Genomic DNA, 143061 nt, shown 5'->3' with positions numbered 1-143061 from the left:
TAGTGTATGTATTTCTATATATTTATGTAGAAAGGGTGCGGACGATTGTTAGTGTGTATGTATTTCTATATATTCATGTAAGGGGGGGGCGGACGATTGTTAGTGTGTGTGTATTTCTATATCTTTATGTAAGGGGGGGGGCGGACGATTGTTAGTGTGTATGTATTTCTATATCTTTATGTAAGGGGGGGGCGGACAATTGTTAGTGTGTATGTATTTCTATATATTCATGTAAGGGGGGGCGGACGATTGCTAGTCTGTATGTATTTCCATATCTTTATGTAAGGGGGGGGGGGGCGGACAATTGTTAGTGTGTATGTATTTCTATATATTCATGTAAGGGGGGGCAGACGATTGTTAGTGTATGTATATCTATATATTAATGTAAGGGAGGGGGGCGGACGATTGTTAGTGTATGTATTTCTATATATTTATGTAGGGAGGGGCGGACGATTGTTAGTGTGTATGTATTTCTATATATTCATGTAAGGGGGGGCGGACGATTGTTAGTGTGCATGTATTTCTATATCTTTATGTAAGGGGGGGGCGGACGATTGTTAGTCTGTATGTATTTCTATATAATCATGTAAGGGAGGGGGCGGACGATTGTTAATGTGTATGTATATCTATATCTTTATCTAAGGGGGGGGGCGGACGATTGTTAGTCTGTATGTATTTCTATATATTCATGTAAGGGAGGGGGGGCGGACAATTTTAAGTGTATGTATATCTATATCTTTATGTAACGGGGGGGGCGGACGATTGTTAGTGTGTATGTATTTCTATATATTCATGTAAGGGGGGGGCGGACGATTGTTATTCTGTATGTATTTCTATATATTCATGTAAGGGGGGGGCGGACGATTGTTAGTGTGTATGTATTTCTATAGATTTATGTAGGAAGGGGGCGGACGATTGTTAGTGTGTATGTATTTCTATATCTTTATGCAAGGGAGGGCGGACGATTGTTAGTGTGCATGTATTTCTATATCTTTATGTAAAGGGGGGGCGGACGATTGTTAGTCTGTATGTATTTCTATATCTTTATGTAAGGGGGGGGGGGCGGACAATTGTTAGTGTGTATGTATTTCTATATATTCATGTAAGGGGGGGCAGACGATTGTTAGTGTATGTATATCTATATATTAATGTAAGGGAGGGGGGCGGACGATTGTTAGTGTGTATGTATTTCTATATCTTCATGTAAGGGGGGGGCGGACGATTGTTTGTGTGTATTTATTTCTATGTCTTTATGTAAGGGGGGGGCGGACGATTGTTTGTGTATGTATTTCTATATACTTATGTAGGGAGGGGGCGGACGATTGTTAGTTTGTATGTATTTCTATAGATTTATGTAGGGAGGGGGCGGACGATTGTTAGTGTGTATGTATTTCTATATCTTTATGTAAGGGAGGGCGGACGATTGTTAGTGTTCATGTATTTCTATATCTTTATGTAAAGGGGGGGCGGACGATTGTTAGTCTGTATGTATTTCTATATCTTTATGTAAGGGGGGGGGGTGGACAATTGTTAGTGTGTATGTATTTCTATATATTCATGTAAGGGGGGGCAGACGATTGTTAGTGTATGTATATCTATATATTAATTTAAGGGAGGGGGGCGGACGATTGTTAGTGTGTATGTATTTCTATATCTTCATGTAAGGGGGGGGCGGACGATTGTTTGTGTGTATTTATTTCTATGTCTTTATGTAAGGGGGGGGCGGACGATTGTTTGTGTATGTATTTCTATATCTTTATGTAAGGGGGGGGGCGGACGATTGTTAGTGTGTATGTATTTCTATATATTCATGTAAGGGGGGGCGGACGATTGTTTGTGTGTATGTATTTCTATGTCTTTATGTAAGGGGGGGGCAGACGATTGTTTGCGTATGTATTTCTATATCTTTATGTAAGGGGGAGGCGGACGATTGTTAGTGTGTATTTATTTCTATATCTTTATGTAAGGGGGGGGCGGACGATTGTTAATGTGTATGTATTTCTATATCTTTATGTAAGGGGGGGGGGCGGACAATTGTTAGTGTGTATGTATTTCTATATATTCATGTAAGGGGGGGGCGGATTATTGTTAGTGTATGTATTTCTATATATTTATGTAGAAAGGGTGCGGACGATTGTTAGTCTGTATGTATTTCTATATATTCATGTAAGGGGGGGATGGACGATTGTTAGTCTGTATGTATTTCTATATATTCATGTAAGGGGGGGGTGGACGATTGTTAGTCTGTATGTATTTCTATATATTCATGTAAGGGGGGCGGACGATTGTTAGTGTGTATGTATTTCTATATACTTATGTAGGGAGGGGGCGGACGATTGTTAGTGTGTATGTATTTCTATATATTCATGTAAGGGGGGGGCGGATTATTGTTAGTGTATGTATTTCTATATATTTATGTAGAATGGGTGCGGACGATTGTTAGTGTGTATGTATTTCTATATATTCATGTAAGGGGGGGGCGGATTATTGTTAGTGTATGTATTTCTATATATTTATGTAGAAAGGGTGCGGACGATTGTTAGTGTGTATGTATTTCTATATATTCATGTAAGGGGGGGGCGGACGATTGTTAGTGTGTGTGTATTTCTATATCTTTATGTAAGGGGGGGGCGGACGATTGTTAGTCTGTATGTATTTCTATATATTCATGTAAGGGGGGCGGACGATTGTTAGTGTGTATGTATTTCTATATACTTATGTAGGGAGGGGGCGGACGATTGTTAGTGTGTATGTATTTCTATATATTCATGTAAGGGGGGGGCGGATTATTGTTAGTGTATGTATTTCTATATATTTATGTAGAAAGGGTGCAGACGATTGTTAGTGTGTATGTATTTCTATATATTCATGTAAGGGGGGGGCGGACGATTGTTAGTGTGTGTGTATTTCTATATCTTTATGTAAGGGGGGGGGCGGACGATTGTTAGTGTGTATGTATTTCTATATCTTTATGTAAGGGGGGGGCGGACAATTGTTAGTGTGTATGTATTTCTATATATTCATGTAAGGGGGGGCGGACGATTGCTAGTCTGTATGTATTTCCATATCTTTATGTAAGGGGGGGGGGGGGCGGACAATTGTTAGTGTGTATGTATTTCTATATATTCATGTAAGGGGGGGCAGACGATTGTTAGTGTATGTATATCTATATATTAATGTAAGGGAGGGGGGCGGACGATTGTTAGTGTATGTATTTCTATATATTTATGTAGGGAGGGGGCGGACGATTGTTAGTGTGTATGTATTTCTATATATTCATGTAAGGGGGGGCGGACGATTGTTAGTGTGCATGTATTTCTATATCTTTATGTAAGGGGGGGGCGGACGATTGTTGGTCTGTATGTATTTCTATATAATCATGTAAGGGAGGGGGCGGACGATTGTTAATGTGTATGTATATCTATATCTTTATGTAAGGGGGGGGGCGGACGATTGTTAGTCTGTATGTATTTCTATATATTCATGTAAGGGAGGGGGGGCGGACAATTTTAAGTGTATGTATATCTATATCTTTATTTAACGGAGGGGGCGGACGATTGTTAGTGTGTATGTATTTCTATATATTCATGTAAGGGGGGGGCGGACGATTGTTATTCTGTATGTATTTCTATATATTCATGTAAGGGGGGGGCGGACGATTGTTAGTGTGTATGTATTTCTATAGATTTATGTAGGGAGGGGGCGGACGATTGTTAGTGTGTATGTATTTCTATATCTTTATGCAAGGGATGGCGGACGATTGTTAGTGTGCATGTATTTCTATATCTTTATGTAAAGGGGGGGCGGACGATTGTTAGTCTGTATGTATTTCTATATCTTTATGTAAGGGGGGGGGGCGGACAATTGTTAGTGTGTATGTATTTCTATATATTCATGTAAGGGGGGGCAGACGATTGTTAGTGTATGTATATCTATATATTAATGTAAGGGAGGGGGGCGGACGATTGTTAGTGTGTATGTATTTCTATATCTTCATGTAAGGGGGGGCGGACGATTGTTTGTGTATGTATTTCTATATCTTTATGTAAGGGGGGGGGCGGACGATTGTTAGTGTGTATGTATTTCTATATATTCATGTAAGGGGGGGCGGACGATTGTTTGTGTGTATGTATTTCTATGTCTTTATGTAAGGGGGGGGCAGACGATTGTTTGCGTATGTATTTCTATATCTTTATGTAAGGGGGGGCGGACGATTGTTAGTGTGTATTTATTTCTATATCTTTATGTAAGGGGGGGGGGGCGGACGATTGTTAATGTGTATGTATTTCTATATCTTTATGTAAGGGGGGGGGCGGACAATTGTTAGTGTGTATGTATTTCTATATATTCATGTAAGGGGGGGGCGGATTATTGTTAGTGTATGTATTTCTATATATTTACGTAGAAAGGGTGCGGACGATTGTTAGTCTGTATGTATTTCTATATATTCATGTAAGGGGGGGATGGACGATTGTTAGTCTGTATGTATTTCTATATATTCATGTAAGGGGGGGGCGGACGATTGTTAGTCTGTATGTATTTCTATATATTCATGTAAGGGGGGGGTGGACGATTGTTAGTCTGTATGTATTTCTATATATTCATGTAAGGGGGGGGCGGACGATTGTTAGTCTGTATGTATTTCTATATATTCATGTAAGGGGGGCGGACGATTGTTAGTGTGTATGTATTTCTATATACTTATGTAGGGAGGGAGCGGACGATTGTTAGTGTGTATGTATTTCTATATATTCATGTAAGGGGGGGGCGGATTATTGTTAGTGTATGTATTTCTATATATTTATGTAGAAAGGGTGCGGACGATTGTTAGTGTGTATGTATTTCTATATATTCATGTAAGGGGGGGGCGGACGATTGTTAGTGTGTGTGTATTTCTATATCTTTATGTAAGGGGGGGGCGGACGATTGTTAATGTGTATGTATTTCTATATCTTTATGTAAGGGGGGGGGCGGACGATTGTTAGTGTGTATGTATTTCTATCTACTTATGTATTGAGGGGGCGGACGATTGTTAGTCTGTATGTATTTCTATATACTTATGTAGGGAGGGGGCGGACGATTGTTAGTCTGTATGTATTTTTATATATTCATGTAAGGGGGGCGGACAATTGTTAGTGTGCATGTATTTCTATATACTTATGTAGGGAGGGGGCGGACGATTACTAGTCTGTATGTATTTTTATATATTCATGTAAGGGGGGCGGACAATTGTTAGTGTGTATGTATTTCTATATACTTATGTAGGGAGGGGGCGGACGATTGTTAGTCTGTATGTATTTTTATATATTCATGTAAGGGGGGCGGACAAATGTTAGTGTGCATGTATTTATATATACTTATGTAGGGAGGGGGCGGACGATTGTTAGTGTATGTATTTCTATATATTCATGTAAGGGAGGAGGCGGACGATTGTTAGTTTGTATGTATTTCTATAGATTTATGTAGGGAGGGGGCGGACGATTGTTAGTGTGTATGTATTTCTATATATTCATGTAAGGGGGGGGGGCGGACGATTGTTAGTGTGCATGTATTTCTATATCTTTATGTAAGGGGGGGGCGGACGATTGTTAGTCTGTATGTATTTCTATATCTTTATGTAAGGGGGGGCGGACAATTGTTAGTGTGTATGTATTTCTATATATTCATGTAAGGTGGGGGCGGACGATTGTTAGTGTGTATGTATTTCTATATATTCATGTAAGGGGGGGGCGGATTATTGTTAGTGTATGTATTTCTATATATTTATGTAGAAAGGGTGCGGACGATTGTTAGTCTGTATGTATTTCTATATATTCATGTAAGGGGGGGGGGAGGACGATTGTTAGTCTGTATGTATTTCTATATATTCATGTAAGGGAGGGGGGGCGGACAATTTTAAGTGTATGTATATCTATATCTTTATGTAACGGGGGGGGCGGACGATTGTTAGTGTGTATGTATTTCTATATATTCATGTAAGGGGGGGGCGGACGATTGTTATTCTGTATGTATTTCTATATATTCATGTAGGGGGGGGCGGACAATTGTTAGTGTGTATGTATTTCTATATACTTATGTAGGGAGGGGGCGGACGATTGTTAGTTTGTATGTATTTCTATAGATTTATGTAGGGAGGGGGCGGACGATTGTTAGTGTGTATGTATTTCTATATCTTTATGTAAGGGAGGGCGGATGATTGTTAGTGTGCATGTATTTCTATATCTTTATGTAAAGGGGGGGCGGACGATTGTTAGTCTGTATGTATTTCTATATCTTTATGTAAGGGGGGGGGGCGGACAATTGTTAGTGTGTATGTATTTCTATATATTCATGTAAGGGGGGGGCAGACGATTGTTAGTATATGTATATCTATATATTAATGTAAGGGAGGGGGGCGGACGATTGTTAGTGTGTATGTATTTCTATATATTCATGTAAGGGGGGGCGGACGATTGTTTGTGTGTATGTATTTCTATGTCTTTATGTAAGGGGGGGGCAGACGATTGTTAGTGTGTATTTATTTCTATATCTTTATGTAAGGGGGGGGGCGGACGATTGTTAATGTGTATGTATTTCTATATCTTTATGTAAGGGGGGGGGCGGACAATTGTTAGTGTGTATGTATTTCTATATATTCATGTAAGGGGGGGGCGGATTATTGTTAGTGTATGTATTTCTATATATTTATGTAGAAAGGGTGCGGACGATTGTTAGTCTGTATGTATTTCTATATATTCATGTAAGGGGGGGATGGACGATTGTTAGTCTGTATGTATTTCTATATATTCATGTAAGGGGGGGGCGGACGATTGTTAGTCTGTATGTATTTCTATATATTCATGTAAGGGGGGGGTGGACGATTGTTAGTCTGTATGTATTTCTATATATTCATGTAAGGGGGGGGCGGACGATTGTTAGTCTGTATGTATTTCTATATATTCATGTAAGGGGGACGGACGATTGTTAGTGTGTATGTATTTCTATATACTTATGTAGGGAGGGGGCGGACGATTGTTAGTGTGTATGTATTTCTATATATTCATGTAAGGGGGGGGCGGACGATTGTTAGTGTGTATGTATTTCTATATACTTATGTAGGGAGGGGGCGGACGATTGTTAGTTTGTATGTATTTCTATAGATTTATGTAGGGAGGGGGCGGACGATTGTTAGTGTGTATGTATTTCTATATCTTTATGTAAGGGAGGGCGGACGATTGTTAGTGTGCATGTATTTCTATATATTCATGTAAGGGGGGGGCGGATTATTGTTAGTGTATGTATTTCTATATATTTATGTAGAAAGGGTGCGGACGATTGTTAGTGTGTATGTATTTCTATATATTCATGTAAGGGGGGGGCGGACGATTGTTAGTGTGTGTGTATTTCTATATCTTTATGTAAGGGGGGGCGGACGATTGTTAGTCTGTATGTATTTCTATATATTCATGTAAGGGGGGCGGACGATTGTTAGTGTGTATGTATTTCTATATACTTATGTAGGGAGGGGGCGGACGATTGTTAGTGTGTATGTATTTCTATATATTCATGTAAGGGGGGGGCGGATTATTGTTAGTGTATGTATTTCTATATATTTATGTAGAAAGGGTGCGGACGATTGTTAGTGTGAATGTATTTCTATATATTCATGTAAGGGGGGGGCGGACGATTGTTAGTGTGTGTGTATTTCTATATCTTTATGTAAGGGGGGGGGCGGACGATTGTTAGTGTGTATGTATTTCTATATCTTTATGTAAGGGGGGGGCGGACAATTGTTAGTGTGTATGTATTTCTATATATTCATGTAAGGGGGGGCGGACGATTGCTAGTCTGTATGTATTTCCATATCTTTATGTAAGGGGGGGGGGCGGACAATTGTTAGTGTGTATGTATTTCTATATATTCATGTAAGGGGGGGCAGACGATTGTTAGTGTATGTATATCTATATATTAATGTAAGGGAGGGGGGCGGACGATTGTTAGTGTATGTATTTCTATATATTTATGTAGGGAGGGGGCGGACGATTGTTAGTGTGTATGTATTTCTATATATTCGTGTAAGGGGGGGGCGGACGATTGTTAGTGTGCATGTATTTCTATATCTTTATGTAAGGGGGGGGCGGACGATTGTTAGTCTGTATGTATTTCTATATATTCATGTAAGGGGGGCGGACAATTGTTAGTGTGCATGTATTTCTATATACTTATGTAGGGAGGGGGCGGACGATTACTAGTCTGTATGTATTTTTATATATTCATGTAAGGGGGGCGGACAATTGTTAGTGTGTATGTATTTCTATATACTTATGTAGGGAGGGGGCGGACGATTGTTAGTCTGTATGTATTTTTATATATTCATGTAAGGGGGGCGGACAAATGTTAGTGTGCATGTATTTCTATATACTTATGTAGGGAGGGGGCGGACGATTGTTAGTGTATGTATTTCTATATATTCATGTAAGGGAGGAGGCGGACGATTGTTAGTTTGTATGTATTTCTATAGATTTATGTAGGGAGGGGGCGGACGATTGTTAGTGTGTATGTATTTCTATATATTCATGTAAGGGGGGGGGGCGGACGATTGTTAGTGTGCATGTATTTCTATATCTTTATGTAAGGGGGGGGCGGACGATTGTTAGTCTGTATGTATTTCTATATCTTTATGTAAGGGGGGGCGGACAATTGTTAGTGTGTATGTATTTCTATATATTCATGTAAGGTGGGGGCGGACGATTGTTAGTGTGTATGTATTTCTATATATTCATGTAAGGGGGGGGCGGATTATTGTTAGTGTATGTATTTCTATATATTTATGTAGAAAGGGTGCGGACGATTGTTAGTCTGTATGTATTTCTATATATTCATGTAAGGGGGGGGGGAGGACGATTGTTAGTCTGTATGTATTTCTATATATTCATGTAAGGGAGGGGGGGCGGACAATTTTAAGTGTATGTATATCTATATCTTTATGTAACGGGGGGGGCGGACGATTGTTAGTGTGTATGTATTTCTATATATTCATGTAAGGGGGGGGCGGACGATTGTTATTCTGTATGTATTTCTATATATTCATGTAAGGGGGGGGCGGACAATTGTTAGTGTGTATGTATTTCTATATACTTATGTAGGGAGGGGGCGGACGATTGTTAGTTTGTATGTATTTCTATAGATTTATGTAGGGAGGGGGCGGACGATTGTTAGTGTGTATGTATTTCTATATCTTTATGTAAGGGAGGGCGGATGATTGTTAGTGTGCATGTATTTCTATATCTTTATGTAAAGGGGGGGCGGACGATTGTTAGTCTGTATGTATTTCTATATCTTTATGTAAGGGGGGGGGGCGGACAATTGTTAGTGTGTATGTATTTCTATATATTCATGTAAGGGGGGGGCAGACGATTGTTAGTGTATGTATATCTATATATTAATGTAAGGGAGGGGGGCGGACGATTGTTAGTGTGTATGTATTTCTATATATTCATGTAAGGGGGGGCGGACGATTGTTTGTGTGTATGTATTTCTATGTCTTTATGTAAGGGGGGGGCAGACGATTGTTTGCGTATGTATTTCTATATCTTTATGTAAGGGGGGGGCGGACGATTGTTAGTGTGTATTTATTTCTATATCTTTATGTAAGGGGGGGGGCGGACGATTGTTAATGTGTATGTATTTCTATATCTTTATGTAAGGGGGGGGGCGGACAATTGTTAGTGTGTATGTATTTCTATATATTCATGTAAGGGGGGGGCGGATTATTGTTAGTGTATGTATTTCTATATATTTATGTAGAAAGGGTGCGGACGATTGTTAGTCTGTATGTATTTCTATATATTCATGTAAGGGGGGGATGGACGATTGTTAGTCTGTATGTATTTCTATATATTCATGTAAGGGGGGGGCGGACGATTGTTAGTCTGTATGTATTTCTATATATTCATGTAAGGGGGGGGTGGACGATTGTTAGTCTGTATGTATTTCTATATATTCATGTAAGGGGGGGGCGGACGATTGTTAGTCTGTATGTATTTCTATATATTCATGTAAGGGGGACGGACGATTGTTAGTGTGTATGTATTTCTATATACTTATGTAGGGAGGGGGCGGACGATTGTTAGTGTGTATGTATTTCTATATATTCATGTAAGGGGGGGGCGGACGATTGTTAGTGTGTATGTATTTCTATATACTTATGTAGGGAGGGGGCGGACGATTGTTAGTTTGTATGTATTTCTATAGATTTATGTAGGGAGGGGGCGGACGATTGTTAGTGTGTATGTATTTCTATATCTTTATGTAAGGGAGGGCGGACGATTGTTAGTGTGCATGTATTTCTATATATTCATGTAAGGGGGGGGCGGATTATTGTTAGTGTATGTATTTCTATATATTTATGTAGAAAGGGTGCGGACGATTGTTAGTGTGTATGTATTTCTATATATTCATGTAAGGGGGGGGCGGACGATTGTTAGTGTGTGTGTATTTCTATATCTTTATGTAAGGGGGGGGCGGACGATTGTTAGTCTGTATGTATTTCTATATATTCATGTAAGGGGGGCGGACGATTGTTAGTGTGTATGTATTTCTATATACTTATGTAGGGAGGGGGCGGACGATTGTTAGTGTGTATGTATTTCTATATATTCATGTAAGGGGGGGGCGGATTATTGTTAGTGTATGTATTTCTATATATTTATGTAGAAAGGGTGCGGACGATTGTTAGTGTGTATGTATTTCTATATATTCATGTAAGGGGGGGGCGGACGATTGTTAGTGTGTGTGTATTTCTATATCTTTATGTAAGGGGGGGGGCGGACGATTGTTAGTGTGTATGTATTTCTATATCTTTATGTAAGGGGGGGGCGGACAATTGTTAGTGTGTATGTATTTCTATATATTCATGTAAGGGGGGCGGACGATTGCTAGTCTGTATGTATTTCCATATCTTTATGTAAGGGGGGGGGGCGGACAATTGTTAGTGTGTATGTATTTCTATATATTCATGTAAGGGGGGGCAGACGATTGTTAGTGTATGTATATCTATATATTAATGTAAGGGAGGGGGGCGGACGATTGTTAGTGTATGTATTTCTATATATTTATGTAGGGAGGGGGCGGACGATTGTTAGTGTGTATGTATTTCTATATATTCATGTAAGGGGGGGGCGGACGATTGTTAGTGTGCATGTATTTCTATATCTTTATGTAAGGGGGGGGCGGACGATTGTTAGTCTGTATGTATTTCTATATAATCATGTAAGGGAGGGGGCGGACGATTGTTAATGTGTATGTATATCTATATCTTTATGTAAGGGGGGGGGGCGGACGATTGTTAGTCTGTATGTATTTCTATATATTCATGTAAGGGAGGGGGGGCGGACAATTTTAAGTGTATGTATATCTATATCTTTATGTAACGGGGGGGGCGGACGATTGTTAGTGTGTATGTATTTCTATATATTCATGTAAGGGGGGGGCGGACGATTGTTATTCTGTATGTATTTCTATATATTCATGTAAGGGGGGGGCGGACGATTGTTAGTGTGTATGTATTTCTATAGATTTATGTAGGGAGGGGGCGGACAATTGTTAGTGTGTATGTATTTCTATATCTTTATGCAAGGGAGGGCGGACGATTGTTAGTGTGCATGTATTTCTATATCTTTATGTAAAGGGGGGGCGGACGATTGTTAGTCTGTATGTATTTCTATATCTTTATGTAAGGGGGGGGGGCGGACAATTGTTAGTGTGTATGTATTTCTATATATTCATGTAAGGGGGGGCAGACGATTGTTAGTGTATGTATATCTATATATTAATGTAAGGGAGGGGGGCGGACGATTGTTAGTGTGTATGTATTTCTATATCTTCATGTGAGGGGGGGGCGGACGATTGTTTGTGTGTATTTATTTCTATGTCTTTATGTAAGGGGGGGGCGGACGATTGTTTGTGTATGTATTTCTATATCTTTATGTAAGGGGGGGGGGCGGACGATTGTTAGTGTGTATGTATTTCTATATATTCATGTAAGGGGGGGCGGACGATTGTTTGTGTGTATGTATTTCTATGTCTTTATGTAAGGGGGGGGCAGACGATTGTTTGCGTATGTATTTCTATATCTTTATGTAAGGGGGGGGCGGACGATTGTTAGTGTGTATTTATTTCTATATCTTTATGTAAGGGGGGGGGCGGACGATTGTTAATGTGTATGTATTTCTATATCTTTATGTAAGGGGGGGGGCGGACAATTGTTAGTGTGTATGTATTTCTATATATTCATGTAAGGGGGGGGCGGATTATTGTTAGTGTATGTATTTCTATATATTTATGTAGAAAGGGTGCGGACGATTGTTAGTCTGTATGTATTTCTATATATTCATGTAAGGGGGGGATGGACGATTGTTAGTCTGTATGTATTTCTATATATTCATGTAAGGGGGGGGCGGACGATTGTTAGTCTGTATGTATTTCTATATATTCATGTAAGGGGGGGGTGGACGATTGTTAGTCTGTATGTATTTCTATATATTCATGTAAGGGGGGGGCGGACGATTGTTAGTCTGTATGTATTTCTATATATTCATGTAAGGGGGGCGGACGATTGTTAGTGTGTATGTATTTCTATATACTTATGTAGGGAGGGAGCGGACGATTGTTAGTGTGTATGTATTTCTATATATTCATGTAAGGGGGGGGCGGATTATTGTTAGTGTATGTATTTCTATATATTTATGTAGAAAGGGTGCGGACGATTGTTAGTGTGTATGTATTTCTATATATTCATGTAAGGGGGGGGCGGACGATTGTTAGTGTGTGTGTATTTCTATATCTTTATGTAAGGGGGGGGCGGACGATTGTTAATGTGTATGTATTTCTATATCTTTATGTAAGGGGGGGGGCGGACGATTGTTAGTGTGTATGTATTTCTATATACTTATGTATTGAGGGGGCGGACGATTGTTAGTCTGTATGTATTTCTATATACTTATGTAGGGAGGGGGCGGACGATTGTTAGTCTGTATGTATTTTTATATCTTTATGTAAGGGGGGGGGCGGACAATTGTTAGTGTGTATGTATTTCTATATATTCATGTAAGGGGGGGGCGGATTATTGTTAGTGTATGTATTTCTATATATTTATGTAGAAAGGGTGCGGACGATTGTTAGTCTGTATGTATTTCTATATATTCATGTAAGGGGGGGATGGACGATTGTTAGTCTGTATGTATTTCTATATATTCATGTAAGGGGGGGCGGACGATTGTTAGTCTGTATGTATTTCTATATATTCATGTAAGGGGGGGGTGGACGATTGTTAGTCTGTATGTATTTCTATATATTCATGTAAGGGGGGGGCGGACGATTGTTAGTCTGTATGTATTTCTATATATTCATGTAAGGGGGGCGGACGATTGTTAGTGTGTATGTATTTCTATATACTTATGTAGGGAGGGAGCGGACGATTGTTAGTGTGTATGTATTTCTATATATTCATGTAAGGGGGGGGCGGATTATTGTTAGTGTATGTATTTCTATATATTTATGTAGGGAGGGGGCGGACGATTGTTAGTCTGTATGTATTTTTAAAAATTCATGTAAGGGGGGCGGACAATTGTTAGTGTGCATGTATTTCTATATACTTATGTAGGGAGGGGGCGGACGATTGTTTGTTTGTATGTATTTCTATAGATTTATGTAGGGAGGGGGCGGACGATTGTTAGTGTGTATGTATTTCTATATATTCATGTAAGGGGGGGGCGGACGATTGTTAGTGTGCATGTATTTCTATATATTCATGTAAGGGAGGGGGCGGACGATTGTTAGTTTGTATGTATTTCTATAGATTTATGTAGGGAGGGGGCGGACGATTGTTAGTGTGTATGTATTTCTATATATTCATGTAAGGGGGGGGGCGGACGATTGTTAGTGTGCATGTATTTCTATATCTTTATGTAAGGGGGGGGGGGGCGGACAATTGTTAGTGTGTATGTAATTCTATATATTCATGTAAGGGGGGGCGGACGATTGTTAGTCTGTATGTATTTCCATATCTTTATGTAAGGGGGGGGGGGCGGACAATTGTTAGTGTGTATGTATTTCTATATATTCATGTAAGGGGGGGCAGACGATTGTTAGTGTATGTATATCTATATATTAATGTAAGGGGGGGGGGGGCGGACAATTGTTAGTGTGCATGTATTTCTATATACTTATGTAGGGAGGGGGCGGACGATTGTTAGTCTGTATGTATTTTTATATATTCATGTAAGGGGGGCGGACAATTGTTAGTGTGCATGTATTTCTATATACTTATGTAGGGAGGGGGCGGACGATTGTTAGTCTGTATGTATTTTTATATATTCATGTAAGGGGGGCGGACAATTGTTAGTGTGTATGTATTTCTATATACTTATGTAGGGAGGGGGCGGACGATTGTTAGTCTGTATGTATTTTTATATATTCATGTAAGGGGGGCGGACAATTGTTAGTGTGCATGTATTTCTATATACTTATGTAGGGAGGGGGCGGACGATTGTTTGTTTGTATGTATTTCTATAGATTTATGTAAGGGAGGGGGCGGACGATTGTTAGTTTGTATGTATTTCTATAGATTTATGTAGGGAGGGGGCGGACGATTGTTAGTGTGTATGTATTTCTATATATTCATGTAAGGGGGGGGGGCGGACGATTGTTAGTGTGCATGTATTTCTATATCTTTATGTAAGGGGGGTGCGGACGATTGTTAGTCTGTATGTATTTCTATATCTTTATGTAAGTCGGGGCGGACAATTGTTAGTGTGTATGTATTTCTATATATTCATGTAAGGTGGGGGCGGACGATTGTTAGTGTGTATGTATTTCTATATATTCATGTAAGGGGGGGGCGGATTATTGTTAGTGTATGTATTTCTATATATTTATGTAGAAAGGGTGCGGACGATTGTTAGTCTGTATGTATTTCTATATATTCATGTAAGGGGGGGGGGGGGCGGACGATTGTTAGTCTGTATGTATTTCTATATATTCATGTAAGGGAGGGGGGGCGGACAATTTTAAGTGTATGTATATCTATATCTTTATGTAACGGGGGGGGCGGACGATTGTTAGTGTGTATGTATTTCTATATATTCATGTAAGGGGGGGGCGGACGATTGTTATTCTGTATGTATTTCTATATATTCATGTAAGGGGGGGGCGGACGATTGTTAGTGTGTATGTATTTCTATATACTTATGTAGGGAGGGGGCGGACGATTGTTAGTTTGTATGTATTTCTATAGATTTATGTAGGGAGGGGGCGGACGATTGTTAGTGTGTATGTATTTCTATATCTTTATGTAAGGGAGGGCGGATGATTGTTAGTCTGCATGTATTTCTATATCTTTATGTAAAGGGGGGGCGGACGATTGTTAGTCTGTATGTATTTCTATATCTTTATGTAAGGGGGGGGGGCGGACAATTGTTAGTGTGTATGTATTTCTATATATTCATGTAAGGGGGGGCAGACGATTGTTAGTGTATGTATATCTATATATTAATGTAAGGGAGGGGGGCGGACGATTGTTAGTGTGTATGTATTTCTATATCTTCATGTAAGGGGGGGGCGGACGATTGTTTGTGTGTATTTATTTCTATGTCTTTATGTAAGGGGGGGGCGGACGATTGTTTGTGTATGTATTTCTATATCTTTATGTAAGGGGGGGGCGGACGATTGTTAGTGTGTATGTATTTCTATATATTCATGTAAGGGGGGGCGGACGATTGTTTGTGTGTATGTATTTCTATGTCTTTATGTAAGGGGGGGGCAGACGATTGTTTGCGTATGTATTTCTAAATCTTTATGTAAGGGGGGGGCGGACGATTGTTAGTGTGTATTTATTTCTATATCTTTATGTAAGGGGGGGGGCGGACGATTGTTAATGTGTATGTATTTCTATATCTTTAAGTAACGGGGGGGGCGGACAATTGTTAGTGTGTATGTATTTCTATATATTCATGTAAGGGGGGGGCGGATTATTGTTAGTGTATGTATTTCTATATATTTATGTAGAAAGGGTGCGGACGATTGTTAGTCTGTATGTATTTCTATATATTCATGTAAGGGGGGGATGGACGATTGTTAGTCTGTATGTATTTCTATATATTCATGTAAGGGGGGGGCGGACGATTGTTAGTCTGTATGTATTTCTATATATTCATGTAAGGGGGGGGTGGACGATTGTTAGTCTGTATGTATTTCTATATATTCATGTAAGGGGGGGGCGGACGATTGTTAGTCTGTATGTATTTCTATATATTCATGTAAGGGGGGCGGACGATTGTTAGTGTGTATGTATTTCTATATACTTATGTAGGGAGGGGGCGGACGATTGTTAGTGTGTATGTATTTCTATATATTCATGTAAGGGGGGGGCGGATTATTGTTAGTGTATGTATTTCTATATATTTATGTAGAAGGGGTGCGGACGATTGTTAGTGTGTATGTATTTCTATATATTCATGTAAGGGGGGGGCGGACGATTGTTAGTGTGTGTGTATTTCTATATCTTTATGTAAGGGGGGGGGCGGACGATTGCTAGTCTGTATGTATTTCCATATCTTTATGTAAGGGGGGGGGGCGGACAATTGTTAGTGTGTATGTATTTCTATATATTCATGTAAGGGGGGGCAGACGATTGTTAGTGTATGTATATCTATATATTAATGTAAGGGAGGGGGGCGGACGATTGTTAGTGTATGTATTTCTATATATTTATGTAGGGAGGGGGCGGACGATTGTTAGTGTGTATGTATTTCTATATATTCATGTAAGGGGGGGGCGGACGATTGTTAGTGTGCATGTATTTCTATATCTTTATGTAAGGGGGGGGCGGACGATTGTTAGTCTGTATGTATTTCTATATAATCATGTAAGGGAGGGGGCGGACGATTGTTAATGTGTATGTATATCTATATCTTTATGTAAGGGGGGGGGCGGACGATTGTTAGTCTGTATGTATTTCTATATATTCATGTAAGGGAGGGGGGGCGGACAATTTTAAGTGTATGTATATCTATATCTTTATGTAACGGGGGGGGCGGACGATTGTTAGTGTGTATGTATTTCTATATATTCATGTAAGGGGGGGGCGGACGATTGTTATTCTGTATGTATTTCTATATATTCATGTAAGGGGGGGGCGGACGATTGTTAGTGTGTATGTATTTCTATATACTTATGTAGGGAGGGGGCGGACGATTGTTAGTTTGTATGTATTTCTATAGATTTATGTAGGGAGGGGGCGGACGATTGTTAGTGTGTATGTATTTCTATATCTTTATGTAAGGGAGGGCGGACGATTGTTAGTGTGCATGTATTTCTATATCTTTATGTAAAGGGGGGGCGGACGATTGTTAGTCTGTATGTATTTCTATATCTTTATGTAAGGGGGGGCGCGGACAATTGTTAGTGTGTATGTATTTCTATATATTCATGTAAGGGGGGGCAGACGATTGTTAGTGTATGTATATCTATATATTAATGTAAGGGAGGGGGGCGGACGATTGTTAGTGTGTATGTATTTCTATATCTTCATGTAAGGGGGGGGCGGACGATTGTTTGTGTGTATTTATTTCTATGTCTTTATGTAAGGGGGGGGGCGGACGATTGTTTGTGTATGTATTTCTATATCTTTATGTAAGGGGGGGGGCGGACGATTGTTAGTGTGTATGTATTTCTATATATTCATGTAAGGGGGGGCGGACGATTGTTTGTGTGTATGTATTTCTATGTCTTTATGTAAGGGGGGGGCAGACGATTGTTTGCGTATGTATTTCTATATCTTTATGTAAGGGGGGGGGCGGACGATTGTTAATGTGTATGTATTTCTATATCTTTATGTAAGGGGGGGGGCGGACAATTGTTAGTGTGTATGTATTTCTATATATTCATGTAAGGGGGGGGCGGATTATTGTTAGTGTATGTATTTCTATATATTTATGTAGAAAGGGTGCGGACGATTGTTAGTCTGTATGTATTTCTATATATTCATGTAAGGGGGGGCGGACGATTGTTAGTCCGTATGTATTTCTATATATTCATGTAAGGGGGGGGTGGACGATTGTTAGTCTGTATGTATTTCTATATATTCATGTAAGGGGGGGGCGGACGATTGTTAGTCTGTATGTATTTCTATATATTCATGTAAGGGGGGCGGACGATTGTTAGTGTGTATGTATTTCTATATACTTATGTAGGGAGGGGGCGGACGATTGTTAGTTTGTATGTATTTCTATATATTCATGTAAGGGGGGGGCGGACGATTGTTAGTGTGTGTGTATTTCTATATCTTTATGTAAGGGGGGGGCGGACGATTGTTAATGTGTATGTATTTCTATATCTTTATGTAAGGGGGGGGCGGACGATTGTTAGTGTGTATGTATTTCTATATACTAATGTATTGAGGGGGCGGACGATTGTTAGTCTGTATGTATTTCTATATACTTATGTAGGGAGGGGGCGGACGATTGTTAGTCTGTATGTATTTTTATATATTCATGTAAGGGGTGCGGACAATTGTTAGTGTGTATGTATTTCTATATACTTATGTAGGGAGGGGGCGGACGATTGTTAGTCTGTATGTATTTTTATATATTCATGTAAGGGGGGCGGACAATTGTTAGTGTGCATGTATTTCTATATACTTATGTAGGAAGGGGGCGGACGATTGTTTGTTTGTATGTATTTCTATAGATTTATGTAGGGAGGGGGCGGACGATTGTTAGTGTGTATGTATTTCTATATATTCATGTAAGGGGGGGGCGGACGATTGTTAGTGTGCATGTATTTCTATATATTCATGTAAGGGAGGGGGCGGACGATTGTTAGTTTGTATGTATTTCTATAGATTTATGTAGGGAGGGGGCGGACGATTGTTAGTGTGTATGTATTTCTATATATTCATGTAAGGGGGGGGGGCGGACGATTGTTAGTGTGCATGTATTTCTATATCTTTATGTAAGGGGGGGGGGGCGGACAATTGTTAGTGTGTATGTAATTCTATATATTCATGTAAGGGGGGGCGGACGATTGTTAGTCTGTATGTATTTCCATATCTTTATGTAAGGGGGGGGGGGGCGGACAATTGTTAGTGTGTATGTATTTCTATATATTCATGTAAGGGGGGGCAGACGATTGTTAGTGTATGTATATCTATATATTAATGTAAGGGGGGGGGGGCGGACAATTGTTAGTGTGTATGTATTTCTATATATTCATATAAGGGGGGGCAGACGATTGTTAGTCTGTATGTATTTCTATATATTCATGTAAGGGGGGCGGACAATTGTTAGTGTGCATGTATTTCTATATACTTATGTAGGGAGGGGGCGGACGATTGTTAGTCTGTATGTATTTTTATATATTCATGTAAGGGGGGCGGACAATTGTTAGTGTGCATGTATTTCTATATACTTATGTAGGGAGGGGGCGGACGATTGTTAGTCTGTATGTATTTTTATATATTCATGTAAGGGGGGCGGACAATTGTTAGTGTGTATGTATTTCTATATACTTATGTAGGGAGGGGGCGGACGATTGTTAGTCTGTATGTATTTTTATATATTCATGTAAGGGGGGCGGACAATTGTTAGTGTGCATGTATTTCTATATACTTATGTAGGGAGGGGGCGGACGATTGTTTGTTTGTATGTATTTCTATAGATTTATGTAGGGAGGGGGCGGGCGATTGTTAGTGTGTATGTATTTCTATATATTCATGTAAGGGGGGGGCGGACGATTGTTAGTGTGCATGTATTTCTATATATTCATGTAAGGGAGGGGGCGGACGATTGTTAGTTTGTATGTATTTCTATAGATTTATGTAGGGAGGGGGCGGACGATTGTTAGTGTGTATGTATTTCTATATATTCATGTAAGGGGGGGGGGCGGACGATTGTTAGTGTGCATGTATTTCTATATCTTTATGTAAGGGGGGGGGGGCGGACAATTGTTAGTGTGTATGTAATTCTATATATTCATGTAAGGGGGGGCGGACGATTGTTAGTCTGTATGTATTTCCATATCTTTATGTAAGGGGGGGGGGGCGGACAATTGTTAGTGTGTATGTATTTCTATATATTCATGTAAGGGGGGGCAGACGATTGTTAGTGTATGTATATCTATATATTAATGTAAGGGGGGGGGGGCGGACAATTGTTAGTGTGTATGTATTTCTATATATTCATATAAGGGGGGGCAGACGATTGTTAGTCTGTATGTATTTCTATATATTCATGTAAGGGGGGCGGACAATTGTTAGTGTGCATGTATTTCTATATACTTATGTAGGGAGGGGGCGGACGATTGTTAGTCTGTATGTATTTTTATATATTCATGTAAGGGGGGCGGACAATTGTTAGTGTGCATGTATTTCTATATACTTATGTAGGGAGGGGGCGGACGATTGTTAGTCTGTATGTATTTTTATATATTCATGTAAGGGGGGCGGACAATTGTTAGTGTGTATGTATTTCTATATACTTATGTAGGGAGGGGGCGGACGATTGTTAGTCTGTATGTATTTTTATATATTCATGTAAGGGGGGCGGACAATTGTTAGTGTGCATGTATTTCTATATACTTATGTAGGGAGGGGGCGGACGATTGTTTGTTTGTATGTATTTCTATAGATTTATGTAGGGAGGGGGCGGACGATTGTTAGTGTGTATGTATTTCTATATATTCATGTAAGGGGGGGGCGGACGATTGTTAGTGTGCATGTATTTCTATATATTCATGTAAGGGAGGGGGCGGACGATTGTTAGTTTGTATGTATTTCTATAGATTTATGTAGGGAGGGGGCGGACGATTGTTAGTGTGTATGTATTTCTATATATTCATGTAAGGGGGGGGGGCGGACGATTGTTAGTGTGCATGTATTTCTATATCTTTATGTAAGGGGGGGGGGGCGGACAATTGTTAGTGTGTATGTATTTCTATATATTCATGTAAGGGGGGGCGGACGATTGTTAGTCTGTATGTATTTCCATCTCTTTATGTAAGGGGGGGGGGGGCGGACAATTGTTAGTGTGTATGTATTTCTATATATTCATGTAAGGGGGGGCAGACGATTGTTAGTGTATGTATATCTATATATTAATGTAAGGGGGGGGGGGCGGACAATTGTTAGTGTGTATGTATTTCTATATATTCATGTAAGGGGGGGGTGGACGATTGTTAGTCTGTATGTATTTCTATATATTCATGTAAGGGGGGGGCGGACGATTGTTAGTCTGTATGTATTTCTATATATTCATGTAAGGGGGGGGCGGATTATTGTTAGTGTATGTATTTCTATATATTTATGTAGAAAGGGTGCGGACGATTGTTAGTGTGTATGTATTTCTATATATTCATGTAAGGGGGGGGCGGACGATTGTTAGTGTGTGTGTATTTCTATATCTTTATGTAAGGGGGTGGCGGACGATTGTTAATGTGTATGTATTTCTATATCTTTATGTAAGGGGGGGGGCGGACGATTGTTAGTGTGTATGTATTTCTACATACTTATGTATTGAGGGGGCGGACGATTGTTAGTCTGTATGTATTTCTATATACTTATGTAGGGAGGGGGCGGACGATTGTTAGTGTGTATGTATTTCTATATACTTATGTAGGGAGGGGGCGGACGATTGTTAGTGTGTATGTATTTCTATATACTTATGTAGGGAGGGGGCGGACGATTGTTAGTGTGTATGTATTTCTATATATTCATGTAAGGGGGGGGCGGATTATTGTTAGTGTATGTATTTCTATATATTTATGTAGAAAGGGTGCGGACGATTGTTAGTGTGTATGTATTTCTATATATTCATGTAAGGGGGGGGCGGACGATTGTTAGTGTGTGTGTATTTCTATATCTTTATGTAAGGGGGTGGCGGACGATTGTTAATGTGTATGTATTTCTATATCTTTATGTAAGGGGGGGGGCGGACGATTGTTAGTGTGTATGTATTTCTACATACTTATGTATTGAGGGGGCGGACGATTGTTAGTCTGTATGTATTTCTATATACTTATGTAGGGAGGGGGCGGACGATTGTTAGTCTGTATGTATTTTTATATATTCATGTAAGGGGGGCGGACAATTGTTAGTGTGCATGTATTTCTATATACTTATGTAGGGAGGGGGCGGACGATTGTTAGTCTGTATGTATTTTTATATATTCATGTAAGGGGGGCGGACAATTGTTAGTGTGTATGTATTTCTATATACTTATGTAGGGAGGGGGCGGACGATTGTTAGTCTGTATGTATTTTTATATATTCATGTAAGGGGGGCGGACAATTGTTAGTGTGCATGTATTTCTATATACTTATGTAGGGAGGGGGCGGACGATTGTTAGTGTGTATGTATTTCTATATCTTTATGTAAGGGGGGGGCGGACGATTGTTAATGTGTATGTATTTCTATATCTTTATGTAAGGGAGGGGGCGGACGATTGTTTGTTTGTATGTATTTCTATAGATTTATGTAGGGAGGGGGCGGACGATTGTTAGTGTGTATGTATTTCTATATATTCATATAAGGGGGGGGCGGACGATTGTTAGTGTGCATGTATTTCTATATATTCATGTAAGGGAGGGGGCGGACGATTGTTAGTTTGTATGTATTTCTATAGATTTATGTAGGGAGGGGGCGGACGATTGTTAGTCTGTATGTATTTCTATATATTTATGTAGGGAGGGTGCGGACGATTGTTAGTGTGTATGTATTTCTATATATTCATGTAAGGGGGGGGGGGCGGACGATTGTTAGTCTGTATGTATTTCTATATATTCATGTAAGGGGGGGGGGGGGACGATTGTTAGTCTGTATGTATTTCTATATCTTTATGTAAGGGGGGGGGCGGACGATTGTTAGTGTGTATGTATTTCTATATCTTTATGTAAGGGGGGGGGCGGACGATTGTTAGTGTGTATGTATTTCTATATATTAATGTAAGGGGGGGGCGGACGATTGTTAGTGTATGTATATCTATATCTTTATGTAAGGAGGGGGCGGACGATTGTTAGTGTATGTATTTTTATATATTTATGTAAGGGGGGGGCGGACGATTGTTAGTCTGTATGTATTTCTATATATTCATGTAAGGGAGGGGGCGGACGATTGTTAATGTGTATGTATTTCTATATCTTTATGTAAGGGGGGGGGCGGACGATTGTTAGTCTGTATGTATTTCTATATCTTTATGTAACGGGGGGGCGGACGATTGTTAGTGTCTATGTATTTCTATATATTCATGTAAGCAAGGGGGGGCGGACAATTTTAAGTGTATGTATATCTATGTCTTTATGTAAGGGGGGGGCGGACGATTGTTAGTGTGTATGTATTTCTATATCTTTATGTTAGGGGGGGGGGGTGGACGATTGTTAATGTGTATGTATTTCTATATCTTTATGTAAGGGGAGGGCGGACGATTGTTAGTGTGTATGTATTTCTATATACTTATGTAGGGAGGGGGCGGACGATTGTTAGTGTGTATGTATTTCCATATATTTATGTAAGGGGGGGGCGGACGATTGTTAGTGTGTATGTATTTCTATATACTTATGTAGGGAGGGGGCAGACGATTGTTAGTGTATGTATTTCTATATATTCATGTAAGGGGGGGGGCGGACGATTGTTAGTCTGTATGTATTTCTATATATTCATGTAAGGGGGGGGCGGACGATTGTTAGTCTGTATGTATTTCTATATATTCATGTAAGGGGGGGGTGGACGATTGTTAGTCTGTATGTATTTCTATATATTTATGTAAGGGGGGGGCGGACGATTGTTAGTCTGTATGTATTTCTATATATTCATGTAAGGGGGGCGGACGATTGTTAGTGTGTATGTATTTCTATATATTCATGTAAGGGGGGGGCGGATTATTGTTAGTGTATGTATTTCTATATATTTATGTAGAAAGGGTGCGGACGATTGTTAGTGTGTATGTATTTCTATATATTCATGTAAGGGGGGGGCGGACGATTGTTAATGTGTATGTATTTCTATATCTTTATGCAAGGGGGGGGCGGACGATTGTTAGTGTGTATGTATTTCTATATATTCATGTAAGGGGGGGGCGGATTATTGTTAGTGTATGTATTTCTATATATTTATGTGAAAGGGTGCGGACGATTGTTAGTCAGCATGTATTTCTATATATTCATGTAAGGGGGGCGGACAATTGTTAGTGTGTATGTATTTCTATATACTTATGTAGGGAGGGGGCGGACGATTGTTAGTCTGTATGTATTTTTATATATTCATTTAAGGGGGGCGGACAATTGTTAGTGTGCATGTATTTCTATATACTTATGTAGGGAGGGGGCGGACGATTGTTTGTTTCTATGTATTTCTATAGATTTATGTAGGGAGGGGGCGGACGATTGTTAGTGTGTATGTATTTCTATATATTCATGTAAGGGGGGGGCGGACGATTGTTAGTGTGCATGTATTTCTATATATTCATGTAAGGGAGGGGGCGGACGATTGTTAGTTTGTATGTATTTCTATAGATTTATGTAGGGAGGGGGCGGACGATTGTTAGTGTGTATGTATTTCTATATATTCATGTAAGGGGGGGGCGGACGATTGTTAGTGTGCATGTATTTCTATATATTCATGTAAGGGAGGGGGCGGACGATTGTTAGTTTGTATGTATTTCTATAGATTTATGTAGGGAGGGGGCGGACGATTGTTAGTGTGCATGTATTTCTATATCTTTATGTAAGGGGGGGGGGGCGGACAATTGTTAGTGTGTATGTATTTCTATATATTCATGTAAGGGGGGGCAGACGATTGTTAGTGTATGTATATCTATATATTAATGTAAGGGGGGGGCGGACGATTGTTAGTCTGCATGTATTTCTATATATTCATGTAAGGGAGGGGGCGGACGATTGTTAGTGTGTATGTATTTCTATATCTTTATGTAAGGGGAGGCGGATGATTGTTTGTTTGTATGTATTTCTATATATTCATGTAAGGGGGGCGGACAATTGTTAGTGTGTATGTATTTCTATATACTTATGTAGGGAGGGGGGGCGGACGATTGTTAGTGTGTATGTATTTCTATATCTTTATGTAAGGGGAGGCGGATGATTGTTTGTTTGTATGTATTTCTATATATTCATGTAAGGGGGGCGGACAATTGTTAGTGTGTATGTATTTCTATATACTTATGTAGGGAGGGGGGGCGGACGATTGTTAGTGTGTATGTATTTCTATATATTCATGTAAAGGAAGGGGGCGGACGATTGTTAGTGTGTATGTATTTCTCTATATTCATGTAAGGGGGGGGCGGAAGATTGTTATTCTGTATGTATTTCTATATATTCATGTAAGGGAGGGGGCGGACGATTGTTAGTGTGTATGTATTTCTATATATTTATGTAAGGGGGGGGCGGACGATTGTTAGTCTGCATGTATTTCTATATATTCATGTAAGGGAGGGGGCGGACGATTGTTAGTGTGTATGTATTTCTATATCTTTATGTAAGGGGAGGCGGATGATTGTTTGTTTGTATGTATTTCTATATATTCATGTAAGGGGGGCGGACAATTGTTAGTGTGTATGTATTTCTATATACTTATGTAGGGAGGGGGGGCGGACGATTGTTAGTGTGTATGTATTTCTATATCTTTATGTAAGGGGAGGCGGATGATTGTTTGTTTGTATGTATTTCTATATATTCATGTAAGGGGGGCGGACAATTGTTAGTGTGTATGTATTTCTATATACTTATGTAGGGAGGGGGGGCGGACGATTGTTAGTGTGTATGTATTTCTCTATATTCATGTAAGGGGGGGGCGGAAGATTGTTATTCTGTATGTATTTCTATATATTCATGTAAGGGGGGGGCGGACGATTGTTAGTGTGTATGTATTTCTATATATTTATGTAGGGAGGGTGCGGACGATTGTTAGTCTGTATGTATTTCTATATATTCATGTAAGGGAGGGGGCGGACGATTGTTAATGTGTATGTATTTCTAAATATTCATGTAAGGGAGGGGGCGGACGATTGTTAATGTGTATGTATTTCTATATCTTTATGTAAGGGGGGGGGCGGACGATTGTTAGTCTGTATGTATTTCTATATCTTTATGTAAGGGAGGGGGGGCGGACAATTTTAAGTGTATGTATTTCTATATCTTTATGTAAGGGGGGGGCGGACGATTGTTAGTGTCTATGTATTTCTATATATTCATGTAAGGGAGGGGGGGCGGACAATTTTAAGTGTATGTATATCTATGTCTTTATGTAAGGGGGGGGCGGACGATTGTTAGTGTGTATGTATTTCTATATCTTTATGTTAGGGGGGGGGTGGACGATTGTTAATGTGTATGTATTTCTATATACTTATATAGGGAGGGGGCGGACGATTGTTAGTGTGTATGTATTTCTATATATTTATGTAAGGGGGGGGCGGACGATTGTTAGTGTGTATGTATTTCTATATACTTATGTAGGGAGGGGGCGGACGATTGTTAGTGTATGTATTTCTATATATTTATGTAAGGGGGGGGGCGGACGATTGTTAGTGTGTATGTATTTCTATATACTTATGTAGGGAGGGGGCGGACGATTGTTAGTGTATGTATTTCTATATATTCATGTAAGGGGGGGGGGGGGCGGACGATTGTTAGTCTGTATGTATTTCTATATATTCATGTAAGGGGGGGGCGGACGATTGTTAGTCTGTATGTATTTCTATATATTCATGTAAGGGGGGGGGCGGACGATTGTTAGTCTGTATGTATTTCTATATATTCATGTAAGGGGGGGGTGGACGATTGTTAGTCTGTATGTATTTCTATATATTCATGTAAGGGGGGGGCGGACGATTGTTAGTCTGTATGTATTTCTATATATTCATGTAAGGGGGGGGCGGATTATTGTTAGTGTATGTATTTCTATATATTTATGTAGAAAGGGTGCGGACGATTGTTAGTGTGTATGTATTTCTATATCTTTATGTAAGGGGGGGGCGGACGATTGTTAATGTGTATATATTTCTATATCTTTATGTAAGGGGAGGCGGATGATTGTTTGTGTGTATGTATTTCTATATATTCATGTAAGGGGGGGCGGACAGTTGTTAGTGTATGTATTTCTATATATTCATGTAAGGGGGGCGGACAATTGTTAGTGTGTATGTATTTCTATATATTTATGTAGGGAGGGGGCGGACGATTGTTAGTGTATGTATTTCTATATATTCATGTAAGGGGGGGGCGGACGATTGTTAGTGTGTATGTATTTCTATATACTTATGTAGGGAGGGGGCGGACGATGTATTTCTATATATTCATGTAAGGGGGGGCGGACGATTGTTAGTGTTTATGTATTTCGATATATTCATGTAAGGGGGGGCGGACGATTGTTAGTGTATGTATTTCTATATATTTACGTAGAAAGGGTGCGGACGATTGTTAGTGTGTATGTATTTTTATATCTTTATGTCAGGGGGGGCGGATGATTGTTTGTGTATTTCTATATATTTATGTAGGGGGGGCGGACGATTGTTAGTGTGTATGTATTTCTATATCTTTATGTAAGGGGGGCGGACGATTGTTAGTGTGTATGTATTTCTATATCTTCATGTAAGGGGGGGGGCGGACGATTGTTAGTGTTTATGTATTTCTATATATTTATGTAGGGAGGGGGCGGACGATTGTTAGTGTATGTATTTCTATATATTCATGTAAGGGGGGGGCGGACGATTGTTAGTGTGTATGTATTTCTATATACTTATGTAGGGAGGGGGCGGACGATGTATTTCTATATATTCATGTAAGGGGGGGCGGACGATTGTTAGTGTGTATGTATTTCGATATATTCATGTAAGGGGGGGCGGACGATTGTTAGTGTATGTATTTCTATATATTTACGTAGAAAGGGTGCGGACGATTGTTAGTGTGTATGTATTTTTATATCTTTATGTCAGGGGGGGCGGATGATTGTTTGTGTATTTCTATATATTTATGTAGGGGGGGCGGACGATTGTTAGTGTGTATGTATTTCTATATCTTCATGTAAGGGGGGGGGCGGACGATTGTTAGTGTTTATGTATCTCTATATTTTTATTTAAGGGGGGGGGGCGGACGATTGTTATAGTGTATGTATTTCTATATATGCATGTAAGCGGGGGGGGGCGGACGATTGTTAGTGTGTATGTATTTCTATATATTTATGTAAGGGGGGGCGGACGATTGTTAGTGTGTATGTATTTCTATATATTCATGTAAGGGAGGGGGGGCAGACGATTGTTATTGTATGTATTTCTATATATTAATGTAAGGGAGGGGGGTGGACGATTGTTAGTCTATGTATTTCTATATATTTATGTAGGGAGGGGACGGATGATTGTTATTGTGTATGTATTTCTATATTTTAATGTAAGGGGGGGGGGGCGAAGTGAGTGTGTATGTGTTTTTGTATTTTTGTGTATGATAGTGTGTATGTAAGGCGTGTGGGGGGGTGGCATCTATGTATCGTCTATGTCATTTTGTCTATATGTTTGTGTGTGTAGGGTGTTATACGATTATCTGTGCCACTGGTGTTTCCTGAGCTTCTCCAGCGTTGGACGGGTGGAAGGATGCCTTCTCAGGCCCCTCTGCAGGAAGATGTTGCACTCTGGAGAGAGAAGGAGAAGAAAGGTAAGGACGGACCATCATCAGAATGTCACATAAAAGGGGCAGATTTGGGGCATGTTCATGTGTAAATTCTTACCTTTGGACAACCTTTTGGGGAGAGACTGACAATCTCCAAAGAACTTGAGCGTATCGAACACGTCCTTTTCCTCGTGGATCGCATCATACAGCACTGCTCCGATCTGGAACACTGTGGTGGGTTCTGCTTTGTATCAATTTGTACCGTAAACCTCTGGGGAGGCCACAGTACCTAGAACACAAAGACATAATAAAAAAAGACAGTGAGGGTGAGAAGCTAAAGTGTAAAAGTCACAGACGGGTGGGTGAAGAACAGAAGCAAGAGCTGGACATCTAACCGAAAAAGTCCCGGTAAGTCGGTCTTTCCTCGTCAAAACAGCTCATAAAGTCGATGAGGCAAACTCGCGGGAAGTTAGAGCCCGTCTCAATCAGCATGTTCTCTGTCTTTATGTCCCGGTGGAAAATGTTCTTGCTTTTTAGATCGAGTGCGGCATCGACCAGCTGCAGCAGTATAGTCAAAAAAGAGTCAAAAAAGAGCGCTGGCTCAATAATGGAAAACATACCCCAACAACTCTGAAAAATAATAGTTAATTATAAATTTCATGTGTGCCCCCTCGATTAACAATTTAACTTCACATGCGTGTCTTCTCAATATCGCCCAACATCGTAGGTTGGTTGTTTTCTATTTTAACACGCTCGGATTACAATGTCGGGATGAGTTTTGTTATAAGGAGGATACTGTGGTCTCAGGTTTTACCAACTGCATTAAAAAGCTCTTATTTTATCCTTTCACGGCTGAGACTCAAAAGAAACAGTAAGAAAAATGTCCCAACAGTAGAAATCAGACATTTATCTCAAGATAGCCACTCTGAATTAAAGCCTTCTCCACATGACAAGTCCAATAAATCATCAACACCAGTTAACGCAGATATCTGTCTGGATTCCTCACTTACCTTGAGCCACCCATTGTTTTCACAATCACAATTTGAGCTTGACAAAAGCTTGTGTGTGTGAAGTTAACAAGTCTTGCAACTAACTCCCTGAATTTGCCAGCTTGTGTCTCATGTTGTAATGTAATGTAATGCAATGCAATGTAAGGCAATGTTGTGGAGAACAGAACATGGAGCATGGAACATGGAGCATGGAACATGGAGCATGGAACATGGAACATGGAAGGTGGTGGAACGTTCTTTTCCCCGAGGTCGTTCCTCTGAGGTCACAGCGAGGCATTCTGGAATATGCAAATGACCATTCAGGGTGAATGTGTGATTGGTCGTGGAAAGCAGTCTTATTGCAGCTACTGATACTGATAAGATATGAGATTTTATCCATATTGAGAGATGGCTCATACATATCCACACTAAATTTGTTTGGTTTTGCACAGGTTGCACATTGAGTGCAATTCAGGTTAATTACATCCACAATAAATAAATACAAATATGTCATTTTTTGCACAGATGTAACTTTATTTGCATTGTTCTAACAATATGCCTGTACACTATATTTGTTTTTGGCTGATGGAGCAATCTGGTTACTTGAAACTGATTGCAATTTTTTTGTTCCATTATTTGAAAAAGATTAGATGGAGGAGTCACAAAATGTTATTTGAATAAAAATTCAACATGTACAATTTAGTTGGGGCAGTGGGGCATGAACATCTTTTTGTCAGATATGCAAGCTACTCATATTATTGGTCCAAATCCGAGGCAAACAGTCCATTAAAAAAATTAACCAAAAGTGATAGCAGCTATTTATTAAAGTATGTTTATGTGGTAGTCGTAATTATATTTAATACTAATAGTCAATAGGTTTTTTGAAGAAGCAGAAAAGATCAATGTAATTCAATGTGAATGTGCTGGATCATTAAATAGTTTAAATATAGTGGCATCATTCACACAATTTGCTTCGGTCATGTCTGATGGTGGCTAGCCGGACTTCTAATATCACTTTTTTTCGTCTTCTTTAGGAAGCGTTGTGATTGGAGACCAACAGCCAATCACAATGGACCTTCTTTAATTCTTTGATTGGTTGGTTTTGTGGCACAAATGTAACGCTGCTGCAAGTCGAGCGAGCGCGTGAATGAACCGTCGAGCGAGCGCAGCGTGAAGAGGTGGAGCGAGCGCAGCAACGGCTGTCTGCGCGCAGAAAACCAGTTTGTGGCGAGGGCACCTGAGTAAACTGCGCGCACGGGATGTTTTTCTTTGCTAAAATATAGTTCTCTGTGCTCAAAACTTAAAATTACGCGCTCAGGATTGTGGCACAAATATAACGCCATATTTTTCCCGCTTTTTAAAAGCTGCGCACGTGAGAGTCGGACCAGGGCCCTGTTCCGTACGTAGTTCGACTAAGTCGATCAAATGCTCTACTAGCCAGCTCAAGATGTCAGTCTTCAGGATAATCGCACCCATGTCAAAAGGCGGAAGAGTCGAGGGGCAAATAACTTTTCAGGCTTACAAAAAGTCAGCCCTGTATATTTGTGAGTGTCTGCCTTGCACCAGATTAATCAGAGTAGACTAAAAACAGCCTAAAGCCAGACAAACCAGTGCATCCTGATTAGCTGAAAATACCTGGTGCTCCTAATCAGTTGTGGTGAAGAAAGGAAAAGTGAAAAGGCAGTGGCAGGCTTTTCAGCACCAGGGACAGCGTGCACCGAGGGGACTGAGCGGCACCGCGGACACAGAGAGAGAGAATAAGGTAGCCCCCTCCCCTCATTCACCAGGGAGGGGGGCTATCCCAGCTTCCCATCCTCGTGATCTCCTCCTGATGGTGCCATGCAACTGAAGGCTTGGCCGTGACATTCAACACTACAAGCCTCTTCGTCACACTGTTCCGCAAACTGCTCGTGCAGAGACTCGTCCACGCTGCCGTCCAGGTGGTAGAAGACCTTCAGCCCCAACACGGACACACAGTGGACCGGCAGAGAGGGGATGGAGACGTCCGCTTCGGAGGAGAAGCTCCATTCCACTGTGACGGCGGCGACCTCCTGGGCCTGATAGCTCAGAGCCGTGGGGTGAGAATGGACCCTGAGAGGAGCAGAGGGAGGAGAGAGCGAGACTTTAAATGCAGAAGCTGTGCAACAACGTGCTTTATTGTCTCTGTGGGAATCATTCATGCTGTAAAGGCTCAGAAAACAGCTCCACGCGCCACATCTCAGAGTCATGGGTGTTACAGAGGGACAAATAGTCTGATGATGAAAACACAAAGGATCAACAGGAAGTTAAGACAGCTTTCTGCACAAATCACATTTATCCAAATGTAGAAATAAGCAATAAAATTACAGTTGTCTTACCATGTAAGAGCTATCTTACACTTAGCATGGTGTTAGCATGCTAGCATGCCAATTAGCACAAAGCACAGTTGCGGCTGATGAGTAACGAGTTGTTACGTTTGTAGGTCATTTGGTGATGAAACAAAGTGTTTGAGAAATTAAAAGTGCAGATGGAAACGTTAAATGGCAATTTTTAATCATTTTAAGTCCTTAAATCCTCACACACTGAAATCATTCAAAAGAGTTCGCCGTTGCTGCCTCCTAGTTTTGTGTTTGATTGTTAATAACCTCGTTGTGGGGTTGTTGTGATAAACGTATTAATGTCGACCTTTACATCGTGCGGCTTGGCTGCCCTCTAGTGGCGGTAAAATGCAGCTGCTGCTGATGTTGTTTCAGGTTTGACAAAGGTTTGCAGAAAAGGACGTAAGCCTGATCATATTTCACATCTGAACAGAATGTACTGTGCACACACAACACTCTCACTGCCTCCTCACAGTAAGGGAACTATTCAACCGTCCGATTGCATTTCTTCATCCATCGCATTGGCCCATTCTTTTGAGTGAGATCAAGTTACAGCTTCACTGAATGTCATTGCACATTAACCTGTAACAATAAACTATGTTTGTCATTACCTGATAATCACTCATCCCATCAGATACATACACCCTCAAACACCCTGGTTTCTTCCTCACTCTGGGACGGTATCGTCTAGGCTCATCACTAGTTTCCTCTGTTCTGCATCTCATCGTTTAGTTTTTGGTTACAAACCTCACCAATCTGTGCTTCTGCACTTTCCCGTCCCGTGGATAGTACACCATGTAGCCTGGACTATTACTGTCGTACCCAACAAAGATTCCCTCCTCACACCTTGTGTCCAATTTTCAACCCACATTTTTGCATCCTGGAGAGGTTATGCCGTTAGGCTTAGGTTAGGCTGTCTGCACTGCAAAAGTCCATAACTCTTTTGGCAACTCACTCTCTATTAGCATACACCTGGCCATATCAAACAAGGTGCGCCAATTTCACTCAGCTGTAGCATTCTGGAGCGGTGAGTATGGAGCTGAGGTCTCATGTTTAATCCCATTTCTGATGAGTAAGTGCCTGGTAATTCTTTCCCATGAATTTTCCACCATTGTCAGAACTGATACGTTTAATCTTCCCATACTGGGCTGTATCAGCAAGGAACTTCTCTGTTGCTTGTAAAGTGTCACTCTTAGTTTTTATAAAGTACACAAACACTGCACTGGAATAACTACCAGTGATTGATAAAGCAAACCTATGTCCGTTTCTGGACTCTGGCTCGATTGGCCCTGCTAAGTCTGTGTGTACCAACTCTAGAGCTGCTTCTGCTCTTTCCCTGAGTGCACACCTCACAAAGAGGGGCAGGTCGTTCAGTTTTACCTTTGATTTTCATACTATCAACAACACTTCTGAATGTGATCATAATTAGAGTGCCCTAGAATCTCACGCAATGTCTGCATATCAAAACACCCCTTACCTTCATCATCACATGCGTAATTCACTGTGTGTAGTGCAGTCTGTTATACCGTCTATGGTTTGTAGTGTTTAGTATAAACAAGTAAAAATTCAAATGATTGTTTTATAATAGTAATATTCTTTTTATTTTTGTACTACCACCACTAAGTAAATAACGATTATCCTAAAATGAAATCATAATATTGTAATATTCTACCGGTGAAAGGTGATCCCACTTGTTCTCGTTTCGAGTCAATGGCAATTAGAGCATCGCTAGGCTGCACAAAAGCCTTCTTCTTCACTGGCAATAGTCAGCAAATTTCTGTAGAAATCATGATGTAAGATGTTTTTAACAAACCAACCAAATTATTATTTGGTACAATAAATTATGTTGAAAAGAAAAAACAATTCTGCCTCTCCCATTGATTGTGGGTAGTAGCCTAGCTCACTAAGCTGCACGCTTAACTAGTTTTTCGAAGAGAATAGCTGCGATTTCAACATGTTCAAGCGTGCAGATTCATGACCACGTTAATAACGTTTGTAAGAAACCAAACCATTTGTAAATGCGCCAAGATTTCAGCGAGATAAGAGACAGATCACTGACCTTACCTCAGGTACCATAGCTTTTCCCTACCAAGATGGCCGCCACGTGCGGACCTTCTCTCCTCCGCCGTTATGTGCGTATATCTACGGGCGCAAGATCCCGCGCATGCGCACACAGCTGACAGCAGCCGGTGGACGTTTTGACACTACACAGCTGTGTGGAGGTTGATCGCTTTATCCTCAGCCTGCCGCGCAGATTCCTGGACAACAAGACACTCGCGCTGGTTCTACTTAGGTTAGTCAACGAAAAAGGGAGAAAACCACAGTATTTTGATAAAAACAGGTAAGGTCATTCATTTGGTAAGTTCGATACCAGCTCAGCTAACTAACATTAGCCACCTCTAGCTGGAATGCTATCGTCAGTGAACTTGTTCACTTTCTTGAAAGTTAACCTTTCTTGCAGCTGTGTATTGAGAGAGAATGTCCTTAATGTAACGTCATTCAATATATTATTCGGACGTAAACCTTTGTTCCAACCAGGGCAGCTCAAACTGACCCTCTCACAACAACAGAATGAGTCCACTCCGTGATCAGAAAGGCTGAAATGTAAAATAGTTCTAAATAGGTCTTTTATATCTACCTTTTTCTGACTGATTATGTTTGTGCAAAGACTTCTGGTTAATTATTAAATAATCTGGTGTTTCCCTCACAGCATGAAACATAAAGAGCTTCAGTCTGTGACATCTAAAAGTTGAGCGGTTCAAACAAGTCCTGTAAACCTGTATAACGAGCTTATTAGTTGACACAAATCAGTCATTTAGGTTGTTGCTGAATCATTTGACATCATTTGTAAGGTGTTATGATTGTGGATGTGCATAGGTGTAATTACCTTGGGGTTCGGCCTTGCAGCCTGAAGACTTGATCATTTCTGGTCTTTCCTATTCGGTGACTATTTATTTGAGCAGTAGTGACTTAGTTTGAGTGGGTTGTGTTTCCAGGAGATGTGTGCTGCTGTGTATGTGCTGTCAACGGTAACGGGCTACGTGCTCGCCTCTGCCCTGCTGCTCAAATGCCCAAATATTTTGCACCGGAGGAAGCGAGAGGCTTTTCGCAGCAGGCACATATCCCACCGCGGAGGTGAGTCTGTGGGACGCTCAAGGATTGGTGCATGGCAACTTTATTTCAAATTCCTCACAAAACTTTTATCACCTATTATATTATTCAGGAAGTGATTTTATATATGAGGTGGATTTATAATTTCCCCTTTGAGCCTCATGCTCTGGTCTTTGCTCATTTTATTGTATTTCTTTTCTGTATAGATTATTGAATTCATAGTTTGACGTAGTTATAACTTCAGTAACAAGTACGAACATGCCTGCTGTTCAGAGATTGGCTCCTTCAACCACCTCTGGTTGGGTTGTTACAATTTTGTTAGTAGATGTAATTGCATGATTTTTGTTATAATATATTTTATTCATTATTGTGCTTCAATCAGTGCTTCAATTTTATTTTTTTTCATCTGGTACGCTGCAGTAGGCGCAGTAAGAGCAATGTATACAGAAAACACTAACACACGTAGTGTTTTTCTTCTTTAATTGCAGGAGCCGGTGAAAACCTGGAAAACACCATGGCAGCTTTCCAGCAGTGAGAATGAACCTTATTCACAATGACAAAGTTCTTTCTTCGGTTTTTGTGTGTGAAACATAACTTGGTGCTTGTGCGTGTGACTGTGGTCAGTTTGTGTCATCTGAGCTTTGTTGGTGATCACGGTCTGACCACCAGACAGCTTTGTGTCGCAACTTCAGATGCTGCAATTTTTCCTGATTTATTAATGTATTGAGGGGGGGGTAGGGGGGCTCTATGACTTTTAGCGAATGTGCATGTGAAGATGAAGACCACACGCGTGTTGTGTGTCGGTCCCTGCAGCGCCGTGGAGCTCGGCACGGACATGCTGGAGCTGGACTGCCACCTGACTAAAGACGAAGAGGTCGTGGTGTCGCATGACGCCAGCTTGCAGAGGGCCTCCGGCATCAACGACCACATCTCCAACGTATGCTACGCTGTGAGTTACTGCCCCGCAACACCCCCTCAAAGCTCAAAGAAATAACTGCACTTTGGTACACTGGTCATTGGTAATCCGTCTTCCACCTACAGGGCCCTTTTGTTTTAGTAAGAAAACCTTAAAAAAAAGAAAAATGAACTGAGACGAACTGAAATGCACAGTGAGCCAGATTACCAGTCACCAGATTAATGCCGATCACTAAGCAGTTTCTGCTCTGACACGTCTGTGACGGCTTTAATGTGTTAACGAACATACTGTTAGGTCTTCATTTTTTACATAATCAACACCAAAAGGTGCATTTGTGTAACTGAAGATCGGCTTCACAGCTCTGTTGTTCTTTGGTTTTGTTTAACAAAGGAGCACAGAGAACTTTACATTAAAGTTGTTTTTGAAGCGTCCTCGCCCTCCGCTCTCTGATGGTATTGAGCCCACGAGGAATGTGAACATCCCCAGTCACACCCATCACACCACCTCCACATAAGACCTGACCAGACAGGCTGGCTCTGATTAACCGCTGTGTGCCCTTTGCAGGAGCTCCCTCCATACCTCCGCAAGCTGGGTGTCACTTTTCAGAGAGGTGAGCATCACAAATCACTGGTTGGTGTACTTACTACAGATCACACAGGCATTTTAGTTGACTTTTTAAAGGATAACGTGTTTTTATTTGACAAGCTGTTTGAAATGATGGAATGCCGCCGCGTGCTCGTCCTTGTCTGTGCAGAGTGCTTCTGTGAAGGCGGGGAGGACAAGCGCATCCCTCTCCTCAAGGAGGTCTTTGATGCTTTTCCCAATACTCCCGTCAACATTGACATCAAGGCCAACAATGACACGCTCATCAAGAAGGTGTGTGTTCCTATTTTTCCCTTGTCCTTATTAAAGAAGGATCAGCAGTGTTTACATCGTTGTATATCAAAAGCTGTAAAAACAAAAACAAAAAAACTACCATCGCAGGTCTCTGAGCTGGTTGTAAAGTACGACAGAGAGCATCTGACCGTCTGGGGCAACGCCAGCAACAAGATTGTGAAGAAGTGTTACAAAGAGGTACGTTTACATGAAATGCTCCGTTCACTTTACCTGCAGGCCAGACATTTCAGGGAGGCAGTCTACCTTAAAAAACACTTTACCGGCAATCATCTCGGCATGGAAAATAAGCGTGCACTTTACTGTGCAATTACTGAATCCGTTATGGACTGTTGGTGTTCCACTGTTGATTACGTTTTAGACTTCACTCGTTATCATCTGTAGTGACTGAATTCAGGGGTTTGAACACAGGTCATGTTGTTTTTCGTTTTTTTTGTGTTGTGCAGAACCCGCATATTCCCGTGTTGTTCAGCCTTGCCAGAGTACTGCAGCTGTTAGGCCTCTTCTACACGGGCCTTCTGCCTTTTGTTCCCCTCAAGGAGCAGTTTCTGGAGATTCCCATGCCTTCTATCATGACCAAGTAGGTGTGCACACATACACATACTGAATGACAGTTAATGAAATATGCACAAAAAGACAACAGTCTGGGAGAGGTCAACAGCGTGCACCGACCTTCAGTAACACCTCACCATACTGGTTATTGTGCAACACAACAAAGATACAGTTTACAGTTTGTGTGCTCGCAGTAAGTCGAGGTGTGTTTCACGGGGGGGTCAAAGTTCTTTACTTTTATTTGTGCAACTCAAACTCCAAAAATGGAAGCCAATTCCATAATAGTCCCTACACGACAGTCTAAGAAGATGAAACTATAATCCTGCCCCAAACTTTCAAACTTGTACAGAAACAAACTTACTTTTTAGGGTCTTGACGAGCTGAATTTAGATTACAAACGCTTCCATACTTAGGATCACAACTCACTACTTTAAAATCTTACCTAAAAAGGTTGACTGGACAACCCCAAGAGACATGATTACGTCAGGGACAATACTTAATTCTGCTGGGTAATCCTGAGCGCTTTGGCTCGGGATGCAGATGTTGATGCAGCTGCTGTTGGTGGTAACTGACTGTGGATTGAGAGTGGAAATGAAGCTCGTGACAGTTCTTGCATGATCCCTCCATATCGCCACTATCAGTCAAAATGAGTACATCAACTAATACATTGTATTCACCGATCAAAGTTCCTTTAAAACCAAATGAGTGGTTTCTGTCTCTGTTATCTAGACTTCGGTGCTGTCTTTAAAATAAAAGATAAAACATTCACAGCCTACGAGAGAGTGAGTTGTTGGATGATAAGGATCTCGGTCATGGAGCAGATTGTACAGACGTTCCCTGAGGACTAAGTGCTTTCCTTTATTACTCTTCTGTTAAGGCTCAATACAAATACCCCTCTCAAACGCAGTCTTACTGCAGGTTCATTTATCCGTTGTGTTTGATGTGCTCATAAAGTAAATATATTGTTAAGACTTGTTGTTTGAAATTTGCCTTCTGGCTATTTCATGTCAATGATTTTCTTACTTTCTTAAAATGTATTTCAGCTGTTGGGGGCTACATTTAACCGCAGTAAATTCAGCTGTACATGATCACGTCGCACGTTCTTCCATTATAACAATTTTCGATCGGCTCCGAGAGTATTTAGCGAAATCTGACTGCGCTCGTTGCTTCAGTTTGATATGACTCCTTTACCTTTTCTTTCTGTGTGATTTCGCAGACTAAAGGATCCCAACAGGTTAACGAGGAGTCAGCGAATCATCACCTGGCTGGCAGACACGTAGGTCACTAACTTGACTGAATGTTGTAAACCCCTTTGTCCTTTTAATAAAGGGACTCATTCCCTTTCGTTGCATGGATGCCTTTGTTTTGTGACTCTCTCGAACACGATATTGGTGTTTTTGAGAAGTGCTGCCACTTTGTTGAACAAATGATAATGATAACTTTGTTGAAATAATTCATTACAAATACGTGCATACAGTGTGACAGTTATTAATGCAAAACCCTTCAGAATTGTGCAACTAAACCTCTCGCTAGCTTCACTGTAGTTTTTTTTCCCCTGCAGATGAGCAAACATTTTCTTTCTCTTGCAGTTTGCTGATGAGGAAAGCTCTGTTCAATCATTTAACTGCACGGGGGATACAGGTAAAGCTGCTTTTTATGAAGCTTCTAGAGTGATTGATTATAGAGAGAATGCTTTCAGTTTTCCTCTGTGAGCTTCCCACCTTTTTATGTGCATAGTTAAGACCAACTAGGGTCATATTCAGGATTGTGTCAATATTAAGTCACTTTCCCTGTATTGTCTTTTATTCCGAGAATGGCTGTAATAGGAAAAAATGACCCTGCATGCCGATCGCTCTTATCATGCTTGTAGTTAAGAGCGGTCACCGGGAAATCTCCGCTGTTGCTGCGAGTTCAGAAATAGGCTGAGTGGCTGCTCACGCTGCTCCCGGAGCACAGACGCCTCCGTTCCCGCTTCGCTTGACCCCTTTTGCTTTGTGATGTGGGTGTTTTTAAACCGGGTCCTGCTTCTGGCTTCAGGTGTACATCTGGGTGCTGAACGACGAGGAAGACTTCCAGAGGGCGTTTGACTTGGGAGCCACGGGGGTTATGACCGATTTCCCCACCAGGCTTAAAGACTTCTTGGACAGGAACAGTGTTTCTAAGAGCCAGTGACAAACCTGTTTGATGCTTTATCAATGCTCTCGAGTTTAAAAGCAGCACCTTAGAGGATATCTATTCAACCCCCTTTAAAATGGAAAATAGCCCCCTTCATTTTTATTGTAGATTCACTTTTTTAAGTTTTAAGGATTTTTAAAATTGCTGATGCCGTTTGAAAGCAACTTTGCAACAATTAGCGGTTCTTTTTTTTTCCTTTTTACAATCAGAATGAAAGATCTGACTTTTTTTTTTTAAATACATGCTGGAACCAAAAACATTTTTACCGTTCACAAGTGAGGCATAAGAATTTCAAAAGGACCACTGAAAGTTCCACTGCACCTCATTGACAATCCAAACGCACATTCAGTTGAACTCTAAAGTTTTTTGTTTTTCTAGAAAAAAAAATCCCTGTTGTCATATATTCATGTGCAGAAGGTTAGTTCCGTCATTTTCCTCTGACTCAAATGAGATGACTAAAACTGACTTATTATACCAATTAATGAATCAAAGAGAGACATTTTGCACAAGTTGAAACTTGTGCAAAACTACAACTTTGTTGTACTAATGAGTCGTACATTTTCCGGTGTTATGTGATTGTAAACACAATGGAACTTCATATCTAAGAAAATACGATCATTTTTTAATCTATGAGCTTTCACATAAATCTAAAAGAATTAAATGAAAACTTTAAAAACTGATGTATGTTGATGAATTCCTTCATCTCGGTGACTCAACATTGAAATGTATTAAGGACAGGAGCGCTTTAGCAGGTATCACAGTATAAAAACATGATTATTAGGTTTAAGACTTGTGATGAATGTGGAATTGGTTGTTTATCGTTTGGTATTTACTCCTTGTACTATTTTTCTACTTGCGTTTGTTGTTGGGCATTTTGTCGTGTGAGTACTGTCACTGAATGAGTGGAGAAAGATCTGCACAATCTGTGTTTGTCTTATATTTTGTTTTGAGAACACCTGTACATTCAAAATCATTGTGATCTGCCAATCATATTACAGATCTTACCTTATGGAATTTGTGAATATGTTAATGCTCTGTACTCTCTGGTTTTTATTTTGAGAGCCTAAATTAATATATTTATTCATCTTTGTCAGAACCAGTTTGTGGGACCTGGCTGCCAAATAAAAGTTTTTCTCACAGAAAAAGAATGCTGTTTGATTACATTTGATCAATGTCAATAAAAATCAGGACTATATCATTGAGTATGTTCTGAATATTAGCAGCTGTACTATAATGATGATTTACATGAGTAAGTATTCGGTCATAGACTAACAGCAGGTGGCGCTGTGGACTGACGATATTTAGGAAGTTCTCCCTTTAGCCGAAAAGTTGTTTCTGGTGAAATTGTTACATAAAACCCATCCATGCAGACATTTCTTCCAGTAAAAGTCGACAATAACTGTTGAGGTATTTCTGCTACTACCCATTATGTATTCATAATACTACACTCACATGTACATACATGGAGAATTGAGTAATAAATAAATAATAATGAGGAAGTGATATTATTGGTCCATAGCTTCCTCCTCGACCCCCTCGACCAATGAGCTCATTGTTGCTATGCCCTATCAGTTTGCTGATTGGCTGATGCGGATGTCATTTATTCATCAAATCAACGGCCAGTGAGATTTTTGTCAAAGATCAGAATCTCAGAAGTCAAGATAGCTCTCGTCCTCCAGGATGACCGCTATTGGGCTGTGTTTTCTTTTTCTTTTCACTACCCAAGTTACCAATTGAAGTGCTCCAAGCTGTTTGCATTCACCTAAAAACTGCGATGTGATGGTCAGCAACTTAAAGGAGTTTGAACTGGTCTTGGTAACCTAGGACTAACTGTCGTGTTTAACGTAAATTTAATTTAACATTTGTCAAAACCGCTTAGATTTGTCCGAGATAATAACAGTCAATAATAAACATAATGCAAATATATGTATGTGTATAATTGTATAGCATGTATTCAAATAAATACATTTAAGCAACAATTATGAAACAACTGTCGACAACTGATACATTCTTGCCAATTTCGAGCAATACTTAATCATATACAATATTAGTTGCGTATTACAACAGTATACAGATGTTTCAGATCAACTGCTAGACGCTTCAGAGAAACATAAAATAAATCCGCCACGGGACAGAAAAGAGCCACCCTACCTGTGTGAATACGAACGCGGAAGTGCGTTGGAGGGAACCCTCTCGCTCCGGCTGGCCGTCTCCTCACTCTCTAGCTGCCTGCTGTAAACTCCGCTGGGCATCATTGCGCGTCAAAACATTGCGTCTTTGCAGGACTTGCCAGGGCTGGAGAGAGGCGGACATTTGCTCGGGAAAGAAATGCTAAAGGGGTTTTAAGTTTGGCACTGCCACGAGGAAAACGAGGAGGTGCGGATCTTTTTAAAGCGACGTGGAGAACCGCTTTTCTTCCCTTCAAAGGTAAAATAATTTCCTCTGCGTTATTTTTTTCAGTATGGTGCATTTGTTGTTACGCACAAAGCCAATCCAAGAGCTTACTTTTTTAAAAAACCGAGACAACTTTTAACATGCAACCCCACGTGTTGTAATATCACAATAAAATCACTGAACTGCGTTCATGGCTTGTAGCCAACAGGAATCAGCGCGTATTACATGATCGTTACGTGTATTCATCGCGCCCGGACTTTCTCACATGCCGTGTTGTGAACGGAATTGGATGCTGTTGTCTACTCTGAACTGAAGCTGTACAGTATCTAGTGGTTGTTATTGGGTTCACATGCTGTTTGTGCTGAACCTATGCGCCATCATCCCCGTGTGCGCGTCAGTGCACGTCAGCGGTCATCAATGCGGGTTCTAACGGGCATGTTATAATCTCCAATCACCTGGTTCTCATCGATCTGCAAAAGTCAATGCAGATGTTTGAGTGTGTGTGTGTGTTTGCGCGTGCGTGAGAGTGTTTTCAGCATTGGTGAGCTGAGGCATCCCCACCATCTGTGCTACGTGCGCTGGCTGAAGTTGTGCACCGGATGAAGTGCGCCACTGCCCGTGACCTGATTCAATAATGACACACTCACACAGTAAACCTTAAGCCTTCGTGTTTTTGTTTATTTATTGATGTGCTAGCCCACGTGACATCAACCATCTCACACAAGGACAACGGCAGTTAGGCCAGCGGGTGGAGATGCTGCATCCCACCCATAAAACATTTTTAAAAAAGTGAGATGCGAGACGGTTTAAGAAGAGACTCTGTTATCATGTTGAAACCTTTGCAATGATCTATTGTTACAGCCTGCATGCAGACAGTGATAGATGTGAGGAATCAATACACAGAGATGGAAGATGGGGACCAGATCTTTCACTGATAGGACTAAACACCATTTATGTACAATAAATGTGTCGTACTCACTTTGTGCCATCGTTCACTCTGTTTCTGTGGCCCCTTTAATCACACTGCACCGTTTATTAGCCGTTTTATAAATTAGTATCTAAAAGAGTTACTCTTGGACAAACTCTGCAGTGGAATAAACAAGTACATGTTTCTAAAGTACCTGAGAGCAAGCCCCGAAATAGAGTCGGACAGAAGAAAATGAGATGTGAGGAAAGCTAAGCCATAGCAACAGTAACCAGACACATACACCTGGGATGCTGGAGCCTTGCTTCATCAGTGATATTGGATATGGTTGGGGGAGCAGAGAGGAGTTTGTTTCCTCCTCTAGTCGGTGATGTTATGCTGCTGCAAGGCTGAACGGAGAACAGGAAGAAAGCTTGTGAAGCTTGTGGGCAGCGTCGGGCGCACACACACCTCATCCTTTCCTCAAGGGACACGAATTGCTTCTTCCCTCTCTCTCAATTTCTCAGTTTGTGTTCCTCCTTGTCCCCGTCTGCCCCTCACCACCACCACGCTCCTCCCGCAGCTCTGTCTCTCTCCTGCTCTCGATCGTTGTCAGAAGCAGTATCAGCAGCGGCAGCATCAGTGCCGTTACATAACAAAGGTTTTTGTGTTGGGATACAAGGGCCCTTTTTGGCTGTTGAGGCTGGTGGCACGTAGCCTTTTGTGATGACACCCAGAAATGACCAGAATGGACAGCGCGGTGACCTCAAAAGACCCGCGGCAGAACTGATGAATGGGCAGAGTGACTGCAGAAAAAATAAATAAATACACAAGCTTGCCGAGAGGCATGGAGACCGACGGGAAAAACAAACCGACGATAAAAGATGGACCGACACAGAACAAACAGAGGTCGTGCAGTTTCAGTGAACTGGGCTGAGCCGCTGTGCTTCAGTTCCTCTGGTCATCTGATCGTTCATGCCATTTGTTATTCCGTCAGAGAGTTTTGCTTTTTTTGTGCTAAGCGCGCCAGCTTCCTTGTTCCCACGGACAATGCTGCACAGCAACACGCGTTTCAAGCATCTCCACCCACTAAGATGAGTGTTAAAAACGGAATGTTTTTAAATGTCAAACAGCGTCACGGTGCAGCCTAATTAATGCGATAAAAGTCTTCTCCTGCAGTTTCCTGTACTCGGCCGTGTTGCAGGTCATTCCCTTGAAAATGTCAGCTAATAATAAAAGCTCAGGTACCAGGATTTATATGTTTTATTAAGTAAGAGTTTGTCATGGCCGTAATGAAGTGATTCCGACTGCAGATAATACAGAGAGAACCCCTCGTGGATTAAGAAGATGTGCACTACGTGCAGAACTTCATTCCAGCAGAGCTTTTCATTGAGAGATTGTTTGAGTAAACATCTCACCTCTCAGCTGTAACGGAAAAGTTCACATCCACGTTCATATTTTGGAAATTTAGACGGTGTATTTATCCTATGTGACTTGTTGCAAATGCAGGCGTAGAGGCTTAACAGAAGAAACTTCAAATGAATGAATTAAGTGAGAAGCTTACATTCCGAGATTACCTACAGTGCTTTAAATCAGCTACGGTTTGTGCCAATGTAAGTGATTGTCTTGATTAGTTGTATTTCCAATTGCTGGTTCAATCATACCAGCTGTCTAAAACTTAAATACATTCAGTTTACTAATATAAGAGCCTTATAACGGCAGTATTTATTCACATGTTAAAAAGCTGGGCCTTGTCAAATGTAGGCATTTTTGTCCAATTACTTGTAAATCAAGTGGCAAAAGTCTCAGATTCTCATATTAAACCAAGAGCATAAAACATGCTTTGGGTAAGAGTTCTGTGTGTGTGTGTGTGTGTGTGTGTGTCGGGGGTCACTCCGACAACTGTACTGAGCGTGTCTTTGTGCCCCGATCCCACGCCGCTGGCACCGCGTCAGAGGAGAGAAAACAAGGGCACATCTCACTGCCTTATTTATTCATTTCTACCCGCCGGTCCTTCCCATCAGCACTGCAGCCTTCATCCGCCCCCGACACTAAAAACAATCATATTGCAGGGCAATAAAGTAAAGAGGCTCCTCTCTCGTCTCTTGATTATAGTCACAGTGGCCTTCTGCTCCCATTCAGGAATGTATTAGTTTTTCCAGATGTCTCAGACACGATAGAAATTTAATTTATTTAGAAAGGTCATGTCTTTATATTTAATTGTGTTACATTTGTGTCATTTTGATGAGAAAGAATTGTGAGTGGAGATAGGTAGTAAAAGGTGCATATATTCTTTGATTGAGTGTCTTTATGAAAAGTAGCACTGGGAAGTAGAGCTACATTACACTTTTAAGGTCAATAGGTCGTGTGTGGCACTAGAGCTACTGCGGCTGAAACCAATCGCTAAAGTTGCATTAAGCAATACAACCACAAAGATGGAATCTGCAGCACCAGGTGAAGAGCAGAGTGCCCCTCAGCATCTCCTGTACAGTCAAAACATACCTCTGTCCTCCTGGCTCCGACCCTGTGGGACGAGTTCCCTTAACCGTCTCCGTCACCGGTGCACACCAGCAGAAGTATTTTAAGGGTCTATTTGGATATCGTGCAGTGAGCAGAGCACGATCCTCGCCCGTTGTGCTACGCTAAGCAGATTATCTCTGCAGCCTCGTAGACCTAAACACGGAGCGTGGGCCGTGGTGTTGCTGCCTGTGTGCACTGCGAGTAAGTGCAGAATATTCTGAAACCAAGCTGCAGCCGCGACTAACGATTGCCTTCAGTGTCCGTGTTCTGCCACGTCAGTTAATTCATTAAGTGTACCGTTTAAAAATAAGAGGGAAAAAAAAGACATATTTGGTAAGAACGCAGGTCGGTGTGCAAAAATGTATTGCTCTTATAGAGGTAATAGTCCAAAAGGTATGCAATCAAAAAGTACCTGATACAGGAAAGCAACAAATCGTCGCGTTTGAGGAGCTGGATTCATGATTACTGAGATTAAAATCCAGCCCCAGTAGCTTCTCTGCACTTACCGACATGCATTGAGCTAAATGCCAAACGGCTGCATGGTTACATACACAGAATGACATGCTCATGTGTATAATGTAGGAATAATGTTTACCATGTTAGTTAGCGTGCCCGCATGCTAACTTTTGCTTATCACTACTAAACGCAGTAATGCTGAGGATGGGAATGTCATTCGTTTTTCAGGTATCTGATTGGATACAAAATACCTGCAAATACCTACATTGTCAAATTTTAGTTTAGCCTTGATGATGGCAGAGGAAGAGTTCATCCTCTGGGCACCATGAAAGTCTACACAAAGCTTTGTCCCAAGTCATCAAGTAGTAGTTGAGGTATTTCGGCGGAGGGCAGACTGACATTGTCATCACTCGAGCCATGTCGCCAGCATGGCTAAAAGTGACTTTAACTAAGCATTTATCATAACAGTTACCTGTTGATTTTTTTGTCTGTCCCTGCTTCGATAGCCCAAACAGTCCTCTCGACCAACTAGGACTCATTTTTGGCCTCTAGAAGAAGCGATGTCCTGTGTGGTGGATGCCTGTACCTGTACCATGTTTGTATCTCACCTCATGAAAGTAGAATTTCCTCAGTGTTTTCAGCTTTACAAATGAAATGTGTAATGTTGTGTCTCAGCCTGACACACAGGCCTGTTAATTATGCAATCACATCACATCACAGCTCTTTGAGGTTTAACTGTTTCAAAGACGCCAGCAGGTTGGAGAATTCTCCCAAACACACAGCGCAGAGCGTAGCGCCGTCGGCAGTTAGGCACGTGCGGCTCAGCTTACAACATCAGCTCAGGGAAGCAGCTGTTTACGCGCCTGTGTAACCATTAGCTGCTCCTTGTACCCTCCCTGTGCGCAGGTGTTCGCCTCCCAACCCGGCGCCCACCACGGCCCTCACCTGTGTGTTGCGGTGCTTCCCTTGTGAGCCGACCTGGGCTGGCAGTCCCTTCTTGCACCGCCCGCCAACTCCGCCCATGGTCAGGATGACGCGCTCCAAGACCTTCCAGGCATACCTGCCGAGCTGCCACCGGACCTACAGCTGCATCCACTGCCGAGCTCACCTGGCCAACCACGACGAGCTCATCTCCAAGGTAACCGGCCAGCCGCTCCGGTGACTTGACTCGTCTTACTCACCGTAGGACTGTACTTACGTTCAGGCAGTTAATTGTCACTGAAATGGCACTTTACACCCCCAAGCAAGAATATGCAGCATACAGTTGTTGCCTCTTTAATGTCGCGGCACAGTCAGTGATGCAGTAGGAATTGACGTGGACCAGCGTTGAATGTTTAATAAAGGAGCAGGGCGGACGAGGAATTATGGCAACCAAACAGGCTGAACACCTGTGCGTCCGCGTCAGCAGGCGCCACACTGTTGCTTGTGGATGGATTATGTTATAAACTGGTTAGCGAAGAGGATTATGAATCACTTTCTCCTCATGTGATAATGAAAACACTGCTCGCTCGTGCCCAAAGGGTTTTCCGCCGGTCGTAACACATCTGCACCATGGAAACCCGTTTTTGTTGTGAAAAATAACCGCCTGCAAAGTAATTATTCGTCACATCTGGTAAAGCCACTTATTTTATAAAAGCTGCTATTAAAGTAAAGGCCTGCCTCAAATCAACATTTTTGTATTTTATATTAATGAGAACTCCTTTGTCTCAAGCATTATGCTAATGTCATAGCATTCTTACATTATTTTATAGTTACTACACTGTATGAAAGGGCTCATTCTTTGCCTCATCTCGTCCCTGCAGTCGTTTCAGGGGAGCCAAGGCAGAGCCTACCTGTTCAATTCCGTGTAAGTATCCCTCTCTTGTTGCTTTTCAACCCACCTGGTTCACATTATTCTTTCCAAAAAAAAAGAAAACAGACCCAGATGCCCGACTCGGACAGGAGACAAGTGCTCCAACAGGCTGGCTGTTTGTTAGCCTCGGTGCAGACGGAGTTATTATCGGCCCGAGTTGAGTGTGAAAATTGGGCAGTTTGGACGCATGCTCCCCGGCCCGAGCGCCAGCGTGCGCCGTGCGAGTGGGCGTGAAGCTGTGACTCACTCGGACTGCATCGTACAGTAAATGCATCGAGGCAACGACGCTCCTTTGTCTCCTCTGACTCAGGGTGAACGTCGGCTGTGGCCCTGCAGAAGAGAGGGTTCTGCTCACAGGCCTGCACGCTGTAGCAGACATCTACTGTGAGAACTGCAAGACCACCCTGGGCTGGAAATACGTAAGTGACCTTTGCTTATTTTTAATGCACAAGCACGACATACCGCAATCCAGGATTAGAGGGCGATGAATCGGGAGGTTGTTATTAAAGTCCACGCTAATTTTATTTGCACCCTATTTGTGTTTGGACCATCCTCTTCTTTTGGGGTCAACGCAATGTTGCGGCTGTGTGGGATGAATTAATTATGAGACTGGAGATTTATCTTGTGTGACTTGATTAGTTGTGACTGTTTTTGGGGAAGTGAAACATATCCGCGTTTCATTTCTCACTGAACCTGAAGATCGATGTAGAATGTCTGGACAATAATGGTGGTAAGTGAACATTTAGACACTGACAGGTTAGTTCTTCATTCAGAGCCATACAGTCCATCAAGTCTGCATTTAGTACAGGTGGTATTTCAGGTCTTGTGCCAGTGTGATCTTAACAGCATTCACACTCATTAGCTGTCTTGGTGTAGCAGCAGCAGCTGTCCCCGGTGAACTCTACCTGCGTGGAGAGTTTACACCAAAGGGGACGTGACTGTATCCCGGAGGAGTTTGCACGCACACAAACGGTGTCCTTGTTGTTTGACTTCTCGAAAAGCCTCCGTCAACCGGCACTCGTAGCCCAACCTCAGACGTCCTGCAGCCTAAAAATAACCGCCTTCCTTATGACGCCTGCTATAAACACCTGGCCCACCAGCTTTTAAAAGTAGAAACTTTTCTGGGCAGTTTCTATTCCTGTCAGGAACCCACGAGGCAGGGAAAAAAAAGAAAAACAGAGGTCACGTGCACGCACAAGCACGCTGACACTTGATAGGACTTAATGGAGGGTTTCCAATAATATCAGTGGCAGCGGTATTGATTTTCCACAGTCGACAAAGTTCTATTGAGAGGCTTGACCTACTGCACTTCTACGTGGAGAAATATGATAACGTGCCGCTTCAGCTCGAAGCCAAAATAGCCAAAGACAAAGCCAGGCACAGACGCTCCACAGCGAAAGAGCATTTGTGTGAGCCGACTCTGTGGCCCCGGCTTTTGGAGAGACGTCTAAAATGAGTGGGTGGCTTTGGAAAAAAAAAAACTGTTGATTGGGTTGGCTAGAAAGCAGAAGTTGTCATTTTTTATTACAGTTTTCAGAGCACAAGCTGTGTCGAAATGATCCCCGTTATAGAGTGTTTTCTAAAGGATTAATAATAGAAAGGAGCATTTCTTCACCTCTCGACGGTTCAAAAAAGGTCTATTTGAGCTGGCGGCTTAGGTTTAGTGCTTGCCGCTATCATCGTCCGTTACTTGAGCCACGAATACCCTAATTTGGGGATATGTGGGGTGGAACAAGCTGAGGTAAGATTAGCAAGCAGCAGCCACCAGCATGATCAAGTGAGAGACGTCTTTTAGTCAAAAAACAGCAATAGTCAAATTCACTGTAGGCTAAAGGCCGGTATCCGGTAAGGAGGGACATGGAGTAATGTTAACAGCTCGGAGAGGCCTCTGTAGAAGGTACAGCCTTGCTTTATGCTAAATGCTAACATGGGCGTGCTAAAAGGCTCCCACGACAATGCGAACATTCTCATGTTAAGCAGGTTGAACGTTTACATGGTTTTCAATTTTAGATTAGCTCTTTAGCATGCTAACATTTCTAATTAGCACCAAATACTAAGCACACAGTTGAGAGGGATGAGAATTACTTGTTTTGTTAGTTTTGTATGTTATTTTGCCTCAAACAACAGTAATTGGGAGAAACTTACACAAGTAAGTTGAAGATTTTCATTTAAATAAATGTCTGCTAAGACACTATTCCTTAAACCTGACCTCATTCCCTGCACAGTCTGAACACAATTTTGAAAACTCGAAGCTCAAATATCAACAAAATAGCACAATTCCAGTATTTTCTTAAAAGGCCGATCTGATGACTGTTGCAATCATGCTTTTCAAATGATGCACATTTGCACTTACAATACTGTATGTGTACTAGTGAAAACGTCGAAACTGATCACAGTGTTGATGTGAAGAGGAGCTGGTATGCCTTCTGTGTGGTTTGGAGGAATTTTGGATTGCACACCTACAGCGGAGAAGCAGGTTGCAGCCTGCAGACACAGAGCGGACGGCGCGTCTGTGCTGCCTGTTGCGAGGCTCAAATATGAGGCCTTTGCGTTTTACTGTTACTCGGCTGTGAGACAGACAGATTCCCGCCAGCTTAAGGTATACCGATCCAGCCGGGTCAGAGATTTGTTTCTCCGGGCTCCTCTGCAGTGTTTAGTGACCGAAGGTTACATAACCAGCTCCCAGGGAGCCAGCGCCGAGTCGAGGACTTTCATATACAGCTGAAGGGGCGGTCGTTGGGCCTTTTTTATTTTTTTTAAAGCACCCTGCGTCTGTTTCTATCTATCCTGCTCAATACATCAGCATGTTATCGTTCTCTGTCTGTCCGTCTTTTTGATCAAATCTCCCCTGTCCTCTGCCACACCCTGCAGGAACACGCCTTTGAGAGCAGTCAGAAGTATAAAGAGGGCAAGTTCATCATCGAGCTGGCCCACATGATCAAGGACAACGGCTGGGACTGAGTGACGAGCAGCCCGGGACACTACTGCAGCAGAGGAGAGGGAGGGGGAGGGGGAGGGAGGGAGGGACGGGGGGCTCGATGACTCGATGGACAGATGAATGGAATGGGAGGCTTGGGGGGGAGGGAGAGGGGAAGGGGAGGGGGGGGGGTTGTGTGTGTGTGTTGGGTGATTGTGTGACTTTGGCTGATTTACCATTCACCTTTGTAACTCTCTGCCCCGTCCCTCCCTTCCACGACCCTCGATGTACGCACGCACACGCAAACACACACATGCTGACGTTTCCAGACATCCCAGCTTGACAGAGAGGCGGACAGGCGGGCTCGTACGCGGCCGGCAGGAGTAGGTGACCGACCGGCGAGACGTCTCATTTTCAAGCGTTATTCTTTTTCTTCTTCTACTGAAACGTTATTCGGCAGATCTTCAGAAAGGTTGCGACGCCACTCCTCTGTGCCTGCCGCGAGACATCTTCATTGTGTGACGTGTTCCACCTTCGCCTAAACAGAAACGTTCGTGTCTGTCACGGAGTGGAAATTCAGCCCCCCCGGAGGAGGGCGGCTAGGCTGCCCGGACGGCGTCCTTTGGCTTCGGTTGAAGAGCCGACTGGCCTTCACTCTGTCATCAGCTTGAATCAGATGACCTAAGATGATTATAGCAAATCCAGCTGATCGCCGCCATGCCAGCTGGGCCAGTGATGAAGCGCGGAGGCACGGCCCCGTGGCTGTTTGGATGGCGGGTGGGGTGGGCGAAAAGGGATTGCCGCTCCCCCAACGCGGTGGGCTGGGGAGGACCCCCATCCAGTTATGCAGAGGATTTGATGGCTTTCTCGCTTGGATTCAGTGCATTTCTTGCTAGTGATGCAGCTCAGGAATGTGCGGCGAGTGAAGGAGAGGCAGTCTGGTGTCTGCAGACGCATGGAGGCGGCCACCTTTGTTACCTAGCCAGGCAGAATTACACAACATTAGCGTGTCTCAGGTGTCTCAGGTGAGCAACAACTGGCTGGATTTTCCCCAAAAAGCTCCGCGATCACCGCGAGCATCTCTCCGCGGCTGGAGGTCGTTGGAGGTCATTTGACGGCGCGGTACAGCGAGCGGTCAGTCCGATGCAAACACAAAGCCCTGCTATCGTGCAAATAAAGAGTGCGATTTCAAGACACTGACAGATAAGTGGTTGAAGCATGACGTGTCTCACGGGCCAAGAGAACATGCAAATAGTAAGGAAAAGTCATTTGTTACCTTTACCGAAGTTACGAGGTATTTACACATCAGCGCTGTGTGATGTAGGTACGGTTTCACTCTCTTTCAATCTGGGATGGCTGCTGTTTAACTGCTGTTAAACTGATCTTCACTAACCGGCCCTCTCAAAAAAGAAATAACAAACCTACTTTGCAAACATTGTGAAGCGATTCACCAGATAGAGCCACACGCTTATTGTGTTCCTCTTCGCATTAACACGTTATCTTCTTAGGTTTTAGATATTTTTTCTTCCACCTCAATTCTCTTAAATATCCCGTGAGTTATAAACCTGGATGACATTAAAGGAAAGCACTGCTTCAGGTACCTTCATGCTACCGTCCCTTCTTAATGTGCTGGATGTGTTATTACTCTCTGACGGAAGTGTTCTGACCGGTTCCGCGCTCGGTCCTCGTCACATTTCTGTGAAAAGAACATTTAGTGAGTTACAATGAAACCTCGTGCTGTAAAACAACAAATAATCACATTCGCCTCGGTCGTGTGAGCTGTGAGGTCTTTCTTCTTCGGTTTCTGGTCCAGAGTTGAGTGAAATTGCCCCGTTTGCCCGTCGTTGTCGTGAGTATCGCTCTAGAAGCCGCCCTGCACGGGTTGAGTGCTGCGCCAGACTCTTGTTCCAACCAAACCCAAACAGACGACTCCCCGCGGCCACACTAAGCCGCGCACAACCAAAGAAGCCGCCCATCCGCAGTTAATTGATCAAACGAAACACCTCATTTTGCTTTGGCGAAGGGGTGCGAAACAAGGGGCGACGTATAGCTGAAAGCCAAGGTTGTTGGTAGCCTTTCTCTATGATATAGATAATGTATTATGATTTTGTAAACAAAAGATCTTAATATATGAGTATATTCTATTTACTGTATTCACCACGAGGAATCAAGGAGTCAACCTCCGTGCTACAGACTGTAAATAGTGTTACTGTATTGTGTTTTATCTATGATCCATGCGATGAATGAATGAATATGATTTAGGTCATGTCATGCTTTATTTCTGGTACCCCACATTGGCTGTACAATACTACTTTTTTACTGAAAATATTTCAATTTTAATGTCTTTTGTAAAGGAGGATGCTGATGTTGACTATATATCATTGGCCCTTCATCTAATAAAATGCACCTTGATATCTGAATGGAATACAGTGTTTGTTTCTTCTCATGCAGCTTTAAATATTAGCGTCAAGCTGTTTAAATGGTGAACTTCCATGACACACATTAATTAAATTGGGTGATTGATTGAAGTGTTTAAAAAAAATAATAATGTTTAAAACTTGATGCCACATTTTCCAAAGCGTCGACATTATTCAGTCTATTTTCTGAGGCAAATCCATAATCTCACATTAAAGCATAACAGTGATCACTGTGGCCACAATTAACACAGTAAATGTTAAAACCGTAAAGCTCTTGTCCCCAAAGTTTGCAGGATTAAAGATGAAGTCAGTTATTTAATGTACCACTGCAAATGTGATGTGACGTCCAAGCACCAAAATGGATATTCTAGGAAACAGTAAATGAATTAGCTCTAGTTTAGGATATTTCCACGGCTCGTTGAACTTGAATAGTACAATCATGGCTGCTTTTTCACGCTGTCTCTAGCGGCTTAATGTCTCTAGTTAGCTATTAATAGAGACCATGAGCTATATAAGCTATCAAGGCTGCACCATCAAAGCCTGTGTGGTAAACTTTTTCTTTGCTTATAAATCTACCCTTCATCTTTCGGCAAAATAAAAACACATTAATGCAGATATATTTTATTGATTTGAAAGCTTTTGTAAGATTGGAGAACCCGTTCAGAAGATTGACTGGACTGTGACATAAATAACTCAAGTGAACCGATAAAAGGTTCATGTTTACTTTTTGCAGAAGACAATCCCATTCTTACTAAAATACACCTTTAATGTAAAATGGTAACATTTTATTGTCCCCATGGTAACAAGTGCATCATCAAAAACATGATGTCCTCCATAACGGTGATGCTCACTGTGGAGTTTTTTAGGGGTTTATTTGAGGATCTGTGTGTGTGTGTGTGTGTGTGTGTGTGTGTGTGTGTGTGAGAGAGAGAAGAGGCGGGTCACGGGTACAACGGTCATCTTTTAGTCTTGCATTATTCAAGCTTCTCGTCATGATTACTCCCCCCCCACACACACACTCACTCCCCCTTGTGCCTGTTTTCCCATCTCCTAATACCCACTCCCCTTTCTTGCCTTCCATTTATCTTCCATTATCATCCCTCCCCTCCCCTCCTCCTCCTGCCCCCTGTAGTCTCGTTTCCAATGATCCTCCTGGGTTGATTTCCCTCTCTGTCCGAGTTGGCGAACCTGCTCCAAATCTCACTGCAGCAGATGGTGCCGTGTTTGCATTGGGTTAGGTCTCCTAGCAACCCCGTCACTTTCTCGCTCGGTCTCCCCTTCTCCTTTTTCCTAAAGCGGAGCAGTGGAGGAGTTGGTGTCACACACTGTGTGGGTCCGCCATGCCCACCGCTCCTCAGTCTCTTTGATTGACCCCCCCCCTCCACCGCCTCCCGGTGCTGATGTCTATGTTTACGTCCGTCTCTCCGTCGGATGCGAAACTAGGGCAGCGGCAGACTGTCTGGATCACTATACGCATGTAATGATTACGTTTGATGTGCAAGAGAGAAAAAGCAGGACACACAACAACCAATGTGATTTGTTCCCCGATGTGACCTAGATTTGGTACAGATGTTCACATGTGTCGCGACGGCAGGGAAAGATCACATCGGGGCCACGCAGGGTTTAAAGCTCACATTATTTCCAGCAGCTAGAAGTAGATTTAGAGGTTTTGTTCGTCATCTTCCCGAGATCTGGCACTTAAAAGGAGATCATTAGCATCCTGGGAGACATGCTGATGAAAGCACAACATCAGATGTGCATGTAGACACATACAATGATTTATAGAAACAGTCTGCCAGCTATAGTCTGACACACACACACACACACACACACACACACACACACACACACACACACTTTGCAAAGAGAGGAGGGCAAATAAGGACACGCTTGCATCCTTACATGGTTCGTGTGCTTTGATGCTACCTCCGGTCTGCAGACACAGAGACACATTAGTGTATCTGCATACATGAAAGAAGCCGCAATATAGCTGTAAACTCTACTTCATTGGTTTATTTTAAATTAAGGAGATAGTAGATGTAAATCATGTGAAGAAGGTTTACTCAATCTCCATGTGAGAATATGTACATGTAATACAGAATAGTTCTAAAGAAATACACTTTTAACATAACAACGCTTACATTAAATAAAAGCTGGGTGAAAAAAATCTAAAAACCTTCATGTCTACATTAAATATGAAGCTGGTTAGCTTAGCTTTGCACAAGGACTGGAAAGCAGTTGGCCAAAAACTAGTCTCACTCTGTTGAAAGCCAACACAACTAAATCAAAATAAACAGAGGATATGTAATTTGTTTAATCCTTACAAAAATGTTAGTGTAGAAATAACTTGTGTGAGTGTTGTGTAAAACCAATAGCTAGGACAGAACTTCCCTCCAGTCTCCACTACAGTTTTTATCACTTGCTTTTTGTGCAGATTAAAATAATAAAACACAACGCGTTAACTGCTGGGTTTAAGGGCAGCTCGCTCCACCCTCATTGTCACCAGATACAAATCCCTCCAAACTGTATTTCTAAAAGTCCTCACTAATATGGACGCACACAGACGTCTCTAATGGCTCACAGAGTGATCATCCATCACGCACAGACACAAACAACACGCCGAATCACCACCGCTGGGACGCTGTGGGGAAAACAACACAATACAAATGGCAGCCGCGCGCCAACGCCAATGATGGCCGTCCCTGATTAATTGCTTTAATTTGCTTTTCCGGCTTGCATCACAACACAACGACACAAACGCTTGATCGTTCTCCTTCAAGCGCGTTGACTCAGCAGCATAAAGAGCAACAACCCGCGGCTTTGTGTTTCTTCTGTGCGTCCTCGTGGAGAAAAAAAAAAAAAAGAAGAAAGAAAGAAAGCGTTATCTCGCTGCAAACGCTTGCGTCATTGACTACAAGTGGCGCCGAGTATTGATGATCACCGCGTGAGCGTCCCCGCTTCATCGTCTGCGCCGGCACCTCAAATCTGCCTTTGTGGCTCTTTCTTCCTGCTGAGGGGGAATCGTTGGACCCCCCGAGGGCAGCAGAGTGCTCCCGGTTAGTCCACAGGCCTCTTCCCTCTCGCCCTGTGATCTCCTATTTATACCAGACACTCGAACGCAGGCCGAGGGCGGCCTCGCTCATGAGCAACGTACAAGGCCGCATTCGAGAGGCCCTCCAGGACGCCTTGCTGTCTGCATAAACTCTCCCAAATGGAGTAAAAGCATGCAGACGCCTTTACAAGGAACACTGAGGGAAGAAGGTTCAGGACATTGTTGTTGTTGTTTTTTTGTATGCAAAACTGTAGATAAGAAAGCGCGTGCAACCACGGGGAAGCAATTATGGAAACTCTTTTTCTAAGAACCAAGGACTCATTTCAGACGGCCATTTCACGTCAGGCGTCGATTGAACGACAAATTCATCCATGTTTGAGATCACGCAAAGTTCTCACACCGCTTCCATCGTCCCAGGAGCAAAGAACAAAAAGTGAAGAAAGGTCCTAAATGAACCTCCCTCATTTCTGTCCACACCGTGTGACTCTGAACAATCAGCCCCTTCCTGTCCGTGGCTGATTCAAATCAGATGTATGAGAGGCTGGTCAAACCCCCACTAGGGAGGAGGGAGGGGGGGGACGACAAACGCAGACGCTGCCAGGAGACCTGCTGTAAGGCCGCCTGGCTGAGGACCGCAGAGACTATTAATAGCTCATCTCAGACGCTTGGTGGCGCCGCCCACATTACCCACGTGGCAAAACAGCAGCACCGAGCAAAAACAACACCACTGCAACACCGTACCACTTTTCAACGAGAGGGGCCTGCTCACAGCTCGACGTGGATACGAAGGGATGAAAGACAGTGGCAGATTAGGGCAAATCCTTATATTATAAACTGCATGATGCAGATGAGGGAACACAAGCGGCCCACCGGAGCCCCCCCCCCTGCATTAGCATTAACCAGTTTTGGCGTCCATCCCAGAGAATTGAAATCACAAGCCGCTCTCTCTGGGAAGTGAGACCTAAAAACACATCTGCAATGCAAGCGCTTATGGCCACATGTCCGTCCCCCCCCCCCCCCCCTTCCCCCGAAGAGAATGAAAAAAATGCAGCAGCGGTTCCGCTCAGTCCTGCAAGACAAGTCTGGAATGAATTGATGGACTCAATCGTGCCAGAAACAGATGCAGTGTTCTAAATATATCAAAGTGCAGTCTCGCACAACGGATAAGAGGAAATAAGACTCTGATCAGAAGATGTGGTTGATCCTGGAGCAACCCAGATTAGGGATTTCGGTAATCTCAGCACAGTGGTTTCAGATTAGGCAGATCTTATTTACTGCTTTCCTCAAACAGGTCAGTGTGAGGGAGGTGGGGGGGGGGGGGGGGGGGGTTCTGTAGTAAACAACTACTGTTGGAAGAGTAAGAGAGACAGGATGGAGTTCAACACATTTTTCACAGTCTCTAATTTGACAATATCTTTTTTTTATTTTATTTGAATGCCAACAATGCAAAGCCTTTAAACTGCACGAGTCAATGCTTTTACTGGAAAAGAATCTTAACCACCCAAAAAAAATCAATTAGGTGCATTAGTATTTCAGCTTGGCTCTGATGTTAAGAGTTATTGAGCTACTCCCAAGCTGACTTTTAAGTCTGCACGAAAAAACATCTGCATTATTTACATAAATGTGCCCATTATCTCTCGCAAAAAAGGTTGCAACACAACTTTTGTTCGTTTTTCAATGTCAGATTATTGACTAACTAACAATTGCTGGAGCAATTTATCAACCAGCTGATATGTAACATCCAGCTTTTCCCAAGAATAACACCGTGTAAATGAAACAGAGACATATTTCATGATAGCAGAGTGTCGCTGCCTCGTCTCCCCTCACAAGAACCACACTCGTCTCTGCGTTTGTATTATTGAGTTGAAATATTTATTTTTTAAAACTGAAAAAATAAAAACAAACCCACCAACATAGTTTTTAGTATATCGTACAAAGACATATTTCAATGTTGCTATGTGAGTATTTGTTTCTCTTTGACTACAGTGTGAGGCAGTTTGAAAGGCTGGCTGAGCTGACGAGAGACAGAGAGGGACAGAGAGAGACAGAGAGGGACAGAGAGAGACAGAGGGACAGAGAGAGACAGAGAGATACAGAGAGATTCATTGAGAATATTTGGGCAAACATATAACCTGACAACCCTCAAGGTGCATTCAATTCATCTTTCTAGACATTTTGAAATAGGAATATAAAATGTGTCTTTTTTTTGTTTTCGTTTTACATTCCATTTTCTCATGAAATCAGCTCCCCGGGTGTGAAAAAAGGGACAAACAGGTTAAATCATTATTAAATACAGATACACCTGAACCCAACAATAATACTATTAATACTTGCTGTTTCTTTAAGCTGCTTGGGGCACAGATGGGTGGCGTTAATTACAAAAAATATTTCAAAGTCTGTCTAATAAAACCCTTATTAAAAAAATTTTTTAGACGCACCCATTTGCTCCTGCAAGCAGTTTAAAACTAGTTTTTAAGAATCAACACCATTTGACCAGCATCTGTTAAATAAACCAGTGTCGCAACTTTTCGTTTTTGAAACATACACAGCTGAAGCAGAGCGCCAAAACAAAGTACGTCAAGACGGAGAAAGGGAGAGAAACTCCATGGTCGTCATCGAACGGATGTCTCCTCACAGCGTCAACAACAAGTATAAAGTCAGTCCTCCCTCCCTCTCCTGGGGGCTCCCGAGTGCACCGTCCATCCTCATTCAATTAAACCGAATCCTCACTTGAGATGCAAAAAAAAAAGGAACGCTATAGAATGCTTTTAGATTAAACGAAAGCTACTATTTCCAACAAAAGAAGGCTTGTAGTTTATATACACGGTTATACAGGAAGCTATTGTCCTGCAGGGCATCTGAAGAGGCAGGATCATGTGACACACCGGAAAACAACATCTCATGAATAAAACCTCCGTGCGTCTTTATAAAGATCCCGACATTCAAACTTTTTAGGCTTTGCGTTTGCTGCTACTGCGGATTTTCTGGTCCTTCCTTCTGAAAATCAACCTGGCCGCAGAGTCACGACGTCTCCATCAACTAGTCTCCGTCCATCATCAGACGACACCGCGGGCAGTTTGACGTGAGACCGGATCCCAGCCTTCGGTGACAGAAGCGACCGACGCTTGTGTCCATCGATGAGGGTGTCCAACCGCGGTTTAGCAACCGCTGCTTATTTTTTGTATATATAAAAAAAAGGAATATTTCCCTTTTGATCGCTATGAAAAGGGAAACGAAAGAAGTGACCTCATGTCTTTAAGAGTTCAAGCAACAACCCTCCCTTTCATCCATCCTACCCACGATGCACCGCTGCCTCTGACCATGCAGCATCAGGTAGTTGGCAGTCGCAGTCGCAAAGCTCACAGACTGTTGAGAGAGAGAGAGAGAGAGAAAAAAAAAAAACGGCGCAACTTTGCTTTTCTGAAAGTACTCCAGCTTTTGGAGCAGATTCAACAGTTTCCATGCAAGCGTCCGTTAAAGGAAAGATTGAGAGGAAATTAAAAAAAAGGGGTCAGCTCGAGTCAACAGTCACGGCCGTTAATGGTAGAGAGGTGAAAGGCAGAAGGTCCAGTGAAGCGGTGATAACTCACAGTGAGGAAGAATAGGAAGCAACTAGGGAGGAAGATTAAACTTTTACAAGCTCACGCAGGCATGGTTTTTGGGAACGGAGGGAGGGGGGCAAGCACAGTCTGGTTTAATACTGCTGAGGCGGGCGGGGGGGGGTTGGTCCTTGTGCAGTGCATTCTGGGATGTCTTGAGTAGAGCTTGTGCTTTTTTGCGTTTCCATTGTGACTCCTCGACGGACAAATCAAAAAATCAAAAAAAACACGGGCGGAAAAAAAAGACTGTTTCCAACATGCACCTGACGGAGAGGCATGGCGTGGAGGGGTGTGACACCATGAAGTCCCCCCCCCCTCACTCCTTCCATGTGTTGGTTCCTCCTCCCGTCGCTGAACCCTTGGACGTTGTTGGCGAGGCAGGTTTAGAGAAGAAGCACCTTTTAATTTGGCTCCGATAACAAAAGGAAAAGAGAATATAACAGGGAAGAAAGAGGGTGAAACTGTATAAATATGAGCCGGTCTTCTGGCGGAGCCGGGGGGGGGGTCAGCGATGACGGGTCTCACCCTGAGACCAGCGAAAGAAAAGACGGATTAATACAGTTTTTTCCCCCCTTTTACGGTATTTGGGGCGTATTCAAACGAGCGCGATTGTCCCCTTACCTTCTACTTGATCGCCCCAGCCCTCCGCTACTCCGGCCAGCTCGTAATGTTTCTTCCTCAGCTCGCCGAGTCGCTCGCGTTCCTTCTGCAGGCGGGTCTCCAGCTCCAGAACCAGGACCTGAGGAACCACAGCAGACCCGCCAACGCAAACCCGTCATTTCACAGCGGTGCGCGCGAGCCACATTGGAAAGGGAACAAATACGATGTTGTCTTCGTGCTCGACACTTAATGAACATAGTCCTTGTTGCTTTATATTTTCCCTCCGAGGCCATTTCCCTACTACATTAAGGAATAAGTCAAGTCATCCAGGCTCACTTAAGTGAGAGAGAGCAGTGGGGGAGGAGGAAAGTGATCTGGCTGGTTATTTGATTATTTTTGTCCAAGTTCCCTTGCGTCTGTGCTTTCCAAAGCCCGGTTAAACAATCATTATTCTCTCAGGCTTTCAGTCCAGAAAAACACACTTCAAACGGGGGGGCCGGCTCCAACAATGGGACGTGTGTGCGTGAGCAGGTCCAGACCTTTCCGTGTTTTTCTTTCAGCAGCGCCGCAACACTGAGTGAAGTGTTTCACATCGGCCGCCTCAATGGACAAAGAACAATGCACCTTTAGTCTGATGGGGAAACCTTAGACAAAACTCAAACTATTACCCAGCATTATTAAATATTTAATTCCTAAAATAAGATTCCCTCTCGCTGGGGGCTAAATGGGAGATGATCGTCCTGGTTTCCAATGAAGTGTGGCAAATTAAGGTTGGCGGTTTGCTGTAATCTGCCCCTTACCTGCGCGTCCATCTCCTGTCGCTTGATCTGAGTGAGAGTCATGCTGGAGAAGTCCATCGTGTCTGTACACAAAGAACAAAAGGATGTTCAAACACTTTTCTCACAACAACTTGTAGCTCTGGAACCCCCCTGAACAACCCTGTGACCCAAACGCTCCAGACTTTCTCACCCTTTTCTTCAATCTGGGACTTCCCCGACTTGGTGGAGGCCACGACGGCCGCGGTGGCCTGCGTGACGCCGCGGGACGCCTTCTGCAGGCTCTGCAGGTTGGCGCTGTCCTTGTCTGCTTTCACCTGCAGAGGGGACAACGGCAGCCATTCGAACCATCTACCGCGCGTTACACACCGACCGAATAATAAAACGGAAACGTGCATCCTGGGCTCACCTTAGAGGCCGCCACTAGCTGCGCCGTGCTGGCAGCTATTTCGTGTGAACACACCATCAACTCCTCAAACTTCCCTTTGCCCTGCACCACCAGATCGGCAGCATCCCTGGAAGGAGGTAGAGACCACTTTGCTTACAGCACAGAAGGAGCCACCTGATTTATGAATGACCTTCCGGGCTTAAGACGTGATTCATCGGGCTGTTTGTTCTTGAGCCATTTGCTCGTAAAAAGGTCACCTCTTTCACTCTTCAGGACATTCACACCGCTTTTATACTGCATATGTACTGTGCGTCTTCCTCGAGAAGCAGACCCTCCGCAGGGAGGACTGATACTCACACCATGACCGTGGCGCCCCATCCCACTGCTTTGGAGGCAGAGATCAGGCCCTCGGTCCAGCGGGAGTTCTTGGCGTAAAACTCCTTGGTGGAGGCCGCCCCCTGGTGGACGAAACAGGAAATAATAAAACAGTGTTTCATGAGATCCATTTTAGACTCTTAGGGATGAATGCAGGGGCGGCAACCTACGATTCTTTATAATGATCCATTAATCGAGCAATTGATTTCTTGATTGATCAGTTGGGAATTTTCCCACAACATTAGACCGTTCCAAAATCAAAGTGCATTCACTTTACTTGAAGTGCGATTTAGTATCGAATACTACGCACTGTAATGAATGCAGCCAGAGACTGTAAGATGGCCAGTGCTGCCCCACGATACACACACTAGTCTATATTACATTGTATGATCTGCACTTCGCCATCTTGTGTTTATATGATAGTAATACTAATAATATGATATATACTAAGATTATATTACACCTTCAAGTCCACTGCACTATATCACAGCATAGTAAGCTAATATCATATACTATAGTGTATTCTATTAATAAATACTGTATCCTTATATACTTATTCACATTACGAGAACTATATACAGTAGACTTGCACTCATTAAGAAACTCACTGTGTCAAGTTATCTTGCTATCTAACTGTAAATATAAAATACATTAAGGTATAGTTAACGTAAGTAAAAAGTTGCAAGACTATGAAACTGAATATTCTAGATCAGTCAGATTGATGAAATTAAAATAAATTATGCAGAACACCTGATAGTGAGGAATTTATTAAAGACATGACCCACATCTCATTCTCAGAGTTGAGAAGAAGAAACTCACCCTGCCACCCTCCACGATGTCCTTCTGCAGATTTTTGGAAGACAGAACCAGCTGCTTGATCGCCTGCATCAGCTCTGTGCAGGCGGCCAGAATCCTGCAGGGGCCGACAGAGCAGAAGAAACACTGAGTACAGCAACGACTCGTCTCCCTTTCATCCAACCGGACGCATCATGAACGATGGTGCTCAATGAGGAAGGACACCAGTTTCCTCACTGTCCTATTATTGCATCAATCCACCAAGACATCAATTCTCAATGTTTTATTTTAAGCTGCGGCCGTATAATTCTCCATCTCGCCCAAATGTTTTTTGCCTTAGTAATTAAGTCAGAGCAAAAAAGGGCAGAAAACGAAAACATATTTGGCTTCATTTGCACATAAAGAGAATAATTACACACACTGGATGAATAAAGGTGAAACGATACAAACCCAACAACTATATCACATGCAAACTTACTATACGACAAAAGCAGTAAAATCCAAAACATGAATTGAATCTCATGTAAAACTGGACATTTTAGCTTCTGCACAATAACGTAATCAAGAGGCTCCTAAACCTCATGAAACTGTTGGGTGCACCGTATAAATACGTGAATGTGGTGAAGGACATCTTTCATATGATGAGCCAGGGAAAAGCAAATGACATTGCCAGTAATAAACCTACTAAAGAAACTACTTTTAGGTTTGTATGGGTGAAAAACATTACGCGCCACATCGGCTGCAGACAGTTTGCTTTTGGTTTGTGGCCGAACAAAGACATTTTTCACACGTCGGCCCTGAATGTGTGACCGTCTGCAGCTTCACTGGAACAGCACGCAACTCTTGTGCTGCTTCGTCTGAAAGCATTTCCTATTTCCCTTCTAAGTTTATTGTCGTTGTTACATGTCATCACATCTTGTGGCTGGAAGCATAGCAACGGACCTGATTACTAAACGTCATATTTATTTAGGCGATTTAATTTGTCTTTGAACACAGATGTGGGTCTGGTTATTGATCACAGTTAAGTTATGCTCAATACAAACGACTGCCACTGTATGGAGAAAAAAGAAAACATCTCCTAAATCTCATTTAAATTAAATGTTAAAAAAATGCATTCTTTGAGGAGGCGGTAAAAAGTAAAGTCAGTCTGATTGGTGCATTACCTCTCATTGACCTCCATCTTGACTCCTGTATCAACTGCTCGAGAATTGTTGAGCATTTCCTGTTGGGATCCACAGAAGAAGGGAAGCAACAAACGAAGGTTAATACACACAGACACACACCAAACATCTGACACCAGTGGACCACAGCTAAACACACAAACACACCTCTATCCTGGCAGCGGCCGACTCCACCGCAGCCGAAGTGGACGCCATTTCCTGCTCCACTAGATCTCCCAGCTCCCCCTGCTGCAGCTCCAAACCCCGAGGACGCAGCTTCTGAAAGAAAGAAAGACAGGACAGGAGAGACTGTGAGTACGTTTTTACCCCCGTTGAGATTCATTCATTTTCTTCATCCCATCTTATGTTCACGGGGTGCAACTATTGGTATGAATGAAGCGTGGACCTCTGCGGTGGCCAGGATGGCCTCCAGAGCCGCCCTCAGCTTGCCGCTGTCCGCCGCGTACATGCTGCTCTGCTGCTTCATCTGGCCCAGCAGCGCCAGAGCTTCAGTCCCGCACGCCTTCACGCTGTCCGACAGCGCTGAGAGGGACACGGGGAGGGACACAGAGGGGGGACGTTATGTCATTACAATATGCAAACAATGCACGGAGCTGCTCCAGTGAAAAATGAATGACATTAACAGTGTTAAGCCTACATAATATACAGGTTCACATGGAGTACAAGACGGCAGAAAATAACAACCAGCCACGATGAGATTGTCTGTTAAAACAACGCTGGTGGCCGCACTGGTAATTATTCAGACATGTCCTGAAGTGTCACGTAACTGCTTAAACAGCAACAGGATGAGAGGAAAAGGGGAAACCAAACTACCTCCACAGAGGTTTTTTTTGCAGAAGCATGCGCCTGCTAAAGGCCGGCGCATGTGTTTGCCTCTGCGTTGACGCACTCGTTTCAATTCATGGTTCTGCGTGTGTTGCAGAGCAATTCACCTCCAGAACAACAGGCGGATTAACGTGTTTTGTTGAAGACGACCTAGAGAGTCACGTCTATTTATTTGTTTATTTATTTATCATAGACTTTATCGCTTTTCATCGCGGACACATTTGTCCCGTATTTTCCTCCACAACTTTGTTCCTCTCGACCGGCAAACCGGCGTTTGCGGCGATCTCCCTCCGTGAATCCAACCCGCTTCTACAACCCGCCAATGACGGCTTATATAAGCGGTCATATTAACGCATTTCTTCGGACAAAAGTTCTTCAATCTGATCCGTTTCTCTCGTAAACATTCTTCGTTTTAATAATGGCGGTATCGGGCTATGAAAGCGGAAATGTGAGACTCCGTAAAGGACGTAGTTAGCGGACCAATCGCAGCCTGGTGCACTGCGGGAGGCTTGCCTTGCAAGCCCAGAAAAATGGCTCGACACACGCAAGGAGGTGTGAAAAGTGACGCAAGGGACACGCAAGGGGGGCTTGCGTCTGCGTCGCTCTGAAAACGCAGAAGCATAAACCAGGCTTTAGATGCAGTGCAGCCAGTAGAACTGTACTTTGATTTGCCCAATTTAAGACACAGGGTTCCAGAACCAAAACAACAGACCCCGCTGAAGTCCCACAATTCTATGCTGTTATTGCAGTAATACGACTAGCGTCCAGTGCTCCATTATATACAAGCATGTTTAAACTCATCCAGGCTGCTGACATCGCACAAAGAGAACTAAATCCCAGCAAATTATAGCGACAATAGTCTTAACACACAAGGAGCTACGGGCCGCTTACAGACGTGTACAAGTCTGAGCCCACCGATAATATCAGGAGTGAAATCTGTGTCACACACACGTACCGTCAGCTTGCTCCACGGGCACCATGTGGGAGGTGGCACTACCCTGAACGATGGTGTCCCCCACCAGGTGGCCACACTGGGTCACCACTCGTACCAGCGCAGATACACCTGCATGAACAGATCATTCGATAGAACCTCAGTCAACGTAAACACAGACATATTAAAACACTGTCACGTTGCATCGATATATTATATTCTTTCATGTATCTGTATGTCTTTAATCAATAATGATGGTTGGAATTCTTAAAAACCAACAAATAAAGTAGTATTCTGAATATAGTAAACTACCGTAATATACAGACCCTAATCTTCAGTAATCAATTAGCTTTGTGATTCATGTTTTTTCCTCTTATCTTAAGATCTGGCTTTGTCGCTACTTGGCAGCCCGCTCTGTTTTTATCATTCATGTGTTAATACAGGGGTGTCAAACTAATTTCAGGTTTGGGCCACATACTTCCCACTTTGGTTGGCCAGACCATTGAAATCATAGGGAGGGGTGGCGCAGACGATCCGGCTGACGGGGATTTTTATATCTAATATAAAAAGACACAACGAGCCTCTCGTCTGTCAGAAACGACCGCGTGAGGACTTTTCTGTAATCCTCACAATAGCAAAGTCATCCGGCCCCAGCAGGCCGGATTTGGCCGTGAGTTTGAAACATGTGTTTTAAAGCCTCCAAATGCCTGTTGAACCTCCTCTTTCCCCCTTCTGTACAGCCCGTTCCTGATGGACACCTACCCTCGCTTATTTCTTAGTTATACTGCACCTACATCATTATCCTTTGTAGGTTAGTTTAGTAAGTGATGAGATCACAAAATTCCCTGCAAAGCTTCCCTTGTCTTCAACTCGAGCTGTCGAGCAGAACAATAGGGAACACCTGTGTGAGCGCCGGGCATTTAATGATGATAATTTACGGCTCTGTGTTTGAGTCGTGAAAGTACCAGCTTATTACACATGACGTATTTTGATCTTTTGCTCGCTATTACAAAGCTCCTCTCACCTGTGTCGTCGGCAAGGAAGGCCTCTGTGGCGGAATGGAGTCGGCCCATACAGTCTAAAGCCGCCTGACATCTGGATGCTAGGTAGTCTGCGGAGATAAAAGAAGAAGAGACCGACATGGGAGCTCAGGCGTAAACGCGTCCTCAAACATCTTCACAAACAGCAGCTGGACAATCAGCATCCGATCACAGCTGCTCTGACCTGCGGAGCTGGTGCAGCTGATGTGCGCCGGGTCGTCTATCTGAGCCAGCGAATCCTGTATGATCTTCTCCGCCTCCTCCACCGCTCCCTGCAGGCTGGACCAGCGAGCCGAAACCAGCTGGCTCTCCAAGGCCTGCTCCCTGCTCTCCTGTGGGCGCGCACACACACACACACACACACACGGTTGAACTTATCACACAAGCCTTTATTTGAAATGTCAGAGGGTCCAAATGTGTAAATGATAAAGGCGTTCATTGACATTCTGGGTGCTTCGCTCACAACCAATCTGCTTGATTTATTACAGTTAATTGAGAAAGTTAATGAGGAAAGATAATTGGCAGGAAAGACAATCCGTCACCTTCTCATTGAGCTGATTCTGCAGGGCTTCGGCCGTCTTCACTCCGCTCTCCCTCTCAGTCGCCAAAGAGCTCTGGACTCGCTGTAGCTCCTCCCCACGGACAGCCAGCTCCGCCTCCACCTTCGACACGCACTGCACGAGCTCCGCCTTCTCGGACTGCAGGGCGAGCAGCTGGGTGCCGAGCACCTCGCTCGACTGCGTGGGCGGATTAAAGATGGAGGGATGAAGAAAAAAAAGACGATGATTACGGGGGAACAACGAAGCCGCAGGAAGACCTCGTTAGGATAACGCGGAGCCGACGTGACATTTCAGGATGCGGTTTGAGGCGAGTGCTTTAACCACACAATGAGAACCCGCTTCATCTTTGGCCGCTCATTATAACAATGATGCCTCCATTTAAGTTTGCGGGGAGGCGGACGGTCTCCAGAGAGGTTTTAAGTCGAGGTCGAGTTTATATTCAAAAGAACTTTGGCAAGCTGCTGTTATGCAACTTGACTGCAACAAACGTGAACTGAGGCAACCGAGTGAAGACAGATCCTGTGTTCCAGAAGTATGTGCAATGCCATTTTTAGATGGCCAACTAGTTAAATAAACATTGGCGAGGGCATAGTAAGAAAAAAAAAAACAAGTGTGAGACTTACAGCCTGAGTCCCAGCACGTCCGAGAGAAAGGCAGAAATAAGAAACAAGATTAATAATTTGGATGTATACTGTGAAAGCTGAAAGCATGGGACAGGAGCAAAGAAACGTGGGCTGTGCGTGAAAAGGACGAGGGAGATCAGACGGACGAGGGAAGAGTAGGCGGACAGAAAGAGCGACAGTGTTGATAGGAGTGGGAGGCAGAGACGGCGGAGAGGTACGCCGCGTGTGCAGAGAAACATCTGGAATGGTGAGGCAGAGGCAATCGGCGGAGTTGTGAGGGGGAATTCATGGCTCACTGAACCATCACTCCCCTTCAAATTATTCCTGCGGATTGATTCTTTGCTGGCGGGGTGCGAACCGAAGCAAAGAACCAAGCACAAGCAGTCGTTTGAACAAGACTTTATGGCTCGTGTGTTTTCATTGTGGTCCCTTCTTTTAAAGCAATGCCTTCTCGGCCGCTTGTTACAAACATCAACTTGGCTTCTGAGCTCTGCAGAGATGAGGGGCCTCAAAAGGGGATTAACTGGAATAGTAGGGGGTGAAATCTATTGTGCTGCTGTTGAATCTAAACCCAGATTTTCCAGAGATTTTAATCAGTTTAAATCAATTCTGTCGGAAACAGGATGTTTGTGCTTTGACAAAGAGGGGAGGCGACGTAGCAATTGACAAAACAAATGAAATGGGGGAAACAACAGTTGATGTGTAGATGAAAAGAAAGTTGGGAACATGTGTAAATGTCATGGATAACCGAGCAGCGATTCCCTTTGAAGGGTTTAGTTTTCACCATGTGAACAGCCTCATACAGGTTACAGACGGGCAAAGACCAAAACTACAATTGATTGATTTGACGTTTTGATCCAAACTGCGCTCCATTAGGATCACCCGGATTTGTAAGTTAAAAAAAATGACCCATCATGAATCTTTGCACACTCTCCCGCAGCAGCCGCTATTATCTAAATTAATTAGGACCCTTTTAAATGTGTTGTGTAAACCTTTCACATCGACTTTGCAGACACAGCGAGCAAATTGGAGCGACACTTTGTGAGAGGAAAGCGACCTGTTGTGACGAGGCCGCGGTGGTCTTCAGAGAGTCCAGCTCTGTCCTGCTGGACACCAGCTCTCTCTGCAGCTCCTGCAGCTGCTCCAGCTGCTCCCTCTCCTGAGCAACACAAGTCCCGAGAGTCAGAAAAATTGAAAATACCAACGAGCGGTTTCTTCTTATAGTCAAATTCCCACCGTCGCCTCATTATTTGAATCATGCATCGTGCGCGTCGCCATTGAAAACGACCTTGATGTCGCACTCACCTGTCTGCCTGCGACCTCCTGAGCGGCCTTCACCTTCTCCTGCATCTCCCGCCGCACCGCGTCCACTTCGTCCTGTGCTGCCCGAGCCACCGTCATCTGCCGGGTGACCTCCGCGTTCTGCACACACACGCGCACACGCACACACACACGGAACTCAGAATTTTCGGAAGGAGCGAGGGACGCAGAGAAGGATCTGATTGAACTTGACAAAGTAAGACTTGTCTTTCCTGACCTTCCTCAGCAGGTCGGCGTGACTCTGAACCAGCTCAGAGTACTTCTCCTTCAGTTTGCTGTAGCGCTGCTCATTGGCTTGAGCCTTTTCTGATTGGACACACACACACACACACAAACACACAACATAGAGATTTACAGACATACACGGATATCTGCAGACACAATCATGGACAAAAACTGCAGGCAAGTGGGGGTCACAACCAAGGCCTTGTTTAACTAATCATTTTAAATTGTTCATGTTGTAACCTCTAGTTTTCTCCTTACTTTTTAAGCCCCCAACTTTGTGTTTTTCTGGTCATTCTGGTCATGGTTGCCACAGCATCTAAATACCTGTACGATTTGGTAATATATATAGTAATATAATATAATATGGATATTGTGCGTGTTGCGGAACACGATGTGGAACTGGTTTTAGAGTTTCTTGTAGCTTTTTGATTTGTCAGACTAGGACAAAAAGTACCTTGATGTAATAAATGTCTTTCTCCATCACACATTAACGGCCGAGGAGCTTTTTCCCCGCTAACGTCCCTGACGTGGTCTTACTCTCTATCTCCGTCAGGCTGCGCTGCTCCTTCTCCGTGTCCTCTCGGACCCTCCGCAGGTCGTCCAGCTCCGCCTTCAGAAACTCGCTCTCTCCCGCGGCCTGCAGCCTCAGGTGGCTCTGCTCGGCGAGCTCCGCCTCCAGCTCGTTGACGCGTCCCCTCAGAGCCTGACACAAGCGGCCGCTCTGCGGCGGGACAGAGAGAGACTTACTCCGGCTTTCTGGGAATCCGCTGTAGACGGCGGTGCAGAGCGGTGAAGAAATGATTTACCTCCAGCCGGAAAGACTCCAGCTCGTCTTTGAGGGCCTGGATCTCCCTGGTCAGCTGCTCAATCAGGCGATCTCTGGGTGATATAGAGACAAAGCATTCGTGGACATTACAATCTGAAACCCCGGGTGACTTTAAAAGAAATTTGGCTGGACAACTAGCATCATGCAGACACGCAGCGCTTTCTTACTTGTCGTCCTTCCTCAAGCCGTTCTGACCGTTGAAGTTGAACGGGTCGATAGCAGCCGAGGTGCCGAACAGGTCGTCGAACTTGGTCTCCAAAGGAACCTGTGTGTTAAAAACAAGCAACTTTAAAAGACAAATATCATTAGTAAATATATACTTGAAACATTGTCATTAACTAAACCAAGTAATTCAGCAATCAGCGCATTTACTAATATTTATCTCCTCACTATTTACTATGTTTAATAGAAGACAAGTGGGATTTTCCCAACAGCCAGATATGTGAAAAGTAGTATATTTAAAGACCCTGAAATGCCATCATGAATACAAACCAGATATTGAGAGTAACCTTACAAAGAATTGCCCATTCTTCAAACTAGAGACAAATCACATCAATCGCATTCAAGGAAACCTCTCCTGTTTAGTTACCGGCAGCACGGGGACGTCTGTGTCCACCAGGTCGTCCGTCTCCACCACGTGCTCCGACTCCGGGGACGACGACTCTGCCGGGATCACGACCACGGGGCTGATGTGCTCAGACAGAGCCGACGCACGCAGGAAGTTGGGAGGGTTCTACGGGAAACAACACACACACACAGGGCACAATTATAAACCACCATGTTGTTATTAGGAGGCTTTTACCAACTAAACATGTCCCCAAATGTCCCTTTGAAACTCTGACCAGGTTTTACAACATGCATTTCTCTCCACTGATATCTAGATTCTATCAATGATGAACTATGATGGTACAAATTCTGTGAATCACCTCTCTGAAAGTGAGTTAGTAGTTTAGCAGCCTTCAACATTCTAGTTTCTCGGAGGGGCTTAAGGAGGCATTGTGCGATTTCAACAATAAAGATAAAAGCAATGAAAGACAAACATCAATAACAATTGCAAAAAGGTTATTTCAAAATTAAAGGAACATTGCCATGAAATGAAGGGTGAAGGAGAGCGTGCGGCTATGACAGTGTGCAGGGAGTGTTTTTGTCATTTCATGTTAGTAATGAATGTGAGCTACATCCTAAAATAGATACAAATCGAGTGAGAGCAAGAGGTACATATTGTGAAGGCGGCCCACGTGTCACCCTCCTCATTGCAGTTCACCTCATATGTAGCAGGGTACAAGATTCAATGGGCAAAGTCAATTATCTTTCCTCATTAACTTTCTTAATTAACTGTAATAAATCAAGCAGATTTTCTCGGGTTGTGAGTGAAGAATTGTTTTAAGGTATGAAAAACGAGTATGCACGGATACACTTTCAAAACGCAGAACTTGTCGATGGGAAATGGATTAATTAATCCATCGGGAAGCAGAAACCTAAAGCAACCGTCAACTTGAGACTTGGATCTGGATCAAATCGAGGAATTGGTGAGGCCGGTCCTCACCTCAGGCAACTGTGGGATCTGAATCAGCCTCTTGAAATACTGCAAGTTACTGGAGCGATAGAACAGACCCTTTAACCTGAAACACAGAGACGGGGGGGTCAGGACAGATTTGACATTCGACGCTGAGAGCTCAGTCCTCAAGGTCACGCTGGGTCGTGTGGAGAGAAAACCGTGACCGGCGGTGAACTTCATACTTCTTAAACTGTTCCTGGAAGCGGTCTCTGTGGCCCTGGAGAGTGTCCGCTGGAAGGCCTGCACACACGGGACACAAAGAGCGGTCAGGTATTCTGTGTTTGTATTTATGCAACGTTTGAGTGCACACGTGGATGACGGGATGCAGAGCGTGAAGGTTTCAACGCTGGGAGGGGAAAGCCTTCCAATCTCCCAAACAAACGAACAGATGTGTCGTGAAGTGGTGTTGGAGTTGATCAAAGGGAGCTCTAGAAACATTTCTAGAAAACGGAATTCACGGAGCCGTCGTCTTCGGTTCAACTCGATTTAAAAGAAATACGTTAAATAAGTTGATGATTTTATTTGCATATCTAATCTTCATTCTGTCACATCTTTAACAGGTATCTATAAATAAAAATAAATAAATAATAAATAAATTGTTTTTACAATTTTAAATCTTTGCTGGTGCCAGGTTCTAAAATATGAAGATTTGCTTTTTGTCTTTAATTTACGGCTGTTTTTTCTACTATTTGACCAATTTTCCTCTACATCATTCCCAGATTAATGCATAATGGAAAAAACGAATGAGGTCTGAACTCTAATTTGCACCTTAACAAAAACAAATGTCCCTCTTTAACTGCACAACATCCTCATGTGCTCTGCACAACCTTGTGTGCTGGTCCTACTCGGCCTGCAGTCGTGCAGTTTGACTCACAGGAGTGCAGCTTAAACAGCAGCTTGACGGTGTAGTCGTACAGGTGGCTGCTGTCCAGGATGACTTGGATGAGCGGGGCGAGGCGACACTGGCCCGCCGCCGTCACCGACACCGACCGGGACATGTCCAGGGAGCTGAATACTGGGGGGGGGGGAGAAACACATTACTATACCATTACTATAACGTAGTACAATAGTGGGGAGAAGCGAACAGCTGACTCTTTTATTGGGGGGGAATTAGGGTTTAAAGTTGAGTATCAACCAGAACACTAATAGCTTTGTCTGACTCCGTCATTACGCCCCTCTTTCATGTCCCCAATCTCAAAAAAACTTCTTTGTTCATTGCAGAGGTGTGGTTTCCTGCACAGCTAGAACACACACACACACACACACACACACACACACACACACACACACACACACACACACACACACACACAAACCCCGGGATGACGTGATGCTTTTAAAATATACCGCACCAAAAGAGGAATCTGACGAGGGCTTTGAGATTTGGCTGTGAGTGACACGGACGTGTATTTTTATTCAGTAGAATCACAGAATCAAACACAAAGAAAACATAAGTCATGAGAGGAAATCTTTGCCCCGATTACGAGATTTTTCAGGCAGGTTTCTCTGGAAAACTCCTAATTGCCTTCCGTTCGTTTATGAATGGGAGAAAATCACGGGAGCCCCACGTCCATACTTAAGAGTCTTTAACCCAGACTGGATCACCCAGACAACAGCACGGCCACCAGCCAGTACCTGACCACTAACAGCTGTCACAGTCTATTTCTGTGCACCGTTGCATGCGCTACACCTATCAGTCAGACCGCGTCTTCCTGTATGTGGGTGTGTCTTCAACCTGTGCGTGCCACATCATAATCCAGCTCAGATAATCACAGCTGCCGGCCGGCGGCACAGAGTCAGACAAGAATAGCTTACCCCCCAGGAAGAGGTTGAGCTCACACTCCAGGTAGTCAAACATCTCCACGGTGAGCTGGAAGCTAAAAGAGAGGAGACACAGAAAGAGGGAAACACGTTTTATTAATCCGCTTTGCGATCCACGCTTGTGTGTATATGCAGGTTTATCAAAAGAAAAAAGACGGGCAAAAGTTAAATGATGTGCCACACACTTTTAATATTACTGGGTTTCATAACTCTGAACACATTTTCTAAAATAATAACAATCCCTCCCTGGTGGAAGCGCTCACAGCTCATTACAGCCTCTGACGAGCAGTTTGTGGTGGACTTTTTTAAAGCATTTGAATAAAATCTTTGCTCTTCATTTTCATTCTATATTGTTCTTCTAGGTCTAATTTTAAGACTGTGTGAATAGTGAAAGAATATATAATTAATCAAATAAAATTAGTTCACTATTTGAATTTCTATTGATTTGTGCTAAACAGCAACTCATAGATTTTCACCATGAGAAGGTTCTTGCATTATTACAAATGTATTAATCCATTTAGGTGTAATTTTACACTTTGGTCAACACAGTTTGAGATAGAACACTGAAACTAATTAATATCCGGATCCTGGGAACGTAAATAACCACATTAATAATAATAATAACAACAAGCCACACTCACAAGTTGTTAACGTCGTTCTCTCCTGCCTCGTCCAGCTGTCTGTTCGACATCTGCAGGTTGCCAGGGAAACGAGGGTTCTGAAAGAGGGGACCACAGTGGGAGGTTCAGTCGTACTAATAACCATCTGAGACAAACACATGACCACTTCCAGGCCCAATCTGATGTCGATCACCATTAACAGCCTGTATACTGTACACATTCGGGGTACTAATTTCCATTTCATAATACATGCATGACTTATATTTGTGTTTGCCATTGATGAATTTAAGTCTTAGTAAACGCCGATGTATGAAATAAGAAATTAGTAATTAAGATATAGTGGAAAAATTAGTCAAAAAAATAATTAACTCAAAAAGTCAAAATATGTTGTGTGAGAAAGAGTCAAGGAGAAAAATTACACTAAAGCTGACTAATGTACGTTTCAAAACGTGTTCCTTTGGTTCTTGGCCTCGTGTTTTCTGGCTGAATATTTAGCCAATTTACGCCTTGAGGACAGACAGACTGGATCAGGCAAAAGGTAAACCAAAACGCTTAATGTCTGTTTCAATAATGTTGTTAGACGGTTATAATAATCAGAGCTTGTCAGTGGCAAAAAACAAGAACTTTGAATGGAAGTACAAAGACCCGGACGAGTTGCCCCCCCGAGCGCGTACATCACTCATAAATGATTCACCTCAGACACGAGAACATCGAAAATAGGGATAAAACCGCAGCACTGAACTGTTTAATTATTAATGGAGTTTAATGGTGCGCGCGTCACACTACTCTTTTGTACTCTAATGTTACGTCGAGGCAAACTGCCCTCTAAAACCACTCGTGACATCTTCCTGTGATGCGCACGGCTGTCCCACAAAACGGCCACATTACGGATTCCGGCACTAAAACCAGAGAGAGTCGGAGACAAAAGACAACGAGTGACGAGGGAGACTGAGAGATTATGTAGGCCAGGCCAACTCACTTTGATGTGGAACTCCATTTTGGTGATGAGCAGTTTGAGGTAGATGCTGCACAGCTTCCCGTAGCCTTCACTCAGGTGACCCTGGGGAGGAGGAGGAGGGGTGGGGGGCGCATTAGAGAAGGAGGAGAGACTGGTTCAAAAGTGGAAAACATATTCTTTTCTCCTTCCGGGAGGACATGCAGGTTATAGAAGGAAAAAAAAAAAAAGCAAATCGATTCGTGTTTTGAGGAAATTTGAGGCACTTTGGCTGAAGGCAGCATAAAAAAAACATGAAGGAGCCATTTCAATTTCAAGCTGCGGGGCTGAATCATCTCGCAGCAGTCGGAATATTCTCTCCTCCTGCTGCACAGATCCAGAATAGAAATGTCCCCGGACCAAAAGTGTGGACAAAGCTAAATGAGAGTAGTTCTGTGGCCAATTTCTTCTCGCTTCCTTTTTCCTGGAGCTTGGGTGTGCGGGTGGGTGATGACACAACAGGAAAGAGAGGCCACAATCCCCCCCCCCCCCCGGTCACAGGGACCAAACTTCCTGTATCTTCCTGCATGGCGGATTATAGAAAAAAAAAGTAAAAACCTCTAGGAATAGAGAGAAGATGTGTCGACTGGTTGGACCTCTGGTCGGGTGGCTGTATTCTAATGACAATGACCAAAATATGGCCGGTGGTACCAGACAATGCTGAGCGTCATCCCTGGGGGCCGTAGTATTATAATTAATAGGTATGGGAAATATGTTTAATTGATTAACATTCAAAAACTCCTTTATTTATCCATGTTTGATGTTTCCACATTCCAGGTACAAGGTTCATCTCCTTGTGGCCGCAGAGACATAATAATCTGTGTCTTTCCTTACCCACATCCTGCTCATATCCGTTAAGTCCGCCTTGTTCCTCATGGAGTCCTTTATCACCTGAGGAGGGGGGACAAGCGGGGACAGAGTTAATAAAGCATGACTCGCCGGGTACAGATAAAGGGACCACGTGTGCGCTTCAGAGGACGTGACAAATGTCGTCGTCTCCACGTACGTTTGGATGTCCGTCTCGCAGCAGCTTGTGGAAGACGTGGCAGAACTTCCAGCAGAGCACCGCGTTGCTGGAGAGAGGAAGCCGGTTGATCGCCGCCCAGAAAGTGTGGCCACCTTTCTCGTGATGGGTGCCCAGGATGCAGGGTGCAGAGGGCCGGTCAAGGATCACTGGGCGGTTACCGTGAAATGACATTTTCTGTGTGTGTCCGACTCTTTGGGAGGGTCGTGTTATATCAGACGAGTGGATACACTTGAAAATCATCCCCGTTCTATTTATATTTAAAAAAGGTGCTTTCATCATCAGATGAATCAGATTTTAGAATCAGTTTACTGGACTTTTATGGACAAATGTACTTGTTTATATGATACAAGGAGACACTTTCTACAGTGTCGACAGCTCAGACAGACGAGAAAATATGATCCTACTTCGTGTCATCATCATTGAGATGGTATTTTGAAAGTCACCTGGCATGTTATTTTTTTTTTTTTTAGTCAACTTATTTTTTGTGAAGTTTAAAACCAAAGCTATTGATAAATCGTTTAGGTACATTGAATTGAGTTCTTCCTCTCCCAGGGACTGACACACATGACTAAACAGGCTACATCATCTGGCTCCGCAGCCTCGGAGGAACAGCTCCTCACACATGGAAATCAGGATAAAGGCACCTTCTACTCACACACACACACACACACTCAATGTGAGGATATTCCTGGCATGCTTCTCTTTGACGGCCACCTCCTGTGTGTTGATGGCCTTGTTGATGCTGACAGCCTGAGAAGAGGAAGAGAGGGTGGACAGAGGAGAGAAATGAAGAACGCAAATCAGTTTACAGGAACAAGAAACACGCGTTTCATTTTAAAAGTTGACGCCCTTCCACCTTTGTGAAAGCTGCCCTTTTCTTTTCTCACCACATGGGGAACTGAGAGTGGCAGCGCTTCTTTTAGCAGAACCCGATTGACCTATTTTCTGCGGAGTTAGTATTCATGGAAGCAGCTGAGAGGCTCGAGCTCCTCAAACATCTGCCTCATCAAGCGGCATCAGGAATTTATTGGCAAAATATGTTAGACATACAAGTTTGACATGGTGGTTGGTGCAGAACGTTGGACAATGAGACAATAACATCAAGACGAACAAACATTACAACAAAAATTACATGTTCAATTTACAATTGTCATCATTCATCCTCTCATTGTCATTTCTCTCTTTACGTGTCCCCCCGCAAAACAGTCGCTTCCTAAAATTGGTAGACGTACGAGGTGCTAGAAATTGTGTTTGTGATTTATTTTAAGCCCTCACAGCAACACGTCCTTAAATCATAAAAAAGAAAGATATAATTGTGTATGTTTTGAGTGCAGACAGACAGGAAGTACTTGAGCCACAACACGGTCTTCAGATATCCAAGGACTCGTTCACTCACGAGTGGATGATCAGTGGAGCATCTGAGGGGTCTTGCAGACGCACAATCAGACATTTATTGGCTAGCGAAGCTAGCAGGTAAGCTAGCAGCTCTGTGCTAACACAACATTTAGTATGTTAGCATGCTAACACTTGCTTTTTATAGATTACTTATATTCAATATAATAATAGAACTACAAAAAATCCCAAAATAATTATAGTTTTCTTTTCTTTGTGTCCCTCATTGTTTTTTTGTAAGGCGTCTAAACAGGGGAGCTGTGGGATTTGAGTAAATATGGAAAATGCTCTTGCCCTGAATTCCAAGCCCACAGTATTTGAGGGTTTAAGTCGTTTCAGATGCTTTTCAAAACAAGGTGTTCTGGAGTGACATCTGGCTGACATATCAAGTTGCACAAGAGAGGAAAATTGAACCAAGAATACCACACAGCTCAAACAAAACATGAATAAAGCCGCTGTGGTCGGCGTGGTAATCGTGACCCTTTGCGTGTGGCGTCAACAAGAGGACGTCAGGCCCGTTTCACAATCTCACTTCCCACAGATTCCCCCCGAAATCTGCTCCACCGCTTCCATCATGTGAGCAGTCAGGACCAGAAGTCCGGACCGTGATGAATCATTGGAGGAAGAGGAGGAGCGAGCCGGGAGGGAAAGAAGGGAAGAACTTTGACCACAACATCTGCATCCTTAAATAAGCGACCGGGTGTCACAGACTCTTTTTTTAATCTAAAATGTCCAGGAAATTCTTAACATAAAATGGCTATAGAATAACTCACTGGGGTTAGAGGAAAACAATTTTATTAAGTTCCTTTACTGCCTGAACAACAGAAGACAATCGGCCGCATCCTCCTGAATGACTCGTCACCAGCTCCAGCGAGCTGTCCAACACGAGTCTTTGTGTCCCCAGAAATCTAATTTACCACGGAGCTACAGCGGCGCTTCACTGAAGCAAAGTGAGGCCAGGAGGAGGAATGCAGAGCTGCTGGCTCCTGTTTCAGCGTCATCCACACCGGCCTGCGCTCCGCTGGTCATCCGGTCGATGACGAGGAGACACCGCAGAGTGTGTGTGTGTGTGTCTCGTATACATGACAAGGGACCACGCTTCCGCTCCGGTCCTTAAACATGCGCAATGATGATCAGACATGAGCACCGGAGCTACAAGTTCAACACCTTTCTTATTGCACATAACCTGAGCCAGTACTCCGGCTGTGAGGGCTTACGCGCTCCCGTACGGTCGGAGCTACGGTACATTTCCCCCGATGAGGGCGCAAGGGAAAGGTCACAGAGTTCAATTTGAGCATCTGGCTTGTGAGACGTTACACTTCCTGCTTTTACCAATATAGAAACTAAAAAAAAAAAATTAGAAAAAAAAATCTAACTCACATTTACTTCTCTCATCTCCGCAGCTGGTAAGAACCCTGCGTTGCACTTGGAGAATTATTTGCACGGACAACAAGCAACATTGGGCCGATGTCTATTGCAGCTCTGGAACTGTTGCTTTAACACAGACCTCCGACACCGCTTAACAAACGGAATTAAAGACTTAACGGATCAAAGCCACACATTTTCTCTGGAGCTTTCAATCAAATCATCAAAGTATGAAACTGAATAGTAAAATGAACCTTAAGTGGTTATGTTTGAGGTTGAAGAATGAACAGTTAATGCATCACAATAGCATTTAGCACTCGGTTGGTTCATTTGGTTACGCTGATCTTACAAGCATAAAACACATAGTGTGAGAAGAAAATCAACTCATAAAACTGCATTTTTTTGAGCCGGGTGCTGTTATTGTTCGGTTTCACTTTCAATAAAACATGTGCAGATAGTGGTGATGCAATTAATAGGACATTCTAGCTGTTGTTGTCATTTCCTGCCGCGGTTATCTTGCTTTGTCGCCGGTACAAAAGGTCACGCAGTAGAAACGACATAAGACCAAAACCAAACGCATTATGTTTGGGATCATCTGTTTGCTTTCAAACATGCCTCGTTTAACGTGAATCTGATTATTTCAGCTTCTTTTTTTTTTATGCATTTCCTTGTACTTCCACCCAAATACTCTGGGGATGATGGAGAAAGCACCCCTGGTTCCCACATGAGAATGACCCAATTAGCCCACAGTGAGACTTTGTGCTCTTCGGGTTGAAAGAGGGTGCCAGCTGCCCGAGAGTCCTGGCATCGACGCATCGTGGAGCGGTCACGCCGACCAGCTGAGGGGGCGCAGCGGTGGGGAAAGAAACCGCAGGTGAGGAGCAGGTGAATCCGAGGGGGCGGAGCAAAGATCAGCCCCGAGGGAGCATCTTAAAATTGGTGAATGTGCTCAGAAACCTCAACTTCTTTCCTCCTGACACGACATGCTCGGGCCTCGCCTTGTTTTCAACACCACGTCCACAGGTTATGACAATGATTCAGCCAATTACTCACACAAAACTACTTTTAGAAAAACTCCCTTTCTCGGTCCACGGCTGCGCGATCGAACAAAGTGTTATTGATTCACTGGTGAAAGCATGTCATGTTAAGCCTGGCCAACCCCAGTCGGCCTCTTCAGTAGAAAGCAGGGCATTGACATGCTGATCGGCTGCGTCCACTGCAGCGTCCGTCCAGGAGAGGGGAAGCGCCTCCTGCCTGCTAAATGAAACGGGCCTCGCACCTCGAATCTGATCCCACCGATTCGCAGGCCACGTCTCGGCAATTCAATTTCCAGGCGGGCAGAGATAAGACGGGAGGTGCTGGCTGTGTACGCGAGTGGAGTGATGCAAGCGAGTTTAAGTGGTTTAATGGTATGACCCCCCCGCCGTTTGGGGTCCAGAGGGGTGGAGGACACATCAAATATTTACCAGATCATATATTCTGATGGCCATCTGATGAAACATGTTGCACACCAATGTATTTAGTCATAAAGTCAAGTTGTTGTTTTTTGATTGACCTATTTGAACTGGATTTGAAACGATGAGTCCATTAATCAATTAGAGAGTTGACAAAAAATTCATTCAATGGTTCCAACATCTCCAATGTGCAGATTTTCTGCACGTGTTAAATTCAACGTGATTTAAAAACACCGGTTATTTAAAAGGTATCGACTGCATCGAGAGAGAAAAAAGGAAGAGAGAGAACAAAACAAAGCCTTTATTTAGACCGTGGGAGCCGACTGTATTTTCCTTTTCTACTTGTAGTAGGAAAAGCACAACAAAGAGAGAGCTCAGACATTTGAGGATAAACACCAGGAAACATTCGTATCCCTTCTAAATTGAAAGTGTATCCAGTGCTCTTAGAAGCCCTGACAATATTCTTTTGTCAAGCATCTGCTCTAATGAAGACTCACAGAATGCATTACAGTAAATACTTTTACTTCCTTATGGAAGTTTTCTCCACAGAGGCCACGACCTTCGGCCTCCATCTGTTTATAAATGATTCCAATTCCACGTTTCCATGCAACAGAGGGCTTTTCACACCTTCTTGTGCTTTAAAGGGGTAAATATGGACGCCGCATCACGGCGGCAGGTGGCAACGCTGCGGCTGAGACTTGTCTGCACTGTGAGCGGCGGGGAGGGGGAGGGGGGTACATGCAGCGAGGGGACGGAGGGAGGAATGAATGAATAAAGACAAATATATGCATGGTCTGTCTGTCAACCCAGCGGCACTGAGGTGCAGCGGGGGGTGGGGGTGCTCGTGGAGGGGAGGAAGGGTTGGGGCGCTCAGTCAGACTTCCTGTCTTGGCACAACCGGCACTGCCCATTTCCTGCCTGCTGAAAAATGCCCAGCTCCTCCCACCGCCGGCTAGAAACCACCGCTCGGTCAACCCAGACAGCGGCGGAGACGCGTCGGTCGGGCCGACCACGTCATTCCTTCTCCCCCCACCCCCACCACCCCGCCCCCACCCGCGCGTGCTTCCTCCCGGACGACCAGGTGTCTTTCAAGGGAAAACCACCAGCTCACAACAACTCGGGTCACCGTCATGTCATAGGCTGCAGCTACCAGTCGTGAATAAAATAGGACTTGCTGAAGCTCTCATGGGAATGAGGCGAGGTCACTGAAAAAGGGGACGAACAACAAACAAACACGAGCAGTCAGATCTCCTCAAATGAATGGAAGTGATCCAATCGGTCACACACGGTCCGATGATTTGGGTTTTGTGGTTTCCACAGAACCAAAAGAAGAACCGAGTAGTTACAAACGGTGGACTTACTGTTCACGCTAAGCTGAATGTTCGCTTCACGTCACTCTAGTGTGAGTGTTTACATTGAAGATGGCCGTATCTGTGATTAAAAAGCTACGATGCAGACAGTTATATACAAATCAGACTAAAGCACAGAATTTGGGCCGGCGATAACTCCCTACATTAACTTAACTCTTTTGGTCTCTCTTATCACCTGAAGGAAACATATGTCTCTTTAGCTGCTGAATGCTAAACCCTGCTCACCAGCGAGTCCATTGTGTCGACCAATCTCTGGCATTCCTATCATCAGGTATTCCACTCGAGCTTTTGCCCAATGCTGCACAACACAGCAGCGGTGAGAGCGAAACCCCAACATAAAAAAAAGAAAAACAATGTGGTGAAAGATGCTAAAATGCTTGATATAGGTGGAGAGGGGGGGCTACAGAGCAGGGTGATAATGCACCGCGGGTTCATCGGAATCAGATATTCTCACATGAATTATATCCAATCCAGCATGAATGTTTCTTTATTAGTACAGTATCCTGTGTGCTGACAAACCCGCAGTTCACAGGTTCACAAACGACCACATCTGGCTTTTAAGGTCAGTATCGCTTGTGTTTGACCCAGAAGAACAAAAATCAGTGGGCGTTTCCTAACCGGTCAACATGCACAACCGTCAATAACCGCATGCAACCGAGGGTTTCACACAAGCGCACATCCTCCCGCAGCGTGAAATGGCACTTTTGAGAAGAAAAAAAGACACAAGAAGAAAAAAAAATCTGCAACTGAATGGAAATGGCTTTTGGGCCCAAACATTTTTCCAAAAGTGACTCCACCCGGTTGCAAAGGTCACTCCTCTGAACAGAGCCTTCTGTGTTGCTTGTTTAAAGACCATTTTACGTGTTGCATCGGACACGAACATCCGCCCTCAACAGTCACTCCACACCCCTTGAAAAGCAGCCCGGCTGGCCCCGAGGAAAGTGGAAAAGTTGTTCTTTTTTCAGAGAGGCTTATTCTTCCCGTGCTCATGAATGCACGCAGGGTGAAGGAAAACGACAAAAAAAAAGCACACAGGTCACATCTGCATCGCAAATCAACAGCGCTGCTCGTATGTGACCGTGAAACAGCGCATCTACGTTGCCACGGAGTCCATTAGTCTTATCGAGATCACGAAGGTCGATCGACAGGCTTAAGTGACTTTCAACGTTTTGGTTTTTGACGGAGCACACGGGGCGTCCCCCCCCCCCCTTTAATAACGAGGCTTTTGGTGACGCGGATAAGCCCAGTGGGGATGACGCCGTTTCTTAAGAGCCCATTAAAAAAGATAAAAACATGAGAGCTTCAGGATATTTGCGACGTGGGACCTCAGAGCACCGGGCTTCTGTTACCGGAGGGCGGCAGCAGGCTGACAACACACACACACACACACACACACACACACACACACACATACACAGTTAAACTTGCAGGCCAACACCCCCCACGGCAGGTTTATGACCCCCTCCTAACAGGATGGCTTTCTGTAGTCTTGTGTGAAGGAGCCGGTGATGTCATGACGACACATTATGAAAGGAACATCTGTCCAGCCCGCTCGCACGTTACACCGAGCACGCGTGGACATCGGAGTCCGCCCTGTAGAACACGCGGGGGTGCGTTCTCCTGAAGGACCCCAATTAAACCGCTCCACAACAGCTCCTTCGGCAGGACTTTTTTTTATTAATAATGTTTGAGTGGCAGCTGTCACCTCGATTTGTTTAGGGAACCTTTTGCTGTGCATCTCTGGAGACGTTACTGAAGTGATGTGTGAGGCAGAAATAGGAAGCAAACAGGTGGCTCCTCTGTACACAAAGTATCAAAAATAGGAATAAAGATGTCCGATACAGACGATTGTTCATTTGTTTCCTTATTATAGCCCAAATAATAATATTAATGATAATCTGTGAACTTGTTGCATGTGGAGCAATGAATAAATCAACCATTGTGTTGATTGATACTTTTCTTTATAAAATAAAATAAAATCAGAGAGCCCTATTGGATAGAATTATAAGTATCAGCAGTCACTGCAATGACACATTAAAATGACCGTTTATCTGACATCTGCAGATATTTTAGCATCATTTCAACACCACACAACTCGGCGAAAAAGCTTTTTTTTTCGTGGAATGCAGTGGCCTTAAAACGGTCTCTTTCAGCGGTTTGTGAATGTAGTCCGCCGTGGCTGACAAGTCGTGCACCAACCCGGACGTTTGTTTTGGTACGACTCGGTCTCACAATAAACGGCTCAAAACAATAACAGCAGCCAGCAGAAGCAGCAGAAGAGCCTTGAGGGGTTGCTGCTGAACTGCTGCTTTCCCATAACGTCAAAAAGGTTTGACTTAAATAACCTGTAAAAGTGCAACCGAACGGAGATCCAGAGGAGGAGATTTTTGTCTGTGCCGTGTGCCCGCCGGCTGACTTTGTTTGGGCAGCTGTGATGCATTTCAGTCATCAGGAGGATTTCCCCGTTCCAGTTATGAAAGGAGAATGACTGGATCCTGACCCTCTTCATACATGTTCTACTACACATGTTTACCGGTGTTCCTTCAATACAAACTCCTCAGAGGAGGATTGATTGGAAAGAGGGGTCCGGGAGTGCTTTCATCACCGGCCCTCCCCCACACCTACTATACCAGGACTAAAAAAAGTCCACCCATCCATCCATGTGGGCAGTGAAAGGCCAGTGTGGTTGCTCGGGCTTATGTGCACCTGCTCCAGTACAACCGGCCTTCATTGCCTCATTCACAGCAAAGATACACACACACACACACACAATTATATAATGTGTATATATATGCACACACAATCTGAAACTGTTTAGCTCCCAGACACAGTTGAATAGATTGTTCGTACTGAGCTGCTTGTGACTTTGAATTCATACCGTATCCCTTTAATTCGTGCAGCACTGAGAGTGACACAAAGACACACTCTGGTCTTTTAGGTTCGCATCCAACGGGCATCAATACCAGCCGTCATTGACATTCACGGCACACGGTGAGCTGTGCTCTGCAGAGCGTTTTTCCTCCACCGACCTGCAGCTGGACAGCGAGCCACAGAGGACACGTCTCGGGGCCCAGAATGGAGTCCGCTAAAGGCGCGTCGATGCCCGCGCCGCGGACACACCGGGGCCGGGCAGAGGTTGCGGTTCTTTAATCGGCCCCGTTTAACAGCATTGTACATGGCGCGTTCCCCCCCACAAGGCGTGAGTGCATTTAAACGGCTCCTCCATTATTGTGGCACCCCGAGGTCCACAGCACAACACGAGCACACAACGAGCAGCTTGCACGGAACACGACTTGCATGTGATCGCGCAAAAAGCTCATATATGTGTGTGTGTGGGGGGGGCAACGGGACGTCTCGGTCACCACCTCATTAAAAAAAACACGTTTGTACGTCCTGCGGTTGTCCTTATTTTTTTTTAACCAAAACTCAACAACTACAACAAAAACTTTAGCACTTACTACTTTGCTGAGGTCCATGGTGGCGCGCGGCGGGGAGGATCCTCACGGTGGAGCGGGACAGGAGACCCGCTGCACCCGGCCGCGGAGGGATCGGAAACGGGAAAGCGATCGAGGCAACAGATGCATTTGGGAGGAGAAGTATGGAGAGGGAGGGGGGGTGAAGGGAGGGAGGGGGGGGAGTCGGCCGTTAGCTCAACATGTGTCCCGATTTGGTATTAAAACGCTCTCCTATCCTTCCTTCTTTCCTTGCCTCCTTCCCTCCCGCGTTCCTTCTCTTTTTTTTTTCTCCCTCCGCTGTGCCTTACTTGCTCCCTTACCGGTGAGAGGACTCCCGCTGATGACCCGCTCGTTTACGCTCCACGCCGCCCGCCCCCACCAGTCCGCCCGTGCGCATCGGCCCACATGGCGGCTGAGTCCGGAGAATCGGTGGGGGAGTGGGGCGGTGGGGGGGTGGGGGGGGACACCTTTTATTTTGCGCAGACAGCCCGCTCTGCTGTCGGACAATAGTAGCGCGCAGCCCGCAGAGAGGGGCTGTGCTTAGGACCCCGGTGGGGCGCAAGCTAGGGTTCGGGGACCGAAGTGGTCCCTGTAAGTAGGGGAGGTGACCTCCAGGATATGGGGGGGAAAACAGCTGCATTTCCGCTGTGGGCCCCTTTTTATGAGGAGGGGGGGTCATCACTCATTGTTTTTGCTTTTGTGTGGTTCATGTGACCTGCAGCAGCAGGGGGGCGACAAACTAGTTTTGCAATAAGTAAGTAATTAAGCAAACATCTTGTGGGAGGTTCCTTGGGGTGGGGATGTAAATAGCCATTCATTAAAAGGTCATTTGCAAGGAAGCCGTCTGCCTCCCCTCCTGCTCAGTGGCCCATAAAAACACAATATAAGACCGTAGCCACAACCACCGTTGTTATAAACCACTAAAAGCAAGAATTTGAAAGAAAACCCTGCAAACGCTCAAGAGTGACTGAAAGCGGATATTCCACTTTTTTTATTCAAATCCATTGGACCCGGTTGGTTTTAGATGTGAATCATCATTGTTGCGGGTGTGTTTGCAATAAAGCCTTGAAACAAGTTTCATAGAAGAAAAGGGGAGGGGGGGGGGGGGGGTTGACATCAACCATGAGAGCAATTCTAGGTGGCTGGTGCCCCCATCTGGTTTCTCTGAGAGTCTCCAACAGCGGCTTCTTTCTTCAATGCAGAGTTGAGCTTGTGTTTGATGTTTTAAGGTACGCGGCTGCCGCAGAAGACATTCCGACATGTAGGAGGTTTATATGTGTAAATAACAAAAAGGAATTCATTAATGGCTGAATGTTTTTGTTTTTTTCTTGACAAATCCCACCTAACTAGGAGAGTTTTATCCTTGCAGGTTTGTTTCCAAATGTCATTACAATCCCCAAACACTTATTTATTCAGCGATTTGGTTTAATAGAGTGTCTGTAAATGTGGACCCAGCCACAGACAGAGAGGTGACACCTCTTGGGCCTCTTGGAGACATTGTTTTCCTTGAGGGGGGACTTTTAGAACCATCACCATTAGTTATTTCTCCTGCATATAACAATTGCTGGATGCCGTTCCTTGCAGTATACACTGAATGTCGCCAGGGATATTTTCTAGATTTGGATGTGCAAAAAGACAGGATGTGGACGGACACTTGGGACAAATGCTCACCAGAGCTCAGGGTTGCTGTAACACATGCTCGGTCATGCATATATTGGGCACAGCCTGCGAAATGCTAAAATCTGATTTTAAAAAATGCATTTCAGTTCAGCAACACTGATTGCTACAAACTGACTAATGTAAATATAGTACGTAATGTGTGATATGCAGTAGTGCTCTTGCACTGTTTCATATACACGTGGAGTAGCAATTCAATACTTGTGTTACCGATTCAATAGTTTTAGGTGGACTATCCAATCAGAACTCTGCATGTGGATCTCATCAGAAACAAAAATGCCCACAGGTTACATTTCTAAATCCAGGATTCACTATACAGTCAAAGCACATCAGCTGATCGGCCGAGACCGGGCCAGCCGCAATAATCAATACGCTACTCATTACACTGGCGGACCCGCTCGTTTACGCTCCACGCCGGGCCGCTCAACATAAACGTCTGACTCCAGACAATGCCGTCTCTTTTCCAGCAAGTCTCTTCACTTCCTGGTACGGCGTGGGCCCTTCATTGGGGGGGGGCAGAGGGAGGGGAGGGGGGAGGTCAGCCTCACAGAACATTTCTCACATACATCCGTCCTACTCGTTCTCTGCGTGGCTTCTCACTCGCCCAAAACGGCTTTAAAACTTCACAGTGCGTCGTCGCATCGTCAGCATCTCTCCGTTTAAAATGCTTTGTTTTTAAAGCAACAGAGACGTTTGTTCCTCCTCAAGGTCTGTTAAAAGGCAACAAATATATGAGAGGAGTCTTGATGTCAACAATATGCAGACGTCTAACTGAAGCTCCAGATGTAGTGCAGAAAATGTGATTTGCAACATAGAACCCCGATGTCATAACAGCAGTCTGCAGCTTATAATAATGAATAATATACTGTTGCTTGGCTTAGGACTGTCTTGCATTTGATGACTATTTAAAATGAGGCCGCTCACGTTGAATCTGGCTAATTATCATACCACGCGCTTACCGCGACGATGTGGGCTTCAGACTGACTTTTGACCTTTGACCTACCTGCCTTTCCGCGGCGTGAAACACAGACGAGGACTCCGAAAACAACCTGAGAACCAAAGCCATTGTTAATGCCGCCAGGAACTCATCGGTGCACTTTGTTCCACTTACTGACCCGTCACTCACGTCCAGCTCTATTATTCTACAGTCAGTCAGTGCAACGAGGCCACAAACCGCCGCCTGCTGTTTCTGCTGCCTCTGTGCTTTTAATGGTCTCGCTCTCATGCCTGCATACTTGTCTCTGTCTGTGTGTGTGCGCGCTGCATGTGCGCGGATATCCCGTCCATGACTTCCCTCCATTCTGGAATGCAGGATGTGAAAAATGGGACCGAAGGAAGACTCGAGACAAATGGAGGGGAAAAACGACATGGGCGAAGACAAAAGACGGAGGGGTAAGAGAGCACGAGAGAGACGGACTGATTCAATATCTCTCGTCTACGTCGGCCCTGCTGAGTCTTGCATGTGCCCGACGGCCGGGGGCCCCGCTCCTCCCCTGAATTCCACAGCGATCGGGGTGCAAACGGGGTGTCCACACATACTGTACAACCGTGGTTCCCAGCAAGGGGTACATCTGCAGTGCTGCACTGGAAACTCAGTCAGTAGGCGAGCAGAGCGGTTGAAAAAGTTAGTTTTAAAAGTCATGAATTACCGGTAGTAGTAAGTGTATTGTAATTAAAAAATGTACCGTGGGAGTAAAAGATAACTATTGAAATAGTTATGGATAAACTGTGAAGAACGAAAGCAGTACTGGGTAAATGATTGAACAGATAGAAAACTAATGTTATTCTAAAAGGGGTTAAAAAGTCACGCATCTGCTTCTTGGAGGGGAGGAAAAACAGATGCGACCTTGACCAAACGGACCGTTGAGATATAGATGAGACGGGAGCATTTTGCGTCGCTACGCCAACTGCAAACCCCGCGCGTACTCAAACGCAGAAACAAGAAGGAGGTGGAAGGAGGAGGCCGGCGGCCTGCAGTCCAATTCTGAGGTCGTAATTATGGAACATTCGATGTGGTGACACTGAAGGGCTCTCGCTGTCCCATCTGAGGAACTGGTGCCCCAGACGTTTTCCAAAAGCCCTCATTACGGTTCATATGTGTGCAGAAAATACCACCTACACCCGCTTTAAAAAAAAAAAAACCCTCTCCTGGCCGCCGGCAGCCGGGAGGCGGTTTTGCTCTGATGAGGCATCTCTGACATTCTGAGGCCTTTCGATGAACCTCGATCCATTCAAGCGTTTAGAAGTAACTTGTGATTTACTTTTTGGTTTCCTTTCTGCTATTAAGGACACAATAGAAAAAAAAACAACAACATCCAATTACGTTTGCTCGAGACAAACCCGAGGACTAAATCTCCCCTAAACACTGAATTAAAGAGTCGGCTGCTATTACGAGGCAAAACGTGTCATTAAAAACGAGCGCCGTGTGCTGTCCGCCGGCCCTGTTTTTTTATAACCCTGTGTGGACGTATGACAGAGAGGATTTCGAACACGCCCCGGTTGTTTACCCGACTCAACAGAGACAGACGAGCGCTTCTCAGAATACGCGTTTCACTCTACTTTGGCTTTAGTGGTCTTGAGTGCACGCTGCACATGTTCACATGCAGGTAACTGGGGAAAACATCTCAGAAATATCGATGGCAACAAACTTCAACGACGATGAAAAAGTTTTGGATGTTGTTGTGTGGAGGAACTTCCTACTTAATACGGGCTTATTGACGTAAACGTGTTGGCATTCCCTCGGCTTTATGTCTGAAACCAGAGCGCGGGGAGGTGACAGACAGATACGCAGACAGACAGGAGGTGAAAAGCAGCCACCCAGCAGATTTACGCAGCTTTGGAGCGCAACAGATCAGATGAGATTATCTCTTGCTGATCCCCTGAAAAGTAGACCGCAGATTCATTGATTCCTGCACGGCTGTGGATCCCCCAGTCAAAAATCAACCTCGCGGGAAAATAAAGTCAAACAACACACGGTAAAAAAATCAGTGACTCAATTACATGCCCCAGCATTACACAATTGGCACCATTGGCAACAACAAAGAGGGTGGACGTGTTGGAGCATTGATTTATCGCTTCACAACGGCAGCAGGGAACTGATCAACGCGCTTGATTTAAAAAGGATCTTAAATAATAGCTTGATTCCTGCTCATTCCCCCGCAGATTACGCTGTGACCCTGGAGACCACTCCGCCCTGACACACTTCCAGAGGGGTGTGTGTGTGTGTTGGGGGGGGGGGTCTCAGGAGCATGACAGTGACCTAGTGACCAGGCTCGGGACACTTAAAGCCACGCACGCGTCCCTCCCGGCCTCTAATCCTCGCTGCTAATGTCCCAGATGGGACCGAGGGAAAGGATGAACAACCATCCGGACGCGGGCGAGATGACAAATGCGGAACTGTCCAATTTGAGCAGCCCGCCGTATAACACGGGAGAAGGAGCCACGTCGTGGCGGTTTGTGCCGTCGCGATCTGACCTACTTTTCGCCCGCTTTCCCTCCCTTGTGCCTGCTCTTGGGGGAGAGGGAAGGGGGGAGACCACCAGGGCAGGAAGCAGCAGCCTCCACTGCATGACCACAGCATACATACATACATACATACATACATACATACATACATACATACAGTATGGCCACTGGGAAAGCACTTCATGGAAAAACATTCATCAGAGACCATGAGAGAAACATAAAAATAAACAAAGAGAAATCACTGCATGTATCCAATTTGGATCTCATCCTTCCATCTTGATCTCCTGCCTCGAGGCCTCCAGAGGGCACTGACCGCCTGTCATACGTGTGTCTCCACACAGCTCCACTCTGTGCTGCGGATGAGACTCAGTTATCTCAATTGTTTTTTTAAAAGGCCTTTGACCTACATTCCAACAGCCCTTCATGTTGTACCGTGGACTCGTTCGTATCTCTGGCTGATCGCAGGGGGCGCGACACGCGGAACACATCCCATCATCTGGTGATCGTCCATGAAGGGAACGGTGAGTCCAGAAGCGGTTCCTAACAACGTGTGTGTCGGTTCCTCTCCGTGGTTCCTGAGCTCCGATCCTCACGTCAAACATCTCCCAGTGGACACGGTTTAATTTACGAGGTGACAGCGAGTGTCCCGCACGGCGCGAGCCAGGATCCTCATCCCACGCGTTCTGGGATAACTACGCTAAATATATTAAAAGAAGTCCCGATGCGACCGTACCTGCCCTCGCTCGAAGGTCTCCTTCTCCAGCTCCAGGCTGTTGGCCCCTCCGGTGGTCCGTCGGATCACTTTGGGGATCGCGTTGGGTACTTGCTGCATGGAGCTCTTCACTCGATCCATTGTCGCGTTTTTTTCCCCTTATTTTTCCCAACAGCAGCGGGAAACAAAAACACAAGTTTCAGCCGATAAACAGGCTGGACTTTAATGCAATTGTTTGCAATAAACGCCGCGCTAACTATGGCGGGCAGCAGTCCACGCCGCGCTGGACTCGTCGCCCCGTCGGGTCATCTGGCCTCTGGTGACAGGAGCGGTCCGAACCGCACGAGCGTGAAGCGAGCGCGGGCTGGAGGGCGACGACACTTCCGCTTTTCAAAATAAAGCTCCCGGGCGGTTTACGGTCTGCAATTATTCAATGTTTGTCTGTAAACGTGAAAAAAATGTCTGATTGAAATAGAGTAAGAATAATATGGAGTCATGTTTAATATGTTATTGTCATAATTTACTGCCACTTAGGTGCTGGGAGTGTAACCAAAAAGAACGGGTGACATTTTGCATTATTTCTAGTTCACATTATCACTGTCCAAATGTCAATATGGTGCATGAGGAATTTCATCTAGAAGCTTGTAGGAAAAGAACACAAACGTACAAGCTTTAGCTGAAGGGTATGAGGAGACTATTCAGCTGCATGCTGATGTTTGTCGCTGGTTTGGGGATTTTTCTCTGGCTCCTCCCAATGATGTCAGCCACTGTGGTCCGCCCCCTCCATCGACAACGAAACCCGCCCCCTCCCTCCGCCCCCCAAAAACACTGTATCATTTTACGTATATTGCAAAAAATCAGATACTTTTGGTTTTACAATATCATATATTAGAATATTAGAAAAATATATTGAATTCAATATTTTAAAATCATAATCTTCAATATAATTTTCCAAATGTATGAATACGAACTAGGGGTGTGTGTATATATATATATATATATATATATATATATATATATATATATATATATATATATATATATATATATATATATATAAGAACACATGAGCAAAGTAAAATCGTTAAAGGTTTGAATGCATTGTCATGTTCGATGACGACGATCACATTTTGCTAAAAAGACCCAAATTCCTTGTCTCTGCCAATGCAGTACTTCATGCTATATGCTCTGAGGGAAATTAGGGAATGAATTCCCTCATGGTGTCTGTTAGGGTTTCGGAAAGCCCTCGAGGGAGGCCTCACTCCTTTGTTCTCGTCCCGGCCAGAAACGAAGAATCAAAAGAGTCAGCTAGCTTAAATTCAAAAATCAAAAAGTATTTAATAACTAAACAACGTTATAAGGAATACAATTACAAAGTGAAATACAAAGCGAACAGTAAAATATTTCGCGAAAAAGAGAATTCTCTGAGCAAGTCTAAAGCGACTTATCAAAGCGGCTGCAGGAAAATTCTAACAGTCCTTTCCCCACTTTGGTCCTTTGAAAACTCTTGAGGTGTGTCTTCTTTGGTGCATTTGAATGTCATTGGCTTCTTCTTCAGAGTGTCTCCTCCTGGATTGTCCCCTTCACATCGAGGTGTGACGCTGCAATTGTAACCTGAAACCTCTCTGTACTATCTGTCCCTCACATTCCAACACATTCAATGTAGATACATTTGGCTTTATGCCTCAATGAGTGAATATAACAAAGCATACATAGTTTAAGTCATCATCTTATAACTAGTACACCTTAATTACAACACATCATTAATGATCACCGTTCATCACACTTCATCATAAGATCTAAGACAGTTCATGTGGTCCAATTCTCAAGACATTTGCCTCAATCGGCTGTCTTGCATTAAGTTGTTCATTTACCTGACAGGAGAAAAAACTTCCAAAAAACCCTCTTTGGGGATAAACTTGGGAGAAATCCATAAAGGACGGAAATCAGTTTGGTAATAGGCTAGCTGGTTAAAAAAAGATGACCCTTCTCTTCTATTCTAGGTAAGATATAGGTAAACAGTGAGTGATTTTCTGTCAGTGATCATCCCAATGCAACAGGTTCAACCTTTGCTCTCAGGCATGGAAGAATGTTTGCTCGGCACAACTCAAGGCCACCGTCTGCTGGTCACTGATGGGAACTAGAAGTCAAAACCATAGTCCACATTTCACAGAGATTTGTCTGTTCATGGACATACTAGTAAGGTCCTGTGTTTTGCATCTACAAAAAATACATGAAAAGCAGAAATATCTATTATGTCAAGAAAAGGCAGCTGGATGTTTACATTAAACATTAAAATTAGATCCTTAAGTAAAAGTACCAGGACCACAATGTAAAAATACTTCACTATAAGTAAATGTTGTGCATTTAAAATCCCACTTTGGTAAACGTACAAAATTATAATTCAAATAATGTAGGCCTACTATAAGTATAAAAAGTAGGCCTAGTCATTACCATATTTGATTTGTAATACTCATGCATTACTGCATAAGAAGAGTTTAACAGCTGAAGCTGAGATGGAGCGGGTTTTAAAATGGGTATAGGGCACTTGATCCCAACCTGGGGATTAGGCCCCTCAGAGTCACAAGATAAATATGAGTGGCCGTTAGATGATTATTGGAGTAGTACATGTTTTAGATCTGCAACTAAAATGTGGTCAAATTTGGGAATATTCTCAATCTTTGCTTTCTGGGATAAGATTTTGTTGCTTTTTAGGCCTCAGACCATTATCTTAATGAAGCCATCTGAAAAGTCCAGAACAGAAATCATTCTTCTGTACCAATCTTTGCAAAACATCTACTATGGGAAGAGGGGGGTGTTTGCTTTGTTGATGGCTACAAGATAAAAAGGTCGGGTTCCACTTGCTTCATCTTTAACTAAGCTTTCATAGAATCGTTATCTGGATAGTGAACTACACATGACCTGTCACATCATTCTTTTGGACTAAAAATACAATTTAGACACATTATGAAACTTTTTGTTATCTATCTTTATAGATATAGATTTACACAGACAACGAATATTTTGTTTCCCTGGGACTTGATGTAAAACAAAAAAAACAAACCCAAGATAATAGGCTAAAGAAATGTAAAGTGCATTAAGTAAAGGCTGAAAAATTCTGGGCTTCTGGGGGTTTGTGTCCCTGCTGGTCAGTTCCGGGAAAATATTGCTGAAATGTATTGACATCTTAGATTACAGTTGCATATAATGAAAATAATCAAGGAAAGTAAACATACTTCAAAAGTACATGAAATTATGCATTGTGAATAGGAACTTCCAACCCGTATGAATAAATAAACAACACCAAATGTGCAAACCCTTTCATTATAGTAAATACTTTATCAGCAGGATTCTAAGGTAAGATAAGCAACCAAAAAAAAGCAACCAAGGAAAATGAGACGATGAAATCTCGCGAGATTACCACTGTAACGGAGGACTGGGGCTTGGTCTGGAAGTTTTCAGATGCATCTGTAGATGAATCATAACAGCATCAAGATGTCGGGACGAACAGGCCGCGCTGAGACCCGAAGTCGGGCTAAAGATGACATTAAAAAGGTCCTGGCTGCCATCGAGAAGGTGCGCAAATGGTACGTAAGGTGCCCGGGGTACAATATGGAGGGAAATGTATTAGTGACTGTAGCCTGATATCTGCTGCGACGCTCAACAAACTTCAGTCGGAAAAGTTAGATGATTGACGGCGCTTTTGACCAATCAATGCCCGAGCTTGACAGTGAAGGCGGGGCTAACGCGAGTTTTTTTTCTCTTTTTTTCCGCCGAGAGCTGTCAATATGGCCACAGCCTCACATGCCGCCGTAATGTAACGGCCGTCCCGTAGTCACATAACAGCAGCATCGATGAGCACCGTCGGACATCTGTCCTCTCGGGGTGTTTTACACGCCCGTCTAGAGCAAACGACGGATGTAAGTGAGCGTAACGGAGCGTAACGGTGGGCAGAAAAAGGGGCACGAGCATGTAGCCCCGTGTTACGGATTGATGCTACCGACGCAGACGGTGTGGTGTCGGACCCGCGTTGAGCTCATTGCGAGAACATACTAATAAATCCCAACTCGTTTCATTAACAGGGAGAAGAAATGGGTGACTGTTGGAGACACATCCTTACGCATATTCAAGTGGGTGCCAGTAACAGAAACCAAGCAGGTGGGGGCCTCTGCCACGTAAAAACACGACCGCGTTTATGGTTTTTTTTGTTCTTTTAACGTGCGTGGTTGCGTCAGTAGCCTGATTTTACATCGCCTCTTTCTTTCTTTCTTTTTATCAGATATATCGCACCAAATCCACAGGTGGAGACGTTAGAGGAATGAAGGATGTGGTGCTGGAAAATGCTAACTCTTTACTGGATTTCACTGGTGAGTTCAGTATTTAATAGAATAATGGAGCCGTCCCGTAGTGTATTGAAAAGCCCAAATATCACATGACAAAACACGTAAAAGAAAACGATGCATTCCCCCAGATGAAAACAGCAACCAGAGCTTTCTGTCGGACGTTTACCAGCCCAAAATGGATAACAGCAGCAGCACCTCCAGCTCGCAGCAGGTCAGCCCTCCTCACACCTCAGGCCTCCGGACTGAGGACTCCCAGCCCCCGATGCTGGGCCACGAGAGTGTGGATGGTATACTTCTACTCAATTCTTTTTTTGTTCAAACGTCAGATACCGTATTTGAGTATAACATGGGCCCCCTGGAAGCTGAGTGCTGCATTGATGGGTACGTGTTTCCACCTTTCTTTGTGAACGCAGAGCCAGTTCATTTAGGCCAGGAGGGGGCTGATGAGCCTCCCACCCTCACCAAAGAGGATCTGCTCTCATCGGGAGCTGTTCGACAGAGCACCCCAGACACACAGGTTGACGGGTCGAAGGATAACCGAACCATTTTCCCTGATGAAACATGAATGAAATGCATAATAAATTCCCTATCTTTGGGGTCCGTAGGATGGTACAAAATGTATGTGACCATTTGAGTAACATTGCGCCCCTATTTATTCAACAGGAGGAATTGGAGGAATCAGGAGCGCCCCCTTTAAAGAAGATTTGCTCAGGAGAAAATGCTGTTATGAGATAGCTCATTTATAATAATTTTGTCAAAATGCATAAAATCCCTGTCCTCAATCAGATTAGCTCAACTTTGAAAAACAATTATATGTTTTTTTAAACATATTTACGCAAATTTTACATTTCAGCAAAGTGGGGATAAAATATTTACAGCTTGATCTTTGTTAAATTTCAAAGGTCAATGTGTTTTTTCAAATAAATGTCGGGGAATTTTCACGGCAACTTTGTGTGGCGAGTCACTGCTGTTGCAGGCAGTGTATTTCAACTTACATGCTGTACATGTTTTTCGGCTACCTTTTTATAATTTACTCATAATGGAGTTGAGCTTTACTTTTGCATGTGTCCTATTTTTGAGGTTTACAGGCCATTTTAAAAGGTATTAAATGTGTATCTTTATGCAAATTGATGTTTAGATGTGCCATTTTTTATTAAATACCACATACTTTCTGGAACCAATTTTCTTTTTTGGCTTGTCATATGCAAGAAAATGTTTTTTTTTAAATATTAAAAACATAATTTGCCCATGAATGTAACTGCTGACATTGTAAACCATAATAAATGCTACTTTTTAATTCCATTGCAATTAATTGGGGCTGCAGTCGATGCTTCGATCGTTACTCATTATATCTTCTACATTAAAAGGCAGGGCCTATTGTTTAATCAGACCTGTTCAAAATGGAGACCAGACAATGGATTCAGAAATGAAATCAATAATTAAAGAGGAAATTTATTCACAGTTAACTTAACACAGTTACAAAACACACATAGTTAAAACGTATCTTTGTATTAATGAGTAAACCAGATCATATAATCTTTACTGTCATCAGCTGACCTCGAGCTTCTCGTCTATATTCGATGCGGGCGTGGTTTATTTGAAGGGGATATTCTAGTGTGACAAAAGACAGGTCCTGTCAGCGAATGAGAGAGGGTTACGGAGCGACTCCGTGAAGGCGCTTGACCGATGGAGCCAATGAACGCCGAGAGAGGGCGGGACCTTCTCGCGACGCGGCTTGCTGCCGGGGAAACGGGAGTTCCGACCGCGGACGCAATTGTGCCGGTGGACTAGAAACTCCCGCCATTTCGACAAGGAATTAACCTCTTGATTGATCCAGGTTACTTTTTTGTAACACTTTGTAATACTCTTAACTGATAACAAGACTAACCAGTAGTACGAAGACGCCGGGAATACAACTGATCAAGCGAGAACAGGCCTAGTTTGAAAAGACTTTGGATCCTCCACGCGCCATACCTCCCGTCTGAACGGAGCTTTGGCGGTTGCCGCGAGTTTGATTTCGGCGTGGGTCGTACTTACGTGGTCATTCGGAAGAGCTAAAAGTTCACGAACTAAAGCGAGAGACAAGTCCGGTAACCTGGTTTACACCGAAGACACTGCGTGAAACCAGCATGGCACCGCTACTTTAGAAGAGAAGACGGATTGCGATGAGGCGAGCGGCAAGAGGCGCACTGTTATTGTTTTGCAACGATATAGCATTCCAACCCGTATACGTTAGCTAGTCAGCTAGCTAGCTGCTACACGTTGGAGCCGGGCCTGCCGGCGGTAACGTCACGCGAGAGAAGACATTTCGGGACACCTGCATACATGCTAAGGACATATCGTCGCATACTTCTGTACTAGTTTGTTGCTTGAAGATTTAATTCTACCATTGGCGCGTGCCATCTGTGGATTTTCAAATGGCACCGCTTTTAGGCCGGAAACCGTATCCACTGGCTAAGCCGCTAGCCGAGCCACCAGGCCCGGGAGATGAGGTCTACATCATCGAGCACACCAAGGAGGCCTTCAGGAACAAAGAGTATCCTTTAACATGATGATGCTCGGCCTCGACTTACTGAGACACCGGCGTGGTATATAAGTGACTTTGTCTACATTGTTAAAGCGATGCCCATATAGCCACATGCGAACGACCAGAGCGCTGGCACATATAACTTATTTAATGTTACCTGACGTTTCCCCACGTAATGTTTACCCGCATGTAGGTTGCACTGTGTAGCGTTCCACTAATGACAGGCTAGCTAGCGAGCTAACGTCCACACGGCTCTGCTAATCTGTCCCCGCGGCTACGTTACGTTAGCTGGCTAGTTCGCCAAGCTAGCGAAACAAATGTGTGTGCGGCACGTCGGAAAATATACACGTTTTAGTTAAATGCTAGAATACTGATATAGACGTCCTTTCACTTTCACCTTCCACTGCCCCGCTGTCAGCTACCAATGCTATCACGGTTAGCTAGCACACTGCTAGCATTAGGTATCTCATTATGTCACAATAGCCCGTCGTCTTCCCTCACAGGCTGAGGATGTTGCTCGGCTGGAAAGAGTTAGCTCCTAACGTTAGCCTCGGTAAGCGGGCTAGCCTTTAGCTACCGGTGCGTTTTTTTTAGTTAGACAAGAGTACAGTAGTTGTCCATTATAATTGGTTTATTTAGTTGGCTGGATAGCTTGGATGTTCTGTAAACGTGAAGTTACTTTATTTGTGTCTGTTAAAACTTTCCTAAACTGTCATCAAGATCATGAAACCGTTCATTGAGAACCCAATGTGACGCACGCAGTGCGAAAATGACCGTTGACGCTTCTTTTTTTTTTAATGGTGGCCGAAGTTGTCATAAGTTAGTTAGTATTTGGATTTCCGCCGGGGAATTTCTTCACTCGGCTGTTTTCCATTTACGGGTTTAACTTTGGCATTTGTCATCACTGCCTAGAAACAACGATGTAAAGTACAGGCCTCGCTTGAACCTCTCCATGCTATCCCGTCTACAGTCATCGGTGATGTCACAGTCAAACGTTCTACTCCCATTGGCTTCCCATAGACATGTACTCAATATTTCCACAGACCACCTTGTCGATAATGAGGTAGCTTGGACTCCTTTCCAGCCCTCTTCTTCCATCAATATTCGTTCCTTGCTCCACTTACAGTTTTGTATTCTTAAATTACAGTATTTGTACAGTTTTTAGTTGTGAGTAAAACTGCATTTATTTTTGTTATGTCTGTTTTTGTCCCCTGACCTCTGCCTCTTTTTATATTTCGGACGGGCCATTTTTGTCTTCATACTACTTTTGTGATTTCTTTGACCAAATGCCTACAGAGAGTATGAGGCACGCTTGTCGAGGTATAGTGAGCACATCTGGACATGCAAGAGCACTGGAAGCGGTCAACTCACGCACAAAGAAGCATGGGAGGAGGAACAAGAAGTCACCGAACTGTTAGTATGACGTCCAGTTTGTGTGTGCATGGAAACTATTCTTTACAACCTGTGCAATTGGACACTATTTGTATCTGCTGTTTAAAGCCTGTACAGATTGTCTGCCGATTGAGTTCTGTGAAGAATACACAGTTCAGTGGATGGCAGTGTTGTATACTCAATTGTCCAATTCGTCCTTATGTTCTCATTATTTTCTAAATGGATGGTCCACGGGTAGTTTTTGACGCCCTCAAAGCCTAATTGTGTGCATGACAGCAGCTCGGTAGTATCGCGAAAGAGCCGTAATCTCCCAGTGACAGTCACAAGTTTGCGTCTTTGCTATGACTGAATAAAGCCGGTGCTCCTCCTCTTTCTATTTGGAAGTTGTGGTTGAGTCATCTTTGAATCTGCAACGGCCTGGTGATAGTTTCCTCATCTGCAAAAGACAAGAACCGGCCATATCACATGTAAAATAGTTCAGCTTGTCTTTCAGTCCACTCATTACAAACCAGGTGAGGTATGTGTATGCGCTGTCAACTAAGCCATGTATCTATGTCGCCATGGATACCGCACAGTAAGCGTCTGTCTGTTGCCCAGAGCTCAAGTCCCTGCAGATCACCGGCTGTATTTAAGCTCTGTCTAATTATATCAGCCAGGAGATGAGACTCCCTCTACTGGTCACTCTCAGCCCTCAGTATTCCTGCTTATGTAACTCGCTCATCCCAGTGACGAATCCATTGCAGAAATCCAAAACAAAGTTAAATGAATCTTGTCCAAAATAGTGTCTCACTCCCTGAAATACAAACTGCAATTATTTATCATATGTTGTTCAAACTCGTTTCCACTTCGCTGACTATTCTCTGTGTGCAGGCTTCAGGAGGAGTATCCTCAGTGGTTTGAGAAACCAGTCCTGGAGATGGTCCACCACAACACGGTGTCTTTAGACAAGCTGGTTGAAATGGCCTGGCTGGAAATCCTCACCAAGTATGCTGTGGATGAAGAGTGTGACTTCCTGGTCAGTTTGACCTGTTACATTTCTTTTGTATTTTAATCTCCTTCAAGACTTTATTTGACACATTCAGTTACAAATTATTCCTGTAATTACTGTCTTTACAATACTATGGAAATTATTTTGCATTTTCTTACCAGCAAATTAAGAATTTAGCTGACCATGTTCACATAAACGTTCTTCCTCGTCAATTGTCTTCAGCTTAAGAAAATATAATCAAATTAAAACTAATTAGTTTTAAAATGACTGCACTAATGTGACTCATATGTGCTACGCGTCCATCCAGCATGGGTTTAAATGAAAACCATCTTGGTCTATTCTGAAGTTCTCACAAGGCCTTGTCACTTCAGGTGGGGAAGGACAAAAGTTTGCAAGTGAAGGTGGTGAAGATCCATCCCCTCGAAACTCCAGAAGGTGAGTCGGGGGAGAAGAAGCTTGAAGGTGTCTGTGACTCGCCGTCCAGCGACAAGGAGAATGCAAGTCAGGAGAACCAGAGGAAAGAACCTCCTCCCAGAGAAGAGGAGAACAGGAGAGAGAGTCTCAGTGAGTACCACTCGGTGCATAAACAGAGAAAACCCTTTTGATGGCTGTAATGTTGTAGTCGTGCACCATGATTATGAGATAACATGTGCTATGATTGACCACGATCAGTACGTTCCTTTTCATTATCCAAAACGTGTATTCATTTTTCCTCCAAACGTTAAACGCGTACGTGACGCTGTTTTATCTACGAATCAGGTGACCGATCACGTCGTTCGCCGAGGAAACTTCCCACTGCCATGAAGGAAGAGCGGAGGAGATGGGTGATGCCCAAATTTCTTCCCCACAAGTACGACGTGAAGCTCATCTCCGAGGACAAGGTGTGTATCCTGTGGCCAACGGGGCCGTCTAAACCGATCCCGGATCAGAACGAGTTTTGATTTTTGTAAGAAGTTTTCACTGAATCTTTCCAAACAACTTGTCTCACAGGTGATCAGTGACGTCCCGTCAGACAGCCTTTTCCGAACGGAGCGCCCTCCGACCAAGGAGATAATGCGCTACTTCATCAGGCACTATGCTTTGAGGGTGGGCATGGGCGAGAGCGCTCCCTGGGTGGTTGAAGATGAACTAGTGAAAAAATTTAACTTGCCCAGCAAATTCAGTGACTTTCTTCTTGATCCACACAAGGTAATTTAGTCATTTCTCTTCCTACATTAGACTATTTTCAAGGTGCTGCTTGTTCTTGTTTCACACTTTCTTTTTCTGTCTGAAGTTCTTAGCAGAGAATCCCTCTGCCAAGCGTAAGAGCTTGACATCTCCAGATGGTAAACCCAGCAAGAGGCTCAAGAACCCTGACACAACAGGAGAGGAATCGGGACACGAGAAAGGAGACAAGAAAAGGAAACGAAAGACTGACTCATTAGGCATGCCCCTTAGTCCAACCATATGGGGCCACATGCAGGTAAACTGACTTTAGTGTACACTGTCGTGTCTGTTATTACTTTATGGTGGGGGGGGGTGTCCTTTTTTTGTAAAGTCAAAAGCTTTGCTTGATGGGCTCATGTCTGTATTACAGAAAATAAACGGCTCCCCTCTGAAGATGAACTCTGGAACTCCAAAGAAAGGAGAAGGCAAAGGCTCGTCCGCCTCCACTCCGAAATCAAGCAAGAAGTCCGGGGACAAGAAAGATGGAAAGAGAACTGGAAAGAGCGGCGACAAGAAGCTCAACGTCCTCGAAGCCTTTAAAAAGGACGGTAAAGCCGGCGCCAAGACACCGAAGATGAAGCAGATGACCCTGCTGCACCTGGCTAAGAGCACCCCTGCTGGGAGCCCTAAGAAGAGAGCCCGTAGTACCGGCATGGGCACACCTAAGCTGGGGAAGCCACGGCACCCCATGGCGCTCCACCTCCTCCGTTACTACAAGGAGCACAAGGGCAAAGAGGACAAAAAGAACTCCCTCTCCGCCCTCATCTCCAAAACGGCCAAGACCTTGCCCCCAAAAGAGCGCGACCGGCTGCCGGAGGAGCTCAAGGAGCTGGTGCAGAAGCGCTGGGAGCTGCTGGAGCAGAAGAAGCGCTGGGCGGCCATGAGCGAGGAGGAAAGGCAGGAAGAGATCAAGAAGAAGCGCAAGGAAGTCCGAGAGAAGCTGCGGGAAAGGGCCAAGGAGAGACGCAAGAAGGAGATGCTGGTCCGCCGCGAGCAGTCGCGCAGGTACGAGGACCAGGAGATCGAAGGGGGCAAGACTCTGCCGGCGTTCAAGCTCGTCGACATGCCCGATGGGTTGCCCAACACCCTGTTTGGGGACGTGGCCATGGTGGTGGACTTCCTTCAGTGCTACGCCGGGCTGCTGATGCCCGAGGACCAGTATCCCATCACGACGGTGGCTCTGATGGAGGCGCTGGCGGGCGAGGGCTCCGGCTTCCTCTACCTGAACCGCGTGCTGGTGGTGCTGCTTCAGACGCTGCTGCAGGACGAGCTGGCGGAGGGCTACAGCGAGCTGGACATCCCCCTGTCCGAGATCCCCCTCACCATGCACTCCGTGTCGGAGCTGGCGCGGCTGTGCCTGCGGCCGTGCGACGCCCACGGGGAGGAGAGCAACCAGGGCTCGGTGCAGTCGGGCGCTTTGGCCGGCTTCGACGACGTGGTGACCAGCGAGTTCCTGGAGAAGCTGGAGACCATCGAGGTGTTTGAGCTGAGCCCAGAGGAGAAGGTCAGCCTGCTGGTGGCGCTGTGCCACCGCATACTCATGACCTACTCGGTGGAAGACCACGTCGACGCGATGCAGCAGCGCTCGGCCGAGGTGTGGAAGGAGCGTCTGGCGATGCTGAAAGAGGTCAACGACCGCAAGAGGGCCGAGAAGCAGATGCAAAAGGAGGGCAAAGGTAGGCACTTGGTGAACCGCAGAGCTCCTCCTGCTGTTTTTAATGTCAATCAATGGAAACAGTGCGATGTCTTTTATTTACTTTTCTTTTTCCTTTGGGCTCAAAGGCGATAAAAAGAAGGAGGTGCCTACCAAGAAGGAGATCAAAAAAGAAGAAACGGTAGAGCCAGAAGCTGAGTCAGAGGACATGATCAGCTCCGTGAAGAGCCGGCGGCTGATGGCCATGCAGGCCAAGAAGGACCGAGAGGAGATGGATCGACAGAACAAAGGTAAATGAGTTGAGCGGTTCTCCATTTCAAAATGTGCCATTGGTTAACTGACGAGCCTAATAGCACAGGTACGATTTGTTATATTCTACCTGTTTTATTTGTACTTGTGTACACTGTTGTCTCTTCATGCTTATTGTTTAACACCATCCTGATAAGAGAAATTGTATGTGCAACGTACTTTGTTCTGATTGTGCAACACGCAAGTTTACATTTGATTCCCAGTATTTTTTCTTTCCACCCCTGAGATCTTGTGAATGCGTTCCATTTAGAGCCGACAGCCTACTGTGCGTTTCTGTATAGTTCTTTGGTTTTGTGCACCTCGGTCTCATTAGTGTTTGTGTTTCTCCACAGAGCGCATGGAGAAGGGGGCTGAAGAGGAGCGAATGCGTAGACAGAGGGTGGCTGTAGAAAAGGCCTTTCAGGAAGGTATAACCAAAGCCAAACTTGTCCTGCGCCGGATCCCACTGGGAACCGACAGAAATCATAACCGGTCAGTGCTCCACACCACGGATGATAACACGGATGAATGCGATTTGTATAATATATGCACACGTAATGAAGGTAATCGTGACCTTGCTTGCTGGGTGTCTTTGTTCAGATACTGGCTCTTCTCTGACGTGGTTCCCGGTCTGTACATCGAGAAAGGCTGGGTGCATGAAGGCATCGACTACAACTTCACCCCCCCACCCGAGGACAAACCCGCCGAGCCCGATGTGGAAGAGGATGAGGGTACACTCAGTTTTATCAAAACATTTAAATTTGAAGTTTTTTACCTGTATAAATTCTGCAGCCCTCTGTGCTAATTTGCTTGGTCATGTGGGTTTTATTTTAAAATGAATGACTGTTTGTGTTGTAGGAGCTGAGATGGATGATGGCAGCATCGACGGTGCCATGAGTGAGGGAGCCCACCAGGGGGCGCCAGCAGACATCTGCAAAGAAACTACTATTCCCAACCAAGGACAGAATCTCTGGTTGGAGCATTGTTTCTGTCTTCGCTTTAATTTCATCCTTTTTTTTTCTTTTACGAAGCAATCTTTCATTCTAATATTCTGCCTTTTGAATACAGGTTCATTTGTGACAACGCGGCTGAGCTGGAGGAGCTGGTGGAGAGTCTTCACCCTCACGGGGTTAGAGAGAGCGAACTGAAGGCAAAGATACAAAGCAGGTGGGTGCTCTTGTCAATGTCATTTTCTTTCAGCCGTAGCTTTTTTTTATTGTGAAATTATCGTTTGCTGTGTTGTTATTACTAGCAGTGGAAAGCTTGTTAAGTTATAATGAAAGTGAATCCAGAACCACAGGAGCATCTCCAAAAGGATGGTGAAAAGGAGTAGCAGCACTGATGGAGAATATATAAAGTTTTCTCCTCTGTTTCAGGTACCAGGACATCCTCCACTCTGTCCATCTGACCCGGAAGGCCAAAATGTCTCTGAGGACCTGCGATGGCTACACAGAGCTGCTCAAATTCCTGCGTAGTGACATCATAGAGGTCGCATCGCGACTCCACAAGGGAGGCCTGGGATACCTGGATGACAACGTAGACATCGCAGAGGAGGTGAGTGAAGACTCTTCATCCTACGGTTTGATTCTGTAGGACCTCAAGTTTTGTTATATTGTCACTATAACGTGAAATTTCACTGATTTGATCCTATTTGGCATATCTGTGTTTTGCATTTTGTCCACACAATATTGTGATTGTTTTTTCATCTACCTTTCACAGTTGAAAGACATGGAGAACTTGAAAGACTTTGGCGAGTGCATCATCACCATTCAGGCCTGTGTCATCAAGAAGTTCCTGCAGGGCTTCATGGCCCCAAAGCAGAAAAAGAAGAGGAAGCACGGCGGGGTGGAGAGCAGCAAGGCCGAAGAGGTGGACGACGAGAAGAAACTAGCAGCAGAGGCCCGAGTAAGAGCAACCATGGCGGTGTTCATTTTGTAACATGGTGTCTTAAAAAGTCTCTCATGGTCCTAATTCTAAGGGATATGTGTTGATGACAAGGCACCGGTGATAATAGCATTTCGTTGTTTGAGCTATGGCCACGTAGAGGCCGCTGCTTCGGTCGTGAAGCCCACCGACAGCACAGCTAACGCTACTTCACCTGATCGTTAAAATAAATCTGTTTATCTTCCCAGGTGGCGACGGCAGTAGAGAAGTGGAAGACCGCCCTCCGAGAGGCGCAGACCTTTTCCCGCATGCACGTCCTGCTGGGGATGTTGGACGCTTGCATTAAGTGGGACATGTCCGCCGAGAATGCTCGCTGCAAAGTCTGTCGCAGGAAAGGTAGGGCTGGTTGATGCCGCCGTCGCACCCCCTTTTCTTCAAAGGAGGGAGTCCGCTGTCAATAAAATCTGCATCATGGGTTGTTTGCAGCCAATGAGAGCATTACACCTTCGATGGGGAATCAAATGAATTTTGTTACAACACTGCTTTCCTTGTTCAAAGAAACTACTCAAACCGAGCTACAGCGCCCCCTACTGTCTAATTCTGTTCTGTTTTTCCTCACAAAGAAACAGTCGGTCCTTACTTAATAGGTGTGCCTGGTTATTGAGTTGCAGTGCTCCACTGCTCCCCTTCTGCTCCCGTTCTAGTGCTCAGGCACAGCCTGTCTGTGCTGAAGCTGACTGAGTCTAAACCCAGAACCAGACAGGGCAGCAGCAGCAGCGGCAGGCTCAGAGCAGGACAGACTAGTAATGTCAGGCAGGTCTACATGCAGAGCAGCCAGCTGCGCAGGCCAACAGGTGAACCTGCAGCAGTGCCATGACAAATAAATAAAACCACTTGTTTCCCTGCACAACTGCGCACACTTGTTGGCCCGTTTAGGAAGGGAAGATGGTAACAAAATGATTGGCAGGCTGAATTAAAAGAAGGGCGCGGCGCTAAGATGTATGTATTATCGCTTCCAGGCGACGACGAGAAGCTCATCCTGTGTGACGAGTGCAACAAGGCCTTCCACCTGTTCTGCCTGCGGCCGGCGCTGTACGGCATCCCCACCGGGGAATGGCTGTGTCCCGCCTGCCAGCCCACCGTGGCCAGGCGCGGCTCCCGTTCCAGGTATGCCTCACCCCCCCCAACACACGTTTCTTCAACGGCCAGCTGATGTTTTGATTTCAATACTATTGTAAAGCATGCATTCTGCATACACTGATGTAGTGTAATTTGTATTGACAATTTGACACAAATTAGTCTAAATTGTCTGCATGTTGCATAATACAGATTTCTGATCCGTACGCTCTGCATTCCTCAAGGTAGTTTGTGCTAAAAGTCATAGTTGAGATTTTGTACAATTCTGCCGGTATGAGAGTATTTTTCTTTTCGAGTAAACATTCAACTCGTATACCGACCCGTCCTAGTTTGTACTCTTGACTGTACCGCAACAGTCCGACTATTTGCTTGAAGCAAACTGGCTGATTTTTGACCTCACTATTGCAGGAACTACAACCAAGACACAGATGAGGAAGAAGAGGAGGAAGAGGACGAGGAGTCTGAACAGGAGGACTCTGAGGAAGAGGAGGAGGAAGAGGATGAGGAGGAGGAGAATGACTACAAAGCAATGGGTCACAGCTGTGAGTATTAGCGAAAAAAGTCCACATTTGATCAAATGCTTCTCCAGGGTTAGGGTTAGGGCTCTTCTCAAGACTTCCAGCCTGAAAAAGTTAACGTGCCTTCTGACTTCTATGGATCTTCTTCAAGCTGAGCACCGTCAATGCATGAAGCTTTGTATCAAATCTACGGCACTCGACAAAGCGAATGCAACAAATAAATCGCGTTACAGATTTGTCGGCGTGTGGAAAGTGGGGCTCCTTGGTGCTGACGGTTGGGAATGAGAGGAATGCTGACGGAGCGCTTTGGTCCCGTCTCTATTGTCTGCGTGTCGGCATGTAGCGCCGCTCAGGTCGTGTCTCACTCCGGCTTCCCTCAGAGTATGTGACGGGATGATCCCCTGTGTCGTTTCAAGGATAACCATTCAAGAGGTTTTATGCATCAGCGCTCAACAGTTGACGAGGATCGCGATGCGCGAAACTCATTGCTAGCGTGAGACTTTGTCCGCTCACAGTATTGTATAACTTTCGCAAATACTTGAGTGTTAATTATTCATCAAACATCCCTGTTTTTTTAATTTATTTTTTTAGAACAATATCTAAAAAAAAGTGCTGTCTGTTGTGTGAAACATTGTTGTATTTTTTTTATTAATACCTTCTTGTCTTGATTGCCTGTCATTATTTCACAGTGCGACCAAGGAAGAAAAATTTGAAGTCTTCATCTCGGCAGAAACCTTCAAAAAGTAAACCCAAGAAGCAGCCGCCTTCAAGTAGCCAGAGCAGCAAACAGAAGACCGGCCCCAGCAGCCCGGCTGACATCGACGAACTGGTAAGACACCAGCAGGACGCCTCTCGCGTCGCGAAGGAAGACGTTGATCCATATTTCAGAATAAATAAGTTGTTTGGTGTGTGATTCCCGCAGGTGCGACAGAGTTCCCAAACTGGAGTGCGGCGGCAGGCGCTGGAGCTGGAGAGGTGCGAGGAAATCCTCAAGAAACTGATGAAGTACCGCTACAGCTGGCCTTTCAGGTGAGGTTTACTACGGAGCTGCAGAGGACTCTCATGTGTTTACAGCGTCAGTGTAACTACAATATTCACAGAATATTCACGGTCCTTTTAAGGTGACTGCAATACATCTATTAAAAAAACATGGCGTCCATAAATCTTTTTTTCGCTAATATGGAGTTACAATTACTGAGCTGCTGCTTAGACATTTCCAGATGCTGCAGATGTTTGTCTCTTTAGAGCTGTGAACGAAACCCTAAATTACTCTCTGCGTTACGCTCTTGAGTTTGCCGTTGACACGAGACGCATCGTTCTGCTCGAATGACTCCAGATCCCATGAATCATGATGGGCTCATCTCTCCCCCCCCACAGGGAGCCCGTGTCGACGGAGGAGGCCGAGGACTATCTGGACATCATCTCCCAGCCCATGGACTTCCACACCATGCTGGGTAAATTCCGCCAGGGCTCGTACCGTCACGGCCAGGACTTCCTGGAGGACCTGAAACTTGTCTTCTCCAACGCGGAGGAGTACAACCAGCAGGGCAGCACCGTGCTCTCCTGCATGGTCAAGACCGAGCAGACCTTCACCGAGCTGCTGCAGAAGCAGCTGCCCAGCCTGGGGTACCTCCGCAGGAGATCACGCAAACGCATCAGCCAAGCGCCTGCAACATCTGAGGAGGATGAAGGGGAGGAGAAGGATGAGGAGGAGGCGCCGCCAAAGAAGAAAATGCAGAATGGCAAATCGAGCAGAAAGAAAACCAGAGAAGTTCGAGGACGGAGGGAACCGGAGAGTGAGAGTGAAGAGGAGGAGGATGATGATGAGGAAGATGATTGTGATGATGGCAGGAGGAGAAGTAAGAGGACCTCTACCACCTCAGGCAGGAAGGATTACAGGGAGCAGGATAGTGATGGCGAACGGGACACGCGGAGAACTCGTCAGCGGGGGGGGCGGGGCCACGACGCCGGCAGGGCGAGCAGCGGCGAGGTGCGGTCCAGCCAGCAGCGACATTCCAAGCGACAGAAACGCTCATAAAGTCCACGGTGCTTTTTCTTCTTCTTCTGTTGGGGTCGTGTCTTTGCTTTAAAACGTCTGTCCCGCTCTTCTAAAAATGATCATGGACCCACGATCTCCTCCTCCTCTTCTTCCTCCTCCTCTTCAACGGGACTTAATCCTCAGATGGACATTTTTTTTTTTTTTTTGAATTACTGTTTATATTTTGAAAAACAAAGAAACCAATTTATATTTGTAACATGTTTAATATTAGTGATTTATTTTTTATTTTTTAAATGAGACAACGGATGGGTCGTTGTAGCTCTTAAGACTCTGATCCCACACAAAGGTTAACACAATTTAAAGCCCAAACCCTCGGAAGCTTTTCTTTGTTTAAAAACGGCTCTGATAACTATAATATTTCTCCTGTCACCTGTAAATCGCTCTTTGCTACTAAGCATCTTGACACCAAGATTCCCTTTGGTCAAATGCCAGTCTATAGTTAAACACGTAGGAGTTCTTTTACTAGTTTTAGATCATTATTTTTCAGCCCAGGTTCAGATTTAGTGTCAAAAGCCTGGTCGGCGATTCAGGTCACGCATGTGGTCGACTTGGTGCTAAAACACGTGTTTGTTTTTCGGCTCTCGGTGCCGAGCGGTTTTCTAAAACCCGGATTGGACTCCCGAGTCTGGTTCCAGCGGCCCCTCCCCCCCCGCAGTGGCCCCCGCCACTTTAAAAGAACCGGTACCTCAGCGACCCATCAGTTCACACTCCTGTGTAACGTGCACCTACTATGCCAGCAGCTCCAGGACCAGACTTTATGGAAATGATGTGCATAAACATTTTGTAAAGAGTGTTTAAATCGACAAATGTGACATTTGTTATGAAAATGGGCATTTTTGAATATTTGATATTTTTTGCACATTTTATTTGGTATTGTAAATGATAACTTGTTCTTAATCACATCCAATAAATGGCAAGGTTTGATTCACCGGGTGTCCCCCAGTCCATGAAGAACATATCTGGCGTTGTTACCTTCCATCGTCCCGCTAGAGATCCTTTGCTCGCGTCTGCGCTTTGTCCCATTCGAATGGATTTAGCGAGTCGCGCCCGTTCGGCCACCAGGGGGCGCTCTCACAACACTTTGGTCCCAGCGTGTGGTTCGGTGATGGAGGGAGCTCCATTGCGAGGAGCAGCAGCAGCAGCAGCAGCTTTTGTAGTTTGTGCGGAGGCCGTGTGTTGTCTTCGTATACACTGACGCGGTTTGACCTCTTTCTGTGTTCTAGTGCGGCTCATCGTGACCTTTCTGACCCCCCCCCCTTCTTTGTTCCTGACACGATTAAACACTCGTTTAAATGATGCTCTAATTGTCTTACATTTCAACAACAAACACAAGGTCACTGCCCTCAAGTTGACCCGTCTGTAGATGCTTTCTTTGTTCTTTGAGGAACTCAGTCTTTTACACTTTTTCTTTTTTTTTTTATATACATAGAGTTTCTAAAGCTGGGTTTCTGGGCAGGTTAGGAGGATTCACTTGTAAAGAATTTCCAATAAAGTCTAATGGACGAAGAGAGAAGTTCTTCCCGTTTTCTTCTTGTGAGAAACGTGTGATGGTGGAGGACAACGGTGTTACATTTTAATAAAACATCAAACCGTGTCTCTGTCTCTTACAAGGACCCTTTTCTCAGAAACTTCTTTTAATGGAGACGGTTCCCCGTGTAATGGCAGTGCGCTCCGTCATTCAGCAAGGAGGAGCAACCTGGGCCCTTTGCCATGAACACATCTCTGTGGTAATTGAGTTAATCCACTTTATTTAGAATTTTAGAGAATATTGATCTCCATTCAGTTGGAAACGCATCTTGTGACACGGTGTTCCTGAGCCGCGAGGAGCGCGGTGGAGTGAGGACGCCGGTTACGTGCACGCAGGCGTTGGAGGGCAGCCTTTGTTGTTGTTTCTGACTTTTAATGAATCAACGTGACGGACGGTTTTGGGAAATGGAGCCAAAGCAAACTTTGCATTTGACTTGAACTCACTTGCGTTACTCGAGTGAACTTCCAACGACCTCGTCGCTTCACCTTCTAGAACTCCTCGTTAACCTGAATAAAACCGTAAAGCGGCGACGTATTAACTTGCAGAAGTCAGGTGGATTTATCGGGGACCCGCCGAGCGTCACGTTTCAATCCCACCCAATGAAGCGCTGAGACGGGCGTTAATCACCAAACTACTGCCAGTTCACTTAAGACTGGAAAACATATGTCAGGTCAACTAGCATCTGCGTGTTCTCCATACAATCAAAATTTTCACATGAGTATAGTCTGTAAATAGTTCTTCCATTTTGTGTGTTCTTGGTTTAGAAATTGAGAGCACATGAAGTGGATTCAGCTACAGACAGAGTGACAAAGTGAAGAGCATCACTTGTTGAGTCTCCTCTCGGCTTCACAAAGCTTTGTGTCGTGTTTCAGCTCAACATCGGTGCTTTTTTTTTTTTTTTGGACTGCAGGAGGCTCTGAAATCTCGCTTTACACTACCGGCGTCGCACCAAACAACAGAAAACACCTAGTTGGAGACTCCCCTGTGAGCACAATGGATTCCTTTCTGCTCTGGAAGAGCCAGACGTTTCCCTCAGGAGTTGCTGGGTTCTAAAAGCCGAGCTGACGTGGGACGGTTGACTGGATTGACATCCGTCAGGTGGACGCGAACAATAACCGATACGTTGCTCTAAAGCTGCCGGGATGTGTAAAAAAACCCAAGAAACTCTGCACACAGATCGAGCACGTGAACTTGAAAAGGTGACGATGTGTCGGTGTCGTTGGCAGCTTATCTCGCCGCGTTTGACTCCTCGTGGCAGGTGGCTGTGGTTTGACGAGGTATCGTACACTTATTGGGTTTTGGGTTTCCTCCACCGTCACGTGGCGGAGGCCTGACCCCGAGGGGTCGGCGCGGGAGCAGCAGGGGCCTCCCCCCTAAAACCAGCAAACGCATGCATGCGTGGAATAATCTTTGAACCCTGAGCAAACTCACAGCAGTGGTGCACACGCCAGTGTGTGTGTGTGTGTGTGTGTGTGTGTGTTTATTAAAGCAGAGCGGCCCACCCTGCAAATATTTACTTCTGGTCCAAGTCGGTGCAGAGGGCATCTGGCAGGGAGCGAACAAGCGTTTCTCACTCATGTGCTGCGCGTCCGTGAGGGGACGCCGCTGAAGGACAGGCGGCGCCGTGTGGTTTCCGCCGCTCATCAACGCAACTCTCACAGGAAAATGTTTTTTATTAAGTGTGATGACTTATGACAGCGTTTCGACCATTCAGAATAAGACGTTTCTTGGAATGGTCCTTTTTACAGTTTATTTTCTCTTGAAATCGGCGTACCAATAGTTTGCCTTTCGTGACTATTTCACAAGCGGCGGTGAGACGATAACTTTCCCGTGGCTCGAGGAATCTTAACGAATGTCTCCCCCAGATGTGGAGCAGGTCTCCGGCTTGAGGTGAGGTTGTACTGAGGCCCTCCGGCCCGCTGGCACGGTTTGACGGTACAGAACGAGCTCAAGTCAGTCTCCTACCAGGTAAACACACAGAGAAAATGAGGACAAGGGGCGGGGCTAAAGAGACAGGAACACAACACAGACAGGTGACCTGACATTTGAGCGCCAAATGAAAATGTTACCGCAGAGGCGACGTGCCCTAAATCTATTTCCGCTTCTAAGTGCGGGCTGAAATGATCAGTAATGCATTATTCACAAAACAGAGCCTCCCCCCCCCCCTCCCCCCCCCCTCACACAGTTTTCTCCACTCATGTACGTCCTCTCCCTTTGATCATGTAACCAAAAGCGGAGGAAAGCGAGGGAGTGGGGAAACGCAGGAGTTCTGAGGATGGCCCCCCCCCCCTCCCCCGGGACACTCGAGCGCCTCGAGCGTTCCTCTGAAACGGTTTGAATCTTCCTGCGGACCAAACAGCGCCGTTTACGGATCACTCACACGTCCTCTCTGCCTGCAACCGACTGCACGGTTCACGTCTTCCTTCTTTTTAAAAATAATTCCAGATTCAAATCAAGGCACAAAGGGGGAAACATGTTAAAGGCGATGTGAAAAATGACCAGACGGAAGAGCCTCAAAATGACGCAGGGATTTCTTTGAACTCGGGAATCCAGATGTGGCAACAATTGGATGAGCGCTACGGGGGGAGATGAAAGGCAGGCCGACTAACAAGGGGGGGGGGGGGGGGGGGGGCGCGAGGCCTTTTCATGAACGCCGAGGCTCCATCTTACCGTTCAGTCAAGCCGGTGATCCCAAATGTTGGATACGTGTCTGCGGATCCTTTGTGAAGCAGAGCGGTGGATGATAGCGAGCCGATGGGCTTCCTCCTCGCTGGTGGCGGGTGGATTTTTCACAGAAAAATGCCAAAATCAGAGTTCTCTGAGCGAAAACATGCACCTGAGACAAGAGCGCTGCGGTTCGTTCAGTTTCCTTGTTGCCTCCTTAAAGCGCCCAGGCTCTTCGCTCCTTCATTCATTCGATGGCGTTCCGTGATACTCAACTTTAGGCCCAGTCAGGTTCAGCTGCCCTCTGATCACCTCCCGACCGGCTCCTCCCTCCCACTCACCCACTCACCCACTCACTCATCCACCCACTCACTCACCCACCCACCTGCCTCCCGGTCTCTTGATTGCCCCGGTAGAATATACACAGGCTCACTAATCCTTTAGCAGATTCTCTTTCCGATTCCCTCCACTTCTCTCCCAGTGACGCCTGTCTCTTTTTGGCAAACAGAAAAAAAAAACTCCAGTTTCTAAAGCATTTAATTGGCTTCTATCAGCAAAATATATTGCATGTGCATATATTTACAAAAATGTAGAGGTTCTCTCCCAATCAGATCCATCTTGAGTTACCCGATGGCCTCGCTGCTGTCACGGCTCATGTTTCTGTGGAGTGTGCATAAGCCCGGTGAGGGGGATGTCAGCAATAAATAGATTAAAGGGTGTAATGGCCCAATAACCACCCCTGCACTGCTCCACCATGCACGGGTGATTCATTTAAAATAACAAAAAAGAAAAACGAAAAGAAGGCCGCAGCTGTTGGGGCTGATTTAAGTGTAGAGTTTTTGTCTGAGTAAGACTGTGGAGGTGTGCGTTTGTGTGGTGTGTGTCTCAAATGTGATTATATGCAGAGAAAGAGGGGAAAAAAGACAACACTTTCTTAAACGTAAATAGCAATTCAACAGTAAGCAGGGAGCACAAACCTGTGCACGCTGTATGTGCCCACATGTGTGCGTGAACAAAGTGTGCATGTGTCTTAATAGAAAGCAGTCAAAAGGGCTGCTGACGGCTCCATAAAGGAGCCTTTCAATGGCTCCGGTTAATTCGTAGCAGATGTGAGGGAAAGAATATCCACCCGGGTCGAGCGGCCCTTCTCTGGGAAGGCGACAGGACTCCAATCCAGGGGAGGCAGACGGAGGGCAGGCGGGAGCCAGGAGAGACACACACACACACACACACACACACAAACACACATATTGGGTGAACTCCAATCAGCCAGGAGGGAACTCTGCACAAAAAACACTGGAAAGGACTTTTTCTCTGTGCCACTTTTTAAATTGAAAATAATTCTCCCTCTTTATTTCCGAAAAGAAACGACTTCCCTGTGCTGGTCCCCGGGCGGGCTTTTCCATTCAAGTGTTAAAATCAAGGCCAGGTGTGTACTTCAGGGACCTCCACACAGGCGGATCGTGCCTCCTGGTCCCCTTTGGACCCACGCAGTCTGGAGCCATCGGAGGCCAGGCTTAATGCCACCTCTCCTGGCCGTGACCGACGCCAGAGGGGAGGGGAGGGGAGGGGGAGGGGGGGAGACTGGCGCCTCGTTGCCAATTAGCATCCTCTCACACCAAGAGCGAGGCCAGGTAACACGCGACGGGCTCTTTCTAGCTCGAGACCAGAGTCAGACAGAGTCGTTGACTTGTCGGTGCGCCGGGCAGCTGTCGGCGACCCTTCCCCCGAGAAGGTGAGAGCCAGCGACGGCGTCCGCGGAGCACAGAGGCTAGAAGCCGGTAAGGCTGCAGCTTGGCTCTGTACAAAGGTAACGCAATCTGCCTGCCGCCATCGCTCAGGCTCACAGGCTCGAGGCACTCAAACTAATGTGTGTTGTCAAGTACAAAAAGGGGGACGGTGGGGACGGGCCCGACAGGAAGTCCCTCGCAGGGATTAGTCCGGACCTCCTGACGTTTTTACATTTTTACAGATTAAACAAAGATGTAACTTTCATGATTCATGATTTTATTATTTTCACTGTTGTTCCACTCTCTGACAGCTCACTCCTGATACCTTCATATTTCCTACTGAGGAGTCAGCATTTTTCTATATTTAACTATTTATTTTTGCACACTCATGTAAGCACTTTGTCTCTTTTTTTTTTTTACACTTACGTTTGGACGGACTTAAGCTTCCAGTTGCAAAGCGAATCAGCTGCGAGCTGAGCTTCATATTTACAAGATTTGTAAACATTTAAAAAAATATCAAACTGTTTGACTGTGTGTGTGATCAGTGTAATGACTAATTACTAACAATCTCTAAAATCCCAATTAAGTTACAACATTTTAGTTGTTATTACGTGACAAATGGAAAACGTGCTCCGTGAGCCAAACCAGCCCTGACTTTAATTAAAAGTCTGGAACATTCATCACGTGGGAGAACTGAAGCCCATTCACACACTTTCTGCCTCCTAAAGGCAATTAAAACTGATAGATGGATGTTAAAGCTTTACTACCTGTGTTGCTATTAGCAATGTGTGTGTTTGTTTTCTTCTTCTTTAAAGTGATGAGGGACCCTGTGTGCCAGCTCATAAATGAGGCCCCGGCGCTTTGCATCCAGAGGCGATGGGTAAACACAACGTGAGCTCAGTCTCCCTCGTAAACCCGCTGCTCCGACAACGCCGAAGCTGCAGCCGTGTCGGGGTTCACCTGATCCCACGCATCTTTCCTCAAAATCATTAAACCCCCCAAAATAAAAAAGCAGCACGGACGGGCGGGTGGCGTGCCGTCTTTCTCCTGGTTCTGGGTCTTGGAGGTCCTCAATGGGCTCCGGGCCAGTTGACACAGGTGATCCTGCACGCAAGGGTGCTTCTGGAAAACCAGACTCTGGAGAGTAAGCAGAATTTTTTTTTCCCTTTTTCTTTTTTCTGTAAGCAATACGCCCTCCTCTGTGTGTGGGAGCGACAGGCACTTTGTAATACAAGGCCGTTCCGTCCGACTGCCACTGAAAACAAACAGCAAGAAGGGAAATTTCACACCTCCTGAGTGATAAATGACTCCTCGTCCCTCGTCTGCATCTTCCCACCTCAGTGTCTTTGTTTGTTTGTCTATTTTCTGCCATCCGTCTCTTCTTCTGCAGTTTTAGCTTTTCTCACTTCATTTCACTTTCAGATGAAGCCCGGGGGGGGGGGGGGGGGGGGGGGGGAGACAAAGCTTCGCAGGGGAGGGAGAGAGGCGCGGGGGGGGCACGGCACTGCACGGCTTTCACTTTTAATTAAAACTTCACACCCAAATAAATGTAACCGAGTATCGCACCCACTCACATCGCCCTGTGAAAAGGGCCCGCCGGGGCCAGATGTTTGCCTTAGCGAGGATAAATATCTAAGTGGCAGCTTTCTCTGTAAGGGAATCTGCTCCCTCTGTCGTTTTGTCAGATTAGCCCGAGCAGGGAAAACATGGGGATCGTGTTCCTTTGCGTTTTTTTTCCCACTCTTTGGCTGTTCAGCATAAACACCACGAGTTCTTGGCCTCGCTCACATCCGCCTCCCCAGCTCCTCCACCGCTCTCCTCGGCCCCCGTGGGGTTCCAGCAGTGGGTTTGTTTTAGTAGCGTAGCCCCAGAAGAGTGTTTGGTTGTGTTGTGTGTCACACTGGGGGGGGTGTTACACGGCGCGGCGTTGTGCGTGAGCAGAAAGGCCGGAGGGACGCTAATCCCTCTCTGCTTTGTCCTCCGCTGCGCAGCTTTGGGCTTTGCAGGACACTTCACACTGGAGCTGTGGAGGAATTGGTGGAGGGCTACTTGCACATGCGATGCCAGAGGAAGAGGATGAACCAGGGGGCAACGCCGGGGTCTCGAACCGTTGACTGATACACAACATGTTCCTGGATGGATGGAGGCTCGGTAGTCAACCCGACATTCACGTTGTGTCTCTGCCGTAAGTATTCACTAACGCACCGATTTACATATCCATCCATCCGTTGGAACTATAAAGATTTCCGTCCTCAATGCACTGAGTGACAAACCTCGGGTGGAGAACTTGAGAGAAGGTTGATTTTTTGGGGTATTTTCATGGGATGTGAATATAACAAAAACGAACGAAACGAAAATCCCCCAGTATTCAACGTTGAGTCACCTTGGATGATAAAACATGTGGCGTTTTAGAAGAGGGGGGGGGGGGGTATGTGGCGTAAATGAACACTTTTCTCATGAGTAAGCTCGGTGCAGCAGTGGAAACCAGGCCGTATCATGAAGCAGCTGGGGTTCTGGTTTGGGGCTACAGGCCGGCCCCACTAATAGGCACTTGAGCCCCTCCACATCCGTCTAGTAACATGTTCCACTTAAAGAGGCTCTACCCTGGGCTGTAAACAAGCCCAGATGCAACCCCAAAACACACACAGGAAATATCTCACCACCATAACAACACAAGGGTCCCGCCGGCTCACGCATGATGGGGTGCGAACAGGAAGGCTGATCCTCGCAGGTTTTCTCTCCCGCTCTACAAGCAGTTGTTATCCTGAGGTAAAAGGCCGCTCCGAGCTCTTTTTTTACACGGCAAATCCTCACCGGCCCGCCAAGATCATCACGGGCCGCTGCCTCGCTCCTTTTCCGCAGCCTACAGTTACAGTATGTACACAAACCACAGTTTATTCAGCGCCGTGTTGGACCTGGCATGTCAGACCTTGACGTGCCACAATAGGAACAATGTCTGCAGGCGCACAAAGAGGATCTGTCATGCAACAAGTTTTTTATTTTACTCGTTGGGGGGCTGAGACCTCGACAAAAGGTCCAGTGTTAGAGTGAGTGTGGCCCCAGCTGGTTCCTTTTACTACCCGGACGGGCTAATGTACAGTGATCAGCCTGAGTCAACAGTCTTGGCCGGAAAAACGATTTAATTGATGATAGGACATTTTTGGGCCAAATGTGTTTGAACCTTCCCCCGAAAACAGTCTCTCTGGACTTGTTTTGGCCCATTTTGTTTCACAAACTACCATAAACCCTGGGCAGTCTCAGCATATACTGTGCAAAAAGTACACATTTGAGTTAATTAACATGGTCATTTAGAGAAACCAAAAGCAGAAATAATATGAGGACAACCCCCAAACACATACACACACACACACACACACACACACACACACACACACACACACACACACACACACACACACACACACACACACACACACACACACACACACACACACAGCAAACTCTCCTTAATTAGCCAATTACATCCCACCATACAGCCTTTGAGCTGGTTCACAAAGGACTTTTATACCTTTCGACAGTCTGGTAGTTTGAATGGCCTCCTCTGTTTGAGTCTGCTTCATGTGTCCAACGCATTTCAAGAACACTTTGGGAAACGGATTTTTCTTTGGGCAGTTAGATGAGTAGATTAATTCCACTCCCACGTCTGAAAATGTTGCCCACAGCATCGCATGCTTTTGGGAAACGATTGCCTGGCGACAGCAAATTGTTCTTCATTTATTTCCTCCTATTAATTTGATTAATATCAGATTAATATTTCAAATTCTTCACAGAGAAGAATGATAATTAGAGGTTTGCAAGCTCGGCTTTTAAAGTGTGCAATCTCTTGAATTGAAATGTTTCATATTATTTTAAAGCAAGAGTTTATGGCTGCCCCACGTTTCAATATTTTACAGACAACAAATGAGTTGTTCGGGCCTCAAGCTTAGAATATTAAGCAAAACTATCCGGTCCAACCCATGCTCATCTTTTTATGCATCTTTTTGTTATGAATGCACACCGTGTGGGTCCTTCTGCATCAAGACAATGTGACGCACAATCGAGAGGAAAAAGTCAAGAAATGTGCAAGAACCAACTTCCAAAACTCCCCAAATGAGTGTCAAATGCAACGGAGGATAGCAGGTCCTTACAGAGCCCACAGGCGTGTGTGTGTGTGTGTGTGTGTGTGAGGGGGGGGGGGGGGGGGTTCTCCTCTCTGAGAACACAGAGCAGAGGCTTGAGCCTTTCCTTTGATGGCTGAGCGTGACATGAGCACATTTAGGGTTGGGGGTGTAGGGGGGGGGGTTGCGGTGGGAGTGTGACAGCAGACACACTTGCCAGATGACCCGAGACCCCGGATCTGGTTCCGATCCACTCTGGTACCTGTCGACAGCGACCTGTGCCACAGTCCGGACGCCACGAACCCCCTCGTCTGCAGATTCAAAGCGACGTCTCGGTCCGCAGTTGGAGGTGTTTGATCATCTTTTAGTTCTTCAGTCAATGGCACTAACAAAACCACGGGGGAGCGCGGGGGGGTTAGAGATGTTCAGCAGGGCCGAGCTTAGACTCCCACATCCTGTGCTTTTCCATCCCCTCCCTTCAGAGTGTTTCTAAGAGCGGCCCTTGCACGGGTTTGTGTCCTTTGTTGATGCTGTTTTCACATTTCTTTCCCGTCCTTTGTAACTCCTGCTTCCCTCTCTTTTCTCTCCCGGGAGAGACTCTTTGGTACAAGAGATTAGAGCGGGTGCTGCCTAGCAACTGAATAAAAATGGCAGCTACAAAAGGGGTGCTCTCGCTCTCAATGTCTGACCTACATAATCCCGAAAACCTCTGATCGTAGCAACATAGCCGCATGATGAAAGGCCCGCTGCGATTTAACCCTCAAACAAATACTTGCCATCGCTGAACCTCTGGCTCAAACGGCACTTTTGCCCGCTTGCGGAGCACCAAAGGGTGACTTCTGAAAAAACCTTGACGACGCCTTAATGAGAAAGGAAGACGAGGCCGCTGGAAATGAGATGGATGTTTTCTGAGGCGATGGCGGCAGAGTGGCAAAGGAGATTAACAGTGATCACAGCAACGCTGTTGGCTTCGCAGAGCGGAGCCTCCCTCTGTTCACTGATTCATCTCTTCTCCTTCAGCCACAGGCAGACGGAGCACAGGAACGAGTGCAGCGGGATGAGGAAGCTTTACTTCTCCGTCTTCTGCCTGTTGATCAAAGGACGTGGGAGAAAAAACACACACACACACACACTGTGAAGAAAAAGATACAGCAAAAAAAAAAAAGCTCGGAACTTTTTCTTGAAACTTTTTCTCCTCTTTTCCCTCCTGCACTATGTTCTTAGTCAAATGTCTTTATTTTGTATCCGCATTGACCTTCCTGCTAATGTAATGTTACATTACAGCGTGTTACATTTTGTCCATTTGGTAATTTTTAATAATAATTAAATAATAATTTAAATACTCCTTTAAAGGTTTGAAAGGCAATATTTTACCCTGTTGTCCTTTCATGGAAAGGAATCCATTCCCTTTGTTATTATTCTAACGTAAAAATATTGTATATATTTTTATTTGGGTTTACACTTCCTTCAATTTTCTGTCCTTGTATCTATTTGGTGTAGAAAAGGCCAGTTTTTATTTATAGCACCACCAGCTTCATCCCTGAGATCTATATAGTTAAATTGCTAAGTTGCTTGTTTTTATAAAAGGTTAATTTTTTAAAATTTTTCTTTTTGTGTGTGATTTTTGATTTTAGTTGTTTCTAAGGAATGTGCCGTATGCTGTACAGATTAGTAAAACCCTTTAATGAGGGATTTGGGATTTTGGGCAATATGAATGCAACGTTTTGGATCCTTTTTGAGGAAAATGTCATCCTTAATCAAAATTGAAAAGCCCAATCCTTCCTCTTTTTAACATGGAGATGAAAGGACAGTCTTGAAAGTGAGGCTGAAAAGTGTCGGGTCAGGAAGAGTAAAGACTTGATCCACACTGAAGAGAATCTCCATGTTTACTGATCAGCGTAATTGAGTCTTAATATTTCTGCCTTTAAGATGACATCAAGCTGCCAGTGTGGGGGGATTATTTCACCAATTTCCAAGAAACTTCAGATACTACAGCAAAATTCGTTATTTATTTTTGTTTTGTGGTTCACAATTTCTTTAAGGTATAAGAAACAGGACCTGATCAGACTCTTGATAGACTTGTTGCTGTTTGTTTCAAAACATGTTGTTATGAATATCGAGTGAAACATTTCTGAAATTCCAAGAAACTGATCAAAACAGACAATCCTCTGTTCTGTGAAGCAGTTTATTAATCTCTCAGCCTTTCATTTCACTGACATGATGGATGCCGCAGAAAAATCTCAGCTGCCGCATCTCTTCGGGCACTTGAGACACTGCATCCTCATTTGAACCCCCCCGTCCTCCCAAAAAAAAGGCCCTGCAAAGCCAAACTCTCCCCCTGGCCTGTGCATTTGTTCCTCTGCAGTGGATTCTTCCCAGAGGTCACAGTGTAAATGTTTATGTCTGCGCGATGATGTGAGTCATCGTGCCTCTGTGCAACACCGTGTGTGATTTCATGTTTAGTGTCCCGCTCCAGCGGAGGAGACGGCGGCGGCGGCTTACTGGGTGTCTGATCGGAGTCCGGTTGCGAGGAGTGGCGAGCTGTGTGAACTCTTGTGCTCTCTGACTGCCGCATTTTCATGGAAAGCGCCTCTTTGGGGGCCTGCAGGTTTTCAATGCGCTCATTTACACATCAAAACAGCACAGGAAAGGGATAGTGCTCGAGGGGGGGGGGGGGGGGGGGGGTACAGAGGGGAGGGAGGGCAGGGTAATGAAGGATGCTTTATTCCCCCCCCCCCCCCCCCCCCCCCCTCAGGGGTGGGCAGGGGTTTAAGTCTATGAGGGAGACGCATTGATGCCATAATGATCGCCTTTAATCAGACCCGTGACCAGATGGGCGGATTTCTCCTCAGCAGACAAAAACATGGCGTCAGCAGCGAAAGCTGGAAAGGTGTTTTCACGCCTCTTTATATAAAACAAATGCACAAATCCCAGATAAATAGGCTGGTTCTGTGTTGCTTTAGAACAAATATACCACAAGGATCACAGTCGACACAATGAAATATTCCAGGATAACCCAGAAGGAAAAGTGCTGCCTTTTTGGAGTGAATTCTCTACATTTTGGCAAAACAAAACTTTGGACAAACCACACGACGACATTATTAGCAGTTGTGGTCTTCTTCACAATATGCTTGGGTTTGAATGCTTGCAGACCTCAGGTGTGTGTATGTGTGTGTGTGTGTGTGTAAAGGGAAGGTGTTCCCGGTGCCCACGTCTCTGGCGCCAAAGAAACCACAGCTCAAACAAACTCTGTTTTCTTGGAATGAACGTCTCTTTCTTGCCTGTATCTGAAGCTCTTTGCTTCACTGATTCCTTTCCTCTGCGAAGGAGAAAAAAAACCCAACTAAAAATAGTGCTCGGTGACCTGGAAACGTAGTGATAGAATTCATATTTGTGGAGAAGGAAAACAGAGCAAAGACATCCTGCTGCTGCTGGAAAAGGTCGTTACTGTTGACCTTTAGTGATAACAAAAAAAAACAACCTGTCTTAGGCATGTTGTTCCATAAATGGAAAGATTAAAGTGCAGAAAGGGCAAGAAAATTCTAAAAAATAAATGCTGAGGAGGGAAAAGGATATTTAAACAAAGCTGTGGTGCAGAAGACAAACTTGCCCTCTGTACTCTCCCCCCGCGTCCTTAACCCTCTACCACTCCTATCTAATCAGCGCAGGTGGGACAAGCTGGTTTGTGTCTCACACAGCAAGTGTTTGGCCTCTCTGGCTCGTGTCACTGGAGTGTAAACTGGCGAGGAAGCACGCGCCCCGTTCAGGCGCCCGTGACATGTGGCTAAAAACACCGCCAGCCGAGTCTCGAGGCTGCGAGCACAACGGCCCCTTTTTTTGTTGTGTGTTTTAAATAGTGAAACGTGGCCCGGCGCGGTGTCAGAGTCCAGGACTCGCAAAATGCTGGCGTGCCGAGCCGCGGACAACACGGTCTGCAACGGCTGAGTGATGAAATGCAGTTAAACCGCATCTTGTTCTGCAGAGGGAAGAAATAAGTAATTGAAGTTAACTCATGCGTCGCGCAGATCCACACAACGCTGCACGGAGTGGAAAATGTTGTTAACCCACCGCTGAGACATAACCCCCCCTTTGATTTAGGCAGATGTGTCTTTAGTAAATGAACACTAACGTAAGCTGTAGTACATGAATCTTATTATACCTCCGCTGGAATGCAAAGTGGAGACAAAGCGACTTTTAACCTTTTGACCTCTGCGCGCTTGCTTCACACTTCTAGGGCTCCAATAACGTAATGAAAACAAGCTCCCGGTCGTCACATTAATTCCCCCCCCCTCCAATGCTATCACATCCATGTGCTGCTGCTGGTGACACAGCACGCAATTACACACTGACGTAATCATCAATCCCACTGCGGTCAAACATTTGTAATTTCCACTGTCTCGCTGTGAGACGACTTTAGTCAGTTTACTTACATTGTTAAAGTCCAGTCAGGTAAAAGCTGTTTATTTTCACTTCTTTTATGGACCATGTGAGAACACGGTGGCTCTTGTGCTTAATAAATTGAACTTTATTACCGAAATGTTTGTTGCTAGACCCAACTTATTGTTAGTGAAACAATGTTTGGCATTCTTTTTCTCTGAATCAGTCAGTGATTATTTATACCTGATGGTTCGTTTCTTTCTTGCCAAACGAAAGGGCTTCATTAACCTCAAACATTTACACATCATTTATACAGCGGAAGTCCCTTTCACACCAGAAAATGTAGCTTGCAAAAGCCACAACAGACATTATAAACCTAAACATCCAGCGGAAAAATCCATCTACGGACAAGCAGAATTTTGAGTGCCTGAGCTAAAATTAAATCCGCCAGCGGAACCACGCAATGAGGCCGAAATCCACTTCAGGCTCGTCCCCTCGGATCAAAGTGTCGAGTGTTTGCACGGGGATCAAATGGAGCGGCGAGAGGGCAACGACAATGACTTGGTGGAAGGATTAAAACCGGCCATTAATTAAATATATTCCTCTGCGGCTGCATTTTTGAGACGGTGATGCAAACGTTACCGCTCGCCACGGTCTGCGCGCTCTATTCATCAGTGATTCTCTTTGAGGATTATTGTCGGCGACGCCTCTGGGATGTGTCCCATCATGCACTTAGAAGGCAACGCGTTTGGCAGGGAGCCCTGCTGCGAAAAATGAAATCCCCGGAGAAGAATGGCATGAAAACAAGACCGAAATGAGCAATCATTTGTGACTATTGAATCTGGATTGGTTTAAGGCTGTTAAAACAGTTAAACATTAGAAGACAGTGTGAGATGGTTGAAAACAATAACAAGAGGCAGCGAGGAAGTTGACAATGAATACCACAAATTTATTATCCTCCAAAAAGGCCAGAACCAGAGTTCTAATAAAAGGCACTTCAAATTCCCTTTATCTTTTAATATATGCATCTAAAACAACACATCTGATAAGAGCTACCTTTAAATTAAATATATTTACAATAAATAAAACGTTTATACAGATTTATACAGTTAATCATGCCACTTTTGGGAAGGGGAATATTTCCCAACATACCTCCCATAACCGTCTTTTTCTCTTCTTTTTTTTGTTGCTTTCAAACGCTAGGCATGTCTACTGCACAGATCACTTTGAAACAGAAGAATATGGGTAAAAATACTGAACATTTCCCTTTATGCATTGAATACTGTTGATAGATTTGTGTCTCAGAGGCCCGTGTGTGTGTCTCTACGCCTCGGCAGCAGCAACGGACAGTTCCATTCCACCACCCATCTTCTTACAAAGTCTTTAGCAGCTCCTCATTCAGGGCATAGGCGTGTGTGTGTGTGTGTGTGTGCGTGCGTGCGCGTCGTGCTCCCTGTCAGACATGCGTGGGGCTGTCCGAGTGCAGCTCAGTCTTGGCCATGTGCAGAACCACGGCGGGAGACTTGTAGTGGCAGTGCGTGCTGCCGCAGCTCACGCCGCCGCAGGGCTTCCTGCTTCTAGTCCTGTCGGCCAGCTTCCGGCTGCACAGGCCCTGCCAGGTCTGCAGCGTCTTGGAGCTCCACACCCACACGCCGCTGGTGATGCCGACCACCAGCGACATGAAGATCTTCAGCATGAACACGGCCACCGTGGGCACCGACGCCCGCAGCGAGCAGTCGCCGCTGGGGCCGCCGAACGAGCCGCACTTCATCTGCAGCCCCCGCAGCTTCCAGTAGTCCATGTTCAGCCTCTCGTAGAAGTAGCAGACGATGACGCAGGTGGCCGGCACGGTGTAGAGGATGGAGTAGATGCCGATCTTCACCATGAGCTTCTCCAGCTTCTCCGTGTTGGTGCCCTCCGTCTTCATCACCTTTCGGATGTGGAAGAGTGCCACGAAGCCGGTGAGGATGAAGGAGGTGCCGATGATCAGGTAGCAGGACAGGGGGATGAGGACGAAGCCCGTGAGCGCCCCGGGGTCCATGCTCCCCACGTAGCACAGCCCCGTCAGCTCGTCCCCGGCCACCTTCCTCATGGTGAGGATGATGATGGTCTTCAGCGCCGGGATGCCCCACGCGGCCATGTGGAAGTAGTTGCTGTGGGCTTCGATGGCCTCGTGGCCCCACTTCTTGCCTGCGGCCAGGAACCAGGTGAGGGTGAGGATGACCCACCAGATAGAAGAGGCCATGCCGAAGTAGTAGAGGATGAGGAAGACGATGGTGCAGCCGGTCGACTCCAGCCCCTCCTGGATGATGTACAGCTCTCCGTGCTCCCGGTCGCAGGCGATGTTCTCGGCGCCGGCCACCGAGCGGATGATGAAGGCCACGGAGTAGACGTTGTAACACATGGAAAGGAAGATGATGGGGCGCTCCGGGTACTGGAAGCGGTGGGGCTCCAGGAGGAAGGTGAGGACGGTGAAGGCGGTGGAGACGAAGCAGAGGATGGACCACACGGTCATCCAGATGAAGGCAAAGTCCTTGTCCTGCCTGGACCAGAAGACGTCTACGGCGGGGGAGCAGCGGGGGGCACACGACTGGCTCTTCTCCACGAACTGGAACTTGTCCGGGTTCTCGCAGGAGCCCGCGCCGCCCGAAGAGCGTCCGCCGCCTGGCTGCCTGGGGCGATGGGGCACAGGCAGCATGCCCTCGCCCTTCTTCCCCTCCGTCCTGGTCTCGTTCTCGGGGGCCTCCATGCACAGGGCGTTGGGGTCGTTCCTGGTCGGCAGCTTGGAGCAGTCGAGCGAGTCCGGCCAGGTGTAGCTGAACTTCTTCATGATGGGGGCACACCGCTCCCTGGCCTGCTCACACATGGGCCTGCAGGCGGGTATGGAGGTCGACACTTTGTCCGTGCACATGGGGGCGTAGAGGGAGCAGAGGAAGAAGCGGAGGTGCACGTCGCAGCCGTACGCCACCAGCGGGGCGAACTCGTTCAGCTTGATGGCGGCCTCCTTCTGGTCGTCGTGGTCCATGAAGTTGGGCATGCGGGTCAGGTTGTAGCCGATGCCCTCGCACATGGGGATCACGATGGGCTCGCACTTGGCCGGCCGCCCTCGCTCCAGGTCGTAGGAGCCGATCTCGAAGCCGGAGCCGGAGATCACCAGCAGACCCCACAGGAGAAGCACCGCCGTCAGCGGGCGGCCGTCCGGGGCCATTGTTTCAAGTCAAAAACGGATCCGCGCGTCGCTTGTTTTTGTTTTTTGGTTGAAATGGTCACAGGAGGCGCCGCTAGACACGGGGGTCGCTCGCAGACAGATGTCCCCTCCTGCCCGCTACTCCCCCATGGCGGAGGCTGGTGCTGGCGCGACCGTTACTGCTCCGCTCGCGCAGCGGCTGAAAAACACTCCAAAACCCCCCCAAGGAAAGCTGCATTAAGTGACCGAGTGTTCGGTTGGGTCGTGCTGAATTAAAAACGGCCGAGGGTATAAGGTCCGTGCCGAGGACGTGACAGTCGGAAACTTCCGACTAAACAATGGAGGAAAACGATCCGGATCGAAGCCCCCCCCGAGAGCGGCGCGCGACTCCTCAGCCCGACGACCGTTAGTGGCCGTTGATAACAGAGGGGGGGGAAAAGCCGTTATCCGGGCCGGACGATGCGTCTGTTTGTTGCGGCTCTTCAACCCCCCCGTCGCCGCCGCCGCCTCCCACCCCGAAAAAACGAGTCCGGTTTCACGTCAGCTGCGACTCCGTGCGTCGGCTCGCTGCTCCGCGTCCTCCGCGTCCAGGCTCCACACTGAAGTTTGAGAGCCGCTCGGAGGGACTTGAGTCGAGGGGAGAGACGGAGGGGAGGAGGCGGGGGGAGAAGGGGGAGAGGCTCCGTGACGCTCACATTTCAACCGGCAGCACCGCACAAGGAAAATGATCAGACAGATGCTGGAGGACGTCAGATGCCTCTCACGTCTGTCGCACGCAGCCCCCCCAAACGATGCAAAACGTGTGAGAATTGCTCACGTTGCCCGCAGGTAAAAAGAGTCAAGTCAAGAGGCTGCTGACACGTATGAGGTTTCTTGACTGTTTGCTATTTCATTCTTTGGGCTGGACGTCAGACCCGCTGCACAGAAGAAGCGTGCAGGATGCATGTGCTGCGAAACAGTGAAAGTGTTTAAATGTAGCCTCATCCCAACCAACTACAATGGAAGAGAATTGGAATGCAGGACTCTTACTTGTAATTTGCATTCTCACTGTGATTCCTGCTCATTCATTTAAAGGACACTTCCCCCTCTCCTGCTCTTTTTGCAAAAAGGCTCTTAGTTAATGAGAGTGTCATTACTCATAAACAGAATGTACTCAACCTATCCTCAGGAAAACAACAAAATGTTCTCCATTTCCTCAAGTATTCAAAGTTTTACTTGGATGTGTATTCAAGGCCGGTTGACCAGCCATTTCTTCATAAAATGTACATTTTCGGACAAAAAATTTAAAATAATCCCAATAATTTTAACTCCTAAATAAATGGACACGGTCACAGCTACTCTGAGCATAGCAGAGTTGATCTGTGGAGTAAACATTCAGTAAAGCTTATCATAACTTCATTTAATATCTAAATGGACTCTTTAACGTAGTCTTTAAGACAACTGAAAAGCTCAGTCATGACTGTAGTCAAACACTGTTCAAATTGTTTTTGTACTGGTGATTCAACTTTCAAGTTTCGACACAGCAGATAGCTAAATCCTCTCGCTTACACTATCAGGCTCATCATCATCATCTGAATTGTCAGATAGACGCTGAATACCTGCAGGAGATTGAAAAAGAACAGAACCAAAAAAAAGAGCTCTGATTATGAGACAAAACCTCCCGTCTCAAGGAAACTCACAAGGGGACGCGAGCCGCCTGGAGCATGACACCAAAGTAGGAAGGTAAAAAAAACAGTCCCTGAACCAAACAACCAGATGTGGTTGATGAGTTTGCTGGGTGACGACTGTCGCTCCCTCCTCTTCCCCCCCTCCCTTCTCCAGCTCCCTCACCCAATCTCTCGGTCCACCTCCATAAGAGTTTAATGTCTGAATGTCTTTCCTTCTGCTCAAGTTCCACCAAAGAACTTTTAAAAATCAATATAAACATTCCAATTCAAGATCTACCTCTGGTGTCACATATGTATATATAAATCAATATCATGAATATAACTGATGTAAGAGTCAACATTTCAAGTTAAAAGTCATACCGCAAGTACGTTTTATGGCCCTGTCGATTTTATATTTCAACGCTCCCTTCTCTCTGAAGCTCGTACCGCTCTCTTCTTTTCTCGCTCACCAACTCGGTTCATTCATTCATTCATTCATGCAAATGGCTGCAGACCAACAGGCTCCCTGAGGCGAGGTGATATTTTGACATTGAGCTTCAGAAGTGCTTTTATTGTGGCACTGAGGAGTCCCGCGCACGAGCCCGATATACATCAGGCCCCCATGCGATCATCCTCAACAGACTGTAAATGGCCTCCAGATGGATGGGCTGCAACGGCTCGCCTCTTTTCAGCTCTTGTTTCTACTGCAGCTCAAGTTACTTCATATCCTCCTTCAGCGCCGTATCAGAGTTTCCGTCAGAATGCCGTGGCGGTTTGTGAGCGTGCTGCTTGCGGCTCGTCACAGCGTGGTTCCTGCAGGGAAAATGAATGAACCACAACTAAGGAGCAGGAGGCCGTGTCCTTCGTTTTCAAGTAACAAAATGATTATACATCCTACGACTATTCAACCTCACTGCACATTTGCTTTTGAGGCTTTCAAGTAAATGAAAATGTAATCAGCAGAATACTTTTTGTGAGGAAAAAGATTTTCTATTTGATATTAGCGGATCATTACAACTGATGCATTAACATTGTTGCCTGTACTCTAAGTCATCAATACAAAAAGTATTATTTACAACCATCAAAGGAGTCTAGTCTAGTCTAGCTTCCCTCCAGTAAAGTAGTAGAAATAGTCTGCTTCCCTTGTAAAACGATAGTCCCACTGGTGATTTACTGTTGCTGCCTCATAATTACTCTGTCACCATTTCCTCGTAGTGTTTTCATGCAGTATAACATGAAACTTTATTGAGCCCTGCAGGTCAGTTGTCTTCAGTTAAACAAAGCTCACCTGCAGCTGGAAGGGGTTTCATTGCCTTGCTTAAGGACACTTCAGTGGATGGGCTGGTGGGGGGGTGGGGGCAGGTGCTGTAGGGGTGGACCGCATTGAAGGATGGCCCCTCTAAAAAACACAGGGACTCAATGAATCAACCCAGACGTAGGATGATGTTTTAATTGGCGTGATGGCAAAAGACAAAAACGGTGCACAGAACCAGGCACGACGTGCAACAAATAGACGCATACGTAATTGCTGATGTGTGGAGGACTATTGTTTCCATCTAGTGGCTGAGTGGAGAGAGCCTCCAGCTCAACAGCTGTTGCACTGAACATTTGATCTTTTCTCAAATAGGGCTGGAACTCAAGGATTTTGGCCTCTCGCCCTGCAGGACTGAATTGGCTGTCAACTGCATACTGTCTCTATTAGCCCCCTCTGTTAAAACTCTGCCGAGGGCAACGTTGCACTTGTCTGGTCCGAAAATGTCTTGTGACTTTGTAACATTTAGATCATTGCTGGCATTCAGTGCTGAATGTGTTGTTAAGTATTAAGTATTAAGAAGCTGAGGCCTCTTACACATGAAGCAAACAAACAATTCTATGAAGCAATAACTGAACCAATATTCACTTGTCAAAGGGAGAAGGTTGATGGCACTACAATGTATTCTAACTGTAAGGCTAAATTTAGCATACAAGATAAGCAAAACATTTGCTTAGCTTAGCCAGCCTGAGAGAGCCAGCCTCGCCTGGACAGAACGTTACATAATTGACAAAAGACGAGAGGGATTCGCCACCTACGACGGGGCTCAATATCAAAAGCCATGTTTTTGTCCATGGGGTTCCAAAATTAAGCAATGCTAACTAACTACTGACTCTAGCTTCACATAAACTGTACAGGTATGATTTACTCATCAAGCAACTACCCCCCCAACTCCCCCCAATATTCTCTTTAAATACTGCACTCTATAACTAGGCTAAAGTTTGCATGCGCCTTACTGCGTGCTGCTTTTATCAGATCTATAGCTATAGAAAAAAGCCTCCAATTTCAATCTACGCCTGATGGGGCGGGGGAGGAAATACATTCCAAACCTTCGAGATGATATCTTATCGTACGTCAGCGTCGAGGCTTTCGGTGAATCAAACGAACTGAAGTTCCATTACAACTCTGCACTCCCTCCGCTTAAACGTTTTCAAGTTCACTCTTCAAAAAAGGAAGGGTCATTGGGGAGGGCCCGGAGGAGCCTGAGTGTTCCTCTAGAAGGCCTCAGATTATTATCAGACTGATATCGTTGTCCAAGGTAAGCAGCACCCATCAGGATGCATTAGCATCCGAGTCACAAAGCCCCTTGAGGTGGGACCGCTTGCGGATCGAGGGTCGACCATCAGAGCAGTTTGGATTAAAGTGAACCGATCCGCAATAAGATCAATAAAGCAAACTGATTCATGTTTTATTTGTGCAAGAACTAGCTGGGGTCGTTGTTTTCCCCGTTCCCAGTCAACACGCTATGCTAAGCTAACAAGCTGCTCAGATACAGTGAGAGAGTGCTAACACCCCCCCCCCCCAAATTAGAAATGAATGTAAATGTAAAACCATTTCTAATAATTGTAAACCACCAACAGATTTGATTTAGAAATGAACAATTGTGCACGTTAAGTTCGGGGAAATTTTGATTCAGGATTCCTCGGGTAACATCCATGAAGAACGAATGGTAGCGATCTGCTGATCAGTTGAGGAGACACATGGGCTGACCACACCACTGCTCTGAGTGCTGGTCTCTACAATAGGATACCATTGTGCTTTCCTTCTCCTCCTGCAGTTTTATTTCACCTAATTGTGTTATTTTTTCTCGACGTGAGCGAAGAGTGGTGAGAAAGTATGTGCAACCAAGTATTTTGATTTGGACATTTGTTTTTAGAAGGTCAGTCCTATTTACTTTACTGTTTGTGGGGAGGAAATGGATATATTCTATTTGTCTGCCCCCCCTGCTCTCACTCTCCCGCTCATAATACTGCAGTATGTCAAACCTCTGAATGGCTTTGTAATAACTGGCCTCCGCAAAGAACCCCCTCGTCTTTTATTTCACACATTCATCAGGCGATCCAGTGCAGTGCGGGCCTTGTAATTACTACTTCTCACTTATTGGTTATCATATATCAGGGACAAAGCTATAAACATCCTGTGGAGAACAATGAGCCATAGCCCGGCATGACGTTACCATCCACAGACACGGGCTGTCTGAGATTGTTACGGCTGTAATGAGAGACACCTCGCACTTAAAGTAATACATCTGGGCCCTCGACAAGGAGAATACGGGTAAATAGTTAAGGCTCGGAATATGCAATTATCTCTTAGTTCATATTCTGTTGTATAATGAATCATGTATGCCGTGCCGAGCGACAACGCCGACGAGGGAAAAGCCGTCAGCAGTTTAATTGCCTCGCTTTCTGATCATGATGGCAGCGTGGCGATGTCTCTTTAAGCGTTCAATTCTTTCCAGCGCCACAAGTTGAAACGGTTATCTGCTCTAATGAGAGGACAGCGTGCGCAAAATGTCTTACTGTCGCTCCTTGTGCAATTTTTTATGTACTGCTATCAGGTGACCGAGTGAAGGGGACTGATTCATCCCCCCTCGGCCCATCTGTGTTCCTCATCCGCCGGTGTTTTGAAATGAGATAATGTCCTTTACAGCCTGTGGCAGATGGCATGAACGACTCGGCTGTCATACCCTCACGATGCTAGCATCAATGGAGATGGACGGATTATCTCGCTACCAAAGTTTTTTTTAAGCTGCTTCTGTACAAATGACTTATTATGAATGTGCTTTTGAATATCGATGCATGCAGGCCAACCTGGTGACTAAAACGTCCCACGTGTCCACACTTAAAAACGTGCAAAGCAGGCTTTAAAGGCCTGCAGGATACTATAATAATTAGATTTATGGTCGTGCTGTAAATGGTCCCAGAGAGCAATACACAGTGGAAATGGAGGAGCTTCTCACAGCTGGAATAAAAGCGATGGAAATTTAAGTAATAGATCCTTGGAAAGCCTTTATGGTAACTCTTTATAATGTTTTTTAGGTTTCATGCTGGTGGTGGTTTTCCACAGAGTCAATTGGAGGTTTTTTATTAAATGCGACTTTTGAATAGTCATTTGTTGTCTTTCTAACGTCAACAAGTGCTACGTCCACCTAGTGTGCAGACATTGTAGTCCAAACATGTCAAATGAGGGCAAAGTCTACCAGCTGGCTACAGGCAACATATTGCTTCCCCTCTTTCAAGGACAGCGGCTATGTTTGTAGCTAAGAACTTACTAAATTATGTTTTGCCAAAAAAAAATATATTCATGAGACACACTGAGTAGCACACCGATATCTCTGGGTTTGACAGTGGTTGGGTTTAAAAGGCTTATTGGCTCCCAGTCAGTCAGACAGTTTATATACTGGTCCACCAGCACTCATCACTCCTCTGCTCCCTTTTGGGTCTGTTTTATTTTTGTCGAATGCTTACTGGTGAGTGACTTTGTTTATGAGTCAAGAGGGGACTTACTTTTCAGATTCGACACCTCTGTGTCTCTTGCAGAGAAAACTGGATCGAAGTATGGAAAAAGGTTCCATATTTGTCCTTGGTTGGTGTAAACAAGCTGCAAGTAGATGCTTCTAAGTTGGCAACACCGGATTCTGCGGGATAATTGTGCCGCATATATTACATCAAAAGCAAATCTTGACTTATGCAACGACATGTAAACATCTTTCAAGTCACAGACCCTTTTTGAAAAATCTGCATCTTAGATTCCTCAAAGCTAAAAATCATTCTGCAACTGGCTTCTGTTACTGTTTGCTTTACTTCTTTAACAATTTACCTGAACAAAAAAAAGTTTCCATGAATAATACATGGGTTCATCACTACAGAAAACAGTTTTAATAGAGAATAATAAAAGTTTGAAATAGCTGGTTCACAACAACTGGCCTTACTCTAAACTAACCCGACTGTGACATAAGTCTAAAATGACTCCTGCTGGAAAGAAGGTCTCCTCTACTATTAGTGTTTGAGTTTCCACATGCAGTCCCTGTGAAATATGTCCTCAACGAGAGCTGCCAACCAGACAAAGGGATTTTCTAAAATAAATGGTCTCCCTCGCTGTCCAGGGAATTCATGAATGTAGTCACAGTGTCCTAAAAGAAAAAACAAAAGAGGCAAAAACTTAATTAATGTTTGCACTGGAAGCCTAATGCTGAATGGCGTAATTTGCAACCGTTAAAAGTCTCTGCTTTGTTTTCAATGGCTGAAGTTTCTGGGCACACTCAGGTCCACTTTTCTGATGTCCTTGGGGAGCAATGCAGTTGAAAGCAATACTACTGCGCGGTCATACAGCCATGCTGGAGGGAGCTGGGGGTGTTTTCAATGGCTGAGGCTTTGCTCAGAGGCATCGAAGGGTCAGAGGATTTAGAAAGCCTAAACAATGACATTTTTCTGTTTAAGTTGTTAGAATGTCTGCGGGAGGATAACAATAAGATCCAATTCCCGCCATGTTGCAAAAGCGGAGAAGACGCTGTATTCCCGTGGCCCTCCCGCGCTGGTGAGGACAGAGATTGATTGTCCTCCACTGCGAGTCGCAGTGCACGCCAGTGATCGACTTTAGACTGTGAGCCGGGCCGCCGCGAAGGACTAAAAATGGACTTGGAGGGGGTTGTTGGATCGAGCAAGGTTAAAGGAACATGTAGCATATCTGACTTAAAATAACACTTGAAGTCACGGTTTATTTAGTCAAGGATTGGCCATCGGATGTGGAAACTGTAGTTACAGAATGAAGTTAAACACAAAAGAAGGTTGAATGTCAAATATGCTCAGTAAATCTGCGTGTTTCTTTAATTCATTTTAGGGGTGACTGTGGTGCAGTATGGACGGAGTGGCGCTCAACGCAGGGTTGATGGTTCGGACCCAGACTGCTCCATGTCCCGCGTTGACTTGTCCCTGAGCAAGCACACTAACTGCTGGTAGTGTGGTTATTATTTATAATAATACAAACGATGATAGCAGCAGTTGTCGGCAGGACCATGATGCATGGAAACCATATTCTCTATCTATAAATAAATAGAATATTAAATAAATATATATATATATATATATATTCTATTAACTCTTGGAAAGAAGGAGAATAATACTCTGCAATATTGCATTATTGTTTTAAATAAACAAAAAATGATGTGTACAATAGACAATAGCTGGTTATATCTTTAATGGTAGACATGCAAATGTCGCATGTTGTGTTTGTTGGTCGAACTGCAGCCGTCTGGAAAACGGTGCACAGGTTCAAGTTTGAGCCCCCTCACATGTCCCCCCCCCTCCTCTCTTTCCCCTTCTCCTCGCCTTCGTCTGCCGCGTCCCGTCGGAAAACCAATAAAATACCGAGTGTGGATTGCTCGTCTCTTCTTTGAAAAAAAAAAAAAAAAAGGTTCCCCACAGCTGTGCAGTCCCGAGGCCGTATCTAAGGAGCCGCCAGCGGAGAGGTCAACGCTGTCGCAGCCTCACGCCATCCCTTAAATCAATCACATGTCAAGGCTGTGAATAGCAGGCCAATAAGCTCAATTAACACCAAAATACTCTGAATCCGTGCCCTTCTGCCGCCCATCACCACCTCGGGGGAGAGGCCCCCCTCAGATCTCGGGACATGAGAAGCGCCCCCCCCCCCCGTCCCTCCCGCCCAGCAGCGGCCTCGCAGCCACGTACGGCCACTATCGAGCATCGAGCTATAGTCACATAACTCAATCCCGCACTCACACGGCAACAGCTCGCCCGCCTATTTATACCAACCCCCCCCCCACCCCCCCTGCACTATCGGCGTATCCAGTGCTGTCTGCCTCCCACCGCTCTGTCCCCGTGTGATGTCGTAGGGGACGGAGACACGAGATAGCGGCTCAGGATGTAGCTGAAAGATGGCTGCTTCGGATAACTGGAGATACACAAAAAACAACTCGGTTATGCGTTTCGCAAGCAGTTGCTGATTTTCCAGACGTCGCCTTTGCCCCCGACATTCCTTTGCATGTAATTGTCTGCGATGTGGTGTTATCAAATCACATCAACATGCTGCGGTGAAACAGCGTGGTTCAACTCTGCGTCCCTTTGAGCTGAAAATAAAAATACACAAAATATTCTTGTGTAACTGCTGTTCTTTACTTGGATTCAACTGATACCTCGATCAAAAAGAAAGCAGATCAAAAAGTCTAATGAATATGATAAAGGAATTGGGGTTGATAGATGCTTGGCGACATCTTCATCCAAAAGAGAGAGACTTCACCTTTATGTCACAAGTGCATGGAAGCTATTCACGGTTGGATCATTTTTTGGTGTCCAAAAAGGACACATACAGAGTTAAAAGCTGTGTTATTGAGCCGATAACCATCTCAGACCATAGCCCTGTACAGATTACACTTGATTTGGGGTTGGAGCCAAATATGAAGTATTGGAGAATAAACGTTTCATTACTGACAGATGTTAATACAAGAGAGGAAATAAGGTCGGCAATAGTGGAATATTTTGCTTTAAACGACAATGGAATGGTCACACCTACGGTTTTATGGGAAGCAGGAAAAGCCACAATAAGGGGGAAAATAATATCTATAGGATCAAAGTTAAAGAAGGACAGACTTAAAAAACAAGTAGATTTAGAAACTGAGATCAAGAAATTAGAAAACGAACATAAACAAAGTGGAAAACAAGAAGTATTTAATAAACTTAAAGAGAATAGAGCCAAGTTAGATGAGATTCTGACATACAAGGCAGAGGGTGCCCTTAGGTTTGTTGACAGAAAATACTATGAATTGGGAAACAAGGCTAGCAGGTTATTATCATTCCAACTACGAAAGGCACAAGCTAGTCGAACAATTCCTAAAATAAAACAACCATATTCTAACGATGTCGAAACTAGCCCAAAAGCAGTAGCAAATGCCTTTGCCAAATATTACGAACAGTTATATAAGGGTCAACATCAGGAATTAAAAGAAGAAAAAATGCACGATTTCTTTAAAAACCTGAAATTAGACAAACTGACGGAGGATGAAGCCTCTGCGTTAGTAGAGCCAATTAGAGAAAAGGAGGTGAAAGAAACGATTATTAAATTAAAAAATAACAAAACGCCAGGAATAGACGGGTTCGCAGGAGAATATTATAAAGTGTTTGCTGATGACCTCACTCCAGCACTATGCAAGTTGTATAATTATGTGTTAAATTCAGGAGACCCTCCAGAGTCATGGTCTGAGGCTATCATCACAGTCCTGCATAAGGAAGGAAAAGACCCATTGCAGTGTTCTAGTTATCGACCTATTAGCCTCCTGTGTGTGGATTATAAAATATTAACATCTATTTTAGCAACTAGAGTACAAAAATACATTAGGAAAATAGTAAAATCAGATCAGACAGGGTTCATTTCAGGTCGCCAAGGGACAAACAATATAAGGAGAGCTTTAAACGTGCAGTCGCTCATGGCAAAGGGTAATCAAACGTCAATGCTTCTCGGCTTAGATGCCGAGAAAGCATTTGATCGGGTAGATTGGCGGTTTTTAGAACAAACATTAATTGAGATGGGCTTCAGTGAAAAATTTACCTTTTGGTTCCGGCTGTTGTACAAGAATCCCAAATCAAGAATTAGAGTTAACGGACAATGCTCTGACTTCTTTGATATAGGGAGGGGCGTAAGACAGGGTGATTCTCTCTCTCCCATTCTTTTTGCTCTCAGTATCGAGCCTCTGGCGGAGGCAATTCGTCGGGACGTCCAGATTGAGGGGGTGGAGGATGGTGGGGGGAGAGTTCACAAAGTCTCCCTTTTTGCTGACGACATCCTTCTCTTTATAAAACATCCCCTTACTTCAATACCTCGACTAATGCAATGCCTAAAAGACTATGGAGACATTTCTGGATACAAAATTAATCAAAATAAATCAGAGGCAATGATGATATCAGGAATATGGCCTAAACAACTAAACGAGAGGGTGTCATTTCATTGGTCTAAACATGGATTTAGATACTTGGGGATTATTATCACACCTGAAACTGCAAGACTTTTTGAAGCAAACTACAATAAGCTAATTAATCAAATAAGGAGTGACCTAGTTCGTTGGGAGGTTCTTCCTCTATCTCTGCTCGGCAGAGTTGAGACTGTAAGGATGAACCTGACCCCACGTCTTTTATTTCTGTTTCAATCGTTGCCCATAAGAGTTCCAGCTTCCACGTTTAATATGTTAAACAAATTAATTTCTAAATTTATATGGCAACACAAAAGACCGAGAATTAAACTTAAAACACTTCATCTGGCTAAAGATAAAGGAGGCTTGGCCTTGCCAAATATAAAATTGTATTATTGGGCAGCTCAATTATCAGCAATTGGGACTTGGATCAGTGGAGATGAAGAAGCAAAGTGGACCCAAATAGAGCAAGGGGAAGTTAGGGGTGCACAACTGTCTGTCCTACCCTTTATGGATCTAAAACACGTCAATAAAATGAAGATTGAAAATGAATGGATAAAACATACAATCAAAGTATGGGTGGAAGTAAAGAAAATGCTTAAAGATGTTGGAACAATTTCTCGAGCTATGCCCATAGTGGGTAATGTAGATTTTCCACCTTCAATGTGGGACCATGGTTTTAGGGGATGGGCGGCTAAGGGCCTCTTTGTTTTTAACCAGCTCTTTGAAGAAACTCACTTAAAGTCTTTCATACAACTCCAGGAACAATTCGATCTTCCCTCAAGTGATTTTTATAGATATTTGGAAATTAGACATTACATTACAAACCATAAGGAGAGGGAAAGAATCTGCAAAATCCCAAACAGCATTGAACAATACTTTATCTCAGTTTCTGAAAGACGCCTCCCTGTTGGCAAACGGGTTTCTCATCTTTATAAAAGACTGATATTAGAAACAGCTGGAAACACGTACAACATTAAGGAAAAATGGGAAATAGAAGCTAATACAGTAATAGAGGAAGAGTTATGGGATAAACTCTGCTACAGATGTCATAAGGGAATTAATAGCCAACAATGGAAGGAATTTGACTGGAAAGTTAAAATACGCTATTTTCATACTCCTTTGGCTATTTCAAATTTTGTAAAAGACCCATCTCTAGCTTTATGTTGGAGACAATGTGGTAAAATAGGGGACCATACACACATATTTTGGGACTGTCCAATAACCCTTACGTACTGGAAAAATATCAAAGAGGAGATGGAGAAAATTGTAAAAAGAGAAGTACCATCGAATGTACAGTTCTTCTTATTGGGTGTTATATCAGTGGGTGTTTTCAATGCTGACCAAAGATACATTTTACGTGTACTACGGTTAATTGCGCAAAAAAACGTTACTGTTAATTGGAGGTCTGTGAAATCACCAACCGTTACTGAATGGAAACAGAGACTGAAGCAGATTTATTTGATGGAAAAAATGACTGCATCATTACAACTGAAAACTGACCTCTTTATCCGGAGATGGCACATGGTTAAAGAATATTTAAATTTATAAATGATATGGCTGTACATTGTGGTATTGTGTCTGTTGAGATATAGGGATTCATATTAGATGCAGCAAGATATACATGTATGTACACAGTATATATCTTTATAATAATTATGTTTTTTTTTTTTTTGTTTGTGTTTTTTTTTTTTTTTTTTTTTTTTTTTTTTATTATTATTTTTTTTTCCAAGCCCTAGTCTCAGATAATGTTCCATGTTTTTGTTTTTGTCGTGTGAAAAAATATAAATAAAAAGTTCAAAAAAAAAAAAAAGAAAGCAGATAAACAAATACCAAATAACAGAAACACACCTCATCCATTTAAAATGTTCATGAGAATGAGAAGAAAAGCGGCCTGTTCATTGAGTCCCCGGCTGCTGTTGGGTTACATAAGGACACTCTGTGTGATGTCTAATTCTCTCATTATTATAAACCAACTTAGTAAACCCGGTAAAACGACAACACTAAAGGTTTGAACATAATTGTTCTTGGGTTTAAGATGCCGACCATGAAATCGCAGCCCACTTTGAAGGCCAACTAATGAAGGCAAAAGAAGAAATATTTATTTTGCTATTGTCGAAAGCCGGTTTGTCATAAGTCACAGTTTGTGATGAGAAAAGGAAACAGGAACATAAGATTCTACTCTGCAGCAGGTTCTGTACGTAGGTTTGCCCTTCACCTTGAGAATAAAGATTTTTTTTTAAACACAAGGAAGAGCAGAGTGAGCACGTTGTACGCTGTAAGTTTGACACGTGCTTTGCAATTGATAAATGGAAAAAACAAAGCGGAGCCAAAATGTTCAAACGTTACTGTGTAACTACGTCGATGATCTACGTAAGTGACTCAACCGAGCACATTTCCTATCAGTGTGTTGTGTCAACTGTCAGGGCCGGCTGGTGCAGCAGCCCGGTGTGGCTCCTCCGCTCTCATCTTCATTACTGCTTTAGCTCTGTTTTCTTACCAAAACGAGGCCCCCAAACACGGCACCAAACACTTGTTTGGCTTTAGAGCTCGTCAGAGGTGGATCAGCAGTGATCACACAATGTGACTCTGCATTTAATCCGGATGATCTTCTTAAATCATTTTAACCTGCGTATCCCGTTACTCAGGGACTCTCCGTCGGGAAATGTGCAGGCCAAAGAACCATCATTTAACACATGTTCACTCATTCTGTGCCTCAGCCAAGTGTGTGATATATTCAGGGGGGGGGGGCACTAAAATTATGATGATGAAGCACAAATATCTCCTACCATTTGTCATGTGTCTGGGCAGTCAGATTACAAACTGTAAGCCAAGCTCCATTTGAAGAGGGAGAGAGAGAGAGAGAGTCTGCAACAATGATGATGAAGCACAAATATCTCTGGCCATTTGTCATGTTTTCGTGTGTTTGACCATTTCAATTACATGCTGTCAGCTGTAGAGAGAGAGAGAGAGAGAGAGTGCATGAGGGATAGTGCGCATGCCAGAGAGAGTGCGAGTGACACATGCTGCACAGAGTGAGTGAGGGAGGACACATGGCGAGGTAGAGAGGAAAAGAAGGACGGCGAGGACAGAGTTGCATGTGAGAGAAAGCTGGCAGCACAGAGAGAGACGGGAGGAGGGAGGAGGGGTATATAGAGAGTGAGAGCAGTTAGAGGACAAGCACAGGGATATCAACTATCTTTGACCCTCCGTCGCCTTCCAACGTCCCCCCTGCCTCCCCCTCTGCCTCCCCCCCCCCCCCCCCCCCTCTCCATCTGCCCACCCTCAAAGTCACTGGTACGTCAAACGAGTCCTATTTATAACTTGTGGATGGATGAAGGAATCAGGTGGACTCTTCTCTGGAAAGCCTCCGAAGGGTTTGAGTGTGTGTCGATGCAGACGTGTGTGTGTGTGTGTGTGTGTGTGTGTGTGTGTGTGTGTGTGTGTGTGTGTGTGTGTGTGTGTGCGTTTCGTTTACCGAACGCAAACTGCGACTTTCTGAGGATTGAATCATTTTTCTTCGTCAATTGTGAAGACACTGCTGGATGCAAAAGACAAAAAGGGAAATTAGTCAATGCATCTTACCGAGGCTATCAAGCCATTCTCAAGATCAAACATTGACTCTGATGCCAAATCTCAGTTGTTGTTTAAAATCTGTTGGAGAAATCTGTAAAAGAGACTCACAGAGACACTCGGTTATTAGTCGATGAGACTGGTTTGATGTGAGACGACACAAATGTAGGGACAAACAAATGCCCTCACCAGTTCAAGCCCTCACAGACTCTCTCCAACAGCCCTTCGCCAGGTGACGTCACTGAAGTCCCTGAGGGTTCGGGGCTCAGGGTTTCGGGAGGAGATTGGGATCGGGCCTTCGGGTGATGAAAAGCATCTCTCTCCGTCACGCTTCCTACAGCTGGCGTCTGTCCTGCATCGCCTTCTTCTGCACCTTCGGCCCCTCCACGGCACACCAGTCACACAGGCATGCTTTTTCCAAATGTGTTTAGCCTTGTGTAGCCTTGGTTACACTCGTTCTCCGACTCCCCTGTGATGCGACAATGGTTTTTATTTGAGTGAAGGAGTGTCGCTCACGACGAATTTCTGCCACAACAAGCAAAGGAATTTAATGTGAAATCTGAAAACGTACTGCTCGGGTGTAAAACACTCTGGAAAACCACAAAGTACTTTCGACTTTTTCGATATTTTCTCGAAACAACACGTCTTGTTGCTGTTTAAGAAGACGGCGAACTGAATAAGCGTTGCGTCAAACCAGATAACAACTACAAACACGTACAAACAACAATGTGAAGACGCCTTGACTCAATCTCATGGATCAGATTGGTTGTTTTTTGGATCTTCAGCATTATCATTTAAATACCTGCTACGGGGATTTAGCGTTTGTGGGATTTAAACATTTGCCAATCTTGATCTCGTCATCTCGACCTCCGCAGTTCTTCTCGGCACAATGCGGCCTCGCGCACAACGAGTGTGTGTGTCTGTGTGTGTGTGTGCGTGCGTGCGTGTGTGTGAGGTGTAAGGCTAAACCTGCGCTGGACAGCTAATAGGCTCATCCATCATGGAGGAAATGAGACAGGCTCTCTCTCCTCTCTCAGCCAACTCTTGAGCCCAGACATACTTTGAGGAGAAATCACTGTTTCTCCACCAGGGTATCCTTTCTTTATTATTCTACGTGAACAAGGAGGCCCTTCATAGTCAACACCGGTTATCCAGCGTCTCATTTTTGGAATAAAAAAGCTGAAAAAGTGAAGCGAAGTGGAGCGAGAAGGTCGTTGTGGTTAGAAACCTCCAAACCTCAAGCCTTCCTGAGCGTAGATGCGAGGCCGGAGAACGTGTGGGGGGGGGCTGTTGAGTTTGGGCTCTATTTTGATCAGTAGGACCATTTACAAACCCTCACATTCCTGCACTTTGTTCTGAAGTTTCTGAATATTTGTGGCTTTGAGGCATCCTGATGCTAAAAAAAACCCTCTTAAAGATGCGATTCAACTGATGACACTAAAAACATCACCTGGGGCTACAGAACTTGTGATACGGTCCAATGAAAACACCTATAGCGTCTGCCTCGTGTGGTACGTGTAGAATAAAGGAACCGTTTGGGGTGTTTTGATAATTTGTTCAAGGAATCTGTCTGAATATCATCCTAAACTTAATTAGCAAAAAATGAATTTGAGTCTGTTTTGTCCGTTCATTTGAAAGAAGCCAATGACAAACTTTAAAATAGCATTATAGAATTAAGAAGAATGAACTTTAAGAAAAGTAAGAATGACCAACACGCAGACAAACTCACACATAACATCGCATTCTTATGAGTTTTGGGGACATAACGTTTACTTACATTTCCTGTTGATATACCGGAACACCACCTCACCTTTACCTAATATCAAACCTTCCCCTAATTACGCAGATTAAATTATAATTAATTGACGTTATGGGGAAAAGCGCATTAGGT

The 143061-nt window shown here is 44.6% G+C and overlaps 7 protein-coding genes and 1 long non-coding RNA gene across 13 annotated transcripts; 5 read left to right on the top strand and 3 right to left on the bottom strand.

The window, feature by feature from the left end:
- Positions 1–30149: 30149 nt before the first annotated feature.
- Positions 30150–41890, bottom strand: LOC144401995 (uncharacterized). Of its 2 annotated transcripts, none has more exons than XM_078098412.1 (2): positions 41787–41890; positions 30150–31721 (listed from the first exon to the last, which is right to left on the bottom strand). In XM_078098412.1, exons 1-2 carry the CDS (start codon positions 41888–41890, stop codon positions 31427–31429), a joined length of 399 nt encoding a protein of 132 aa, XP_077954538.1. In that variant the 3' UTR covers positions 30150–31426. The 2 variants fall into 2 exon arrangements, 1 of the variants encoding a protein (XP_077954538.1); XR_013463945.1 differs by lacking the exon at positions 41787–41890 and adding an exon at positions 34875–34992 and having other exon boundaries at positions 31584–31721.
- gdpd1 (glycerophosphodiester phosphodiesterase domain containing 1) lies at positions 34144–40780 on the top strand. 2 transcript variants are annotated; one of them, XM_040187792.2, is made up of 11 exons: positions 34144–34328; positions 34984–35122; positions 35587–35629; positions 35912–36047; positions 36579–36624; positions 36769–36890; positions 36999–37088; positions 37355–37488; positions 38677–38736; positions 39050–39101; positions 39498–40780. In XM_040187792.2, the coding sequence occupies exons 2-11, from the start codon at positions 34987–34989 to the stop codon at positions 39630–39632; spliced, it is 954 nt and encodes a 317-aa protein (XP_040043726.2). In that variant the 5' UTR covers positions 34144–34328; positions 34984–34986; the 3' UTR covers positions 39633–40780. The 2 variants fall into 2 exon arrangements, with proteins under 2 accessions (XP_040043726.2, XP_077954537.1); XM_078098411.1 differs by having other exon boundaries at positions 34156–34328; positions 35837–36047.
- ypel2b (yippee-like 2b) lies at positions 41755–53098 on the top strand. The gene is made up of 5 exons (XM_040191112.2): positions 41755–42062; positions 46816–47047; positions 47712–47755; positions 48072–48180; positions 50633–53098. Exons 2-5 carry the CDS (start codon positions 46931–46933, stop codon positions 50720–50722), a joined length of 360 nt encoding a protein of 119 aa, XP_040047046.1. The 5' UTR covers positions 41755–42062; positions 46816–46930; the 3' UTR covers positions 50723–53098.
- A 4898-nt stretch (positions 53099–57996) lies between these two features.
- hip1 (huntingtin interacting protein 1) lies at positions 57997–91830 on the bottom strand. Of its 3 annotated transcripts, XM_078098410.1 has the most exons (32): positions 85588–85811; positions 85271–85339; positions 76918–76981; positions 76211–76353; positions 76039–76095; positions 75190–75270; positions 74232–74308; positions 73585–73646; positions 72644–72784; positions 71952–72009; positions 71758–71833; positions 70801–70944; positions 70379–70476; positions 70192–70264; positions 69923–70106; positions 69378–69466; positions 69146–69262; positions 68898–68999; positions 67200–67394; positions 66842–66989; positions 66642–66728; positions 65642–65749; positions 64247–64383; positions 64009–64119; positions 63844–63902; positions 62705–62798; positions 61868–61968; positions 61532–61637; positions 61316–61439; positions 61147–61208; positions 60368–60485; positions 57997–60272 (listed from the first exon to the last, which is right to left on the bottom strand). In XM_078098410.1, exons 2-32 carry the CDS (start codon positions 85286–85288, stop codon positions 60268–60270), a joined length of 3039 nt encoding a protein of 1012 aa, XP_077954536.1. In that variant the 5' UTR covers positions 85289–85339; positions 85588–85811; the 3' UTR covers positions 57997–60267. The 3 variants fall into 3 exon arrangements, with proteins under 3 accessions (XP_077954536.1, XP_040045628.2, XP_077954535.1); XM_040189694.2 differs by lacking the exons at positions 85271–85339; positions 85588–85811 and adding an exon at positions 91143–91830; XM_078098409.1 differs by having other exon boundaries at positions 85271–85778.
- A 2701-nt stretch (positions 91831–94531) lies between these two features.
- On the top strand, positions 94532–96761 carry bcl7bb (BAF chromatin remodeling complex subunit BCL7B b). 2 transcript variants are annotated; one of them, XM_040189686.2, is made up of 6 exons: positions 94532–94708; positions 95204–95279; positions 95401–95488; positions 95593–95751; positions 95878–95981; positions 96128–96761. In XM_040189686.2, exons 1-6 carry the CDS (start codon positions 94596–94598, stop codon positions 96197–96199), a joined length of 612 nt encoding a protein of 203 aa, XP_040045620.1. In that variant the 5' UTR covers positions 94532–94595; the 3' UTR covers positions 96200–96761. The 2 variants fall into 2 exon arrangements, with proteins under 2 accessions (XP_040045620.1, XP_040045621.1); XM_040189687.2 differs by lacking the exon at positions 94532–94708 and adding an exon at positions 94851–95041.
- Positions 96762–97042: 281 nt separating this feature from the next.
- On the top strand, positions 97043–110046 carry baz1b (bromodomain adjacent to zinc finger domain, 1B). Its single transcript, XM_040189685.2, has 21 exons — positions 97043–98000; positions 99288–99404; positions 100254–100398; positions 100743–100935; positions 101131–101252; positions 101362–101559; positions 101645–101833; positions 101948–103253; positions 103360–103521; positions 103873–104011; positions 104120–104250; positions 104378–104492; positions 104588–104686; positions 104896–105073; positions 105239–105424; positions 105652–105799; positions 106423–106570; positions 106949–107082; positions 107748–107887; positions 107981–108087; positions 108436–110046. The coding sequence occupies exons 1-21, from the start codon at positions 97882–97884 to the stop codon at positions 109094–109096; spliced, it is 4737 nt and encodes a 1578-aa protein (XP_040045619.2). The 5' UTR covers positions 97043–97881; the 3' UTR covers positions 109097–110046.
- Positions 110047–115867: 5821 nt separating this feature from the next.
- Positions 115868–120757, top strand: LOC144401884 (uncharacterized). The gene is made up of 3 exons (XR_013463824.1): positions 115868–116183; positions 117031–117224; positions 120178–120757. It is a non-coding gene; the product is annotated as an uncharacterized LOC144401884 (long non-coding RNA).
- Positions 120758–124458: 3701 nt separating this feature from the next.
- Positions 124459–127803, bottom strand: fzd9b (frizzled class receptor 9b). Its single transcript, XM_040189012.2, has one exon. The coding sequence runs from the start codon at positions 126740–126742 to the stop codon at positions 124991–124993; it is 1752 nt and encodes a 583-aa protein (XP_040044946.2). The 5' UTR covers positions 126743–127803; the 3' UTR covers positions 124459–124990.
- Between the last annotated feature and the right edge of the window lie 15258 nt (positions 127804–143061).

This window comes from Gasterosteus aculeatus, chromosome 1 (genome assembly GCF_964276395.1).
Source record: "Gasterosteus aculeatus chromosome 1, fGasAcu3.hap1.1, whole genome shotgun sequence".
Classification (NCBI taxonomy): domain Eukaryota; kingdom Metazoa; phylum Chordata; class Actinopteri; order Perciformes; family Gasterosteidae; genus Gasterosteus; species Gasterosteus aculeatus.
Note: the sequence above shows the minus strand (reverse complement) of the source record. Positions and strands in the feature narration are given on the sequence as shown.

Coding starts and splice junctions, on each gene's coding strand:
- ypel2b (XM_040191112.2), top strand. CDS start 46,931: ATGGTCAGGATGACGCGCTCCAAGACCTTCCAGGCATACCTGCCGAGC. Junction 47,048..47,711: donor ACGACGAGCTCATCTCCAAG/GTAACCGGCCAG, acceptor TCGTCCCTGCAG/TCGTTTCAGGGGAGCCAAGG. Junction 48,181..50,632: donor CCACCCTGGGCTGGAAATAC/GTAAGTGACCTT, acceptor CACACCCTGCAG/GAACACGCCTTTGAGAGCAG.
- bcl7bb (XM_040189686.2), top strand. CDS start 94,596: ATGAATCATAACAGCATCAAGATGTCGGGACGAACAGGCCGCGCTGAG. Junction 95,280..95,400: donor CAGTAACAGAAACCAAGCAG/GTGGGGGCCTCT, acceptor TCTTTTTATCAG/ATATATCGCACCAAATCCAC. Junction 95,752..95,877: donor GGGCCACGAGAGTGTGGATG/GTATACTTCTAC, acceptor TTGTGAACGCAG/AGCCAGTTCATTTAGGCCAG.
- baz1b (XM_040189685.2), top strand. CDS start 97,882: ATGGCACCGCTTTTAGGCCGGAAACCGTATCCACTGGCTAAGCCGCTA. Junction 100,936..101,130: donor GAACAGGAGAGAGAGTCTCA/GTGAGTACCACT, acceptor TCTACGAATCAG/GTGACCGATCACGTCGTTCG. Junction 101,834..101,947: donor CCATATGGGGCCACATGCAG/GTAAACTGACTT, acceptor TCTGTATTACAG/AAAATAAACGGCTCCCCTCT.
- hip1 (XM_040189694.2), bottom strand. CDS start 91,262: ATGGATCGAGTGAAGAGCTCCATGCAGCAAGTACCCAACGCGATCCCC. Junction 76,982..91,142: donor AGACCTTCGAGCGAGGGCAG/GTACGGTCGCAT, acceptor TCCTCTTCTCAG/GCTGTCAGCATCAACAAGGC. Junction 66,990..67,199: donor AGAATCAGCTCAATGAGAAG/GTGACGGATTGT, acceptor GCGCGCCCACAG/GAGAGCAGGGAGCAGGCCTT.
- LOC144401995 (XM_078098412.1), bottom strand. CDS start 41,890: ATGATGCCCAGCGGAGTTTACAGCAGGCAGCTAGAGAGTGAGGAGACG. Junction 31,722..41,786: donor CCGCGTTCGTATTCACACAG/GTAGGGTGGCTC, acceptor TGCTCCTCTCAG/GGTCCATTCTCACCCCACGG.
- gdpd1 (XM_040187792.2), top strand. CDS start 34,987: ATGTGTGCTGCTGTGTATGTGCTGTCAACGGTAACGGGCTACGTGCTC. Junction 36,625..36,768: donor GGGTGTCACTTTTCAGAGAG/GTGAGCATCACA, acceptor TTGTCTGTGCAG/AGTGCTTCTGTGAAGGCGGG. Junction 36,891..36,998: donor ATGACACGCTCATCAAGAAG/GTGTGTGTTCCT, acceptor CTACCATCGCAG/GTCTCTGAGCTGGTTGTAAA.
- fzd9b (XM_040189012.2), bottom strand. CDS start 126,742: ATGGCCCCGGACGGCCGCCCGCTGACGGCGGTGCTTCTCCTGTGGGGT.